This window comes from Halichoerus grypus, chromosome 1 (assembly GCF_964656455.1).
Source record: "Halichoerus grypus chromosome 1, mHalGry1.hap1.1, whole genome shotgun sequence".
NCBI lineage: Eukaryota > Metazoa > Chordata > Mammalia > Carnivora > Phocidae > Halichoerus > Halichoerus grypus.
In genome coordinates, this window is record NC_135712.1 from 2300068 (window position 1) to 2428051 (window position 127984).

At 52.2% G+C, this 127984-nt stretch overlaps 3 protein-coding genes across 9 annotated transcripts in view; all 3 read right to left on the reverse strand.

Annotated features, from left to right (window-relative positions):
* The window catches only part of GATD3 (glutamine amidotransferase class 1 domain containing 3), a 9858-nt gene extending 272 nt beyond the window's left edge, over window positions 1–9586 (reverse strand). Inside the window, exons 1-7 of one of the 4 annotated variants that reach the window (XM_036098976.2) lie at window positions 9405–9584; window positions 9015–9067; window positions 7630–7743; window positions 6847–6966; window positions 3447–3539; window positions 1422–1578; window positions 1–283 (exon numbers count right to left, since the gene is read on the reverse strand). The exon at window positions 1–283 is cut by the window's left edge and continues 272 nt beyond it. In XM_036098976.2, coding sequence (XP_035954869.1) covers window positions 155–283; window positions 1422–1578; window positions 3447–3539; window positions 6847–6966; window positions 7630–7743; window positions 9015–9067; window positions 9405–9533 — 795 coding nt within the window. In that variant the 5' untranslated portion in view covers window positions 9534–9584 and the 3' untranslated portion in view covers window positions 1–154. Of the gene's footprint in view, window positions 284–1421; window positions 1579–3446; window positions 3540–6846; window positions 6967–7629; window positions 7744–8748; window positions 8932–9014; window positions 9068–9404 lie in introns of those variants that run through there. The other 3 variants (XM_036098978.2, XM_036098977.2, XM_036098979.1) reach the window with 3 other exon arrangements.
* Window positions 9587–11530: 1944 nt separating this feature from the next.
* PWP2 (PWP2 small subunit processome component) lies at window positions 11531–26993 on the reverse strand. 2 transcript variants are annotated; one of them, XM_036098975.2, is made up of 21 exons: window positions 26936–26993; window positions 25523–25635; window positions 24170–24264; window positions 23801–23900; window positions 22777–22920; window positions 21806–21941; window positions 21307–21527; window positions 20836–20979; window positions 20574–20644; window positions 20100–20236; window positions 19487–19635; window positions 19185–19332; window positions 18810–18960; window positions 17882–18062; window positions 16687–16834; window positions 16142–16250; window positions 14694–14759; window positions 13622–13840; window positions 13319–13469; window positions 13097–13171; window positions 11531–12106 (listed from the first exon to the last, which is right to left on the reverse strand). In XM_036098975.2, exons 1-21 carry the CDS (start codon window positions 26951–26953, stop codon window positions 11935–11937), a joined length of 2748 nt encoding a protein of 915 aa, XP_035954868.2. In that variant the 5' UTR covers window positions 26954–26993; the 3' UTR covers window positions 11531–11934. The 2 variants fall into 2 exon arrangements, 1 of the variants encoding a protein (XP_035954868.2); XR_013446121.1 differs by lacking the exon at window positions 11531–12106 and having other exon boundaries at window positions 13650–13840.
* Window positions 26994–27766: 773 nt separating this feature from the next.
* TRAPPC10 (trafficking protein particle complex subunit 10) lies at window positions 27767–116211 on the reverse strand. 3 transcript variants are annotated; one of them, XM_036098980.2, is made up of 23 exons: window positions 115974–116211; window positions 95053–95134; window positions 90140–90275; window positions 79931–80127; window positions 75698–75893; window positions 73726–73837; window positions 71015–71262; window positions 58924–59070; window positions 58160–58274; window positions 57297–57373; window positions 56458–56549; window positions 54241–54381; window positions 53812–53924; window positions 50614–51128; window positions 49683–49824; window positions 48511–48669; window positions 47471–47700; window positions 40572–40672; window positions 39113–39239; window positions 38480–38650; window positions 33976–34153; window positions 31424–31618; window positions 27767–31105 (listed from the first exon to the last, which is right to left on the reverse strand). In XM_036098980.2, exons 1-23 carry the CDS (start codon window positions 116038–116040, stop codon window positions 30867–30869), a joined length of 3780 nt encoding a protein of 1259 aa, XP_035954873.1. In that variant the 5' UTR covers window positions 116041–116211; the 3' UTR covers window positions 27767–30866. The 3 variants fall into 3 exon arrangements, with proteins under 3 accessions (XP_035954873.1, XP_077924327.1, XP_077924315.1); XM_078068201.1 differs by lacking the exons at window positions 90140–90275; window positions 95053–95134 and having other exon boundaries at window positions 115974–116210; XM_078068189.1 differs by lacking the exons at window positions 90140–90275; window positions 115974–116211.
* Between the last annotated feature and the right edge of the window lie 11773 nt (window positions 116212–127984).

The following is a 127984-nucleotide window of genomic DNA, read 5'->3' on the forward strand; positions in this document are numbered from 1 at the left end:
GCCTCCGCGTGTGGACGGAATGCCGCACACCGATCCGTCCCTGGCCCCAAGGACGCCCCCTCGGGCAGAAGACACCTACAGAAGGAAAAGCAAAGCCACGGGGAAAGCAGGCCACCAGCTCCCCCTGGTGGAGGCCGCAGGGCTCGCGGCACGGTCACTTCCCACAGAGTTCCAGCACCTTCTTCACCATGGCCCCGATCCCGTCGTGGATGTGGTGAAGCTCCGTCTCGCACATGAAGGCCGGGGTCGTCACCACCTTGTTTTTCTGGTCCACGTGAGCTTCGTGCACGGAAGTTATGGGAAAACGTCACCCAGCAAGGACTAGAGGAGTGCAGGCGCGAAGCATCCACCGCGGCCCCCGCCCCAGCCCCCCTTCTCAAGGCAGCTCGCGGCGGGGCTTCCTCCTGCTGCTGTCTCTGCCCACGGGGCCCCGTTCCGTACCGCCTGCGCTCGGGACTGGGGGATGCAGTCCTCCCAACCTCAGCCAGCAGAGTGCTGGCTTCACAGGACGCCCCAGGGCGGCCCAGCCCACGGGACCCAGACGCACCCACAGACCTGGGCTGCACGCACACGAGCGCCAGCCTGGGCCCCACAGCAACCCTGGAGCGGGCGAAAGCAGCTCTGTTCTTCTGATCAAGAAACTAAACCAGAGAGCTCGTCCACGGCAAGGGGCCAACCCAACCTGGGACCCCCCTCTACACAAGCTGGGCTCCTGTCCTGGTCACCCAGACCCCAGGCAATGACAGGCCTGGCCCTGCCGGCCACTCCGCGCGGGAGGGAGAGGGAACCCTTCGCCCGAAACTGTGCGCAAGAAAAGAAAGGCACCTTCGAGACAGACACCCAGAGGGTCCTGGTGTTGTCTCCCGCACCCTCCGCTCCTCACCTCTGGCCCACGTGGAGAGTCTGGGTCCAGCTGTGGACCCGGAACGTGGTCAGCCGGTGGCCCGAGGCTCTGTGCGCACAGCACTTGGGCACCCGCAGGACGATCAGGGGCCAACAAGGCCACTGGGGTGGCTACCCATCCACACTGCCCAGGGGCTTCCAGCCAAGCCACCCCCCGCCCCGTACTTCTTCCCTCTGCAGCTTCCCCCCACCCTGGGGCGCGTGCTCCCTCCCCTCCCGGCCAGAAACTCGTCCCCATCGAGCCTGAAGCCGTCCACTCACCGGACCGGGCAGCCCAGCAGAGCTCCAGGCCTGGGGCATGCCGCAGACAGCGAGCGTCCCCAGGGCCAACGTGGAAACGGCCTGGGGACCGGTGCGTCATGGCACTGGGTGCCAGGCCCGTCACGCACCTGCTCGCAGAGGCCCCCAACAGCGCAGTCCTAGTTCAAGAGGCTGCCTGCCCGGGGCAGTCGCCAAGGGTCAGAGGAGGGGTCCCCAGCACCACACGCCACTGCCACGCTGGCTGCCGGAAAGGATATGGTCACTCCCTTCGCACAGTGCTTGGCGCCCAGGGCCTTAATGGCTTCCGCAGTCCCTGCGTAGGGCCACTTGCCGCCTTCTTCCTGCTCGTGGCCCACGGTGACCTCGACCCCACGGAGCACTCTGGCCGCCAGGACGGGAGCGATGCAGCACAGGCTGAAAAGTGAGGGACACAGTCGGCACGGGGGTCGGCTCAGGAGAGCACGGGTGGCCGCCGGGCCCGGGGCTCAGCAGGGAATACCGAAGGAACGGAATTGACCTTGAGGATGAGCACAAACGGTAGCCGCTGAGCCCACGGAGTGAGGAGTGGGCCTCAGCTCACTCCCCGCATGTGCTGCAGGCTCTGGGCGCCCGGGGGTCAGGCCTGGCCACGGAGCAGGGGGCCAGCTGGCACCGGGCCACCCGCCGTGCTGTGCGCAGAGAAGGGCTCGGATGGCAACAGTGGCCTTAGGCCCGAGTTTCGGGGTGGCTCTTCACACAGCACGGACTTCTCTGGAGAGGGTGCAAGAGCGGTCTCATGGGACCCATGGGTGTGCCGGGCACCACAGGAGCGAAGGGCCCCCTCCCAGGAGAGCAGCAAGCCCCACTACACCCACACGGGCCATTCCCAAGGCGCCTGAGCCTCGCGGTTCGCTCCTGGGCGCGCGTGTGGGGCCGTGTGGCCGGTGCTTGCCCTCGGGGCTCCTAGAGGCTCTGCTCCCGCAGGAGGCCTGCTGACCGGCAGCATGAGACCCTGCGCCGGGGCCCCGCCCACGGCAGGCGGTACGCGCTCGGCACAGGGCTGCAGCCGGGCCGCCCTGCCCTCCCCGCTGGCACGCACGCTGCCAGCAGCCCGCTGCCCCGGCTCATCTCCAGCACGCCTGCCTGCTTCTCCCGCGCCCGCCGGAACGGCTCTGCGGACACACTGCTCCACGAGCCGTGACAAAATAACGTCAGGACACACTTACGTTCTTTTTCAAACCTCACAACACCCACAACAACGTGCTTAGAAACCCGTGGGAGAAAACCTCCCTCCGCCGCCAAGTAGGTAAAAAGTGATCGGACCCGGTGTCTCTGAAGTGCCCCACATCACAAGCCCGCGGACACCTGGCAGCCAGCACGGGACGCACGCGAACGGCGCCGCGGCCATCGGCCCTCTCGGGCCGCAGACGGGGAGGCCCGAGCTCAGGGGACACACGAGCAGGGCGGCACAGCCACCAGACCCCTCGCTCCCACCTGTGCTTCCGACACAGGGTCCTCCTTGACGCCCGCCCACATAATGGGTGCTGCTCCAGGGACAGCGTCCGGCCAGGGGAGAGGCCGGTGGCGGCGCCGTGACCGCTCCCTGGGCAGCGCGGCGTCTTCCGAGCAGACGTGCTCCCAGCCCACGGGGCCGAGGCCGGCGCCTTCCGCGAGGAGGGGCTCCCGCAAGTGACTGCACACGAGTGCCGGTGAGTGACCTTCGCAGGGGCCGTCCTAACACGACCCTGCTCACACAGCTGTCAGGAGGCCGGCGTGCTCCCACGTCCGCACCCACCGTCTCTGGTGCGTCGAGCAGAGCAGAGCTCCTGAGGGGGCTTCTCGAACCAGCAGGCCCAAGCCGAGCCATCTGCACGCTGCAGTGCATTCACGTGGACAAGCAACCCACGCGTTAGCGCGGGAGCGGGGACAACCGCTGCGAGGTCGGTGCAGGCCGCAGGTGACGAGCTCGGGCCTGGTGAGCGGAGGCCGTGCCGCTGAGTCTGGGCGCGCAGTGGGCTCACTGCCTCGGAGGGCAGCGGCAACGGCCTGAGGGCCACCCGGCACCAGCCCAGCCCGAGCGAGGACGGGCGGGCAGACGCCAGGCAGGGGGAAGGGGTGCTGGAAAAGGCTGGGGTCAGGGGAGGACTGCCTGGGGAGCCTCCTGGAAGCTCTCCTTCCTGTTAAGTCACCAGGACAAACTGCCGTGACCACACAGAGTTTTCCAAGCTGGAAGGCACCTGTGACGGCGCGTGAAGCCCAAGTGAAAACAGCCTTAAGCCCACGCGCCCCGCCCCCCCACATACCCAATGGGCTTGCCGGCCTTGTGGAACTCCTTCAGGACCCGCTCCACGTCCTCATGGACTTTGCAGTCTTTCCCGTCGACGGCGAACGTGCTCCTACCACGAGAAGAGGCGTCCTCAGATCTCACAGCTGGGGGTCTACGTGCCCGGGGAGCCTCCGACCCCACCCTGGACGTGTACCCATCACTCCGCTAACTCCCCAGCGCCTGAGACAAGCAGTTACTGTGCCTGTGCGTGGTTTTTCACTTAATTATATATATAATTCTTTCTACTTTTTAAAACAGAAAGAAGCAAGCACAGCAGAGAAGGGGGCAGCGGAGAGGTGAGGTGGGGAAGCCGATCCCGAGCGAACCAAAGCCGGCAGGTGCGCGGGCAGTGGGCCACACCCAAGGGGTCATCAGAGGTCTGCTCCATAAGCTAAGGGGCAGCAAGACACGCCACGGGCCTAAAAGCCGTGACAGACAATCCACGGAGGAGGAAACGATGCGGTTAGACGCCGCTTCCCTGGCACAGCGAGGACAGCTCAGCGGTCTGGACGGCCTCCCCTCCCACCGGCTACGCGCCGGCACCTCCCTGGGAGGCAACCCCGAAGTACACGCGCTTTATCCAGAGCCCCGCTCTGGCCCTCTGCTCTGGGCACGGGTGGACGCCTCCGTCCTGGGCCGACTACCGCAGTGTCGCGGGCACAGGCCTGGGAGACGCGTGGGCGCCACGCAGCTCTGCCATCCTGCGGTGGTCTCGGTATGCCGCACGGCCAAACGTATCCCAGTTCACCCTCTCGATGCAAGTCAGCTATATCCCCCAAAAGCTGTCAGGCCAGAAGTGAGAACTGGAAACCACCACTGTCCACCAGAGCTGGGTCGTCTACCCGACGGGATCTGCGTGTGCAGCCGTGAGGTGGTTAATGCGCCACCAACAAGCCACACCATTTGTGAAAAACACAAAATACAGAACGATAAGCTTAACACGACTCCATCTGGTTAGACTTCTTTTTTTTTTAAAAAAAAGATTTATCTCACAAAGAGTGAGAACGCGCACAGAGGGGAGGGACAGAGGGAGAGGGAGAGAGAGAATCTCAAGCAGACTCCCAGTAAGCACGGAGCCCGACGTGGGGCTCGATCCCACGACCCTGAGATCACAACCTGAGCCGAAATCAAGAGGTGGACACTCAACCAACTGCACCAGCCAGACGCCCTGGTTAGATTTTTAATACAACCACACGGGAATCTCTTGGGAAGCACATGTGAAAGGGGGAAACAGTGCAGGGACAAGCCTGAGGCCCCAGACAGGAGAGAGCGAGTTCCCACTGGGAACTTGTCCCCAGCGAACTCGCCTGCCGTCCCTTGCTGTGTGCACACGGCACGACCAACGGCCACCGCAGCCACGGCTAAGGAGACCGATCACAGCGAGCCGGCCTGTCTTCTGGAAAGGTCGGGAGGAATGGGGCAAGCGACCATAAGCCACAGCTTCCCCCAAGGAAGACTGAGCTCACAGAAATGAGCGCTGATCACCAAGGCGACCGCTCCCTCGAATGCAGAGCAAAGACCCACCAACAACCCGGCGCCCCTCCTATCTGTGCTTCCACGCCAACCGCGCGTGGGTGGTCATCTGTGCCACGGACACAGCCCCAGCAGATCCCTGAAGTGCCCTCCCCCCAGGGGAGGTGCTAACGGTCAGAGACAAGGCTTATCTTCCCGAGGAAGAGAGCCCGGTCCTGGCAGCGCCAAGCCCAGCCAACAGAGGCCATTCTCTGCCATCTACTGCCAAGGGGCGCGTGAAGGAAGCAGTGACAAGGGAAGCTCGCCCGACAGGCTGGTTCTTGCAAAACAAAGTGGACATGAGGGGGAGGCAGGGCTCCCAGCAGGATGAAGGAGTATGGGAACCGCTTCCAGGGGCTGGGGACATGGGCTTGGGATCTGGACAAAGCCATTCAGATGTCTGCAGGCCGAGGGGAGCCACGAGGTGTCGGAACACGTTAGGGAGCCTGCCCTGCCCCTCATTTCTGGGTGCAGGGCACCCGGACACAGCCAGCCAGGACGCTGTTGCAGGGGAACAGCACCCATCAACTAACCCAAACGGGGGTGGGGGGCAATAAGCACAAGGGTCCAAGGCGTCTGGCCCCACCCTGCCCCGCCCCATGCCCGACGCACAAGGAGTCCACAGGGAGGCAGAGTAGACGGACGACGGTCCAGGTTAGGGGAAGCAGCTCTGACCATCGAGGGGACATTCTGCTGCGAGTCTTGGGCAGCAGCTGGCCACACGGGCCAGTAAGGGGAACGTCCACGGTCCAGATACAGACGAAACTCCTGGGGGAGCTGAGAGAGGGGTGCCGGGGCAGGAGGGGAGACTCCACGAAGGAGCAGCTGGGAAGAGGGCCTGGCCAGTTCCCACGATGCTCACAGAGAACTCGAGAGTGGGGAGGAGGAGGGGGAGAACAGGAGCCCATCCCAGCAGGCAGTGGTGAGCAGAGACCTTCGAGGACACCCAGACAGCACAGCAAGGAAACCCAAGGGGTACGCGCTGGCCGAGGCTGTGCGGTGAGGGTGCAGGCGGCACCCGGCACCCACTTGATCTGGGAGGGGAGGGGCGGGAGCAGGGAGGCGGAGGGCTGGGGCTGGCTGCCTGAGCTCACAGCCAGCCACTCCGTCAGGGGCCCCTGGGCGTGGGCCAGAGCAGCCGGCTCCTCCGAGAAAAAGGAAAACGCTCCACTTGGAGCCCGATCTGCTGATCTGCTGGGTTTCCATGGAAACCCACCCAGCCCAGGCTGTTACTCCACTAGGGTCCACGTCTGAACCCCAAAGCGTGGGGTACAGCTGCTTCCTGTCTTCCCAAGCGAGCTACGGTGAAGCCGCCTCGGAAGGGATGTGCCGGGCTGGTGAGGCCAGCGCAGAGGATTTCTATGAGGCGGGCAGAAAGAAGAGGTAGAGAAATGAGAACAGAAAGAGGACCTGAAACCCAAAGGACGTCACGCCGGCGGGGTGACAGCTTGAGGTCTAGCTACCATGGCAACGACCCAGAGAACAATACAAGGAAGGACTCCCTTCCTCCGGTCGGGGCCAGCCTCCACACGGCCCACCAGAAAAGCGGTTTCCCTGCTGCAAGGCCCACGAAGAGGCGGTGTCCACGAGTAACACGTGCGGACACGCGGGTCCTGATGTGACGAGACCGCCAGCACAGTGGTGAGATGAGTGGAAGCCCACGCCCCCCCCAAGTGTGGCCGGTACCGAGAGCACTCAGCAGGAAGTGAGACAAAAATCCAGGTCTTGCTTAAGTTCCACCTGAGCCCCATCCCACAGCGGTGTCCTGTCACAGCGCAGCTCCGTGCAGCCTCTGGGACCCCAGGCCCCCGTCCCCGTCTCCCGCTACAGGTGAAAAGCAGAGACCCCAGAGCTCCAGCACGCACAAGTTTTTAGCAGCTCCGAAGCCTCCGGGGAAAATGGCAGCGTCGTGATTGGCTGCGCTGAGCCTGGCCAGGTCGGTGATCTTCCCGCGCGCAATCCTCGCAGACTCCGTCAGGACGTTCCTGGGAGAGGACACAGAGAGGCCTGAGGACGGCGTCAGCGTGCAGAGAGCAGAGCGGGGCGCGCGGAGGCCACCGCACGAGCAGAACACACGTCCTCCGCCCCAGGGAAGACGGTCTAGCCCCTCGCAGCATCTGCAGCACTTAGTCCTGGGCACTGACGAAAGACAGGACAGGGGTGGGAAGGTCCAGATACCGTACGGGGGGAGGGAGGCAACCCGGGGTCAACCCCAGCTGGCGCTACCTCCTCCAGGCTGCGTGGCCCGGGGCCCGGGCAGGAAGACAAAGCCCGGGCCAGCGGAGGCCCTGCAGCTCCCAGGAGACAGAGCTCTCCCTGGCTGGACCCTGCGGCCGGAGCAAGACGGGAGGGGCGAGAGTGTGCCAAGACTGCATGTGCCTCAGGGAGAGAAACGCTCAGAGAGACCCAGAGAGATCGGGGCCCAAGCAGGGACAGGAGGCAGCAGTCCCAGCCGAGCCGCCCGGCAGGCGGTCACGAAACACAGGCAGGACGACTTGTGGCAGGCATTAGAGGGCAACAGGAGCATCAGAACAGCACGGAACGCAGCCAGATCCGCAGCCAGGACGACGCAACCAAGCACACAGGTTCTCAGGGAGCTTCTAGCAGGCACCTGTCCACACTCCAGGGCGAGAGGGGCAGCACCCAACCTGGTTTCGCTCTCAGAAGGCTGCCCCTTGGTGTGGTCAACCACGTGCATCTGAGGGATGTCAGGAGCAAAGATCTGGACCTCGGCCCCGCCACGACTCAGGTGAACCAGCACCCTGCACGGAAGAAAATCAGGACAGGCTGAGACCTACCCGACCCGGCGCTACCACCTCGCTTCTGTGAGCAGGACTTCTGCAGAGTGCCCCCCATCCACCCCTTAGGTATGTTACCATCACGTCAGCTTTACAGAAAGCTGCGGTTGGCTTGCCAGTGACCCAAACATCCACAATCCAGACTCGCTGTCACTGAACTAGCCTGCAGAGCCCAGCTGGTCCCCAAGCTCCCTTTACAAACTGGGGTGCAGGGCACAGGTGACTTGACTGGTCACAGCCTGACGTCTAAGTTCCCAGGCTGCTTCGTGGTGCTCTTCTTCCCATAGGCCAATCAGTGCAGGGCTGGAGGATCCGAGTCGGGCTTTGGTCAGGACAGTAGGTTCAAGTCCTGCTCTGTCGCACCTTTCCCGTCACAGCCAGAGGGCTGGGGGAGAGATGTGCAGGTCTCCCCAAGGGCTGCTCTGTGCCAGGCACACGTCCACATCTGTTCTAGAGCCGGGGCTCTCACCGTCCCCCTTCAGAGGAGGCGGCGTGAGGGGCATGAGCGGGTAGGACCAGCGCCACCCTGGCACTCAGGCTCTGCTCCTCGTAACCTGCAGGGCTCTCCACACGTGGTCCGTGCCCGCGCTGTCCGCCCGCCACCCCGTGCCTCTGCGTTCTCGTGCCCCCACCCCGAGCCCCCATCTGGAAGCTCTCCTGGCCCTCTCCCGCCCACGAGCTCGGCACACTCCAAAGTCCGCTGCGTGCCCAGTGCCCATGCTGGCACCCGAGGGAAGCTGCAGGCTGGGGAGGGGCCTCGGGCTCCTCTGGGCACCCTGCAGGCCTGCACTTGGGAGGGGCATGCTCCCCAACCGCGCGCTGACTCTCCCTCCAACCTACTCCAGACAGGACAACACTACCACTCCTGCTCACACAAACCTTTCTTAATAAAAAGACAGTACAAACGACTTAGCAACAGCTGACAGGCCACGTCGAAGAACCTGTCCACAGCCCGGGGTGGCTCAGCACCTTAAAATCACACTGGAGCCACGAATGAGAATGTGGACGCCTGCCCGGGAACTTCAGAGTGAGCCGGCGGGCGTTAACAGAGCACCAGACGGGTTCAGTGGTTATCTCTGGGGGACAAGGCCACGGAAGGTACTTAGCGGGCTTGTCCGGGGCTCCCTGCGCCGCACACAAGTGACCCCAATGTTTCCCCGCTCGCTCGCTTCTGCCCGTCTAATCAAAGGGTCTCCGAACGGCTGGGGAAAAGCAAACCGTCCCCCACGGCTTACGCGGAGGCCTCGTGGAGCTCGGTCCCATCGTAGACTCCGCAACCAGACAGCACCTGCAGGGGAGCGGGGGTCAAGGGGGGTCCACCTGGGGCAGCTGGCCGGGGCAGGGCGGAGAAGGGCGGGCCTGGAGGGGAGAAGGGAGCTGGCCTCGGAGGGTTGGCGGGGAGGAGGCTCTGACCTTGGGCAGGGGTGGGGCAGGGGGTGAACGGACCAGCCCGGCCGCAGGGCTGGGGGCACGGGGGCCCGACCTGGGGGCGGGGGTGACTTGAGCTCGCCCTCGGGCGGGGGTGGTTAGGGTGGTTAGGGTGGTTAGGGGTCGGCCTGGGGGAGGGCAGGGGCCCGACCTCGGCGGCAGCCCCGCCCCAGGCCCGCCCGCGGGCGTCCACTTACTAGCGCGACCCTGGCCCCCGGGCGCGGCGCGGAGCTGTGGAGGGGCGCGCGTGGGGTGCACGCATGAAGCGGCGCGAACGCGGAGGCGGCCAGTAGCCTGGACGCCACCAGGGCCCTGACCGCCGCCATGACTGCGCGGGGACAGCGGGTCGCAGGGTCACGCGGTCACAGAGCGCCTGCGCAGTCGGCCTGGCCGTAGTTCCCGCGAACCCGCCGGTGGGCGGGGCCGCGCCTGCGCAAGTCGCCCTCCCCCCCCCCCACCACCACGCGCTCTGTTCTCCGCTGGCGGCGCGCACCGCCCGATGCGCAGCCGGCCTCCCTGAACTAAGTCAGCCGGCCTCCCTGAACTAAGTCACTGCTAACGGGGGATGGGAGGGCTCCTTCAGGCACTAGCTGGGGTTCCTCCGCTGAAAACCTCTAGGTGTTACCCAGGAGTCAGTTCGCGGGAGACGACTGCATAAATTATTATACTCTCCTTTAATCTATCAATTTTCAAACTCACAACAGCTGGTCCAGATAATTTAAATGGTCCCCGTTGGAGGCCACTGGGGAACTGCAGACACACTGGGCAGCTCAACGCAAGGCTGTCCCTGTCACTGATATTGAAACTGTTCCATTTTAAGACTTCTAGGGTTAATCTCTGCACAGAGATCCTCCTGGGAAGCTAGAATAACACGGGATATTATAAAAGTTGGAACCGAAGATGAGCTTGGAACAGTGACAGTCTTTATTCCTGAACCTTCATCCCGGACCCCTCCATCTCTACAGACGGACCCAATTCTTCTGGACCCAGGAGAGCCATCCTCCCTCCTTTCCCCGCAGCTGGGAATTCTCCCGTGGGGATCCTGGCTTCTCACGACTCCTGGGGGCCAGCCCGTCCATCCCTCTCTCTCCTCAGGGTCACGTCCAGAACATGAGCTGGCAGGAGGGACGGGATCACGGGGATGATGCTAGCCTGCACTAAGTCCGCTCCACTTTCAGGAAGGTAATGCTAGATGCAGATTCTGAGTCAGCCGGTCTGGGAGCCAAGAGCCTGCCTCTCTAGCAAGCCCCATGGCAGGCGCTGCTCCTGCCAGGCCTTGAGCAGGTAGGAGGCTGGCCACAGCTCCGGGACCTGCAGAGCCCCCACCTCCCAGTTGTCTGCACCTCCGGGGGCTGCTCAGCTGCACTTTAACCTTACAAATAACACTGACAGTTTTACCAACAAGAATGTGTTCATTGGAAAACAGCAGAGAATTGCAGCCCATGAAAAGGAGCCTGCAGGAAAACTGAAACCATAGGCAAGTCAGGAGAACAGAGCAGAGGAGGCCCTTTTATAGAGGAAAGGGGGCGTGGGGTTGTTGTAAAAACAGTCCATTGGAGTAAACTGGGAGCTGGAAGTGGAGTGGCCTCTCACTGACCAGGCTGCCCCTGGGAGAGGAGGAAACCTTCCTTCCTCAGCTGGGTCTGCAGGTGCCCGGGAGGGACAGGCCTGAGGGCTCCCCCTGCTGGCCTCCAGACTCCACTGGGAAGGAGAGTCCTTTTGTGAACTTCCACAACATCAATGCGCACACGTGAACTTACCAAAAAGGCAGAGGCGCGGAGCTGGTTAGACCCGACAGTGTTGCAGCCTGAGCTGCAAGGAGGAGCTGTGAGCACAGACCCCCGGTGGCAGCAGGGGCCCGAGCACACGCACCGTGGGTGCACAGCCCCCGTCACAAGAGCCCCAGTGGATGCTGTGCCCTCCCGCTGTAGGGAAAGTGCTACACCCAGCTGGGCCGCATTTTCACTTTCCTGCTCCTGGATGGAGGCGGTCTCCACCGAGCCCTAGGGACCAGGGACGGGGTCTGGCAGGAAAGAGCAGCTCGTCTCCTCCATGTGGCCCTGCAGAGCTGGCACCAGAGGTCTGAGTGAGCTCCCCGAGAGCACCATCCAGTCCCAGCCCCAGGGATCCCCAGGCGTCCCCCTCCAAGGTCAGAGTGCACAGAGACTCCGGGGGCAGGCGGCCAGGGCTGGGGTCCGTGCGGGCTGGGGCGTGGTGAGCACTCCAGCAGCCCTGCTCACTCATCCCCCCAGCACAGAGAGGCCAACAGGCAGGTGGCCCCAATCCCTCTGCATGACCCAGGATACAGTATAAACACTTTCAATTCAGAGTTCAGATTTAATCCATACTTTTATCGTAGAAAACCTCATTTTTTCATCTCTAAATCTACCATCAAAACTGTATTAAAAATATAAATATCGGTCACACAAAGTTCCAGTCTATAAAAACGACCCCATTCACCTCTCCAGAGAGGCGTTTCCAACAGTAGAAGAGCAGCGTTCATTCGGCCCACACCACGCAGGCCCCGGGCCGAGTGCCGGGCCGAGTGCCAAGCCGGTGCTGGCCCGGGAGCGGGCGGCCAGCCCCAGTGCTGCAGCCGTGTTTGGCGCCTACAGGAAGTCGCTGTCTCTGCACCGCCCTCCCACTCGCTTCCCGGGCCCAGGCCACGGGGCTCCGTCTCTTTGGGGGTCTTAACCGAAACAAGCAGGGTTGGGAACGTGGCCGGCCCTACACCAGCTGCCCATCCCCGTCCCCCTGTCCCGTGCCGAGCAGGTGCAGAGAGTCGTCATCGGACGCGTCTGCTTCCTCGTCGCTTCCCAGCGGTTCTGAGGGGCGTTTCAGGCCCCGCTGCTTGGACACGGCCAGAGCGTACTGGATGTTATAGCGGTTCCAGTCACACCTGTTCAAAGTGCACAGGAGTCCCGTCAGGAAAAGCGACAGCTTTTCTCTCCTATCAAGACTCTGGCTCACCTGGCGCCCAAGCACCTTCTCTGTGACCCCGAGAGCGACTGGCCACGGCGACCCACGCGGCCTCCCCAGTCCCACCAGAGCCCGAGGAAGAGGCTGCTGCACAGCTTCACGGCCATGAGCAGAGAGGGACACCTGGGCTCAGTTCATTCCCCACGTGAACAAAGTAAAGAGAAAAATCACACCCTCGTTTCCCGTAGGAAACCAGCCGGTAAGAACGAGCTAAAGGTAAAGGACTAACGAGGAAACCATCGTCCCTGCAGGAAACCTCAACAAAATCCAGGTTTGGCAACATAACTAGAGCCCCCCCGCTCCCGGATTAATACATAACAGCTAGCTGCGCCCTATGCATCAGCAGCAAATCACTACGCGCAGGAGTCCCGGGAACGACGCATTGACAGGAATGCCAAGTTACAAGGAACCGGTCTCACGGGAGGCACTCGGTCTCTCAGACTGAGCTCTGCAGACTCACGGAGGCCTCAACAAAGAGCAGGCCCTCCCGGGCACATGGCAGAACTGACGCAGGCCCCCCACGCCCCCACGGCGTCCCAGCGGGTGGTCAGGACTCTCAGAAGAAAAGCCTCCAGGAGGAAGGCCTTGTTCTAGGCTCCTAAAGACTGAGAAAGTCGTCAAAGACAGAACAGGCCTCTGCCTACGGACACTGGGCAGACACCCGCAAGGGCAGGGAACACGCCTCTGGAGATGGAGTGGGGACACCTGGCCACGGGCGCCGAAGACAGCCCCGGACACCCCAGGCTCTCTGTGCCCACTGCTTTCACTGGGACAGCGCTCTCTTTTCAACTCCCGGCCACGCCTGAAGCTGGCCCACCTCGAGTCCCACCGTGGGGCAGCCCCCCATGTGGAACCAGCTGGGGATGGGGCCACCCCCGCCCTGCCCGCCAACCATGCCGGCAACACGTACAGCTTGGAGACGTCGTCCAAGTGCCGCTGGATGCTCTTCTGAAGGAACTGAACGGCCGGCAGCACCTTCCCCACTCTGCAAAGGAGACCTGCCTCAGTGCACGGCCTCAGCCAAACGCCGCGCGGCCCCTCTCGTGGGCGTGCACACAGCCCCCCCTCTGACCTACACAGCCCAGCCGAGGGGCAGGACTCACAGCCGACCGCGCGGGGAAGCGCATCTTACCTGGACTTCAGCTTCTGCCCGTGCACCAGGAGCAATTTCTGAGTCCATATGAGGTAGAATTCCAGGTGGCGAGACACTTCAAAGGATGAAGCTAAGAACTCCAGCGCTTTCTCCACGTACAACTCAGGAAGCGAGGAGCTGACAACTTCGACTGTGGGAAAAGGAGAAAACTGGGCTCACTTTGCAGAGAACTCTGCCGTCAGGAGAAAAGGGGAGGACGGCTCTGCAGGGACCCGAGAGCCTACCCGCCAGGCACAGACGCGGGTGCTCACGGCCCCTCCTGGGCCCCGTCCCGGCGCTCACCCTCGTCCCAGGGCACCGACTCTAGCACCTCTTGCAGCAGCTTCCTCTCGTTGAGCCGGAAGGCCAGGAGGATGGCCCTGGTGTAGTCCTGCTGGCGCACGGCCGCCCGAATCCGCACGGGGGTGACGCCGGTGTCCAATTCAAATGGGTCAAACAGCATCTGGGCGTCCAGGGAGTAGACGAGGAGCCCCTCGGTGGTGGTGGCCGCCCAGCAGCGCCCTGGGAAACCAAGCCGTCGAGGGCCTTCCTAAACACCGGTTTTCACTTTTCCCCACTTTTTTAAAGAACAGGTAGCGGGTATGTCCTCGTGACCCCAAGCGCGATAGCAGGAAAGGTGCACGGGGATGCCTTCCTCCCACTCCCGCCCCAGCCGCCGGCTCCTCTGGGAGGGGCGCCGGGTCGCTGGGGGGAGCAGACACGCCCGTGCACGCTCCACGCCGTCTGCCTGCACCAGCCCCGGCCAGCTCCTCCGTGAGGGCGCACACTCGTCTCTGCGGGCCACGCGGCCTCTGCCGAGACGCTGCAGCGGCACCGCGGGGCCCAGGGAAGACGCACAACGAGCACGGCGGTCCGGAAATCCCAGGCGCCCGAACGAGGGGCTGCCGGAGTCGTCCCCGGCCACGGTCTGCAGCCCGGCTCGCACAGCGGCACACGGCCAGACACTGCGGCCTGCTGCTCCCGTCACTCGCTCGATGCGGGGGAGGGCCAGCCATCACCCCGCAGACAAGCCCGCCACCAGCCTCTGTCCTGCTCGCCCCGCGGGACCGCATTTACCTAATGGTCCCAGGCCCCATGGGCACAGACCCTCCCCCGCGGCCCCTCCGACGACTACACACCTGAGTGGTGCTCAGGGCGGGTGCCCGCCTCCCCGCTTCAACGCCCAGCGGGTCTGAGGCCACCCCCTTCAGTGTCCTCTGAAGAACAGCAGGGCCCAGGGCCAGCCAGAAGCTGTGCCCAACCTTGTCCCTGAGAGCAGAGGTGACAGGCCCACGGTGTGCACCCTGGGCCCGGAAGCCCAGCAGGACTGACCCCCACCCTTCCCAACACCAACAACCTGCTGCTCGGGGCTCACCGGTGGGAGAGAAGCGAAGCGACGTCACCCTGATTTCAGGCTTGAAGTGCCGAGAGCTCATGTCACCTGGAAAACAGGGCGGCACCTCCCTTACCACTCACCGGACAAGGGGAGGGCCCCCCTGCTGCTCTGGTCCCGTCAAGAGCAGCGGCCCTGCCCCCAGCCTTCCCACTCTGTCTGCACATGCAGCAGATGAGTCCTGGCCCAGGGCCCCAGCAGCTGTTTCCTGGGCACCGCAGGCCTTCACAGACGAGCCCTTGGAGCCCCCGCTCCCAGGAGCGTCCACTCAGCTTGGCCAGCAGACATCTGGCAAAGGCCTCAGCCCAGCCCCAGGGCTGTGAGGCAGGGTGGCTCCAATCCCCACCAGCCCATTTTGCCCAGCACTTTGTGCAGTGCACAAATCACGCAACTGCACAAGGCAGCTCTGTGCAGTGGAAGCTCATCCTCACTGGGCATCATGTGAATCCTTTCTGCAAATTTATTTTCATATCTGCTGCTTAAAGGATGATATGTTCCTGTAGTATAAAATTCAATGACACGCAAATCATCTGAGAAAAGTCGGGCTCCTCTCTGAAGACCACCTATCTCCTCAGAAATACTCTGCTGGGAGCTCTCGACCTCAGGATGACCAACACTTTGGGGCTGCGTCCTCATGGGTCCAGCAGACCCCCTGGTCTCCCCACACTCAATGCCCACAGCACCTGCTCTGCTCAAACTGTGACCATCAAAATGTCTCCAGACAGGCTGAGAACCACCTCTGCACATCACTGAGGAGTTAGGGACCTGTTTTCATTAAGAGATGCCCGAGAACACGTGTGGCACAAGCAGGGGCTGCTCCAGGCCCGCATCGATGGTGCAGTCCTCCCCCCATCACCCAGCTGGTCGCTGAGGTGCCCCCGCTCCCCCACATGCAGGCTGGGCTCCTGGGCACTCGGAGTGGCATGAGCCAGGGCTGGAATGAGCTGGCCCAGGCCGGCACCAGCAGGGAGGCCAGCACCGTGGGGGGGTGGGGAGGCCGGCAGCAGGGGAAGTGGACGGGGCAAGGCAGCTGCGTGTCCAGGGCCCGCACACCGACTTTCTAGCTGGCGGATGTCCCCTCCTGATGGTCTACCAGGGCCTAAGGGCCCCCCGTTTCTTGCCCTGTCCCCGTGAGGGGTGTGCCCCACTTGGGTCTCCTCGACTGCCAGCCCCCTGACCCTGGAGCCCTCCTTGTGGCCCACGTGGGGGCGAGCGCGAGGCACAGGGTTGGGCGGCAGCCAGAGAGCAAAGCCACAGGCCCAGACAGGCAAGGGGGCCGCAGGCCACCCGTGTGGGACAAGAGCTCCCGGACACAATCACCGTGGCCCCAGTAGGAGAGCAAAGCCGCTGTCACCCAGGAAAAGTGGGTGGTGGGCAGGGCAGCCTGCTGCGGCTGGGGCTTTGGGGGACACGAGGGGCCCTCCGCTCACCTTTCTTTACACCTGGCAGTGGTATCACAACTCCGTCCTCCACCCCAGCATCTTGATCGATTAGCGCCAGGTTGCCAAACTCCGTCATTTTCCTTCGGTTCAAAAACTCCTAGAAGGACAAAATCCCAGGTGTCTCGCCCATCAGGTGGAGGGCATGAGCCCGGCCCCCAGCCCCTGCCTGGCTCACGTGCCACAAACACCAGAGGAGAAACACCCACGGGACACGCGGATCCCGAGACAGCGACAAGCCCGTCCTCACCCCGTGTGAGAAGGAACCTGCCCTCAGAGCCTGCTACAAGGGGGCTCGGGCCCCGCTGCCGCCTCCACGGGGCTCGGACTCTGACGCAGCCCTGACAAGGGCCCTCGTGAGCCTCTGCGGGGCCGGCATACCCGGGGGCGTCTGCTCGCTTAGCCTGCCCGTCCTCAGGAAGCGGCGAGCATGCGTGCCCCCGGAGTCACTCAGGAGGGGGCGGGCCTCGCCCTGCAGCGGGGCTGGGGTGCGTGGAGGGCAGGGCCAGGCCCGGCAGACCTGCGTGCTCCCTCACCTCCATGGCGTCCAGAGAGAGGTTACAGGAGATCTCAAACTTCTTCCTGAGGATCTGCTCCTTGACGTGATAGATGCACACGAACTTGGACATCCCTCCCGCCAGGACGCTCTGGCCGTCCGCAGAGTAGCACAGAGTGGTGAAGGCCCTGAAGCAGAGAGGACACGAGGGTAGTCACCACCCAGAGCCCCCCGACGTGCGGTGCTCCCCCCGAGCCCCAGAGGGCAAACAGCACCCCCAGCATCCTCGGCAGGGCTCCGGCCCGGGCCTCACAAGACGCCGTCACCTGCTCTGCTCCGCGGCCACACCACCCCCAGGAGGGACCTCCCCAGAGACACGACCCTTTCACGGGAGGCCCACGTGGCTCAAGGGGCAGGGTTTCCTTGTCGAAGCCAGAAGGACAAGGAGGCCACCTCGCCTGCCACGCGCACAGTGGCCCCTGGCAGGGGTGCCGGCTCGGCCCCCCGCGAGCAGAAGCTGGGCACACACCGGCCCGGCTGCTCAGGGCATGTGTGACAGCGTCACGTGCGACAACAGAGAGCACCAACAGCAGAAGGAAACCAAACAAGACTTCGTCAAATCTGAACACGTCCATGCTCCAAAGACCCCGTCAACAATGAAAGGAGCCCTCAGGGCAGAAAGAGGGATTTCCAGCCCCAGATCCGTCGAGCCTCGCCCATCTCAAATACATGAACTCTCACGACGCCGCAGTGAAGACAAGCCAATTCCGGGAGCAGATGCCCCGGACGGGCCTTCTCCAGACCCTGCGTGCGAACGAGAAGACGCTGGACGGCGCCAGCCTTCAGGAACCGAGGCAGAACCTCGCGCACACAGCACCCCACACGCGGCCCCGAAGGGCTGTCGTTTAAACGCCACGCAGGAACGGGTGTTGCTGGTGTGTGGGGAAGCGGCCCTGTGGGTGGCGCAGCCACTTTGAAAAACGCTCCAGTTCCTCACAGAAGCGAACCCTGGAACTTCCAAGACACACACACCCCGAAAGACGTGAGGACAGATGCGCTCACAGACGCTGGTCCCTACCCGCTCCCGAAGCCCAAGCGGCGTGAGGACACAGAGGCCGACTAATCACACCCCGACGCAGGCTCCGTGCCCCCCCCCCGGGGGAAGAGCCCGGTGACCGCACAGGCCCCCAGGCTTCGGGGCAGGACCCACCGCACCCGCTCGCCGACGCACTCACTTCCCCTTGGCTGAGTGCTTGGCGGTGACCTTATCCAGCTCCTTCCTGCCCGTCTTGAGGTCATGCCTGCCCTCGATGGAGCCCGTCTGCACGGCGTTCTCAGGGTCCCAGAAGGTGATCTGGGAGTTCAGGGTGGCCACAGCCAGCTCCGCACCGTCAGGGCGAAAGGTCACGGCCAGAGCTGAAAAGAGACGCGTCATCAGGGCCAGAGGAAGAGCCGAGGCCCCAGCAGGCGGCCGCGCCCCCCATGCCCTCACCCAACCTCAAGCCAGAAAAGCCAGGCAGGCCCCAGCACCCCGAGTCAGCGCCCGACGGGTGGGGGCCCCCAGCTCTCCCCAGAGAAGCTCCACCCCCAGGCCCCAGCCACCTCGGGGGGGCGGGGGCAAGAGGGTCCGGGTGGGGTCCCGGGACAGGCACAAGGCCAGCCTGCTGGGAGGGCATGGGCGAGAGACAAGGCCGGGCAGGGGAGAGGCACCCGGAGATCACGAGAGGTGCTTCTGACAGAGCTGCAGGACAGACCAGAGACAGACTAGCTGGAGGCCCCGCAGAGACCCAGGCTGTCCACCGGCTGTAAAAGCACGTCCCAGAGCCGGGGGGGGCGGACAAGCAGCGACACCGTGGAGGCCCGCGGACCCCAGGGGCCCACGATGCACCCGTGAGGCGTGTGGGGCAAGACGGCTTCACCCACACACACAGATGCTGGGACCCCAGGTGGCCTCCTGCGCCTACAGTCGCCTCGGGATCCTCCCCAAGGCTCTGCCTGACAGAGCACCGGCTGCTCCTCAGGGACGGCGGCTCAGGATGGAGCGCCCGGCTCGCTCTCCTAGAGAGGAGCCTGACGCCGGGTGACAGAACAGGGCCACCAAGGCGGGTGGATGAGGCTCCCTCCCCGGGTGACACTTTGTACCCGCGTCCCCCGTGCACCCACCGTCCGAGCTTAGGCCCAGCGTCTCCGTCGTCCTCCAGCTGTCCGCCATGTCCCACAGGCGCACGGTCCTGTCCCAGGACGCACTGGCCAGAACCGACCTCACGGGGTTAAAGCACAGGCTGCTGACGGGGCCCTCGTGACCAGACAGGACCTAGGGCGCCCAGAGAGGGGTGGGAAGAAACAGCCTCAGGGACCATGCGCGTACCAGGCCCGCACACCGAGGCTGCGGAATGGGCGGGCTGACAGGGGTCTCACTGTCAGCGCAGGAGGGGAGGAGCTGCAGCCACAACACGCTGCTGCTCGGCCCCTCAGGTCCGCAAAGGTGCCCTCCCACGTGGGGCTGTGCCCCCCCAGCCCCCAACACGCAGCCCTTACGTCCAGGAGCCTGCCTGTCTGCATGGACCAGATGAAGACCTCGAAGGAGTCCTGGGCGCCGGCAGAAACGACCTCCCCGCTGCAATCCACAGCCACGCAGGAGAACTGGGTGGGCCGCGGGGACGTGAAGGTGCGGAAGTTCCGGTACCTGCCCGAAGACAACAGTCTGGCTGGCACAGCTCACAAAGCCCCGAGGGCTCGGGCTTGCCCTGAGCCTGTCTATACCACGTGCTTCCTGGCAAGCCCACGACCCCTCAGCCCCACTATCACGGCCCACCCAGAGGACTGAGCAGGAAGGTCACCTGTGAAGGTCAAAGGCACGCACAGTCCCGTCCATGGAAGAGCTCACAATGACATAGCCAGTGGCCGTGAAGGTCACGCCGGTGACCCCACTCGAGTGCTCCGTGAACGTGACGAAGCAGAACCCGCTGAGGGTGTTCCACACCTTGACCTGCAGCGGGAAGGGCGTGAGGAGCGGGGCTGGCCACAGCTCAGGAAGGCGCGCACACACGCGCGTGCACACACGGGTCGCCCCAACCAGGGCCCCCCCCAGACGTGCACGCACCTGCCCCTCAGCCCCACGGCCCCGCCAGCCCCTCGCCAGCCGGGATACCGCAAGGCACAGCAAACACGCGCCCACAGCACACGGCTGCCCCCACGCACCAACCCACAGCCGAGCGGCTGCATGCGTGCAGGCCGAGCCGGGAACAGAGAAACCGACGGCCCGCCCTCCCCACCCAGCTCCAGGTAGTCTGTGAACATCTTCTCACGAGCCCGGACGCAGCAGGCGAGCCCGTGGGCCCCAGGCTGAACCCCGGAGTCGGGGCCTGGCTCTCCCTCCCTGGGGCGCAGCAGGACGACACGCCACGCCCCCCCCAGCCCAGGCCCCAGCCCTTGCCGCCCGCCGAGCCCCACCTTGCCGTCATCACTGCCGGTGACGATGTACTGCCCGTCGGGGGAGTAGGCCAGGGACGCCATGCTGTGGAAATGGCCCTGCTGCTTGAGCACGTAGGACTCACTCTGCCACTCCCACACCAGCAGCTGGCCCAGGCCTGCAGGGCACACGGGTCATGGGCACCAGCACCCTGGCCTCAGACCCCGCAAGGCCAGCGCCCCCACCACCCTGAGAGCGGGCACCCCGCAGACTCCGACCTCCCGAGTCACAGTCCCGCAGGCACCTGCCGGTGGCTCAGGCTACAAGGCGGTCGCCCCTCAGAGGAGCGCCGGTTCTGCGCGCCCACGGCTCCCTCCCACAGGACCCACTGTGCTTGCTCGCACCGGGCCGTGGGAGGGGCTTCTCCCGGGAGCTGGCGGGCGAGGGGGGGCCACGGTCAGCGGTCGGAGAGCAGCTCTATTCTCGTTCTCGTACGACCCCGCGCTGAGACGAACCTGAGCAGCCAAAAGCGATCCAGTCTCCAGAGCCGTTGACAGCGATGGAAGCGATCCTCTGGTCAGAGACGCTGAGCGGGAGAGCACGCCGTCTGAAAGGCGGGCAGGCGGCACCGCGAGCCCGTGTCCTCCGCCCGCCTGGCCGTTCCACGGCCCTCACCCCGCAGCGGGACACACACGGCGCAGCCCAACACCGCCCGCCATCGGCCTGTGGGGTCAGCGAGCACACGCGGGCCCCCCCGGCACCGGGTGGGGCGCTCACCTCAGGGAGTGGATGAGGTTGAACTCGGGGAGCTCGTGAAGGTGGAAGATCCCAGAGGCAAAGCCAGTGACCAAGAGGTGGGTCTTCTTGTGAAACGCCGCGGCTGTCAGGTTGTTAAAATCTCCCTCTTTATTGAAAAAGTACCTAAGCAGGTGGGAAATCAGAGGAGCTGTGGACAGAGCGCCAGACAGCCAGGCTGATCTCAGCCTGCACCCAGCCCCCCCGGGACCCCCAGGCCATAGGCCACGGGCCCCGGCTCTACACAGGACCCGCGGCCCTGCTGCCCTGGCCTCTCATTCCCTCTCGCCCGAGGACTCCCCCCTCGCCCCACCCCGGGCCTCCCTGACCCTGCACCTGGGACGCGAGGCAGTCTCCCAGCCTGCCCCCCAGGACGGGCCTGCTCTCTGCGCCTCCGCGTCACGCTAGCCTCGAGGGTGCGAGGCCCCCGCCACCCCCCAGGGGGACACCTACTTCGCCAGCCGAGAGTATTTCACTTTTCCCTGCTGCTCCTCGGCAGCCGGCGTGGCTTTCCCCCGGACGGTGGTCTCCTCCTCCTCCTCCTCTTCATCCTCCTCCTCTGCCCCCTGCAGCAGCTCCGCCTTCCAGCCCGTGGGGGCCTTCAGCCGCAGGCCCTCGGGGGGGGTGTCACACTGCCACACGCACAGGGCTCCGTCCTGGCTGAGCGTGTACAGCTGTAAAAGGAAGTGTCTGAGACTGGGGGCGGGTCACCCTGACACCAGCCCCCACCAGCCACGCGGCGGACCCACGGTCTTAGCTTCCCCCGTCCCACCACAGCCTGCCCCGAGCGCTGGCAGAGGCGATGCCCAAGGGACAGCCACAGGTGCCACTGCTTCCTAAACACCCCCAGGTAACTTGGGAGGGTGCCTGTGTCTACAAGGGGAGGCCTGGCGCGTGGCTGCGATCTGGGATGCCACCGGGCAAGCGAGACGCTCCAGACACAGGGACATACGTCTAGGCTGCTGGATTCGAAGAAGCAGGCCACGATCACGTCCTTGTGTCCCCCCAGCGCGTAGTAGATGAGGTTGTCCCAGCGCTCAGCTCCAAACACCCACGTGGACATGTCTTTGCTCCCGACCGCAAAGCACCTGGACAGAGAAGACAGGGAGCGTCCTCAGGGCTCACGGTGGAGTGCCAGCCAAGCACACGGGAGTCGCCCAGGGTTGGACCAGCCGGGTCTGCCGGGCCTGCATCTCCCGCCGAGCGTCGGCTGCATCCATCCGTGTTGCTCAGGGAATGAGTCACTACCCCTCCTCACAAAGCAGTCCCTCACGGGACGGCAGCCCAGGGGAGCACTGAGAGCCGACCGCCAAGCCCATCAGTGCCACATGGGGAGCCCTGCTCCTCACGCCTCCCCGATTCCCTGTGACCCCAACCTGAGGGAACCCTGCTTACGGCACAAACACGGCCAGACGCAGGAATAGGCGGCGCCTCGCTGAAGAGGCGGGAAGGCTTGGTGGCAGGGCACCCCACCCCCGCCCCCGGGGTGGTCCGCCGTACAAACCCGCACCGACCACCAGCCCCCACCTCTCCCTGCGCAGACTGCGGGCAGCTGAGCACGAGCCAGCAGCCTTTCAGGGCGGTGAGGGGTGCAGCCGTAAGAGGACGGGGCCGGCCCCCCTGCTGGGAGAAGCCCCCCCCCCCAACCCTCCCACGGACACAGCTGCTCCGGACATTTGGCGGAATGGATTCTAGCACCCTCGTCAAGCTCCCGACCCTGCGCTCTGGTTTCCCACGACAGATGCCAGGCTGGTGCAGGCCCAACTCACAACCAGGAGCCCAAATGGCCTCCAGCCCCACAGGACGCTCAAGAGAAACCACTACAAAAGGCAACTTTGGGATTCGACAAGAATTTCCAAGGCTCCCCATCCAACAAGAGGCTGGTTACAGGGGTTCCCCCCCGGCCCCGCCCCCGGGCCTTACCTGGAGTCGTCTGTCCAGTCGATGCACGTGGTCTCATCGTACGGCCCAAAGTAGGTTTTGTCCAGGACAAACGCGTTGAATTCCCGCTTCCTCCCAGGGGCATGGTACATCTGAGCGATGTTGCCTTTTGTGACGACGAACTTCCTGCCGCAGAAACGGGGGCCATCAGGATCTAACACCCGCGCAGTCCCAAGACCAGCTCAGAGCCTCTGAGGACAGCGCCCCTGCCGTAAGCAGCTTCCTATGAGAGGCGAACGTGGGGGCCAGCCTCTCCATAGCCCCCGACCCCCGTCTTCTCCTGCAGGGACCCTGAACCCAGCCGCCCCACTGCCATGGAGCTCAGACGCCCCCGACACTCCCGCCAGCTTGGGGGACAGACGTCAAGGCCAGGCCCCACTTGGGACAGCCCTGGGGGAGCTGGAAGGACAACACGGGTTCCACACAACGGGCGCAGAGGATGGCCACTGCTTTCTACGGGGTTTCTGAGGCTGGACGTGGGATGGGGGCTCACAGCTGAAACCCAGAGCCGCCCCCTCCACGGCACATCCAGGTCAGCCTGGGTATGAGCAACCCGGGAACGAGCCCCCCTCTCTCCTGGGGCCCTTGAACCCGGAGCAAGGCTGGGTCTGGTCAGGACCCCGTCTGCACACATTCTCCTCACTGTGGACCTCGAAGCTGGGGGTCAGTGCCACTCAGAGCCAGGGGCGCCTTTGTGGCTCTGCTGTCTGGAGGCCACAAGACCCTCTGAAGACCCTGACTGTTCTGGAAGCGGTTTTGGTCGAGAACCTTTAGAAGCTCCCACTCAAGACGGGAGCACCAGCCCCAGCGGAGGAGAGCAGAGGCTGCGGCCACGTGGGCCTGCAGGAGCCCAGAGTCCACACCGACAGACTGTCCCCAGCCCAGAGAGGGCATGAGCACAAACTCCGTCGCCGACACCTCCGCTCGGAAGAGCCCCCGAGCCCTGCTGCGCCCATCGTGGAGCCTGGGCTCGGACAGCACCCTGCCCCAAGCTCCAGGCCCCTACCTGCCATCAGGAGAGAAGGAGACACTGTGCACCGAGCCCTTGAAGTGGAAGTGGTGAAGCACGGACCTGCACACCAAGCTGACCAGCAGTGCGTCCCCCCCTGCAGTGAGGGAGAGAGGCCAATGTGTAGTCGCCCCAGACAGGACGGCCACGGCCCAGCCCGGCATCACAGCCGGGCACGTCCACATCCGCCACACATGCCCTCACCCCAAAGCCCACTAGGGTCCCAGGCAAGGAAGCAACTGGGGGAGAGGACTGGGGGGCCTAGATCCCCAGAGGGACTTGGTGTTGGCCTTGAGTCACCATGACCCCTGCCCTGCCGGTCCCCCCAACTGTCTGCACTGCAGCCTCCTGGTCGAGGGTGCCTACCTTCATCGACGATGATGGCCAGGCGGCCGTCTGGGGACAGCCCTACACACCTGATGTTGTACCGAGTAGCCAAGGGCAGAGTGTTGGATTTGTTGCTAAAAGACAAAAACCACAGCTGTGTAGCTGGTCGCAGTCATAAGACGAGGAAGGGGCGGCCTCGGGCCACCCACCCCTTACCCCCCTTCTGTCCCTGGCCAGCTCCAGGGCCAGAGCACACAGCTCGTCCCCAGCTCCCTGCTGGAGAAGAGGAAATAAGACCAGGTTCCTGGAGAAAATTTGGCAAAGCATATTCAAAACCTTAAAAATGGGCTTTGGTTTGCGGCGTCTGGTGGCTCAGTCGGTTGAGTGTCCGACTTTTGATTTTGGCTCAAGTTGTGAACTCCGGGTCATGGGATGGAGCCCTGGGTCAGGCTCCGTGCTCAGTGAGGAGTCTGCTTGAGGTTCTCTCTCCTTCTCCCTCTGCCCCCACCCACACGCATGTGCACACACGCTCTCTCACACAAAAAAGTAAATAAAAGGCGGGGGCTTTGGTTGTCCATTTTGTTGTAGAAGTGCGTCCCAAGAGGATTCCACAAATGTTACGAAGTCCCCGCTGAAAACGAGCTAAATGTTCAACAGAAGGAATTAACCATAAGAACTGCACAACCCCGTAAAACTGTCCTTACAAGATGGGAAAATGTGCAAAAATGGGAAAATAAGTAATATGAAAAACAAGCAACCGTTGGCTCGGGTTCTGACTTTGTTCCTTATTACTTTACTTCCTAGTTCTCCCTCACCGAGCGTGTGGTCCTTACTCCAGGCCCGTGACAATCTCGCCTGCTGGCCCAGGGTACCCCGCCCAGGCACTGCTCTCGGGAGCTTCAGGAAGTAAGCCCCGGACAGGATGGGGCCCATCGTCCCACTGTACAGACGCGGAGGCAGAACCTGCAGAGCAGGACGCAAATCCAGGCAGCCACGGCGACAGGAGGTTCTCACCCTGGCCACGTGACTCTGGGAAGGGGTGACAACCGTTCAGGAGTCCTGCCCCTTGAGGAGGAAGGAACAGAGCCACAGGCTCGTCCGGGAGGAGAGCGAGACCGGCAAGCAGAACTGGGCTGCACTGAGCACCGCGGTGGCCCAGCGGGGGTCCAGGGCAGCCTCCAGACCCAGTACCTAGGTGACCGAGACCCCAGGGCTTAGCCAAGGGACTAGAGCAAACCAGTGCCACTACTGACCCGGCTGCTCTAAGTAACGGGGAGGTGGAGGGGGGCACTAGGAAGGGGAAGAGGAGGGAGACAGGTCAGCGTTTGCCCGCACGCTGTAACAGTAACAGCGACTGTAACACACTGCTGTTAGTCGTCTCAACACACTTACTTTTTAAGGTCAAATACAGTGACTCTATTTCCCACAGGACTGATCACTGAATTTCCATCGCACGTAAAATTCAAATTTCCACACCGGTAGACTGTCCCCAGCAAATTTGAAAACTGAAAAGGAAATAATCCATCTTAATACAATGAAAGCCCAAAATGTCTCAACTCCAGGAAAGGCTAAGTGAGGCCTCTGGTCCAGGAGACGGCACGGAGGCCCCTCCTCTCAGGCCCCTGGCCATTCCTGGGGTCCCTCCTGGGACATTTCTGGCCACCTATGCAGCCCAGGCTGGAGTGAGAGAGAAGGGTAAGTGAGCCCAATCCCCAGGGGCTCCAAGCCCCCAAAGAGGGTGAGGGCCACTGTGAGCATCTGGGGGGCTTCCATACACAGAAGGGGACCCACGTTGCAGAGGAAGAAAACCTGGAGCAAAGAACAGCACTCCCCCAGCATGTTGGGCTCAACGCTTCCCCAACAAAGTAACCTGCCGGAGTCCAATCCATGAACTCATCGGTTCGTTCAGTCATCAGACTGAAGGGTGCACTGGAAATGTCACTGTGCCCAGGGTCTGTGCCCTCGATGCCCTCCTATTCTACACAGGGCAGGCAGGGCAGGGAAGAGCTAATTACAGAGTGTGCGCAGTGCTTGGAAGACTGCATGAGAAGGGAGCTGGTTCGGAGGTGGGTCAGGGACAGACCCCTGGAGGGCCGCCCAGACCGGACCCTAGACGAAGGAGGGGGCAGGCCAGCGTCTGGAGCTGCAGGAGGGCACGGGGAGAAGCCTGGCCAGCTGACAAGGCTGTAAGCAGAGGCCTGCTGTGATCGATTCCCGTGTTTTCAGACCATGTTAATGACCGTGGGGACAACAGGGGAAGCAGGGAGCGAGCTAGGTGACGGCGTCCCGAACAGGCAGGTGGCCCCCGGAATGGAGAGGAGCCGGATACGGGAGGGCGGAGGGCCGCCACCCCGCGGCTCCAGGTTTGGGTCTCGGGGGAAGTGCGGGTGGCGCTGAAGAAGGCCCGCACTGTGGCCAGCGCCAGACCGAGCCGGAGACAGCAGGGACAGGGACGCGGCGTCAACCTCCAGCGTCCCCGCGCAGCGGGCGGCCGAGGGACCTGCCCGCAGAGGAAGATGAAGGCAGGCTCCCCGGCATGGAGCCGGGAACCGGGCCTTGAAGCCCGCGCGGGCCCGCCGCTGGTCACCCCGCCGGGGCTCCGTTCTCTCCCGCCCACACCTGACGCCTGAGGCCCGGGACCCTCTCCTTCCCGTCCGGGGATCGCCGCGCTCGGCCCCGAGGCCAGCCGCGCGGGTTCCAGGCGGACAGTGCGGCCCGGCGCGCGCGCGGCCAAGCCCCGCTCTCCGACCCGCCTCCGCTCCCCAGACCCTGCGCCGCGGACCCACCGACCCCGCACGGGCTCACCCGGTACGCGAACTTCATCGCGGCCGCCGCACGTGTGCCACCGCGCAGCCGCCGCGCCCCGCCGTCAGCCCCAAGGACGCACTTCCGGGACTGGCGGCCACCGCGCACCACAGCGCCCCCAGGAGACCCGGAGGGGCAGTGCCGCCCGAGGCGGAGCCCAGCCTGCAGACCCCGCCCCCACTGCACCCCGAGGCGGAGCCCAGAACCCAGGCCACGCCTACGACCCCTCCCTGGGGCGGAGCCCAGACCATGGGCCTCGCCCCCACCGCGCCCTGAGGCGGAGCCCAGCCCTTAGACCCCGCCCCCTACCGCGCCCTGAGGCGGATCCTAGACCGCGGGCCTCGCCCCCACCGCGTCCGGAGGCGGAGCCATACCCGGGGCCGCCCACCTGCCTGACCCAGCAAGGCCGGGGCTCCCGCCGCCGCCGCCGCCGCTCAGAAGGTTCACGCCCTGAGTAGGTGAGACACTCGGGCTTCGCCTTCACTTAATAGCTCTGCATTATGAACGGGGCGGGGGGGAGCGGGTAAAACCAAAAACGCCGAAGAAGCTGAAGAAATTGTATTAGAGATGCTACCAAACGTCACAAACACAGTTAATTTGTCAAGCTATGTCTGCAAAAAAATACCCCAAGCCCTGAAGACAAATGTCTTTGTTCCTGTGGGCTACTGGGTGATGAATTATGAAAAAAATCCCTAATGCTCCCCACAAAGTAAATAATCTGTGCTATCGGTCAGGAGCAAGGATTAGGGAGAGAAGACAAGAAAATTCTTTAACTTTACACACTCAACTTTCAAGCTCCTCAGCAAAAGAATGAAATTCAAAACAGCAAAGTTTCTTCTTAAAATGTGTATTTTCAGAATTATAATGCTTACATTTTAAAGTCTTAATACAATGGTTTTAGTCTAACAATATATTACAGAATAATGTGAAAAATGACTCTCATAGTAAACCATGAAAATGGAATTAATACCTGCAGTGTCAAAGTCACCAACTTGCCACCTTTTCCAGTCACAGAATCCCAGCAAATTGTATTAATGATACTCTCGGGTCTTGTAGCCTGACATATATGATGAATAAATTTAGAGAAAGGGGCACTTTCATGAAAAATCAAATTCCAAAATCACGGATTTATTTTAAAGATCACAGTTGACAGCAAAACATTGAGATCAGCGTAGTTTGTTCTTTAAAAAGTAGTATAACTTTTCATTTTATGTACACATCTGGAGTGTTTCTTTGATTTGATTTTATAACTCAATCTTATTTTAAACACTAAAGAAAAACTGAATAGAAGCCTGTGTGTATTGTCTCTGCTAACTACGGGATATCAACCAAGACTTACTAGGACAGGAATCCAACCCACGACCGGCTGTGCTGACAACGGACTGTAGGTAAAAGTCATTTTCAGATTAATACAACAATTTCCACATTAGAATCAGAAGTTATAATTTTTCCAGTCACAGGAAACCCCATGAAATTCACCAAAATTATAACTTACTTCCTTTTCCATTTGCTAGTATTTACATGTTCCACAATATGTGTAAAACGGTTGCATATTCTGCTTTTTAGATGCACATTCTATATCCAGCTTCACAATTATTTAACAGGGGCTACATCTTTATTAACAAAACCAGCTTGTCTCAAACACATAAGCCTTACTTTATTTTAGACAACAAAAATCCAAGTACTGCTTTAAAAAAAAAAAAAAGATGAAGTTTTAGGTGACATTTTTCCTTTGTGTAGAACAAAACAAAATAAAAATAGAGGCACCCATGTAACTTAGATTGCAAAAGATCTTTTGGGTAATTGGAGGGGGGGACCAAACCTGCAATAAATTTGATTTCATACAAATTGAAAACAGTAAGAAACCACCATGAACATTTTGGATTTTCTCCATTTTTTCCCTCTAAGTATATTATGTAACTAGAGAATTTCATCCTGGGATTAGAACCCAGAAACAAAAAATCAAACAGAGGTAAGGTAACCATCGAATCACACCCCCACCCCCTTCCAGAGGGTGAGAGGGAAAAGCCACATTATACACAGTGTGAGGCTTTTCCGACAGAATCAAATCTCAAAGATCTCTTCATTCACAGGGCTTGGCAGATCTGTAGGGCAATCACCAATTTTTACAATAAGACAAAACTTATTTTAGAAACCCGAAACTATCTATCATTAGATTCTGAAGTTCTAATTTGCCTAACTAGTTGACTAATAAACTTATTAGTTTTAAAGTGCACCTAAGGAAGATCATTTTCTGAAAAGTTTAATTAAACACACCAGTATTGATCTTCTTTACACATTTCCAATTTCTGTAAATGATAAAGACATGGGGCAGGGTGGGGAGAATGACACCACCTTATTTTTTGGGTGAGTGAAAAGACAACACAGAGAAGCGTGGACACAACTGCTCTGCTCTCGTTTCTCCGAGCTGCCCCTTGGCCCCTGCTCCCCGCCACGCCGCCGCACCAGCCTCTCTCCCACAGGTGACCAGCAGGACCGGCGGCGCTGCAAAGGCTCCTTTCCTCTGGGGCTCACGTGCTTGAGGGTATTCCCATGAGGCCGCACCCTCTGCTGGACCTGACTACACTCGCTTGCATCAGTCCAGTCAGCTCGATTCCAACCACACTTTCCCAGGGAAGTAAGAGTTCTCTATTTCTTATGTACAAAAATACATTGCTCTGGAGAGCTGGAAAAGGCGGCATACACCCAACACTTATGTACAAGCTGTGACTCTCACACCAGTAAAAACAAACACACATTTATTTTGTCCTTGATTTTTGGTGCAACTTATACATAAACATTACATCAGTTAGTCTGTACTTTTAAAAATAATAAATCAACCATATGTACAATTAAATTTACAACCGAAAGCAAATTAATCCATTGGTATGGTATGACTGCAATTTTAGTGGACCAGCAGAGAATATTCCAAGACTTTCGTCCTTCCCACAACCAAACTAGAAGCACACGGAGAGGGGCCCCCACCAGTCTCCCCTGAAATGGAGCCTCTTAATCTCTAGGACTTAAGGTGCAGAAGAAACATATTGATTATACAGTGACAATGACATGTCAAGACTTTAAAGGTGAGAAGAAAACAACATATCAACCCCCACATATATAATGATAATTAAAATAAATACATATTTAATTTCAAGTGCATATTGACATTCAGTCAACATCATGGGGAACAGGGGTTCCAGAAAGATTTGTTCCTAAACTATTTCAAAGCCAAGTTGTCCCTTAGGCCCTGGTCTAATCTTCCCAAAGTACCTTTAAGATGGCTCCAGCTAATGGAGGCTCCAGGTCCACCCAGTGTGACACCCCAAGGCACAGAAAGGGTTCTGTTCCCTCCCCACCCAGCCCTCCGCCTCACTGAGCTGCCCTAACAGGGTGTTAGTCTAGAAAAGCACTACTACTCTCAGGTAAAAAATGGTGTTTTATCCCCCAAGAGGCTCACAAATCCACCTGGTCAAGAATCTAGAGGGCAGCTGTGTGAGCAGGAAGGCACACACGTGTGATGACTAAGACGGCAGGGTCTGCCGTGTGTCTCCCTGGAAGGCACACGGACTCCATACGGAACCAGCAGACGGGGAGGCGGCCAGGTGAGGGGGCACAGTGCGGATCTTCCGGGAGCAGGGAAGGGGCGATGGAAGGGAGTGGGGCTCTGGGCGGACACCGGAGGACACCAGCACAAACACAGGGATGGGGAGATGAGAGTAACAAGTCATCTTACACCATGGACAACACAAAAAAAAACGCTGTAACTCAGCCGACCGGCCACACGCTGAAATTCCCCAATGTTTCTGTGGGCAGGCAGAATCACCGAAAGTCTGGTTAGCGCTAGAATGTTGCAATGGAGAGAGCAATGACGCCAGGATCCCTTCAAGTGTGTTCCCACCCGGCCTAGGGCATGTGCTGACCCGAGGCACGGTCATGTGACGCTGACTTCAAGGACATGGTCATCTTTGCTGGGGATGACCAGGACCTGCATGCCCGTGCTGGAGTTGAAGACCTGGCCGGGCGGCAGCACCTGCAGCCGCGGCATGGGCAGGCCTTTGGGCTCGCTGCTGGAGGCCGAGTGCACGCTGCCCCTGCTCTTGCTGCTGCTGCCGTCCAGCTGCTCGTCCACGTGCTTGTCCACCGACAGGCCGTCGTTCTCTATCCAGCTATCTGCAAAGCGTACAGGGAGTGAGACACGCCCACCGACTCGGACCTGTTACCTATCCCAGGGGGCAGCGAGCCGCCGGAGCGACCTTCAGAGCACGAGAATGAGTGAGGTGGCCCCTTTAAGGAGAACCTAGCGCACGGGCCCTCAGAGGACCCGTGGAGGCTTCGGAGCGGGTGCCGACAACTCGCAACCCCACCAGCACCAAACGCACGCCGCCGATCAGCAAGCCCGGCCCCTACGAGGCGGCGTTACCACCTCCCCGCATGGAGCGCTCGCTCCCTGCAACCGTGAGTGCACCCTGCATCTCCCAGAGTCCTTACCAGCATCCAGTTGTGAGGAGTGTGCAGAGTGATGGGGGAGGTATTTAAACAGCCTGACGTCGGGAAGGGGGAGGTAGCCCGCGAAGAGGGGCATCACCTCCATGTGGACCCGGTGAGTGGCCTGGGCGACCACAGGCATGGAGAGGACACCAGAGCTCTTCCCACACACTGCCCAGTTGCTGCTGTTGTCGACCACTGGAACAGAGGAGAGCACTGCTTTACCCCGGGAAGGGCATTCGGTGTTCACAGCAAAGTAAGAGTCATCGAGAGTCCCGCACGCCAGCGGGCAAACCCGAAACCGGATACACTCTATACCGCACTCACGGTCTTGTAACTGAGCTCAACAGGAAGCAGAATGGTTTAATGACACGGTGCATCTGACAGGCATAGGGAAAATCACTTTTTTCTCCTCAAGTTAATAAATCAACAGGGATTCAATTGTACTCAAAACCTTTGTGTCAGGCTTCCAGAGTATGGGGGCTCTGGCTGTGAAATTTGGAATGGGGGCGGAACAGGGTGGCGGTCCCCCTAGTAAGTGGTGGCGTCAGACTGGGGGGTCCCAACCCCAACTCTGCCGCTCAGACGAGCCTCTCGATGGGACGGAAAGAGATGTACGGAAAGCCCTTCTACCAGCACAGCGGACATTCTTAACATATGGCAGTTACGAGCACCAATGATTACAACACAACTGTGATGTAATTCAGTGTAATCTAAAGGAGCCTTACCCTCCACAAGCCGATGGCCCTGCAAAGAGGTGACAGCAGCTCTGTCAAGGGGACACTGAGCAGGGCCCAGGAGCTCCACTGAGTGAAGAAGGGGTCACAGAGGGATGGCTTCCTACAGAGGGGACGGGGGAGCCTCTGGGGACAAGCGGTACCAAAGGACATGCAGAGGCTGAAGCGGCATCTGGGAGGGAGACGCCGGAGCAGTTCTCAGAGGGTGGTCCCTGGGGCACCAGGAGGTCACACGCCCGCCCTTCTCCCCGGGCTGCCATGCGCACCGGTGGCCAGGCCCGGAGGCCTGCGCATGAACCGAGGCCCCACATGCACGGAGAGTCAGTGGCTTCCTCACCACCACACACTGGAGGACAGAAATTGCCAGTTTTACTTAAGGATGTCCTTCGTGAAGTAGTCAAAATTAATTTTATTAAATCCAATCCTTAAGGAAAGATCTTTTTTAACTTTAACTCTGAAAGATTACAGACTCCCGAGAAGCTGCACACCGTTAGAGGGCCCCCGGGCCCCGAGCTCCCTGGGACTGCACCAATGGTGCTCTCTGGTCTGGGGCACTGGGCAGATGTCTCGAAAATGAAGGGCGTGAGCCTGTCACTTCAAGGACGTTGCCAATGATACAATCTGAAACTGATTAAGAGAGAGAATCTCGGAAAACCGGTCTTTGCCACTGTGACCCGGCAGTGTCCCAGGACTCGCGCTACCCCGGTGAGCTCCGTGTGGGCCGGAAACGGATGCCAGCCTGTGATACTGTCCAGTGAAAGGCGTCCCCATGTGTGCGATCTGCACACCTCAGGAGCCACGCTTCCCAAGTGACCGAGGCATGGCACCGCGAGATGATGCCTGGGTAAAGGGGCCTCTCAAACTACAAGACAGATCTGAGGATTTGAGGATACGGAGTATGAAAAGTTCATTCACATGATTCAGATTCCATTCTGTAACTGGCCTGGAAAAAAGTACCACTTGTCAAGTTCTGGTGAAAAGCCAAAGAAGAACAGCCACAGTTATCGGAAGGCTGTTAAAATCTACCTCCCTTCACCAACTACGGATCTATGCGACCCTGGCGCGTCCTCGCGCCCTTCAGCCAGAGTCCCACACGTCAGCACTGAGAGCGCAGCAGGGAGGACAAGTCAGCTCCCTTCCGGGAAGCCCGATGTTAGGGAGAGTTGAAAGAATGCAAATTCATGTCATTCTTCTATTTTTTGTCTTGTTTTGTTTTGGAAAACCGTTCTTTGTCAAGCATGAGGTCATGAAATGCGTTTACTGTGATTTTTAAGTAACTAAAGAAAGAAATCTTTGGCTCCTCAACCATTTCTTAGAGCATAAACGGTCCTGACACCCCAAACTGAGAGCTGCTCCCGAAGCAGCCCAGGCCCTGGAGGAGGTGGACGGTGATGGGTGTCTGGGAGTGGTGGGCGGCGGGGAAGCCCAGGTGGGGGGCCAGTGTCAGGTGGGGGGGATGAAAGGAGGCCAGAGGGAAAAGGGCCCGGACTCGAGGACACATGGACCGCGGGGTGACAGAGTTGGGACCTTGCTCCCGTGGTGTTGGAAGACCCCAAATCACAGGCAGAGAGGGAATGGGTAGCTCCAGGAGCCACCGTGTTCTCAGCACTGGCCCAATGACTGCTTGAGAATCTCCCTGGGAACCAAGTCCAACATCCTACCAGCCTAGGACCACGCCACGTAATAAAACATGCAAATGAGCTTTTTTGATTCTAGAACATTCTCTCTTCAGACAAGGAACACTACACTCTGTGGAAGAGAGGGTGCAATCCCTTCACACACTGGAGCAGCCCAGCAGTGAGGTGTCTCCAGACCTACCTTCATACATAAGCTTGGTCGAAAAATACCCGTCGGATTCCGTCAGTGCCTCGTCCTTGTCCACCTCCAAGAGGCCCGAGAGCCGCGTGATGGACACCTCCAGGGAGCAGAGCGAGCCTGTCCGACAGTGCTCCGCTCCCGAAGGGGGCAGGATCTCAGCTCTCACATTATATAACGTCTGCGCAGGAAAGGGAGAGACAAGCACAAGTGTGTACACAACGGGAAGAGGCGCTACTCTAGGCCCGGGGGTGCTGCCCACAGACATGAGAGGGGGACAGAGGGGCCGCACCAGCCTCAAGAGCTGCTGGGTGCCGACCCTTTCCAAGCATGCACAACAGCAAGGACAGGCCCTCGCCCTCCGCACGCCTGTCACCCAGACTCAGGATTATCAACGTTTTGCTTCATTTGCTCTCTTTCTCTATGCATCAACACGTATTTCTCTGCCCGGGGCATTGATGGCAAATTCCGGAGAACCTGTGGCTTCACCCCTCTGTACGTACCTCAGCAGGTGTCCCTAGAAACATGGACATCCTCCTACAAACATGAAGCCACAACCACAACGAGCAAAGGTCACACTCCTTCCCTGCTACTGTGCAGTATCATAACCATCTTTGGCCAAATGTTCCTTTCTCCACGGTGACCTCTTCACCCAACGGCCTCACCTACTCACACCTGCCCGACACCCTCACCACCTGGGACAAGCAAGACCCAAGCATGCCCAGGGGCGGGTGGCCTCACCCGCCCCACACGCTGGCAGGTCTACTTTGGAAGGAAAGCGTTCTTCCTTCAGGATCCTGTGAGAGTGTAGCTCAGCAGCTCCTGCTGTTGCTGCCCCGGCATCCACCTTGCTGGCCCAGCAGCCTGCGGGGTGTGTGAGGGGCCGCCCTGCATGGACGCCGGCCCTCACGCAAGCACATGCCCTAGATACCAGCCGCAGCGTCACAAGCAAATGTAAGCTCCTGACAGGGTTTCCCCAATGCACCCTTGTGATCGACAGCCCCTCGCCACCCCCCGCAGCACCTTCCCCTATGTGCCCCTTAGAGGAGAGCCCCGTGGGGCTACCAGAACCCACAGTCGTGGTTTGAACTGACCAGTCCAGCTGTAGCCCGGGAACCCCAGAGCCCTCCACCCACAGACCCTGATAAAGGCACGTGGCCCACGTCTGCACTCCGCCCTCACCTCCCCGTGCGGCCCCTCAAGGCATGCCATGTACTTCCTCCAGGACCTACGAGTATTGAACTTCTCTTTTTCAATTTCTCATGGTCTTTTGTTGAACCAGGGCTTACCACCCGGCACTCTGCGCCTCACATAACAAGTGCTGATTTACTAAAGTCATAACATAAGCTTGGACACATGGACACGGGAAATAATTATAGCACAGCTCGATTCAAAAGTATTCTGCTGGTATTATAAAATGTTCAAAGAAAAGAGACTTTAGAATTTTAAAAAGCCTATTGCCAAAATAAAACACTTTCCTGGGAGTTAACAAGGCTAAACAGTAGTCCTAGATGGGCCTTGCTCAGTGGTTTCTCCCGTCAAATACCCAATGGCACCTGTTTGGGAGTGGGACAGACTTCTACAGATCTGAAGGGAGCCCCCGCACCAGGGTCTTCTGTGGCCTTCCAAGGCCAAGGGCATAAAGGCAGCCGGGTATGCAACCCCAGGCCGGAGCAGAGGCCTCCGTGTGGCGGGGAATGAAGATGGCAAGCAGCAGGGGAAGGAGCAGCAGGGGCTGACGGAACAGCTTCCTGCTCCCACGAAGCCCCCCAGCCGGGAGAACGCAGTCTGGGAGGTTAGCAAGCTCAGCTGAGGAAGAGTGAGCTTTTCTTGGAGCTCAGAAGGGAGCCCAGAGACAGAATGATGTAGGGAAGTGTGCTCCTAAGTGCATGTCCTCGAACGCTGCCTTCTGACGGCTGTGGGATGGAGGAGCGTGGCTGGGGTGGGGGGAAGCACTGAACTGGAAGTTAGCAGTGAGGTGCCTCCCCACCTGGCAGCAGCTGTCGGCACCTAGAAACAAACTCTAACACGCAAGGCCAACTGATTTCAACAAGGATGCCGAGACCAGCGACCGGGGAAAGAACAGTCTAAAGCGGTACAGGGACACCGGAATAGCCACACGGGAAGAATGAATTTGGACCCCACATCTCACCACACACAAAAGTGAACCCAAAGAAGATCACAGACCTAAACGTAGAAAGTATAAAACTCTTAGAAGAAAACACAGGAGGCGATCTTTCTGATCTTAGGATAAGCAATGATCTCTTAGATCCTACACCCAAAATACAAGCAATAAAAGCAATTGATAAGGTGGACTTCATCAAAGTTAAAAACTTTTGTGCTTCAAAGGACACCATGGAGGAAGGGACAACACAAGCCACAGAATGGGAGGAGACACCTGCAAACTGCATCTAAGACAAGGGACGGCCGTCGGGACTATATAAAGAACCCTTACAACTCTCGAATAGAAAGACAACCCTACATATTTAAAAAACAGGCAAAGGATAGGTATAGACACCTTGCCAAAGAAGATATGCAAGCAGCCAACAAGTACGTGAGAGGTGCCCAGCATCACTGGCCATCAGGGAAACGCCCATCCAAACCACGATGAAGGCACCTCGCGCCTGCTGGGACACTGGAAGCGGAAGACGCTGAGGACAAAGAGAGACCTCACATGTCGCCGGGGGGCGCGTAAAGTGACGGCCCTTTGGAAAACAGAGCAGCGCCTTCTCAAAAAGTTAACCAGAGTTCCCATATGGCCCGGCAACTCCACCCAGATTCTCACCCAAGAGAACTGAACACAGAGAACTCGCCCAGGGATTCCCACAGCGTTAGTATTCACGACGGCCCCACGGGGGAGAGAGCCTAGATGGCAGCCACTGAGACATGGCAAGGAAAATGGGGTCCATCCCACACCATGGATGACTCTTCAGCCATAAAAAGGAGTGAATTCAGGTATGCGCTACGTTCACGCACGATCCCTGGAAACAGGGTGCCAGGGGGAAGAGGCCAGTCTCGAAAGGCGCCCACGTCCAATGCCCCCAGTTACACGCCATGTTCACACAGGCCAGTCTGCAGGCTGATCCGCCCCTGGGTTAGTGGTCGCCTAGGCCTGGGAAGAGGCAGGGGTGGGGGGTGACTGGGAGCAGGGCAGAAGGTTTCTTTCTGGAATAATGAAAGTGTGCTAAAATAAGACCATGGGGATGGGTGCACAACTCTGTCGACAGACTAATTGCTCTGAAGCGGACACTTCAAGTGGCTGAAGTGCGTGGCATGTAAGCGATGTAACTCAACAAAGCTTTCCCGGGAGAAGGTGGCGTCTATTTCTGGCCCTCAGAGATGACCAGTTTTCAAACAGCCAACTGCAACTCCGTTTGCAGTTAGAAAGAAAACCGTTATCTGTGCTCTTGAAGAGGAAGCAGACCAGACCGGGAAGGAGCCATGAAGCCGCCAGCGCTCTGATAACCGCCGGCCGGCCGCGAGCGAACCAGACGAACCGTACGCGGGCTCCGGCGCACGAACGGTTTCACGTGGCACGGCGGGGAGCACGTGGGAAAGCCGTGTGTGCGCTACAGAAAGGCCACACTGCCGCGCACGCTGGAGCCCACGGCTGGTCCAGACAGAGAGGCAGAGCAGGGGGTGGGAGGGGGTACGGACAAAACCACTAATGTCAAGAGCTATAAACACAAGCACATCTGCAAGGGCTGTTGGACGATTCCGGTAGTAAAGAGAAGGAATGGCAACACCAGACAATTGTGTGTTTACATATTGATTTACCTGGCACAAAATCCAAGTCTCACCGAAGAAACGAAAACACAAGTGCCTCTCCCCACCCAGCTCAAGGCCACCTCCAGCTCCACACGTGTACGTGGGTTATAGGACAGTCTTCACAATACGGATTCGGTAGGCTTCTATCAACAGTTTCCATTTTTCTTTTAAAAAGAAAGCCCCTTGGGGCGCCTGAGTGAGTGGCTCAGTCGGTGAAGCGTCTGCCTTCGGCTCAGGTCATGATCTCAGGGTCCTGGGATCGAGTCCTGCATCGGGCTCCCCGCTCAGCGAGGAGTCTTCTCCTTCCTCTGCCACTCCCCCCGGTCATGCTCTCGCTTACTCTCCCTCTCTCAAATAAATAAATAAAATCTTAAAAAAAAATAAAAATAAAGCCCCTTGATAAAGTAACCGCGAGTAGCAGCTAGGATCAGGGTGAGGACATTCTAAACGTAAGCAAGAGAAAAGGGAGCAGAGACCCTGAGTGTTCACTCTCTGCACTCATCTTATGGCCACCAGCAAGCCTGCAGGAGTGCCAGACCTGACACCTGAGAAGGGCCTGGGAGTCTACAGCACAAGCAGCCAACGACTGAGCTGCCCCATATGTTAATTATTTTCCTGGTCTGTTGCTTCATTATACTGAAGGTTTTTCTCTACCTGACTTTTTTAGATTAAAAGGAGTATGATGCACCTTTCATGTCCCCCCCCACACACCCCCACCAAAAAATAATACAATACATACAAAAAAATTTTCCACTTGAAATTCGTAAGTATACGGCTTTAAGGGGATGGAGAGCTGTCCTTCAGAAGCTGGGGAGAATCCAACGGAGAACTGGCAACGCAGAGAAGGGGGAGGCTCTCGCGTCCACTTGAGCTCCCACACAAAGAACACGGACTGCTTGCTGTGGATGTGCTGCAAAGAGAGTCGCTGTCATCGCGCACACACACACAGCCGGCCCCCCAACCCCGCCAACCCCAAGCTGCACTACCACCTGACCACCACGACCCTGCCTGCACGCTGCCCCGCGGTCCTGTGGTCCCAGCCCCGCCCGGGGCCCTCCTGCCCGCCTTGCCCTGAGAGTAGGACCAGTCTGATTCTTCTCCAGATACAAGTATCATTCTATTTCCTACTCCATCCACCATGCCGCTCAGCGCCCAACATGAAACGCAAACACACGCATCGCGGTTTCCAAGCACTCGGGGATGCGCTCGCGCTGTTCGCTTATCACCAGGGAGGCCAGTCTCTGTGTTGCAAGGCTCCCTCTACAAACACACGGTGTTTTCCTCAGAACCTTCTGGCCACTCCGGCGTCACACTCCCGCTCCCACTCTGCTTTCTGCTGAGGGCCTTCTGCTCGATTCTGGAGAAGGGTTACCTGTGGGGACTTGGCGTTCAGCGGTACCAGCTGCAGCTCAGCACTGCTTCCGGGATCCACAAGGTTACCGTCGGACAGCTCAAAGTCAAGTTCTGACAAATTCTGGACGCACACTTGAATGTACTTCCTAAAGCAGAGCAAGAGAAAACAGGATTTGGAAACTTAAGAACTTCATTAAATGTGTTTTGGTTAAGAAGACCCTCTCTGGGGAACTTTTTGAAAAGTGACACAGCAAAGTAAGAACCAGTCGCTACCTGCATTTCTACTTCCGGTCTCACACGGGAAAGCACCCTGAGACCAAATCTCCCCAAGCGAGCTATTTCTAAGGAAAAATGGATCAAAGAATGCTCTGTTCCTGACCCAGTGTTACGACGTGATCCTAACTGGCTCACAGTGGGTGAGGACGGAGAGAGTGACCGCTCCTCCCGTAGAGGCTGTAAGCACAGAGTTCCCATCCCTCCCTGTCACACAGGGAGAGGAGTCTGAAAGAAAGCACCCCAACTTCTGTTTGGAAGTGCTGGTGTCTTTAGCCATTAATATGTGCAGTCCCCTCCCTGTAACGGGAAGGGCAAGAAAGCAAACTGCTCGTGTAACGTCCACTCGAAATACAGTTCTGACATTTTGGCAATCAGTTTATGCAAATATCATCAACAGATGACAGCAAAAGGAACTTTACAGTGAGAGGCCACACTCCGCCCTGAGCGCAGGGGTCCAGGCGCACACCAGCACTGACAGTGGGCCAAGCATGAAGCACAGGGCCCCGCCTCCGAACTGTGTCCTCCAGAGACTGAGTCTGACTCTAACGCAGCTTCTAGAGCACTGAGCGCTTCTCAACTGGAGGCAGTTCTGCCCCTGCGGGCGACATCATGCAACATCTCAAGATAGACTTTTGGTTGTCACAAGGGGGCTGGGGAGGATGCGGAGTGCTACCGGCGTAAGATCGGGGAGCCAGGGGTGCTGCTAAACACCCTACGGTGTGAAGGACTGCCCCCCCGGCCCCACAAATAAGGAGTTCTCGGACCCAAAGCGTCAGCAGTGCCGAGGCTGAAGAACCCCACCCCAGACGTAACCAGCAGCCAGCAGAGGAACGAGTTGCACAAAGCCACAGGAATGCGACCAAATTCAGAACGGTAGGCCTTCTTTCTGGAGAAAACTGAACCAAGTTCAGCAATGGGTCACTGGCTTGAGAAACAGGAGGAGAGATGAAAAAGGGTCTAGTCATCACACAGGGACGTGGTTTGGATCCCACATCCTACAAACCAACTGCACACAGTCATCTTTGAGACTGCTGGGGACACCTGACTCTGGTCGGGCAATCACTGAGAATCCGTACAAGCAGACGACAGCGTCACGGCTGCGTAAGAAAGCACGCTCAACGTCACTGAGGACACGCTCTGAGCAGCAAGGTCTGCACGCAGGACAGCGTGGCCCAGGAGCAGGGCCCGGAGCCCGCCTTTACCGTGTCCCAGCTGACAAAAGCGAGTGTGTGGTCCGGAAGGGCACGCTGAAGGTCAGAGCGATGACGGTGGAGTAGATGGACCACGGGCAGTCAATGGACACCTGAGGAGAAACACAGGGATGCGCCTTCAGACCCTTTGCCCGACCACAGCCGCCACCACACCGTCCACCCAGGTCGGCAGTGGCTGCCGATTTCCTAGACGGGGGACGGCCTTACCACTTCTCATTCAGAAAGCAAATCCCCATTAATCATGTGCACAAACAAAGGGGAAACAAAGCTACGTACACAGACAAGAAAAATAAACATGGAAGTGGCCTGACGGCCGCGAGACTCCAGAACAGTCTCGGAGGCTCCGGAGCAGATGCGGTGGCCAGCAGGCCCAGCCCCCCCCTCGGGCTTCCCACACCGACGTGGCCATGACGCCAGACAGGTTTTCTAACACTGCAGGAGGTGGTCACAAAGTGCTTTTAGTCGCTCTGTCACAATGACATGAGCAATCATTAACTATTACAACATTAAAGGAATTATCCAAACACTCCACACGACAACGAATATGTAAGAGAAGAGCAAGCACCCTGGGGGCGGAGCATGGGCCAAGCTACTAACTCCCCTAAGGTCACAGGCCATGCCTCCAGCCTCCCTCCATGTCCCCCGCGGAAAACACGAGCACACCGAGCACAGACATATGCTCCTCCAGCACTGGTTTTGTGCTCATGCTGAAATAAGTACCATCTTTGCCTCCTGAATTGTTACCAGATAAAATGCTATCCCTTAGGTGCTGGCTGGTCTGATGTTCTATGCCGTAATCTCTTCGCAATGACTGTTTGTTAGCCTTTTATCCTACTGTTTTTGTGCATGCGTGTCTTTTTTTTTTAATGATTCAACTTAAACTAAAGAACAAAAACAAGCAAAAAACCAAAGCAAAACAAAACAGTTCACCCTTTTCTCCTAGCGCCCACCCCCACCCCTGCCTTGGGGCACCCACCAGTCTTCTCTCTGTATCTATGAACTTGATTTTAATTCTTTTAGATTCCACATGTAAGAGAGATCAAATTATATTTGTCTTTCTCTGACTTATTTCCCTTAGCATAATGCCTTCCAGGTCCATCCATATTGTTGCAAATGGTAAGATTTCCTTCTTTTTTATGGTGAATAATATTCCATTGTGTACACAGACAATGTTTTCAGATCCATTCATCCATCCATGAACACTTAGGTGGTTTCCATGACTTGGCTGTAGCAAATGATGCTGCGGTGAACAGGGGGTGCAGACAGTTTTTCAAGTAACTGTTTTCATTTTCTTTGGGTAAATACGTAGTGGTGAGATTGCTGGGTCATAGGGTAGTTCTACTTTTAACATTCTGAGGAACCCCCATACTGTTTTCCAGAGTGGCTGCACCAGTCTGCATTCCCACCAACAGGGAACAAGGGTTCCCCTTTCTCCACGTCTTTGCCAACCTGATTAGTGATGTCGAACATCTGTATGTATTCTCTGGAAAAATATTCAGATCTTCTGCACATGCTTTAATCAGACTGGGGCGGGGGGTTGCTGCTGAGTTGTAGGAGTCCTTTATATATTTTAGGTATTAACACCTTATCAAATATATGGTTTGCAAGTATTTTCTCCCATTCTGTAGGTTGTCTTTTCATTCTGTTTATGGTCTCCTTTGCTGTGCAGAAGCTTTTAGGTTGATGTAGTCCCAATTGTTTATTTTTGCTTTTGTTGTCAGATCCATAAAATCATTGCCAAGACCAGTATCAAGGAGCTTAGCACCTACGTTTTCTTCTAGGAACTTTATGGTTTCAGGTCTTACCTTCTAGCTTTTAATCCACTTTAACTTTTTTTGGACGGTTTAAGATAAGGATCCAGCCTTGTTCTTTTGCATGTGGCTGTCCAGTTTTCCCAATACCATTTATTTGAAGACACTGTCCTTTCTCCATTACACATTCCTGGCTCCTTTGTCATAAATTAATTGATCGAATATATGTGGGTTTATTTCTGGGCTCTGTATTCTGTCCCAGTGATCTGCGTATCTGCTTTTATGCCGCTACCATAGTGTTTTGATAACTACAGCTTTGTAACAGTTTGAAGTCAGGGAGCATGATACCTCCAGCTTTGTTCTTTCTCAAGATTGCTTTGGGTATTTGGGGTCTTTTTGGTTTCATACACATTTTAGGATTATTTGCTCTATTTCTATGAAAAATGCCATTGGAATTTTAATAGGGATTACACTAAATCTATATATTGCTGGGTAGTATGGACATTTTAACAATATTAAATCTTTCAATCCATGAGCACAGAATATCTTTCCATGTATTTGTGTCTTCTTCAATTTCTTTCATTAATATCCTATAGCTTTCAATATACACATCTTTCACCCCCTTGGTTAAGTTTATTCCTAGGTACTTTATTCTTTCTGATGCAGTTATAAATTGAATTGTTTGATTTCTCTTTCTAATAGTTCATTAGTATATAGAAACACAACAGATTTCTACATATTTATTTTGTATCCTGCAACTTTACTGAATTTATTTACTCTAAGTTTTTTGATGAAGTCTTTAGGACTTTACATATAACATTATGTTATCTGCAAATAGTGACATTTTACTCCTTTCCTTCCAATTAGGATGCCTTTTATTTCTTTTTCTTGCCTAACTATTCTGGCAAGGACTTCCAGTACTATGTTGAATAAAAGTGACAAGAGTTGGCATCCTTGTCTTATTCCTGATCTTAGAGGAAAAGCTTTCAGCTTTTCACCATTAAGCATGATATTAGCTGTGGGCTTGTCATATATGGCCTTTATTATGTTGAGGTATGTTCCCTCCATTTCCACTTTGTTGAGAGTTTTTATCATAAAGGGATATCGAATTTGGCCAAATGCTTTTCCTAAGTCTATTGAGATGATCATATGATGTTCATCCTTCACTTTGCTACTGTGGTGTATCACACTGATCTGTGACTGGTGAACCATCCTTGCACCCCTGACATAAAGCCCATTTGATCATGTGTATGATCCTTTTAGTGGATTGTTAAATCCGGTTTGCTAAGATGTTGTTGAGGATTTTTGCATATATGTTCATCAGAGATACTGGCCTATAATGTTCTGTTCTTGTAGCATCCTTTTCTGGTTTTGGTATCAGGTTAACACTGGCCTCACAGAATGAGTCTGGAAGAGTTCCCTCCTCTTCTGTTCTTTGGAAGAGTTTGAGAGGAACTAGTATTAATGAATTCTTCTTTGAACGTTGGATAGAATTCACCAGTGAAGCCATCTGGTCCTCGTTTGTCGGGAGGTTTCTGATTATTGATTCAATCTCCTTTAGTAAGGAGACTAGTAATCAGTCTGTTCAGATTTTCTATTTTATCATGATTCACTCTTGGCAGGTTGTATGTTCCTAGGAATTTATCCATTTCTTCTAGGTTGTTCACTGTGTTGGCATACAGTCGTCCAGAGTAGTCTCTTATGATCCTTTGCATTTCTGTGAGGTCAGCTGTAACATCTCTTTCATTTCTGATTTGAGTCCTCTCTCTTTTTATCTCGGTGAGTCTAGCAAAAGGTTTGTCAATTTTATCTTTTCAAAGAAGCAGCTCTTGGTTTCATTGATCATTTCTACTGTCTTTTTAGTCAAATTCATTTATTTCTGTTGTAATGTTATTTCCTTCCTTCTACTAACTCTGGGCTTCATTTGTTCTTCTCTTTCTAGTTCCTTAAAGTGTAAAATGAGGTTGAGACTTTTCCTCTTTCTTGAAGTAGGCCTATTGCTATGAACTTCCCTCTTAGAATGGCTTTTGCTGCATCTCATAAATTTTGGTATGTTACATTTCCATTTTCATTTGCCTCAAGGTATGCTTTGATTTCTCTTGATTTCTTCTTTTGGCCAATTGCTTGTTCAGTAGCATGTGGCTTAATCCCCACATATTTGTGAATTTTCCAGTTTTCTTCATGTAATTAATCTCTAGTTTCATATTGTTGGGGTCAGAAAAGATGCATGATGTGATTTCAACCCTCTTAAATTTGTTAAGACTTGTTTTGTGGCCTAATATACAATCTATCCTGGTGAAATGTTCCAAGCGCACTTGAAAAGAATGTGTATTCTGCTGCTTTTGGATCAATGTTCTGCAAATACCTGTTAAGTCCATCTGGTCTAATGTGTCATTTAAGGCATTTCCTTATTGATTTTCTGTCTGGATGATCTATCCATTGATATAAATGGGGTATTAAATTCCTCTCTTATTGTACCGCTATTTCTCCCTTTAGGTCTGCTAATACTTGCTTTACATATTTAGGTGTTCCTGTGTTGGGTGCATTAATATCTACATGTGTTATATCTTCTTGTGGGACTGATCTATCATTATGTTACACTCTTGTCTCTTGTTACGGTCTTTGTTTTAAAGTCTATTTTGTCTGATAAAGTATAGCTGCTCCGGATTTCTTTTGGTTCCTTTAGGTTTTGGTTTCACTTTAGTCTATGTGTGCCCTTATGTCGGAAGTGAGTCTCTTGTAAGCAGTATATAGATGAGTCTTGATTTTTTTACCCATTCAGCCATTCCCTGTCTTTGGAGAATTTAGTCTACCTACATTTGAAGTAATTATTGATAGGCATGTGCTTGTTGCCATTTTTGTTAATTGTTTCCTGATGGTTTTTGTAGTTCCTCTGTTCCCTTCTTCTTTTCTGCTTTCTTCCTTTGTGGTTTGATGACTTTCTTTGATGGTATGCTTCTATTTCTTTATCTTTTGTATGTTTGCTACAGGATTTTGCTTTGTGGCTACCATGAGGTTTACTTATAACAACTCATGTTTACAATAGTCTATTTTAAGTTGATAATAACTTAAGTTTCTAAAGCTCAACATTTTTACTCTCCCTCGCCCCCACATTTGACGTTTTGACGTCACACTTTACATCTTCTTATCTGTGTATTCCTTAATTATTGTAATCATAGTTATTTTTACCACCTATGTCTTTGAATCTTCACCCTAGCTTTATAAGTGCTTAACCTGCTACTTTTACCATATATTTACCTTTCCAGTGAGATTTATTCTTTCACATGTGTTCTTGTGACCACCCTTTCTTTTCAGCTTAAAGAACATTCCTTGTAAGGCCGGGTTAGTGGTGATGAACTCCTTTAGCTTTTGTTTCTCTGGAAAACACTTTATCTCTTCCTCACTTCTGAATGATCACTTTGCCAGGTACAGTATCTTGCTTAGAGATTTTCCTTTCAGCACTTTGAATATATCATGCCACTCCCTCTGGCCTGCAAAGTTTCTGCTAAAAATTCTGCTGACAGACTTAGGGGGGTTTCCTTGTACTTAATAAGCTGTTTTCCTCTTGCTGCTGTTTTGTTTTTTTTTTTTAACCTCCTTCCCCCCCTACCCCAACCCCATCTCCTGCTGCTTTTAAGATTCTCTTCTGGTCTTTAATTTTTGACATGTAATCATAATGTGTCTTGGTGTGGGTCTCTCTGGGTTCCTCTTATTTGAAACTCTCTGGGCTTCTTGGATCTGGATGTCTGTTTCCTTCCCCAGATTAGGGAAGTTTTCAGCCATTATTTCTTCAAGGAGATTTCTGACCTTTTCTCTCTCTCTTCTCCTTCTGGAAGCCCCATGATCCAAATATTATTCTGTTTGTTGTTGTCCTATAAGCCCCTAAGCTATCTTCACTTTTTTTTCATTCTTTTTTCTTTTTGCTGCTCTGACTGACTGAGTTCCACTGCCTTGACGTTGAGCTGTCTGGTCCTTTCTTCTGCTTCATCGAGGCTGCATTTCGGGTCAGCTATTGTAGTCTTCACTCTGTGACTTCTATCTGGTACATTCTATTTCCCATCTCTCTTGAAGTTCTGTGTTCATACGTCCTCCCGGTTGGTGAGCATCTTCATGAGCATTACACTGAACTCCTTATCAGGTAAATTTCTTATTTATCTCCATTTCATTAAGATTTTTTTTTCCCTGAGTTTCTACCTTGTTCCTCCATTTCTGGAACATCCTCCTCTGTCCCTCACTCTGCCAGACTCTGCGTCTACACAGGAGATGGTGCAGCCGCCTCTCCCCGTCGTAAGGGCGCAGCCTGATGTAGGAGACGAGCCTCATCATTCAATCCTGCCCCAGTTCTTGGTTGCTGCTCGAACCTTTGTGCCGTCCAAGGACTTACTGAATTTTTAATACCTTTAGCAGTTGAGGGATGTGCTAAGACTTGTCATTGTCCTAGAGGGGAGGATCTCAGCCTCTAGATTCAGGGAGACTGGAAGCTAGACCTGCAGGCAGCAGCTTTTTAAAGCATGCAGATATCTACAGTTCTGTGGGACCACACGTGTACAGTTCTACATTTGGGTTAAAAAGCTCCCAGAACTGATACTTGCGTTACAAGACATGGACACACCTGAATAAGCACAATGTAAGCACAATGGTAGCGACACATTCCTTGAGCTAAGGACTGTGGCTCTGGGACCAAAGTCATGGATCTCTCAAATAACTGTCAATAAACACCAACATCGAAGCATAAAATGACACAGCTTCCTCTTTGCCAAGTTCGAAGTGACGCTTCAGCGGACAGAAACCGAAGCACGCCGAGACACACAACTCCCTCTAGCCTAGTCACCAAGACAAATGGACTACAAACCCAAACTTACCTCTCCTAAGCAAACATTCTATTTCTTACAATAAACTGTCCTCCCCTCTTGAGTTGGTATAGAACTTAGAGCCTGTTTGTCTTTGTCCTTGCAAGATGTACCCTTTATCTAAGAAGGGGTGATTCAAAGATATAAATGCTAAACCCAGCGAGAGGATGAGTCAGGAATGGGAAATCTGCCACTTCAACACAAGTCATCTCTTGGGTCCTGTCTTTCGGAACAAGCACGACCGGCAGAGGCTGCGAGCACGGGCGGAGCACTTCCAGCCCCTCCTTACTTTATGGTCCGTAGTAGCCATGCAGTGGCCAGCTTTCTGTGTGTCCTTATGCTTCCTATGGGGCTCTGTCATCCCCAGCATGCTGCTCTCTCCTCCAGTCACTGGAGCTGAAGGTAAAGAGAGAACTTCCAGTTCAAACTCAATCATGTGGTATGCAGGAGCAGCAGGCAGACTGATGCTTGTGACCTTGTCAGACGACTGAACCCGGAGCGACACATCGGAAGCCTTTTCTAGGAAAGACAGAAAAAGTCACTTCTAACACATTCCCTGCGTTTCCTTGTTCCTTTCTCTTCTAGTAGGTGATAGGCCCAGCAGTTTAGTTCCAGCCCAACTCCCGCTGTTCCTATGCACCGGCAAGAGTGTACCTAGGAAGGATTAAGGTGGGAGGGCAGAGGCAGGAAAATGAGGACCAAAACCTCTAAGACAGTAATACTGTAGAAAGCAGCTGGCTGTAGACCAGAAACGGTCACTATGCTAAGTCTGAAGACAGAAAAGGGACACTTCCCACGTGGCCCACCATGTACCATGTGTTTCCCTGCACATCGTGCTCCCATTCCATTCCCCTAGCAGACCAGCTCCCACCCAGAAGGGGAGCAGCGTCCTTCCCTCTCCATACCTCATGCCTGGAGATCAGGGGAGATGGGACTTTTCTAGGGCTTCTGGCCAGTGCCTAAAAAGGCTGATTTGCTTTTACTTTTTGGTGAGGGGGGTTAGGGAGGTAGGAGGAAATTACAGCCTGGCAAGGCATCCTCTTGGAGCAGGGGCCCAGTCCGTGATGCTGCATTATAAGCCCTTAGCAAGGTCAGCACCACCTGGCCACCAAGCATATACACGGCTCTGTCTATTCATCTCAAATATGATGTCCTGCCCAAGGTCAGGCTCCCAGCCCACCTACGGGCAGGACATGGCCATGAAAAGAGCTGCAGGGAGAAGTGGTCCTCAGACACTGCCTGAGGATGGCGGGGGCCACAGGCACCTTACAGCCTCACAGTGCACAACGATGGCAGGAGTCCACCTTCACCAGGCGACTGCCGCCTCACCTCTTGTGTTGGAGTAGATCACTGCTCTGTTCTCTGCATGACACAGGATGAGCATGGCTTCCGCATTGCTGAGCTGGAGGCTGTCCCCGTTTTTTACTGTATAATGGCCAGTAGTCACAGTGAACTTTACCTTCTGAGGAATACCAGCCAAAAGGCTATCTGAAGGGAAGAAGACAGCAATCAGCATCACGATCAATCGATGGAGGGCCTGCTGTGAGGTTAAAAGGGTGCTAAAGCAGATTTATTCCTTGTAAAGACTCCATATTTCACTCCCAGCTCCAGCCCTCCACCCTCACGTTTCATCTCGATCACATGGATGCAGGGTTGATGGGGCCCCCTGCTGGGAACAAGAGAATCTGAGTCTTATTAGCACCGAAGACAGACTTAGGGCTCACAGTGGCAAGCATGTCTATGACGGTCCCAAAATTCACCTGCCAGTAAGTTAGTAAGAAAGAAGCAGCTAAGGACCCTAAAGAACAGACTAATGAAAGTGCATGTACTATTCATGCTCTTCAGAACTGTTTCTAGCCTTTTCAGGTGAGGCCTTCAGGACCTTTGGTTCAGAAACCGCTGGGAGAAGGGGGCGGCTACTGCTTTCCCCCAGACGGGAATGGAGGGTGGAGATGGGCCGAGCTCCCCAAGAGTCCCGCACCAGGACCGGCAGAAGGAAGAAGGCAAGAGATCAGGACCCAGGAGGAGGAGTGGACAGATGAGAGGGATGGGAAGGCACAAGTGAGAACAGGAGTGAGGGGCCACAGACGGGAGCAGAGGTGGGAGCACGGCCGGCTGGGCCCCAGTCTGGTTTGGGGTGTCCCAGGCCTTCAGAGCAGGGGCGCCCGGCTCTTCCCGTGAACAGTCCTCTGACGGCACCGTCTGAGAGGCTGTCCAGCATCTGAGGACCTTTCCTGGTGGCCCTGGGAGGCTTTTAAAATCAGAAAAGTAGGGAGTGTAGAGAGATTAAATAGAAAAAAAGGCTTTCCTTGAATTTTTTCCCAAATGGAAGAAACGAGCCAAATCAATACATCCTGTTCGGCCCCAGCAACGCATGAGTGTCTTAATCAAGTGCCATGTGGTCTTCAATAACTTGCTTATACCAACTCCTTCTAATGTCGGGACTTAACAGAAGAACAGCAGCTTTGGACGGGGCTCCCGGCAGCCGGCGGCCCACTCACCGGCCAGTGGCTCCACGCGCAGCTGGGGCTCCTGCGAGTACACGTCGTACTGCACCAGCGGGTAGAGGTGAGGGAGCACGAACCGCACTGGGCCCACCGAGGCGCACAGCTGCCGCAGCGTGTATGTCCCGGGCTCCTTGGCCTAGGGTCAGAGGCGAGCATTCGGAAAGTCACCCCCCACTCTTGGAACGGCCTTCCCGAGGGAGGCCACGCCACCATGTCTGGGGAATGCCCGTTTTCCTCACCCTGTCCTGTCCCAGCGCTCTGTGCTTCTGCCTCGGCCCGTGGGCTGCTCACGAGAGCCTCAGAGTCCCTCGGTCAGGGAGTTTCTAAGTGACCGAGGCTTAAATGTGCCTTTCTGCTTCTAAGAATGTATTTTCAAGTTAACACACGTCCTTTGTGGCCTTCTCTTCTGAAAGGGGTTCCGTGGAACCTTAGCCTGAGACCTCAGACCTGCTCTGAGCCTCGACTGAGAACACACGTGACAACAGTGCCTTGTTGGCCGGGCCCTCCTCGCTCAGCGGGACTCACAGGACACAGCGCCTTGGGGAAGCGGTGTGTGAGAGCAGTCGGGGCCGCTGCTTTGGTACCCACGCAGCCAACGACAGGAAAACAAAGTTTAACATGGACCCGGGCCATCTTCTCTGAAATGTCATTTCCACAAATGAGGGTGTATTTTAATGCAAACGGAAAAAACTCTAAACCGAGTGAGAGCGAAAATAATTACCCATGTTAACTTCTTTCAAAATTTATCAACTGTCGTAACATTGTGTGTCAAAGATTTTTTAGAATACCAGTCTATTTTTCTTTAAGGATATAAACAAAACCCAGGGTAGCACACAGAGGCCTCCACCGCATTCTCATCACACTGCCAACAGCTCCGGCGAGCTCGAAACCCTTCCTGTTTCGAGCTCTCCATCCCGACACATACCTGCGTCCTGAACGTTATCCTATTGGCCCCCGGTTCCAGAGTCACGTCGTTACATTTCAGCACGTGGGCCCCATCCTCCAGAGCCACGCCTGAGGGTGTTTCCAGAGATGTGCTGCTCTCCTGCCTTCTCAGCAGCATGTGGACATTTTTGCATATAATCCCTGTTGTGTTCAAGGAATTATCAGAGGGACTTCTCTCAAACATCTCATACAACTCCAGCGCTGGTAAGTTGTTCTGGGATGCGGGGAAAGGCGAGGTCTCCGTTGGAAAGTTAATAATCCCGTTGGACGTCTTGTGCTTAGTAAGCCACTCGGCGGTCTTCCGGTAGTTGTTCTTCTCGATGCTGAAGTGGACGTTGATTGCAATCTGCTCCACGTGGACGGGGACGGGCATCTGGCTGCACATGGTTATGTCCACGGACAAAACACCGCCCACATGGACCACAGCGTTGGAAGGGGTAAAATGGAGATCTCTCAGTTGTGCAAAACAATGCAGAGGGAGTACTATCTTGTGACCTGTAAACGCACATCACCACGAGTTACTCTCCAAATCTCGCTCTAGACCACCTACGGGCAGCAGGGCCTTGGTCACCCCGGGGCCTGCTGAGCACGTGCAACACCACAAGCAAGAGGCAGCGCTGGTCGGAAGAGACGGTTGAAAACTTCCCAACCCCACACCATCTTCACACACCAAAACACGCTACACTGTCAAAAGCAGAACATAAATGCAGGCCTACATCGCCCCCTGGAAATCATAAAATCTGAAAAAATTAAAGTCTGTAAGTTCTGTTCTGGCAAACCTAAGAGAAAAACAGGTTGATTAACACCTGAATTTTAAAACTGTATTTGTAAATAGTCCAATTCTTAGAGCTGTTTCAAAGAATTCCACCACTTTCCCAACTACATAAAGAAATTCTCAAGTAAAGATGTCTATGTTCCTCCCGTATATCTGGAAATAAACCCACGTGCTTGCCAGCCTATGAAGTCAGCCAATGAAGTGGGGAGCCCTGCCTCCTGGACCCCAAGAGGGCCGTGAAGCCCCAGCCCCACCGTTACTAAGGGGGAACAACCCGCTACACTCTCTGGCCTCCTTTCTATAAGCACCCGGCTTGTTGAGAAAATCCACGAGGCTGCCAGACTGACTGGTCAGTATTTACTAAACACTAATCCACTACAGGACGGACTTGCAGAAATTAGCGTACTAAAAGCACAAGAACAGCGGACATCCTAGAACATCTTGTTCGTACAGAGACAGCAGGGCCGCCGGCAGGAGAAGCACGCCAGCAGCCCAGGCTCACACACACTAAAGCACACACAGCACACGATTGCTGATGACCACTGGGGGCACATTAGAGAATCTACAAATACAAGCCAGCGCCACGCTGCCCCTGAGAAACCCATGCAGACGGCCCACTGTGAGTGAACTACAGCCCAGCAATCAGGGACCCTAGCTACCTAAAGCCACGATCTTCGGAAACACTGGCCTTCAGGTGGCTAGTAACTGCTACGGACTGCACTGTGCAAGTGGACGTCCCAGCCCCCAGCGTGACAGTGTGCGGAGACGGGTCGTCCGGCGGTAACTGGGCTTATCCGAAGAGACACTAGAACACTCCCCCTCTCTCCCCTCTCCGCCCCAAGCCCATCTCGGTCTCTCTCTCTCCCGCTGCCACGTAAGGACAAGCCAGGAGGAGACGCACCATCAGAAAGCAACTATGATGGCACCTTGACCTTGGACATCCAGCCTCCAGAACTGAGCAGTAACGTCTGTTGTTTAAGCACCTGGTCTGTGGCACTCTGTTATAGCAGCCCAAGTTGACTAAGGCAGGAATTATTTTAAATAAGTACTCTTCTTGATAAACTAAACACGAGGAGCTAAATGTGACAAGTTGAACCTCACCACACGGCACCACCTATGAAGTGTATCTGCCAAATCATTAGCCTAAACCTAAGCCTCTCAGACCTGCTTTCCTGCTGGATGCTCCTAGGAGGAAACACGCAACAAATTCCAAAGGTGGGAAAGTCTATGAGATAACTGGCTCGATGTCTTTAAAAGTCAGTGTCTTACAACCCAGATGTCACACAACTGAATGGATAAACAGAACGTGGTCCATCCATACAATGGACCGTTATTCAGCCATAAAAAGGAATGACGCGCTGACACAGGCTTCAACATGGGTGAATCTTGACATCATGATGCTCGGTGACATAAGCTGGTCACAGAGGACCACATATGGTATGGCTCCACCTACGTGAAATACAAAATAGGCATCTATAGGATCAGTGGTTGCCAGGGGTTGGGGGGGGTGGCGGTAGGAGGAAAGTTGGGAAGAAATAAGTATGCGGCTTCTAGAATTGATGGCTGCACATATTTGTGAATACACTAAAAGCCACTCAATTGTACACTGCAAATGGGTGAATTCTACCTCAATAAAGCTAGTAATATTAAAAAAGGAAACAGAGATGGGAAGAACTGTTCTAAATTAAAAGAAAATTGAGGTATAACAATCAAAGACAGCACGTGGTCCCTGACTGGACACCAATAAACATAATTTACAGAAACATGTTCCAAGCCGCTGAGGGAGACTGGAATATAGACCACTAGTGGGTGGGTGGGGGCACCCCTGATTTCAGAAGGCCACACGAAGCGGCCTGGGGTGACGTGTGACGTGCAGTGTGCAGTCACGGGGAAGCTCAGCAGCAAGACGGCAGACACAGGTTGGCCACAAATCTGCTCAGTTGAGGTGGGGAGCCAATAACACTGGATTATTCCTTCTACTTTCCTATAGCATTTGAAGATTTTCACAATGAGAAGTTTTAAAAGTTACTCTGACCTGAGCTGTCAGCCGGTAAAGCAAAGTATCTCTCAGAAAGAAATGGGACAAATACCATATGCTCTCACTCATACAAGGAATTTAAGAAACAAAACAAAGAAAGAAACAAAAAAGAGACAAAACAACAGACTCTTAACTATAGAACAAAGTGGTGGCTGCCAGAGGGGCGGTGGGCGGGGACGAGTCAGAGAGGAGGCGGGGACGAAGAACACACTTGTCACGTTGAGGGGATGAGCACTGAGTCATGTGGAGAAGTGCTGACTCACTATATCGTACACCGGAAACTAACAGAACGCTGTACGGTAACTAGATTTCAATATAAACAAACAAAAAAGGTTCTTAACAGCCCCCCAAAGAGCAAGTCTGACCTGGGCTGTCTGTCTGGCGGCTGGCAAAGCTGAGTATCTCTTGGCAGAAGTGTTTCCGCTCCTCTTCAGTTACGTGGTGATCGCTGGCCAAAAGGCTACTGGTCTGAAGGTAGCTGGAGGGAAGAGTCAAGGGGTCTGGGAAAGGACCCCACCCTGAGTGGCACTGGGCGCAAGCAGCTCCACGGTCCCCAGAGCCTCCAGGTGCAGCCCAATGGGGATCCTCCCTCATGTCTAAGTTATTAGGAACTCAAAAGGAGATCAGACGTGTTGACGAGGCACCTAACTTCCATGTGACACGGGACATCAGTACAAGGCAGGCTTTTTCTCTCTTAACTATGGGAGGTGCTTATTAAACACTCCCTGTGGGCACCTCTGCTTGTACAGAGAGCAAGTCTCCCATTGCACGGGAACATCAAACTTAAAGGATACTTTTCGGTTTGTCCAAGATGCTTCTGACATTCGGCGAGTTGCTTCCTTGTGTGCGTGATAGGGAGCGCCCAACCCTCAGCCAGGTAATTTTTCAATGCTCCTTGAAGATAGATTTCTGCCTTCTGTGGAGACTTTTTCCTCCTTGCAAATCGACAAACAAGCTTCCGTCATGGTTCATGATAATCATGACCTGCCCGCTACCCACTGCGAGCCTAAGCCATGACACTGCGCCATCCCAGTCCTTCCCTGACACTCCCCAGAGGAGGGGGTGTGCAAGTGGACCCAACAAACGTGCTCATGCTAAGCCCACAGAGTGTGCCCAGCATCATACACTCGCCAAAGAACTTCCACAGGGAATCTCAGGATAAGAAAGTAAAGGCACTGCTCACTATTTCAAGCTGACACAAGAACACCAAGGTTAAGCAAAGTGAAGGATTTGTCCACAGGTACACAGCTAGTTAGCCAGGGAGCTGTGAAATCTGCACCCAGTGCTACACCTCCTACTAGAAACAGGCACACACAGAAGCAGTCTATATGGCCCAACTGAGAGTCTGGAGCTTGGATCTACTCTGAAACTTAGGCAAACAGCCCTGAGCAGACTTCAGAGATTTACAGAGAACCATGAAGAATTTAAATAGCAACACACATCGCCCAAGAGAGGATCTTCCAGTCCCAATTTAAACCTTCAAGATGTTCAGAATAAAACCAAGTTTAAAGCACAACTGAGGAGAGCTGGCCAAAGCCTCCGTGACAATACGGACCCCTGCCCTTCCCCGCGGGGCTGTAGCTACTGAACTCAGGGGACAAAGACCAACACTGAGCAAGCACTCGCCCTTTCCAGGCACCCTGGGGAGACATCCCACAGTGTACTACCCTCCTCTTACAGAAATGAGAGTTCTCAAATCCTCAAATTACATAAATGTTCAAGCTATCAAATTACATGCATTATGTGTGTTGGTATTCCTATATTCCCGTGTTTCAAAAGGGTCAGAACCTTCGATGCTTCTTCAGTTACTATCTCTAGCCAAAGACTCTTACATTCTAATTTAGCACCGGATCCACAGACCACTCCTCAGCCCCCAGAGATGGAGGCCAGCAGCCACCCGGCTAGTCTGTGGCGAGCTGGAACCAGGACCCCAAGTCTCTGATTAGCATTCCAGTGCCATCCCACCGGGGCTCCCGGCCTCAGGATGCACTGGCATCCAGGCGGGCTCAACTCACAGCATCTGAGGATGCGGCCTCTTTGCCCCATTGACTAAACACTTACTCCTCAGATTCCCTAGATGGGAGACTCAGGAGCGCCAAACTCTAGCCCTGACCGCCCGCCGTCAGGTGCGTAACTGGCTGCCCCAACCACATCTGGAAAACCAGGAAGTTCATCCAGATGATACACGAATCCCTCTGCAGCTACTTTAACCAGTTAAATTATTCTTTCTGGTTTCATCTAATAAAATTACTTTATTAATTCTAGATTTCAAGATAGCATTTCAAGCACACACTTGAGAAGACTTAAACATCTTTTCCCTTAGAATTTCTATTCCTTTCCAGAGCTCTGAAATAGCAATTACACTGCCGGCCAGGGTTTCTTCTCTTCAGTAGGCTGATTTTATCAAACACATGAGAAAAATGCCAAGTTCTGAGTCTTATCTCTAGCACCCGACCCTAAAGCTGGGGCGAGACTGGCAACGTTTGCAGCCTGTGCACACCGTCTCCCCCAGAGCAGCCCTCTCTCGCACACAGAACACACGCAGGGACTGCACATCACTGACCTCCAGGTTTTCAGTCTGCCCAGGAAGCAACTGACATGAACCAGAGAAAATGCTATATGATAGAGTATTTCAGAATCTGCATCCCAATTTATGCCACTGGATAAAAATTCCTATTTCCTCTCTAATTCTTTCATTAAATAAAAGTATAATATTAGATATCAGATATGTTCTAAACACCACCTGCATACAGAAGTATGTTACATTAATTTAATTAAATAAAAGAAACACAAAGATCAGTAACAGATATGAAGGGTAAGAAGCTAAAAATCTCTCCATCTGGTTTTCAGGAGAAATTGAAAAACAAAGCTGATGCTGATGGGTTGACAGGTTCTACATTTTTCATTCTACACATTTATGTGCACTTCACATTAACCCCACACGCGACAGACCCTTTCCTACTACACATGTGACATGTTTGAAACTCCGAGAAATGTTCACGATCAATTACATGTAGAACTCTGCCAGGTCCTTCCCGACGAGCCTAGCAGAGCGGGTCCTCCCGATGCTCGTGTGCATCTCGATGGCAGCGTGGGACAGGTCCTGCGGGAAAGGAGACACCCGTGTCAGCCTGTGCAAGTCCTACACTTACTCACCCAATGGTGAAGCAAAAGACCTTGTTACTAACATCCCATTACTGTTTACTTCGCATCTGTGTTTGTGTTTTTATGTAATGTGTGATTTATACAAAGTCATTAACTTGTACATAAATTACGAAGCATAATAACAACCGAAATACGAACTCGGCAGGCAGAGAATATTTAACTCCTCAAAGTACTTTCTATACGTGGGCAACATTTTTACTGTTTTTCTCACTTTTTGGATAACAGGGACTGCTCCCAGGTTCCCTGGGACTCGGGAGTGCAGTCGGCCCACCCGGCTCCTGCCTGCACTGTGCTTCCCGCAGGCTCTCCAAATCAAAATCTTTTAAAAATCAAGCACAATACCTCTGTTCAAGTCTAAAGCATTTTTTTTGTATATAGAAACCCGTTCATTATCGTCCCTTATAATTTCTATTCTACTGAATGAGCAATACCACTTTGAACAAAATTACAAAATCCACAGATGCTTTTACGCCTAATTATGGCACAGAGGTCCTAACGAACATTTCACGAACAACTATCCCAGGTGTCCTCTGCAGCTCCCTAGGGACCGCAAGGAAACATAAAAGGCCAATAAGAAGGAGGTCCCGAACACCATCCCATTCCCTATCCCAAGGCCACGTAGCGGCAAAGTCTTCCAGAGACCGTTTTCTGCCATGGGTAGACAGGTACCGTTTGTAATACTTACTAAGTAGTGCTTTTCAAAAGCTTCTACTGATGACAATGCTTCTTTGAGTTTCTTGTAAGGACTCTGAGCTGTGTTGGCTTAAACAAAAAGAAACAAGAGCCCTTATTTGTCCTCAGTGTGTCCAGTCATGAGTTCACATCCACCCTCAAACGCGACAGGTTCAGGGGTTCACCTGCTGCCCGGGGAAATCACATACAGCCATGCACCTGGAACCACATCACTACCTCTGTGCTTGTCCAGTGAGAATAGCCATGAGAGACTCTAAACCCTGCATGTGATATTTCATTCTCGATGGAGACTGGGGTTCTTACATCCATCACTTCCACAGCGATCGCACGTGTGTCAGGCTGGAGCCCAGCAACATGAACATCACACGTCCCACAGGTGGTCCGGAGAGCAGCAAGGCTTTGGCTAAATCTCACTCCTACCGTTCTGTTTACACCTGCGAGAAGCAGTAAGGCTCCTTCCAAAGGGCTCTATGACCTATGAGTAACTTATGGGGTAAAAGGATTTGTCTGTCCATATTGCTCGGAAACTAGATCCCCTGTGATTCAGAGGGAGATCTTAACCCCACACAGGCTGTAGAAAGTCATGATCAGCTTGTGTAAGCCTGTGAGAAACTCAGAAACATTTTTAAAAACCCTTCCAACTTCTTAAACTATGTCTAACATTTCTTTACATCAGTAAAAGGCAAATAAAGTATCTTACATATTAATCTGGTCAGCTAACAAGGAGTATAATCTCTAATTTCCCAAATGGGGAGCGATTACATGGTTAGAACTTGAATGAAATGTGCCAAGATACAACCAACATTCTCCTTACTTTCCACTGTACCACCCGCTCAGACACACATCAAAAAGTACCTGTTTCAGGTCGCTCAGCTCCCAAACCTGCCAAAAGATCAACTATCCTGTTGAGGTCCTCTGAGTTAGGTCCTTTTTCTGACACAAGTCCACACAGATAGCCCAAGGACTTTAGCTGTCGAGATAAACCCACAATTTCAAGTAACTAGCAACAGCAGTCAGCAGAGAATTTATGAATTTGAATATAAAAATTAACACCCAACTAAATTCTAGAAGAAACTTAGCTTTCTATCCAAATACTTCTAACCTGCATGTAGAAACACATCTCACTGGGATCATTCTGCCCTCACACCTTCCACGCGGTAACTCGAGTGACCAAAGACTAGCAGGTCTCAGCTCAGGCCACTCGCCTACCTGCACAGTCCCAAGCTTTCAAGGCCTCCCGCCCAGTCTGCACCCGGTGACCTGACACCAGCAGGCCATCCTGCCACACACAGGGGGTGACCCTCCATCACTTACAGGCAGAAGCCACTCTCACTTTTACACCTTTCCCACTTCGCCCTTCTTTGTACCTCCCCCCCCTCCGGCCCCAACTCCTGGTGGAGAGCATCTTCAGCACGAACAGGGCAAGCACTTGGTCTCTGCTGAAGAGGGACACTGGCAGGGAACCATTCTGTGCCTCACTCCTACTAGACATGCCCTGAAGAGACAAGAACCGCCCGTGCGATGACTAAGGGAACCACGCTTCTCCAAACAGCTCCCTCCGTCCACCGGCCCCGGGGCCCAGCCCAGAACGACACCCGCGCCTGCATTCGGGAGGTTACCTTTTCGGTGGCATAGCTCCATAGCCCCACAGTGTGGGCGGTGTTCGAGTCGATCTGCGCCCGGTCACAGCAGCCCTCTGTCCTCTGCAGCACCTCCAGGCAGCTCAGGAACACCCAGCAGTCCAGAGCACCGGGCGGGACAGACACCTGGAGGGGACAAGCGTGGGCGTGAAGACAGCTCAGGGAAGGCACCCGTCCCACGCTCTAGTGTGAGCGTGCCCCTTCAAGCACCAACCCAACCTAGGGCTGCCGTCTGCACAGCTATGGGAATGAAACAGGGGACATGACCACAATCACATCAGTTCGCCTCCGGACAGGAAAGGGGTGATCCACGTCCAAACACAGTTTTTGGTTTTATGTTTCCAATGATAATGAGAGGCTTGGGAGGGACATGACTTTCAGTAATATATTCTGAAAAGCTTATTAAGAAAAGGCAGCTACGAAAAGGGCTGACTATCACCTCTTACTCTAGGTTTGAAGAGGACACATTATGAAGGGCAGAAGCTAGCACCTCAGTGAGCACTGGGCCCCATTTCGGAAAGACCATGCTCAATACAGGAAATCTGAGCATTAAGTAGGTTATCAGGTGATACTTAGGAATTATTTAATTTGTTCATTTTTTCAGGTGTGATTAAGTCTGTAAAAAAAGAGCTCCTGCAGTTTAGAGATACCCTCTGAACTATCACCCACAAATAAAACATGATGTCTAAGATTTGCCTCAAAATAGCCCAGGGGAGCACGGATAGGGACACCGATAAAGAAGAGAATGGTCACGTGCAGGTTGGTAGCTGCTGCAGCTGGGGACGGCGGACCCAGAAGTTCATCACGTTACCCTCTCTACTGCCGTACGTATCTGAGCCTTCCCATTACAAAACTAGTAACGGAAACGCTGTATTATTGCAAATACAGAAAGCATCTACTGTGTATGGCTGATTCTAACATGCACTTTTCCCCACGTTTGAGCATCTCTGAAATAGGAACGTGTCTCACCATCAATGGCATCTTAACACTTCAAGTTGGCGGGGCTGACCGTTTTCCTGGTGGCAATAATCCCGGGAGGGATCTACAACTGGTACTCCAGTTATTACTCAAAAACTGGAACTTAAGAGGTAATTGTACATCACTTGACAAGGGAAGCTGCCTAATGCTGACAAAAGACTCCTGTGACACATGCTGAGCGCAAATACAAGGACCTGGAACCAACTGGAAGGAACCAGAGTGCCAATGTTCCCAAAAAGCTAAATTGCCCAGTCTCTGCAAAATGAGATAAACGACTTAGATCCTCTCGGACGAAAAATGGGCCTAGAAACCATTTACACTGTCAGAAGCTCTCTGGCCCAGACGGTGGACCATATGCCAGGGCTGCAGAGAAGAGCTGGCTGGCAGGATGCAGCCCGGGGACAAGGTCAGGGCACATCCCTCCCTCCCCGGTCACACCAGGGCGGGCTCTGGGTCGGCTGAGCCGGCCTCACGGGCCCTCCTGGCTCCCAGGTACCGCACAGTCAGAGTGCCGTCACCTCACAAGACACTACCATCCCAGGCAGTCGTTCCGTGGAAGCTTCTGCTGAACGCGCCACCTCTCCTCAGGCACACGCTCGTTATCTGCCAGCGAGAATAAAGGGAACGCACCAAGGCTATACACAGGGCTTCTGCCTCAGATGAACCCAGAAGAGAAAGGGAACACCCAGCAGTCAGAGCAGGGAGCTGCTGCAGGGCAGAGCTCCAGGAGGGGCTGCGGGGGGGGGGGGGGGGAGCACTGGGAAGGACCACAGGGGGAGCACTAGGAAGGACCGCAGGGGGGGAGCACTGAGAAGGGCCGCAGGGGGAGCACTGAGAAGGGCCGCAGGGGAGGAGCACTGAGAAGGGCCGCAGGGGGAGCACTGAGAAGGGCCGCAGGGGGAGCACTGACAAGGGCTGCAGAGGGGGAGCACTGACAAGGGCTGCAGAGGGGGAGCACTGACAAGGGCTGCAGAAGGGGAGCACTGAGAAGGACCGCAGGGGAAGCACTGAGAAGGGCCACAGAGGGAGCACTAGGAAGGGCCACAGAGGGAGCACTGAGAAGGGCCGCGGGGGGGGCAGCACTGAGAAGGACCGCAGGGGGGGAGCACTGAGAAGGACTGCGGGGGGGCCAGGTGCAGGCTGGGAGATGTCTGGGATCCAAGGACGTGTGGGCCGCTCTTCCAGAGCAGAGAGGAGCGGCAGCGGCCGAGCACCTGAGGGCGAGGCACCAGAGGGCGCATCTGTACACGGGCAGGCTCTAGAAGAAGCGCGCGCCATGACAGAAAGTCTTCCTCTGTGCAAAGACTATGGACTAGATACTTCCTTGGCACTGTTTTCTGCAAAGAGCAAGTACCACCTCAGTGAGTCTGGAAGAACAGTGCATGGGAAGCAGGAGCGTCTGGCGGCAGCAGGAGCTTGGCTAAGGGGAGGAAAAGCACAACCACCATGGACCGACTTCCAAGCTGGAGGCGGCCGCGGCGGGTAGCAAAGGGCACGGCAGGCAGGGGCCGCGCAACAAGGGCAGGGGGCGCCTCTCGACTGGAGGTCCCCCAGTGACTGCTGGTTCCGGTCCTGCCCAGGAGGCCCCCTGCCATCCCCACGCGGACCGCTCCCCGGCCGCGGCTCTGGCTTCTCCCGGTCCTGCTCAGGAGCGTGCGCATCCTGACTGGCTCCACGCAGAAGGAACGGCTGCGGCTTCTGCACTTGCCATCCCACGCCAGTTAAGCTTTTGCTGGAAGACATCGGCCTAGGACCTGGAACCACACTCACTGGTGCAGGCGCGGTTCCCCAGCAAAGCCCAGCTGCACACCCCGCAGACCTCTTACACACATCAGGGCCTGACAGAGCTGGGCTCCGCAGCAGCGCTTCAGGGGTGGTGATCTAGGGCTTTCAGAAATGCTTAAAATATCATCGGAGTCCTAGATCTCTCATCGCTTTAAAAAAAAAAAAAGGTTACGAGTACATACGGTGAGATATGCACGGGGCCCAATCGCTAACCTCAGAGCCCCATGAAGTTTTACAGCTGGACCACCACTCAAATCAAGAACAGGTCACCATCATTAGGTTGGAAGGTTCCCTCGAGCCCCTTTTCCCAGTCAAAACCCACCCCAAAAAGGTAACCCCTTTCTGCCCTCGGTCACCAGTGGGTGGCTGAACCTCCCACAAACCGAACCACACAGCACGAGCTCTTCTGTATGTGGCTTCCCTGTCGACCCTAACAGTGCGATCCAACCTGGCGGGGCCTGTCAGCAGCTTGTACTTCACTGCTGGATCCTATGCCCTTCTATGAACATGCCACAGTTTATTTACCCATGCCCATCCACAGGCGTTTGGGTTGTTTCCAGGGTTTGGCTACCATGGATACAACTATTTGCAATACCGCCCCCCTCTCTGGGGGAGGAAGCCTTCTCTGACTCAGAAGACCCCCAGCCCCCTGTGCACCAATCTACACAGAAGGATAAAGGAGGGCAGCATCAGTGGCCCCTCTCCTGCGGGAACCCCTACAGCATCAGGGAAAGGAGAAGAGACCAACACTGGGTCTCTTGGGAGGCCTCAGGGCCCACGGGGCAGCCCCAGCCTCCTGTAAGATCCACGGAGGTGCAGCGAGGGGGGCCGGGAGCGCGGGCTGTCCACCAGGTGTTGGCGGCCTCCCAGTCCAGGCACAATCTGCTCACCAAAGGTGACCCGATCATAAGCCATGCTGCCTAGTAACACAGCTGCACCAACTTGATCTAGTCCCAGGGAAAAAGAGCCAGGAAGTTAGTCAAAGTCAGGCCCTCCTGCTAGTTTACAAGCCCCTCTGAACACCCCCTACTTATCTTTTGGTTGGACTCCTTCTTCTTGGGTACGTACCTAGGAACAGATCGCTGAGTCAAAGGACATTTCAGCTTCAGGAGACAATACCAAAGAGTTTTCCAAAGTGGTTATATCACCACGTGCGAGCTCCAATTTTTCTGTTCGATACTGTCAGTTTCTCTACAGGTTACCGTCATCCATTACGGTAGAGTTTGAGAATGGTTTAAAAGTCCCATGAAGTTTGGAAAAGAGGGCTCGTTCCGCAGCCAGGGCTAGAACCAGTTCTAGACCTGTTCAAGCAATCGTGCTCACCTCAGCCAGCCGGTCTGGGAGCAGCAGGCCCGGGGAGGGGGGACACATATACCTCAGCAAACATGCGAGGAGTGCCCCAGGTCTCACCCAGGAGGCAGCAGCCCCCCAAAGTCCACACCCTACAACCCCACGCTGCCCAAACCCAGGAAGGATGAGCCTCAGCTCTGCTCTGAGGGGGAGCTTGCCCAGCAGTGCACACAGCTCTGCCGTGAGCCCGGGGGATGGGCTCAGCACCTTTTGACAATTCACATTCCCTAACAAGAAGGATGATGAGCACCTTTCCACAGACTTCCGGGCCATCTGGATAACCTCTTTTGTAAACAACAGACTTTTTAAATTTTTTCTTAATACAGGTCTCTATCCGAAAGCACCACACTCCTATGAAACCCTCCATAAGCCGAGACGACATAAGGCGAAGAATCAAGTGCCATTAGTTTACGTGGAAAACTTCTGAGCATTCCCAGACCCCAAAAATCACTTCTCTCAGGCTCTTCTGATCCCCAGGACATGTTTAGCTAATGGACACACAAAATCAGTCGAGATCAAGCCCAGATGCCCAGGGATGCAGCTGAGAGCCCCGGGGCCGGAGGCTGAGATGCTGCGGGTGGTTCGCGGGGCAGGAGGTGGGGGGCCGCGCTCGCTGCTCGGGTGCAGTCCGCCGCCTGCACGGGGGCTCACTGCACACCTGCCGCTGGACGCGGTTTTCACTTTTCGCCTTTTTTTCCACTAAGAGCGGAAATCCTCTTCGGATTTCTTCTGGTTAGTGAGGACAGGTATGAATGTAGGTCTTCTGTAGCGGTGAAGTGGTATAAAACAAACTTTTGAAAAATGGGGATACCTGCGTATCTTCTTTAGTTTCTTCAAGCCCCCCTCCTTTCCTAAGACCACTATTATCAGTAACCCCAAGAGCTGTTTTACCATTTTCTAAGCCTACAGTTAAAGGCCTTCTTTTTATTCTTTCTTTTGTTAAACCGACATCTTTTGCGAGACCGAACACTGAGAACACAGCATCATAAGGAACCCCCACGCGCCCACCCCTGCTGGAGACTCACAGGTGCAGCGGAGCCCGTCCGCCCGCCACGTCCAGCTCCGCCAGTCGCCATCCCCTTCACAAACCCATCCCTGGCCAGACGCCCCACAACAGACAGCTTGTGAACGCTGTACACAAGGAAGCAAAACGCGTACATCCTTGTGTGTCTGACTTCCCTCGCTCTTGTGTTGGGGAGACCGGCCCACTACACGTCCGTCTGCTTCCACTGCTGTCTGCCAGTCTGCTGTGCAAACAGCCCACAAGGATCGTCCCCGCATACGCGATGGACGTTCGGGTTATTTCGTTTCCAGCTATTATGAATGACGCAGCCACGAGCACGCTGGCTTGTCTCTTGGGACGCGCACGGCATGTCTGTGTAGATGCCCGGGGCGGGACGGCCGGGTCACGGGGCGCGCAGTGCAAGCGCCAGTTCCCACCCCCCGAGCCATGAACGGGCTCACTTCCCGCCCGCTCGCTGCCGCCCACCGAGCCCGCCGAGCCCGCCGTTGCAGCCATCCTGGGGCTGTGCCCTGGCCCCCGCACACCTAGTTTGCACTTCACTAGGATGAAGCACCTTTCCATATGCTTTCTGGCCATTGGCATAGCTTCTTCTGCCTATTTTTCTATTGATCTGTCAGTCTCTTTTCATTGATTTGCAGGAGTTCTTCACATATCCTGGGAAGAGCCCTTCCCACCTACGTATCCTGCTGGTGCTCTTCCACGCTGTGGCTCGCATCTTCACTCACGTAATGCTACCTGCCGACGGAGAGAAGTTCCCATTTCAGCGTAGTCCAGTCCGTCCCTCTCTTCCTTCACGGTCCGTGCCTTTAGTCCTGTGTCAGAAATATCTGCTAACCTCCAGGTCATGGAAATAGTCTCCCGTATTCTCTTCTAGAAGCTTCTTTGTCTTATCTTTAATGTTTGGCTCTAAACTCCACCTGGAATTGTGTCTGGTACGAGATCGAGATTTATTTTTACATACAGACATTCAGTAGACCCACTGAATAAATTTTTCTTGAATCCATTTAGTTAAAATGTACTCCAACTGCCCTAGTCCTCCCCAGTGGATTATGACCTCAGCCGCTGGCTCTTCTCCCACCTCCATCTAATTGTTGGCCTCCATCTGCCCCCCACCCCACCAGGTCCCACACCTTTCATGGCACCCTGGCCTCAAACCCGACTACGACTCCTTACCAGACGATGAACAAAACCCAGGCCTCAGGATGCCATACAAACACTTCCATAATCTCTTCAAAATCCAGCTTCTGATAGCTCTGTAGCCTTACCGGCAAGCCCTGCCTCACCCCTTAAGTTCCAGCAAGACTGAGCTCCTTCATAGTTTCTCCACTAAAACCTTCTTTGCTTTAAACACGCTCTCACATTTGCCACCACAAGCCACATCTACCTGGCAGATCTCACTCAACCTACTCATTCCATTAAAACGTAAACTCCCCCGGATGGGGTTTGGTCTATCTCTGCTAAAAATGCAGTGCCTAGAACAAATGCTTGCTTGGCACAACACAGGTGCCCCGGGAATATCTGTTGAACGGAAGAATCTTTTAAAACCCAGCTCATACAAGACCACCTCTAGAAACATTCCCTAGCACAAAGTAGGCGCCATGAAAACGCTCACTGAACTGAACTGAAGCATCCATGCAGGGATGGGACCTCTGCATCCTTGATAACTCCTCCTGTACCCAAATGTTCTTCTCTGATCACCTGGCGACACTGCTCTGACCCTGTTCCCACGGCTGGCTCAGTGTACTCGACCGTGAGTTTCCCGCGTCAGGAGGAACCTGCTTCTTCCTCATCTGCGTGCCGTGCCCCCACCCCATGTTTACCACAGTGCCCTGCAGGCAACCAACTGCCTCCCAAATGACACTTGCCAGCCCTTCTCTCCTGAGAGCCACCAACCCTCACCGGTTCTTCCTCAGCAACACCTCCGGCATTTACCTGTCCTCCTGTCCATTCCTACTCCTCTTCCACGTCAGGTCCTCACGGCTCCAGGTCACGCAATGACCCCTGCCCCTGTCTACCAAGAAGCCCCACAGAGCTTCTGGAACACAGCAAGCACTCAGGGACTCTGAGCTACACTCCTCAGCGACGCCTCGGCTTCTGTCTTCTGCTGAGCCCGAACCTCGGAACATAGATCCAAGTGGCCAGCCTGGAAGGCACCCCTTTTCTGTTTCATCCAGTTTAACCTGGAAGCTTCTCCCACATGCAGCCCCTGCTCACAGACTGGTGGACTGGCCAGTCTCTAGACCAGGTGGCTCTTCCGGGATCCTGGTCCTACCTGGCCTACCCCGTGTGGAAGCATAATCAGAACCAAAGCTGACAAAAGACAAATCAGTACTGAGGGAGACCCACGTTTTAAAAAATCATTTGGGAAGTCATCGTAACAAATATATAATGGTCTTGTAGAAAATACCTTTCTTATATTCTCACTTACAATTTGGTAAAGATTAAAATATATGCACATGACTACTTTTTTTTTCTTACCAGAGACGCAGGCAAACAGGCCCTGCTAGTGTGAATGAAAAGGGGAGATCTTTCCGGAAGGCAACTCGACAACGTGTACTAGAAGCTTTAAGAACAAGTGTGTCCTTGAGCTAGCAACTCTACGTGTATGGATACATCACATGTAGACAGACGGACGAGAATACACGCTGATTCCGTTGCAAACAATTCTGAGCAACCCAAATGTTCAAAACAGGACTGACTGAATGAACGCACTTCCTCTGCAGACAGAAAGGCCACAGACCAAAAGAACACCTCCTGCTGTTAGAGTAAGCATTCTATCTTCCACATTCACAGAGACAATATATTCAATGTTTGGTAAATGGAGGGCACTTTTTTTAATGTTGTAGGAAAAAAGAAATACCCTATGAACGAGTCATCTGAGCTCATGAAGAACTGCTACACTCTGGACATCACTCAGGATCCCTATCGGCTGTACGGGGCAGCTACAACGTGCATTTTTACACGTTTTCAATCAGGGCAGCTGGCCCAAGGCTCTTCCCTGGCACCCCTGGCCCGGCACTCCACGTCCCACTACAGAGGTGGGGCTTGTTCCCATGGCATCCGGCTTGTTCCCGTGGCCGCCTACTCTCAAAGAAGATACTTCAAATCAATGGACAAATCAACCAGAAGGTTAGCAGGATGTGTTTTACAAACCATAGAAGCAAATATACATAGCCTTTTCTGCTAAAGAAATGTCACAATTAGAAATGCAGGAAAGGGCTGTAATACTTAGGCTTTGGGCTTAAAAGGATTAACAAAAGAAGCTGAGCCCTACAAGAACTACACCCGGACCCAGCCTGCAAGCTGGCTGAGCCCGTGGCCTCTCCGCGCACACAGCATTGCCCCCAGCCCGGGACCGCACCATGCTGAGCCCCCTCGGGCCCGTGTCAGAAGCCACAGCTCCACACTGGCCTCCGGCCACTGATACAAAGGTGAAAAACACCCCACCAAAAAGCTAGCCCCAACACCAGGAAATGAGTCTATTTTTTAGAGTAAAATTAAATGTATAGAAAATGTAAATAATTTGGGGTCTTTTGAATTTTGAATATTTCCACAAAAACTTAAAAGAAACTCTAAGAATAATACTTTCCCAGGTAACTGCCAACTGAAAAATGTACTCAAGAAAAACAACGCTCCCCCCGGAAACCAACCTCCAGAAAGAACCTGAGATGAGAAAGCTGAGAGAATAATTCTGTGCCTCAAGTACCATGGGGCCTCCACAGTCTTACGACAGTGCTGACACGCACGTTCACACGGACTCTGTCCTTGGAAAGAAATATTCGAGAAGATGCTACCAAGGAAGGTCACGCTCAGACCTGACGGGCACGAGGGGCTGACACATGGCAGGCAGCGTGAAAAGCTCAGCTCCCTGGACACGCTCAGCACCCACACAGCAGCTTCTGTTTGCCTCCAGGGATGGAAAAGGGGGGCTTAAAGGGGCAAGTAAACGAGTCACGGTCCCTGGCGGGGAGGCGTGGGGTGGGGTGGGGTCTGAGCGCAACCTTCTGGCTCCAGAGCCCACCCTCCGTGCTGGACTGTCTTCCTAACAGCTGACCCTCACAAAGTACACAAAGACAACCAGATTAGAGTCAAACTGCTGGACAGCAGAGGGGACGGGAAGAAGCTCCCAGCAGAGGACCACAGTGGCCGGCATTCACGTCGGTGCCGACCACACGTGAGCGCAGGTGTTCCACGAGGAACACTGTGCAGGCTCACCCGTGGGATGAGCAGAGTTGAGTCGACAAAGGAGGTTGGCAGCTCGTGCCCCGGGCAGTTCAACAGGCACAGCACGCTGCTGGGGCCCAGCTACTGTCCACGGCACTCATGTGGCAGGGATGCCGAGGGATGGCAAGGCAACAGAGCACCCCCACCCCCATCGTGTGCAGCAGGACGAGACCAGGGAACAAGAAGTTGGGTCGTTAGGACAGAGAAAGAGAGAGAAAGCAAACAGTGGGCAGCGTGTCCTCACCCTGAATTCAGCTCTGGTCAACTCATCTCAGGCAGGACACAGCAGAACCAGAAAGGTGCAAAGTACAATCAACATGATTCATAGTGGGGGACAGCCCCCTCTCGAGGAACGGTCGAGAGGACGATGACCGTTCCACTCAGAAAAGAACAGAACCAGGGGAAAGAATACTGCAACGGATGTGAAGTGCATCCCACAACACAAAGCACGGGAAAAGCCCTCAGTGAACGTCCGCACCAGAGGCCAAGAGCCTAGAGGATGGACCTACATCATGCCGCCGTTCACACGGACTCTCTGGAGCCAGGAGCATTTCCGAGTACGAGCCCCACCACCTGCTCCTTGCATGCTTCTCTTTCCAGCCGAGAGGACAGTTTCCATGCACTCCTACGATGGCCAGAGGTAGCAGGGAGCTCAGGAGACAAGCCAAGGCGGGCAGGAGGACCCGCTATGCGTGCTGCTGTGCCGCGAATGAGTGGAACACCACGCATGTCCCCACGCAGCCTGCCTGCACCGTCTGGGCGTGCCGGAGTGACCAGAGATCCATGCTAGGACGAGGATGCCTGTGAGCAGCAGGAAAAGGCTTCCCTACTCCTCCCCTAGGCTCCACTATGTCCCCAGCAGGCCCCGCAGATCCGGGGAGCTGTATATAACGCATCCCCAGGCTCCCTCACCCTCCAGCTTCCAGAATGCTTGGCGGAGCTGGCAGGAGGTGGTAGCAGGTGCCCAGCTGGGTCCCTGCAGGGTCAGCGGCCCCTCACCAGGAGGGCCCAGCCCCTCAGCGCGGCGGCGGCCACTCCGGCAATGTTTCCTCGCCTCTCTGCCAGTTGGCTGCCGTGCTGTGACAAGGCAACCTCCTGGGGCAAGAGCAAGAACTTCCGACAGATTCAAATCCTTCAGGTTGTGACGGGCGGGGCCCAGCACCAAGGGGCTGGCTCTGCGCCACCCTCCAGGGTTTCCCACCCGCGCCCTGGGCTGCATGACAGTGCCTCCTGAGGGACCCGCCCGGGGTTCCCCCAGTCTGACGGTGCTGAGTGTGAACCACGTGGACTCTAGCACAGAGCCTATTTCTCCCCCCATCCGCTAAGATGACGAAATCTCTCAATCAGGTAAAATATCTAGGCACACACGAGCACAGACAGCCCTGTGCCCCCCTGCTCTGTACGGCCAGGTCGGAGCAGCCGAAGCAGGTCACCCAAGTCCGCGCAGTTCGACGGAGCCACAGGCGTGCCCTTCCACGGCGGAAGATGGTGTTTCCCTCGTTTGCTTGATGAGGTATCTAGGCAAGAAAAATAATCTGATACAAATTCTTACATTCACGAGTGTGTGGCTCAGCTAGGCTAGGCGTTTCTCCTTTAGAAAATTAACTAACATAATTTCTCTTCATTTGGGTAAAAAAAAAGTTTCTATCACTTGATTATTTCAAACGAAGTGTTGAGCCTGTTCTTTAGTACTCTAGGATACAGAGGATGAAAGGTACTCATTACGAAAGCCCGGCTTCACCAGGCTTTGGCTAGCGCAATACGATTACACTCAAGGACCCTGTCCAACTGTGCCCCTGGGACGTGCCGGCAGCAGCAGGACAGCGCACGAGCCCGGCGTGCGGCCTGACCCTGGACAACCCTTGCGGTATGTTGCTGGGTCAGCCACCTCCCCACTTCCAGGCCTGCCTTCCTCCTCTGTGAAATGGAGTTAGAGCGTTCACCTCATTCCTAACCGGGGAGTGGGGCGGGGTGGGGTGGGGGTGTCTGTGAGCCCCCCGAGATGATGTGTAACCCTGTGTATGTGCGCAGGTGCCCCTTTCTGGGCAGAGAGGTCACTGAAACAAAAAAGGGGAGACCCCCCACCCCCGCCCAGACTAGGCAGTCATGAACGCTCCCTTACTTCACTAAAACGTGTCTGCTTCTGTGAGCGGCAGGAGTGCAGGAGCCTGGGGACTCGATCCTTAAAGGCCAACACTCCGCTACCGACGCACCGTGCACGCCTCTCTCACGGGTTTCACTCGCACACACGTGCACACGCACAGCCGTCACGCACCCTCCCGACACTTCATGCTACTAATTCCTGTTCGTCACACTGTTACCATGTGTTCACGTGCCAAACAGAAAGGCGGCTCGGAAATCAAGGGAAGGTCCGCCCACAAGGCCTCACGCCGTGTGTGCGCGGCAGGGAGCCGTCCTCCTCGGGGGATAAAGCCGAAGTGCTCTCAAAACCTCACGGGAAGAAACCGATCCAAGAGTCTTGCTCTGGGCCGACATGAACTCCCCCACGCTGAGAGCAGAAATGACACTTCTGAACAATTACCCAATCGGTGTAAAGAGTAACTACACAAATAACATGCTACAAATGTAGGATATTCAGGAAAAGAGAACTCTTTCCTACAGCACAGACAGTTCAATGCCTGCAATTCGCGATTCAGGGTTTTGGGTTTGAACAATGAAGAAACGAGTAAATTGGGAAAACAGACTCACTTCTAAGAGCTTCAGCTCCTGCACACAGCTGTGCAGCAGCTCTAGGGCGCGCTGAGCCACCTCCCACGGCCTCTGCAGGAAGAGGAGCAAGGTGCACTGGCGAGAGAACAGGTAACTGCGCAGATCTAACAGGGTGGCTTCTTGCCTCTGTATCAGTTCACGCTTCTCCATATCTATGGGCTTTCGGAGGATCAATCCATTCCAGCTCTTCACCGGCTGGCAGAAAAAAGTCAGCCAGTTGGCACCATCTAAACAAACACACATCATGAAAGGCGCTGACTACAGATTACTTCACCTTACTGAGATTCTTGCTCAAGGCCGTGAGACCTCACGTACCAACGGGCGGCTCAACAACCAGTTACTCCCTGACCACGGGCCCGCCCCCTTTCCGTGGGCATGGAACCAGGCTAGTGATATGGGGACAGGGTAGCTCCCACGAGTATTCCCACTCGGTACATGGCAACCGATGATGAGCACAAGGCAACATGACCTAGGCCACAAGGCACACAGATGCACCATGTCCAGAGGGTGGTGAACAGGTCGGGAGGCAACTGGAGACTGCCGGGCTAAGGGGTCAGGGAGGCCTCAGGCTCTGTGCTCAGTCAGCTCTGAGAGAAGGCACCAGGCCTGGGTTGGAACGTACTGTGCCAGAGAGCAGCCCATTCACGAGACCGTGCTGGTCTTTCTGTCTCCTTACCGAAGCCTCACACCTATCTCTAACTCAACCACGTCAGCTACCTGAATCATCTCCTGGAGAAAAGGACAGCAGGCACAAGGAAGAAGCAGCAGCGGGAAGCAGAAGGGAAACATTCTTGCTTGTCAAAAATTTCCAGCGAGGCTCCCCAATTCTAACTTATAGCCCCAAACTCAAATATGGCCTTAAAGTAAGCATAACAGCCCACGATAACTAGTCATTCAACCCATATGGCAAAATTTAATCTATTTTCCTCACTCCAAAAGAGAGCTGTCGTACCATGTCATGCTGCATTCCCACCAGGAAGCGACTCAATATTGGCACACTGATGTTACTAAATATCTCAAGTGCCAACCACAACTAACAGCAGCCTTTCCTGATTGGAACTTATACTCAGAGCTGCTCAAGTGCACACCTATGGGGGGACCCCCCCCAGCCCTCAGAGTGCCTACACCAGCAGACCCCTCTGTCGGCCCTCTGCCCAGCGTCCTCCTGGCTCCCTCTCACATGTCATTCCGGCCTCTGTGTCAATGGCACCTCCTCAGAGAGCCTCCCAGACCACACTGTCTTACGATCACCCAGCACCTACCGTCACACTCTGCCCCTTCACCCGCAACCCCTTCTGCGGCCTGCACTCATTACAACTACCTGACTTGAAGTTTTTTTTACTTCTACACCTGTTTCCCCTTCATGTAAACTCCATGAAGGAAGGGGTTTTGTTGGTTACCTACTATATTCAGAACAGCGCCTGGTCATATGGGACTCTCAATAAGCATCCATTAAACGAATAAACAAAAATGAACAATCTTATCATTGAGCTGCAAAACGTGGTTCAAGCTTACTTTTGGACTCTAATTTGTCCCAGATTTTAAAACTGAGAGAACAAAGAAATTATGCGAAATATGACATAAGAAACACGTAAGATACCTAAATACATACAATATGGAGATGTGAAATATAATTTTATCTCTTCTCAAATTTTTAAAGTTTAATTAGTAAATACTTTGCTCTGGTTATGTTTACATTTGTGTCTTAGCAAAGTAAGAGATCCAAATCTGAACTTCCTAAAACTTGGGTTTGGAGAAAAAACCAATTGGTGCCATTCACCATCATTTCTAGAACAAAGACAGTGCCCAAGCTGACTGTCCCAGCACCTCATCTTCCTACAGGTTTTCTAACAGACACTAGGGTTCCTTGAAATCACTCCTTTCTTCAGACACCGTATCAGGGTTCTCTCAAAAAGAACACCCAACAAAGATGTCTGTTACCGCACTGTGTGTGGTGGTCAGAACGGAGACAACCCAAATGTCCAAGACCGGGGGCAGCTGGATTAACCCTCATGGGTCCACACTGTGGAGCACGATGCAGCTATTAACGAACATACCTTAAAACCTGACCTGTTAGCTTGGAACGATGCCCACGATGGGCTGTTAACAAGAACAAGCTACAGACAAATGTCTACATAGGATGATGCCATTTCTATCAATATAGGTATCACCCAAAACACAGTGAGAACAATTATGAACTTTTTTCTCTGTATATGGTTTCACTGTGCTAATTTTGTACTTCTAAAATAATTCAAGACTTTAAAATTTTAAAAGAAAGATGAACACCCATTACAGTGGTGCCATTTAAAACTCTGCAATGAGCACTCAAATATTACAAAGACAGATTGTCAACAGAAGTACAAGATCCCACTCTTATGCTAGCAAGGAGGCACAGAATCAGAAGCATAACCAGCCAGCTCTAAGTAGGAGAAAAGACTCTTTCTACCTGAAAAACACCCTCTTCATAAATGCTTTTCTTGCTTAGATGCTTCTAACAGTGAAAGCGACTAGTTCTTAATTCTCATATCATTTCCTATTAGAACTATAAGAATATATCCTATATAATTTGCACAAAACAATAAAAGGTGATTTAATCATTAAGCAAATAAATAATGGCAGCTTCTAGACTATTTAAGAGTGGGGAAAACTATACTAAGAAAAGAATTTGCTTCTAAAAGTGCACTACTCACCCCCAGCACCAAAGTTGACGACATACTGAGAAAACAGGGCATCCAGTTCATCATATTGTACCAGGGCATCTTCAAATTGTTGCAGCATCTCAAATACAAAGGCAAGTTCTTCCTAGTTACCCCAACAAAAGTTTTTTAAAAAGCAAAAATGTCAATCAACTTTTTGAAACAATGCGTTGCTATTAAAGACGACAACAGAGAAAAAGCGTGCAGCATTAAAAGTAACACTTCTACTATACTAAGTAAACATCAATTTCATGACCATAAGGTGTTAACATTCACAAATGCACAAAGAGGCAGCCAGGAGGAAGTAGGAAAAGGCCACCACGAGCCCTGGAACCGTCCACGGCCCCTCAGCAGCAGGGACAGGCCCGGGCGCCCTCTATCTCTGGTACTGTCCTTGCCTTCCTAGACACATGCTTTTTAACGGGCATTCTTCTACATGGAAGAGCTGAACCTGCTCCATTTACTAATCTAACCAGCTATTTATATCTATGAGGGCTCATGGATATGAACTGTATTCCATGGGTTAAAATCCAGTTCTATCATTATTTTGTTGTACAAACTGTTCCAGCTTTGGCCATTAGGAGGCTCCTTTAGGTGGTGCTAACATCTTTTGATGGACCTCCATCTTTTTGGGGGGTACTTCCTTACTTTCTGGTAAGTTTTATTCCTGGTCCATCTTGTATTTTCCCTACCCCAGCCCTGGAATCAACCACTTCTAGAAGGAGCTCTGGCACTTATTGTTAAGAATGGAGTTTACGGGCACCTGGGTGGCTCAGTTGGATGAAGCATCTGCCTTTGGCTCAGGTCATGATCCCAGGGTCCTGGGATCGAGTCCCACATCGGGCTCCCTGCTCAGCAGGGAGTCTGCTTCTCCCTCTCCCTCCATTTCCCCCACCCCCGCTTGTGCTGTCTCTCTCTCTCAAATAAACAGGATAATAATAAAAAAAAGGATGGCGTTTAGAAACCAAGATTTTGGCACTAAGTGTGCTTATGTTACTGAGAAGTCATTTTTCTCTAGGCCCTGTCAGAGGACAGGTGTATAATCCTCACACACATGCATGTCTATTTCTGATCCTCCTGTCTCAGAGTCCAATCCCACACCACTGGGTTCATTTGGACTCCCCCTCTCCTTGTCTGTAGCTCTTAGAAACCCAGTTCAATAAGCCTGAAAGGTGCAGTGACAGGGTCATCCGTAAGGTCTGCAGCAGGTCAGTCCCACAGTGAGCTGTGGACGGGAGCAACTCCCTTACGTGCACCCCGTCGCCCAAACACCACTAAGGTGTAAGCAACAGAGTCAGAGACGAACATTGAAATTTCTAATCAGAGTTGGTCTTTTATTTGCTTGAAGTATTATTTCTTCATTAATTTACACACAAGTGCAATTTAAATACAAAAATTAGGGTTTTTTTCAGTCAAAATACGGTAAACAAGAATAAGGAAACCTAAGGGCAACATTCCTGTCACTCTTTGCAGTGTTAGAAAGTTCCCCTAGAAACTAGCTTAAGACTGTCCGTTATTGGAACCCAAGACTACAAAACAAAACCACAGAGGAAATAAATGTCCCGGGGAAGTGATAATCTACTCGCGGTGTCGAGCAGGTGGTAGGCGTCTCTGTCCTCCAGGTCGTCACCTCTGCTAGCGCTCCTCAGCCTCAGGCACTTCCATGGTGGATACCCCGGAAGGCCCGACATATTAGCAAAACCCAGGTTACTCTGAGGCCAAGGCCCTTTCATAAAAGGCCAGATGCCGAGCTCAGAAGCAGCAGGAGAGCTGATGACAGGACTACCCAGGAGACCACCTCTGATCCGCTTGAGAGGCCCCGAGACGGAAACATCTGTTAGCTACTATGTACTGTCTCTTGGGTTTTAAAAACTATGCCAATAAGAATTACCACCAAAAACCTGCCTTATTTATAAAGACAGGAAGAGAAAAAGGAAGCTGTCTAGTTCTACCCTTCGTCATGTACCTGGACCATGAAATAGTCACAGAAGCTCCAGCCTGGCTCAGTCCTCTTCTCCCTCAAGGTCCTCATGTCATCCTCAAATTTGCCTAGGTTTTTGGTAAAAGACATAAGAAGCGATGTCCTGAGTTTGGTCAGGAAGGCATTCCAGGATTCCTGAGTTCGAGAAGAGTCCTTCAGGGGGTCGGAGAGCACGACACACCTGCAGAGACACGAATGAACTGTCTGGAAAATACTCCCCAAGCACAGCACATGGCCCAACTGCTACTATGTCCCTGCAGTGCCAACTGCCGTCCTCCCACTTCCTTCCCTCGTTCACTGGTGACAAACAGCAGGCGGGCGGTGAGAAACCAGATTAGGAAAAGGTTTCATCAGAAACTGGGTTAACGCCCCACGAGCCGTCAGTGCCGCAGAAGGATGTCTCAGACCCGGCCTCTGGGGCTCCCAGTAAAGTAGGGTGACCATGGCACCATCAGTCCCCAAACCGCATTCGTGCCGCCCTGTTCAAACACGGCTCTGGTTCCCGGGAACTGACAGGACAGAACTCAGAGTTACTGTTTCGGCAGGGACCCAGCCTCGCTGTCTGGCTCTGCTCGTACTATTCCCAGCCGAGCCCACCCAACTTCTCGGGCTCTCCTCTCTTCGTCTAGCACATTCCTAATCACCCCTCCAAACCCGGCTGGGCTGACACACGACCTCATGGAACCCGGCCCCCGCTGCTCTGCCCTCTGGGTCCCACTGTGATCACACTCCCACCACGGCAAGTGCCATGCTGCAAACACTTCTTCTCGGCAGATCTCTCCCTCTCCCCAGACCCGAGACCGTGCGCTCCACAAGAGCAGGGTTCGTAAATAATTCATAAATGAAACTTAAAGAATACGGCTGAACATGTAGATATGATACAATTTCACTACAAAAAGAGGGCAGCTGGCTGGCTCAGTCAGCAGAGCACGCGACTCTTGATCTCAGGGTTGTGAGTTCAGCCCCATGTTGGGCATGGAGGCTACTTAAAAAAGAAAAAAAAGACCATCCGTGGTGTGGAAATATCAAAGGCATAAAATTACAAGTTTCCAATGGATTTGGAAAAGGTAACGTGTCCAACTAACAGACTGGAAAAGCTAGATTTCTTTACCCTTGTTAATAATAATTTACAAAAAAAATGATTAAACATGGACTCAGAAATAATTTTAAAATACTGATGCTATGGGCTTCAGTATTTCTCCTCAGGAATATGTTGCCTTAATTACTAGCAAGTAGCAAAATGGACAGATTCTAAGTCTCTGTGCCCCATCACACCCTTTGGAGGAAGGGCTAAATCTCTGGAATTACAAATCAGCAGACAAAACATATGAAGTCGCCCACAATGTAGACGATCCAGCAGGTGAATAATCAGTCCCAAGAAGAAGGTTTGAAAATTGGTAACTGGCTTTAATTCCAGACATTCCAGCCCACGGTGCTGTTTCTTCCCCTGAAAACAAAGGGGTCCCACCAGCTCACTCCTAAAGCCCCAAAGGACTAACACACATTTATTCACTACAGGAGATGCTAGAATCTGTCAGTTCAGCGATTTATCCTTAAGCCGTTCTCAAGGGTTGTGAACTATCGGCATCTATTCCTGACCAGACACAGGATTCTCCCCTGAAGCTAGGCGGGTGCAAGGGAGAGGAAACGGCCACGAGCACCAACCAGAGGCAGTCTCTGTGTCCCAGGACCTGGTGCTTACTGAGCAGACCACATAATTCACTAAGTTCTCTATCCCTTATCAGCCCCTTCAACTTTCATGGTTTCTAGACCTTCTTTCTATAACAAAAAAAGAACTACGCTTCAGAAATTCACATTAAGCTTGGACGGTTCACTCAGAAGGGAGAGCCCAAAACAGCTGCTCAGACTGGGGGTGGGGGGGCGCCCAATGTGGAGAAGGGCCCCCCCAGCGTGCACCGGCAGCCTGGCGCCCAGGGCAGCCACTCACAGGGGCCTGGCCCCCGCCAGTCACGGGGCTGCCACTCACACCGGCAGCTCACGGGTCAGCCCTCTGATAGCAATACTCACCAAAAGCCTGAAAATTGCACAAAACCTTTGGCCAAGCAATTTTCCTTTTAGGGATGTATCCTAAGGAAATCATTAAGGACGTACACAACAACCAAGCTCGAAAGATGTTTACGATGCTGTTCATCCTAAGCGGTAACGTGTCTGTCCAGCAGAGGACCGGATAAACCACTAGTACATCACCACTGGGGCGTGTCACACACTCACTGACAATAACGGGGGAGAAATACATTCATTGTTCATGGGAACCTTTTTACAACATATTAAGTGCAAAAAGCAAGTACAAAACATTATGCATGGTATATTGAGAAAAAGTTTGAAAAATACATACCAAATACTAAGAGTTAAGATCTATTTTCACTTTGCTTATCATCTTCTTCTAATAACCCTACCATGAACATGCAGTGTTTACAATCACAAATTACATACAAGATTAAGCTGCCCCAGGGCCAAGTGCGCCAACGTTTCCAAAGGCCAGAAATCACACCAGCTAATAAAACAATTGCCAATATAGATGTTATCAAATTTGTATGTATGAAAATCTGACCCAGCTCTTTACTTTAAAAATTAAAGTACAGATTTGTTAAAGGTAGCTTGCAAATTAATGAAAATCAAAATGCTGGAAAGCATGTTTATATACTGAGATGAAATGTTAAAAATTTTAGTAAGATTTCATGTATAAAGAATGAGTCATTAAAAACAAGCTAGATTTCAGTGGACTCGGCAGGAACACACTTTAAGCAATCAGATAAAATGATAACATAGACTGAAAAGGAATCAACAGGCACTTTGAAAAAAATCCTATAATTTGAACATGTCACAGGTTTAGACTAATATGCCCTATTAGTACCAATTTATGTACTTAATAAAATCCCAAAGAAATGAGACCAAGAAGCTGTTTGGTCTGGCCGTCAGTCAGGCCCCCCGGCCCCTGTGGCCTCCCCCTGTGGACACCAGAGCTGTCTTCCCCTCAAGCCTCCTGGCGGCCTGCTGCTCCTCCTTCCAGAACAAGTGTGCTGGTATACCCGAGCCACACGGGGGAAGGACACTCAGTAATGGGGCATCTTGTCAAAATGCTAAGTTGATTCCTTTGGGATAACTAGTTTATGAATAACAGGCCTTAGGAAAAAGTCCCACAAGTCCAAATGTCATGAAATTTCTCTAAGATAAACCATAAGCTCAACAACCTAATATTTATTTCAAACTATAAATAAAGCAAGTCTGAACATTACTCTGTGTCCAGAACTGTGTGGAACATGAAAAGAAGCCCACGAAGGCTCCTCCCCCTGAAGAACTGTCAATTTCCTGGGCGGCCTGACACAGGGCGCGGTCACAGTGTCAGTGTGACACAGTGTGGGCTCTCCTGGCCACACGCCCAGGGCTCGGCCCACGCTCTTCCCCGAGCTCCCAGGAGCCCTTCGCCTCGTAGCCCCGCCCCGCTCCCGTCTCCGGTCGCACTCGGAGCACCGGCCAGCAGGGTGCCACAGGCGTGGTGACAGGGTGTGAAGCCACGCCCCGTCCCTCCGGGAGGCCACACGAACCAGAGCAGGGACCAGGCTCAGGGCTGCACCCCAGGACCTGGGGGAGTCAAAGCACTGACCTACCACCTATAGACTAAACCCCCAGGCCTCAGGAAAAATGCCACTAGGCCTGGCACCGCTGAAACGGGAAGTGAGCTCCCCCCACCCCCCCCAAAGACAGAACAGGGCCCGACAGAGAGAAGCAAGGGCAAAGTAAGTCCATGAAATAACGGAGCCACCAAAGTTTCGGGGTTCCCTTTCACAGATTCTACAGATCAAGTCAGCATTTCAGAATTTTGGTTCTGAGGAACTCGTAATAGGTATTAAGGTCAACAAACAAAACACGGGGCCCCCTCACTGAAGGCGTGTTGGGAACCCCGCTGTAGACGAGGCCCACGGGACTTCCCAAAACCCCAGCTACATCGACACGCACGACGGGTCCTCGAAGGGAACCCACCGTGTGGTCTCTCCTCCGCGGTGGCCAGGCAGCGTTTCACCGGCCAGAGCAGGAACGCCGCGAGGAGGGGCCCTGGGCTTCCCTGCAGCAGCCCCCCAGCCGTGCTGAAGCGTCAGGCCCGCCACCGCCGCTCACGGGGTCAGAGCCCCTACGCGGAAAGCGGTAATGTCCACCGGCCAGGTGTCAGCCAATGAGGTAAATTAAAGATACACTTACCTGTCACTCTGTTTATTACAAAAATCATTCCTTATTTTGTCCACAATGGAAGTTCGGGGAAGGATGTTGGTTTTGTTTTTTTTCTTGGCATCATTTTCAACTACCACTATTAGCCAGTCCACAGAGCTATGAGCTTTCAGAACATTCTGCCACTTGGTAAGGTCGTCTTTTACTGTAGCTTTATACACTTCAGTATCCTAAAAATAAAAAAGTCACTGTGAAGGAAAGTTCATCAATGCCCTTCAGTTTAACAGCAAAATGTGTCCACTAACAAAGAATACATCAGCCACAGTGCTTCATCGCTGGGAGCTGGGGGCACTCTAGGCAGGCCCGGTGACACCGAGGCAGGACAGCTCCAACATCACAGAGGAAGAGACCGAGAGAGAGCTCAGTAAACTGCCCACAGCAACACAGACCATTGGGCAAGCTGGGACTTGAAAACCCAGGTCTGCTCTGCCAAAGACCTCGTGCCCAAGAACTGAGTTAATCACACCCTGGCACATGGCCGCTGCGATGGGACGAAGCGGCTCCTCGTACCCAGGCCAGAGGCCGCGCATCTGCAGGAAGCCCAGGCTGCCTCCGGGCAGTGTCCTCCGTGGCCCCCCAGCTCTCTGCCAGCCCCCCAGAACCACTCCAATGCGAATGCCACTTGCAGGCCACAGCAGGGGCAAGGCAGCTTCCGATGCAAGCCCAAGGAAAGAGGACAATCTAGGGCTTCTTGAGAGCTGTTCTAACTCACAAGGACTGAAAGGGGAACCATCCTGGTCCTAAAAAGTCAATGCTGCTTCGCACTCAGAGTCCCAAAGCCCATGAGCCTACCTCCGCTCATCCAGAGAGAAGTGGGAAGACACAAAATTTCCTTGCTATCGGTAACTGTCGATAATTGCACTTATGCTCCATAAATCTACTTAGCAGATCTATAATGAAAATCTAAAACCAAGATACTTAATTCATATCCAAATCAGGCATTTAAAAACCTTTGCAAGCTATAATTTATACCTACTGTTTAAATATGTATTTCCCCCCCCTTTTTTTTTAATAGAAAGATTCCTTGTTATCCTGCCCATATTTTCTCCGGATTTTTTAGTCTTTCTTGAATATGCTAATGGGATCAATCCATGAATGAAAAATCTCACATTCTGTACCCCGTGCCTCCTGTGATTTAATTGGTAAGTAAAAAGTTCCAGAAGTGAGTACTTTTATTTAATTTTTAGTCTGATTTTTAAAACTGTGTCCTCAGTTTAAATTAAAAAAAAAAAAAAAAAAACAATCTGGAAAGATCTTCTGCTGAAAAAACAAGAGGAAAACCATCTTGTGAAGATCGATCTTCTGGGAGCCACCACGTCAGTAACGCGCTCCTAGACCGCGGCCTCCACAGAAGGGCAGCTCGTAGGGCGGGCTGGCTCCACCTCACCGGCCCGCGCTCTGCAGGGCTCTGGGGCCCACGAGCATCAGGCCTGCAGAGTGCAACCAAAGGCCACAGAACCCAGCGTCTTTAAAATCACACCGCAGGGCCCTGGGTCAGGGAGCCCGAAAGAGCTGAGAAGCACCCTCTACCAGGCCCAGCCCCAGCTCCCAGCTCTCCAAACCAGGGAGGGGCTGCCACACCCCCTGAGCAGACACCAGTCCCCCACCCCTGGGATGCTCTGCTTGCGGCAGAGATCTGGATGAGCAACAGCAAGGCAGAGTCCCCAAAGTTCTGGTGAGGTGAGCAGTATGTCATCTAGGCCCTCACTTGTGACAGTGAGCAGCCATGGACGCTCCTAACAAGACCCAGTGACTGTTGAGAAGCGCCCAAGCTGAGCCAGTGAGGTTGAAGGTGTCTCCAGGAAACAAAGTCATTGGCAGGGAAGGTAGGGAAGGTGCCCACAGTCGGGGATGAGGAGGGCACCAAGGGGGGGGGGAGTGGCCCTGCCTGGACACCAGAGCCACACAGGGCAAGAAGGATCACAGCGCAAGATGTGGAACCCCAAGTGAGAGGATGAAGGACTGGGGGGCTGGAATGAGGTGTCAGAGGCCAAGAAGGGCAAAGAGGGCCTCCCTGTTGGGGTGACCTGATCTGGGGTGTTGTGGATCAGCCGAGGAGGGAAGGGATTCAATGTGGAGCATCAGCCCCAGGGCAGGGAGGGGGCACTGAGTTGGGGGGGGGGGCGGAGGACAGCAGTGACAGAATGCTCCCTGACGGCGATCATTCAAATAAGCAAATCTTATTTGAGGTTTGTGAAGACAGTGAGCGCCTGGCTTCTCCACATCAGAGAAGGAAGTTACAAACATGGAAAGGGAGGACACTAGAATCACCCTGCGGTGCAGGACTGGAATCGGACCGTGTATACACGTGTGTGCATGTGCGCACATAGACACTTACAAACGGAAATAAACGTAAATGTGCGTGTGGGTGGACACGCATGTGCACACGTCCATGGACTTCCCAGCAGCGTCCACTGTGAGGGCTCTGGAACAAAGAGCACGTCTAGCTCCAGGGCTTGGTTTCTACATACAATTCCCCACTAAAACAACCAGCGCTCCCTGGAGAAGTGGATGACCCAGGGCTCAGGCAGGGAAAGGACAGGATGACCTGGCACATCTTGTGTTAGGGAGAGCTCAGAAAAGAAGGGCATGTTGAAAGGTCATCAAAGCCAAATCTGGGACAATGTGAGCATTAAAATCAATACTGATAGGAAAGGATTATGCTCCCCAAACTAGAAATCAATGGGTGCATACTGACATGAACCAATAAACAAGACAATTGCCTCTTGTCTGGTGACGGAAGAGGCAGGAGGAAGACTGACACAATCACCTGAAGCAACCGAAACACAGAAACAGGTGAGGTGAGCCCTACAGGCGGTCGGACCACTGCTCGGAGCTCCCAGCCCACAGCATCGCAAGGGGCACTGAGGTCACGCCTGGCAGGTGCCCTGCTTCTCCCTCTCCCACTCCCCCTGCTTGTGTTCCCTCCCTCGCTATATTTCTCTCTGTCAAATAAATAAAGTCTTTAGAATAGACTCAGTAAGGATACAGATAATAGAATTAGTAAACACAACCATTAAAATGCTTATTGTGACCATATTCTGTGTGTTCAAGAAGATTCCATCAGAGAAAAAACTGATGTTAAGCAGAGACATGGAAGATATTTTAAAAAGAAGGTAAAGACCCTTATGGATCTTCTAGAGATAAAAACCACAATGTCTAAACTGCAAAACATACTGGGTAGGAGGGATTAAGAGCAGATTAGACACCACAGAAGAAACGATTAGGTAACCTGAAGACACAGAAGCAGAAATCATCCAAATGGAACAGAGAAAGACCGAGAAGCCATCAGCACCGTGTCACTGAGCCGGGGGACTTCCAGAGCCTGATATGTGAGTAACTGGAGCCCCAGAGGAGAGGGGGAAAGGGAGGAACACAACAAGTATCTGAAGAAATAATGACCAAAGGTGTTCCAAATCTAAATCAAAACTACAACCCCATAAAGCCTAAAACACTGCAAGCACAAGAAACACGAAGAAAAGTACACCAGGGCGTATCATAGACGGTTTAAAACCAGTGACAAGGGAAAAAAAATCTTAAATCACCGAAGTGGGGGAAAAAAAGATACTTTAAATACAAAATAACAAAGACAAGAATGAAAGACTCCTCATGGGTCACAATGTAAACCAAGACAGTGGAGAAACATCTTTTACCTGCTGGAAAGAAATAAACAACTGTCAGTCTAGAATTCTATATCCAGTAAAATATTTTGCAAAATTCAAGGCTTCCTCAGATGCACAGAAGCTGGAAGAATTCTCACCATGGACCTGCCCTCTAAAGAAGGAAAGGGGAGCAAGTGGGAACTAAGAGACGTATGTTCTTACCTCTAATCTCTACAAAATAACTGTTTAAAGCGAAGCCAGTAACAACACACGGTCCGGTCGGAAACGAGACCACCGACACAAAGGCAAACCGGCTGCGCGGCCCGGCTGCGTTTGAAGGAAGGAGGTCATGTCGCACACGCGCACCAGAAACCCAAGAGCAACTACTAACCTAGCGCAGGAATTTTACTTTTAATTCTAAAATCCCAAATATTATCTACTTGCTCCAGAAAACTTTCCTTAACAGATAATGATCAAAACTAAAGCAAAACAACAACAACAACAAAAAAACACAGGCTCCCTATTAGAAAATGCAATTTTAAGGGGAAAAAACCCTCATTCATAGTGTCTACAGAAAGTGTCTAGCAATAAAAACGCAAGACTTCTATGAAAAACATTAGCACACATTACTATTTTTTTTTAAAGAATTTTTTTTTTAATTCATTTGAGACAGAGATACAGAGAAAGAGAGAGAGAGCACAAGCAGGGGCAGAGGGAAAGGGAGAAGCAGATTACCTGCTGAGCAGGGAGCCCAACGTGGGGCTCAATCCCAGGACCTAAAGATCATGACCTGAGCCAAAGGCAGACACTTAACCACCTGAGCCACCCAGGTGCCCCCATTAGCACACATTACTAAGGGCATCAAAAAGGCATAAAGAATGGAGAGACCATGGGACTCCTGGGTGGCTCAGTCAGCTAAGCGGCTACCTTCGGCTCAGGTCATGGTCCCGGAGTCCTGGGATCGAGTCCCACATCAGGCTCCTTGCTCAGCGGGGAGCCTGCTTCTCCCTCTGCCTCTGTCTCTCCCCCTGCTTGTGCTCTGTCTCTCTCTCTCTCTCTCTGACAAATAAATAAAATCTTGAAAAAAAAAAAAAAAAGAATGGAGAGACCATGTTTCTAGATACGAAGACCTGTCATTTTTAAGATTCTCCCCAAATGAATCCACAACTTATTCAAGGCAATCCCAACCAAAACACCTCCCATCCTTCCCTTGCTCTTTTCAACAGCTACTCCTGTTCTATATGGCTTTATAACAAACCACTACAATGTGCAGTGGTCCGGAACGTTCACTCTGCTCACCAATCTACAACCTAGACAAGACCAGGCACACAGCTCGCCTGCCCCAGCGGGTGTGGCACATGAAGGCTGGGAGCAAGAAGGCCATCATGTGTCTGCTGCTGGATCGCTAGCTTGTTGGCAAGGATCTGCTGGGACTGGGGCTGCACACCTCCAGGTGGCCTTCCCATGCGGCACTTGACTTCCTCACAGAATGGTGGCTGAGCTCTAAGAGCACGCATCTCCAGAGGGCCCCACAGAAGATGTATTACCTTTTATGACTTAGTCTCAAAAGTCACAGAGCCCCTCCTCCCAGAGGCCCACTCTTATTCAACTAGAGGAAACACTGACCAGGCCTCTCAATGGAGGAAGGTCACTGCCATGGAGAGAAGAGCATGGGGGATGGAATATGTAGGTACAATCATTTTTGGAAAATAAAATTTGTATACCTAACAATCTGATTCTAAAATTTACACAGAAGAAAAAAATGTATACTAGCCAAGGGATTTATTTTAAAAGAACAGACATCAATACATATTATAAAAATGCAATAATTAAAAGTCTGGTCCTGACACAGAATAGACGATGATCAACAGAACATAATGCATACATGACATTGGTTTAAAATAAAGGTGAAATTTTCAGTAAGTAGAAAAGAGACAGACAATTATGAAATTGTTAGGCCAATGTGCTACCCAATTAAGACTATAAAATTAGGGGCGCCTGGGTGGCTCAGTCATTAAGCGTCTACCTTCGGCTCAGGTCATGATCCTAGGGTCCTGGGATCGAGCCCCGCATCAGGCTCCCTGCTCTGCGGGAAGCCTGCTTCTCTCTCTCCCACTCCCCCTGCTTGTGTTCCCTCTCTTGCTGTGTCTCTCTGTCAAATAAATAAATAAAATCTTAAAAAAAAAAAAAAAGACTATAAAATTAGACCTTTAATCCTCCACACCTCCTGCCGCACACAAAAATAACTTGAAGCTATACAGATCCAAATATAAAACACAAATTATAAAATTATTAAGAGAAAATATAAGAGGGGCGCCTGGGTGGCTCAGTTGTTAAGCATCTGCCTTCAGCTCAGGTCATGATCCCAGGGTCCTGGGATCGAGCCCCGCATCGGGTTCCCTGCTCTGCAGGAAGCCTGCTTCTCCCTCTCCCACTCCCCCTGCTTGTGTTACCTCTCTCGCTATTTCTCTCTGTCAAATAAATAAATAAATAAAATCTTTAAAAAAAAAGAGAAAATATAAGAGAAAACCAATTACTACCTTCAGACAGACAAGGCCTTCCTCAACATGATACACTCTATTAAGAAACCATTTTTTAAAATGACATATTTCATTCCATAAAAACTATAATAGTCATGAATATCTATGCACTAAATGATACATGAACTATCTACACAAAACACAAACTACCAATGATGCAAGAGAAACACAAACACACCAGTAACAGAAGACTCTTAACACACCGTCATCAGCCACAGGTCAAGTGAACAGAACATTAAAATATAAATGACCTAAACAACAAATCGGTAAGACCGCTTGTAGGGATCTACATTTAGCATTACAATCTAAAAAGCAGAAAAAATGCTTTCTCAAACATGGAACATCCCAAGAAACTGATCATTTATTAGGTCACGGAGAAAAGGTAAGTTTCAGAAAGCAGAAATATTATATACAACATCCTCATCACAATACAATAAAATTAGGAATTTTAAAATAAAAATTTTAAAGAATTTTTTTCTGGAAATTAAAAAATGTCATGTTAAACTGTTGGGTGAAAGGGGCAATACAAACTGAAAGCAGAGACTTTCTGAAAAATGATTGAATCCTGGGATTTAAATTCCTATCTTTAATGACTTGTATCATTTAAATTGAAAATGAAAAGAAATGCATTCCCAACTCAAAAAAAACAAAACAAAACTAGAAAAAAACAAAGTAAATCTTAAGAAAGCAAAAGGAAGGAAATAAAAATGAAAGCAGAAATTAATAAAGTAAAAAACACACTAATGGTATATCAGAAATAAAAATCCTGGTTCTCTGGGGAGAAAGAATCCACAACTACAAATAGCTAATTTAATCAAGGAAGAAAGGGGGAAAAGTACAAAATATACAACGAAGTAACAATGGGGAAATAACTATTGCCACAGAGAGTATTTTAAAAGTCAAAAAAAGACCACTTTGCACACCTTTAAGAAATTAAATTTTATAACTTAACTGAAATGCATAATTTCTAAGAAAGATACAGTTTATCAAAATTGACGAATGGCTGTAAGAGACCCATTTCCAAGGAACTGTCCTGTAAGAGTACCAAGTCCAGATGGTTTCACAGGAGAACCCCACCAATCCTTAGAGACCAGACTGTTCTAGTGCTACATTTATAAATTGTCTCAAAAATAGGAAATAAATGAAAACTCCCAATTATATTTTTGAAGCAAGTATAATATTGATACCTAAACCTGACAAACAATACAAAAAAACTTACAGACCAATCACTTGTGACCATAGATGCAAAAAAAAATCCTAAATTAGGTCAACAGACACCAATACCACATTAAAAAACTGATACTTTGACCAAGCAGTATTTTTACCACGAATGCAAGTATGGCTCAATAATAAGAAACCCATTAATATAACCCAACGTATCAGTAAATTTAAGTGGAAAAAACCCCTATGATTATCTCCACTGAGTATGAAAAAGCCTTTATTAACAAAATTCAAGAATGTGTTCCTAATAAAGATCCTTGAGGAAACAGGAAGGGATGGATACCCGCCCAAGCTGGTGCCCGTTTCGCTCCGTCCCACAGCAAGCACCCTCCTCGTTGGACACACATCGCAGGAGCCCCCATGGAGGTCAGAACAAGGCAACGATGCCCACCGTCTCCACCACTATTTAACAATGGGGTCAAACAGAGGAAACAGCTGGAGGCCTAAGACCTGAAAGAGAAGAGATGACATGATGGGGACCCTGGGGCCTAGAGAACTAGCAATAAAACAAACTCAAACAGTAAGAGAATTTGCAAGGCTAACATGAAAAACATCAGCAGCCTTCACATACACAACAATAACCAACTAGAAGATGTAATGAGAGAGAAAACCCCATGGACGTCAGCAACAAAAGAAGGAAAATGCTTAGACATAAATTTAAGCAGAAACATGTAAACTCTATCATGAAGAAAAGCATCCCTAAAATACTTCTAAAGGACACAGACGTGCACAGATAGAAAGACCTCCCTGGTTCAGGGTCAGAAGGTCTCCACACCATCAAGATGTTGTCTCTGCACACGGCGAATTACACGCTCACCGTGGTCCCTATAAAAACCCCAGGAAGTTCCGTCTGGAACTCAGTAACTTACTACTGACATTCACAAGGAGAAGTACCCGTGCAAGAGCAAGGGAAAACCGTGACAAGGACGGGCCCGAGCGCGGCCTGGCCTACCAGACAGGAACACGGACCGTCCCCGGCTGCAGGGCGGAAGCCACAATGCTGAGAGCACGGCTGCGCGGGTCGGAGGACTGAGCGAGGAGGCAGCTGCGGGGCTGCTGTCCGGAGCCAGGGCGGACGCCAGCACGTACCTGGACAGCGCAGCAGAGAGCCCCGGGGGCTGAGGCTCCGATCGGAGGCACAGCACCAAGCCCTGGTCTCCGAGACACACACCTTTCTAGCTCGTCTCCCGAAGGGCCAGCGGCCCGGACAGGCCCGCAGCACCAGGAGCAGCGGGGCTCTGGGAAGAAGCGGCCAACTCCAGGACAAGGGCAGCACCGGTACGAGAGCCCAGGATATCTTGCTGTGCCTGAAAGTTAGGGAAGTCCCTGAAAAGGACCCAGGGGCCGGTCTGAAGTGACTCTCACTGGCCAAATCTGAGACGACCTGAGCATCACAGTGAGGACAATGGATGGCAAAGCATCACATGGGAGAGAAACCCACGGGGGCTCTTTCCCAGAGTAGAGCACCACTGATCAGCTTGGAGGAGGGCTGGTTGCAGCCCTCCATAAAGACTGGTTCAGGAAGAATCATCGCTGGGTGCTCAATCTAAGGGGAAAGCTGGACAAGGAGCAGGATAATCCTGTGGTCTTTTACAGTGGGCCCCCCAGAGATGGCTTATTAGTTGCAAGGGGAAAACAGTACCTACAGCATGGAGAAACCTTGACCACAACATCAAATCTAACATCACTGCCGAGGGGCCAGAGAGAGAAGAGGCACTTCAGGCCTAGGACAGCTGTGCTTAGGCCTGCTTACGGAGGGGGGTGGGGGGTGGGGGCCTTGGCTGAGGCCTGGGAACATGGATCATGGGATGGTTCCCACCACCACGTGACAAGAGGGCCTCACTGGGCACAAGCTCTTTGTACAAATACTATGGCTCGTACTGAACACCTGCCTTCCCTCTGGGAGTCTAGAGTTTTGGTACGAGCCAGGCAAAAGGTGCCCACGTGCCTGAACCCCAACAAAAGCCCTGGGTGCTGACCTTTGATGAGCTCCCTGGCAGACAACGTGTCTGCCATGTGTCGTCACACTCACTGCTGGGGGTATAAGCCCACCCTGCATGGCAGACTCCACTGAGAAAGGCTACAAAGCAAAATCCACAAAGGCAAAAGGGTTCAGGAGTAAGCTTCCAGTCCCTTCTTTAATCACACCACACTACTTCTGCATCCTCAGATTCAGGTGAAAATGCACAACACGGAATGATTTGTGTATGCTGGGTATCGCTAAAACAAACAAGAAGAAATGACCCACGGTGTTGTCTCTTAGTTCATGACAGGAGAATTCTGTCAAGAGTGACAAGCTTCTTTCTGGGTTCATAAATACACAGTTGCAAAGTACAAGTAAGGTGCCCGGACGGGCGGCCGCGGAGCGCCTGCCCTGGAGGTACCGTGACGGTGAGGAAGCAGGGCGGTCCCCCGCCCTCAGAAAGCCCACAGACCAGCAGGAGAGACCCACAAGAATGAAGTCGAGTAGCTATCATGACAGTGAATATCGGGGGTTCAGAAACAAAGCTGGGAGTAAATATTAACAAGACCTAGAGGCCCCGAGGGCGCAGGGAGCTCACAAGAACTCAAAACGTGGCAAGTAAGATTGTTCCTGGTGGTTACCCAGAGGGCAACACGACAGGACCAGAGCAGAAGCGTGGAGCGACAAAGCCACGAGGCATCTGACGGTGGAAAGGAGAAAAGAGGACACCAAGTAGAGTCCATTAAAAAGTCAATTTGAAAAATTAGAGTTGTCTGAACAAAAGCTAGACCGGTGAATTCTTAATCCTATTCCAAGGCATTTTCTGGTCATTTCTTCTCCCTCCATGAATACTTACACAGCATTCCGTCCAATAAATATGAAGGAAGGGGAAGGTAAGCAGGGCTTTGTTTCCTTCTTTGGGCAGCAGCTCCTCTTTGAATTGAACAAAGTTAGATTCTAGGTGAATCATCTTTGGAGCCCGGCCATAGGACCTACAAACAATTTTTAAAACGTCACTAAGAAAAATGACTACAGAAGGTTCAGCAGAAAGAAAAGGGGAAAAAAAAAAAATCCAACAATAATTTAATCATATCCATGAATTCAAAAGTACATATATGGTATTAATCCTGAATTATAATGATAATACTCTGTCCAAAAGGATTCTATACACTATCTCAGCATGGTTCATGTGTACGTGTCAAAGCTCCCTCTCCATCAAGACTTTCACCTTACTCTGACACATGCACACCAATATCTTACTTAACCAGGGCTCTTTGCAACAACACAGACTTCTGAGAAAAATGGATATTACTTGGAGTTTCACTGAATCTCTAAGTCACTATAAAAAAAAAAAAAGATTTCCAAATGTCAAAAGCGCAGTTTGAAGATATGAAAGCTTTAAACTAAACAAATACTTTTATGATCACCTGTATGACCCAAAACAGAGTGGCCCACCCACCCACCCCCAGCGCCCCCACCCCCCCCTCCCCTCAGGGAGGAACACAGAGACAGCCCGCAGGCTGCAGACCCCCTATCTACGGCTATCAGGGCATGGCTGCCACTTCACTATACTTCTAAAAAACACATTAGGCTGCATACATCTTTCCTCCACACTTGTATTTTTCACTTCTAGTAGCTGTCTCTCTGACACATCTCTAAGCTGGATTCTTGTATTTTTTGTCCGATCTAAGGGGTCTAACACACTGAAACTAACCATATTTAACATGATTATGCTGATGCTTGAACTTGTGTACTTTCTATTTTCAGGCTCTCTATTTTTCCCTATCCTTTGTGAGACTAATCAAGTTTTCTTTTTCCATCCTTTTTCTCTGCTGGTTTGAAACTTTAACCATCTATTTCTATTCTGCTGTTGGTTACATTTTTATTTTTAATATGCATAAACTTAAATGTTTCTTTTAAAGACTAGAGTAAATGTCTCCCCTCTCCTTGAACAAGACAAGTACACTTTCTTCTGCTTTCTTCCCCACATCTAAAATTTTAGATTTCTTAATTTTTAAAAGGACTAATATCTTAAGTTTAGCAAAATACTTTTATGACTTGTTTGCTGGTGACTGCTTCTTTCATCTGAATTCTGGGTTCATTTTCCTTCCTGTTGAGATGTGTCCTTTCATTATTTCAGGGTGGTAAGGTCTGTGACCATACTTTATTTCTCAACTCTGTGCATGGCGTGGCAGGCAATGAACACAACATGAGAGCGGCCGTCCGGAGCACACGCATGAAGCTCTGGGCAGCCAAAAGTGACCCATCCTGGCCCCAGATGGCTCCCGGGCCTTCGAGGGACAAACCCTGTCAGTCCTGCCTCAGCAAGGCCCACCGGCCCACGGGCAGGGAGAGGGGGGCTGACTCAGTCCTCCCTTCCGCCTGTGAGGTTGAGTAGCACAGACTTCTAGGTTGAAAGGCGTTTTCCATCAGTACTTTGAGAAGCACTGGCTCTTACGCTGCATTTTCAATGTTGTAGAGACTGCAGATCTGGTTTCCTTTTCTGTCTGTTTTCCTGGCATGGCTTTTGGTTTGCTGTGTTTTGCTTTCATTGCACGGGACTTTTCGTGGGCTCCAGCAAGCCCCTGATTCACCTCTGGGAAAATCCTGACCTTCATTCTTCAGATACTGCCTGTCCCCCGTTCTCTGTCCTCTGCTCTGAAACTTCCGGTTGTCCCCCCATCTCAGCATGTCCCTGTGTCCCCCTCTGCAGCTCTGGGCCCCCATCCCCCATGCTGTGCGGCAGGGCTTCGCAGCTCCATCTTCCCACTCCCCGACGTGCTCTCCTCCACACGGCGGTTCAGCACATCTAGGAAAATCTCGGCTCCAAGCTTAGTCCCAAGATCTACTCAATTAATTGTACATTTTGATCACAGTCACATGTACCTGCTTTAACATGTCAAATAGTATCAAAAGGCCTTTCTCTCACTCTCTCTCTCTCTCACACACACACACACACACACCCCCGCAGCTGCCTACCCTGGCCTCCATCCCTCCCCTCCTGTACTAGTTTTCCTAGAGCTACTCTGACAAGTTACCACAAACCCAGAGGCTTAAAACAACCTTAATTCTCTCCCAGCTCAGGAGGCCAGAAACTTGAAATGAAGGAGTCGGCAGCGCTGGCTTCCTCTGGACACTCTGTGGGAGAACTCCTTCCTCGTCCCTCCCGCCTCCCGGCAAACCGCGGTGGTCCCGGCCTGTGGCCCCTCACTGCGATCTCTGCGGCCATGTCCACATGGACTGCTTGCTCCTCTGCGAGCGTGTGTCTTGCCGGGATGCCCGTCACTGGATTTAGGGCCCACACCACTCCAGGATGATCTCATGTGATCCTTCACTCAAATACACTGCAAGATCCTCGTTGCAAATAAACTCACACTCGCAGTTCGAAGATGGACGTATCTTCTAAGGGCCACCATTCAGCCCACTGTATCTCCCCGAACGCTTTCATCTTAGACACGACGTCCAAATGTCCGTGACGGAGGAGGCAGGCTCAGCTCTGCCCCCCGCCCTCCCAGCTGCCCTCTCCCCACCAACTGTCGTCCCGACGCCGTGGCCCCTCTTACTGAATGCAGCAGCACACTCTGGTTACGCAGCTTTATGATGTGCTTTCGTCTTCCTGCGTTCTTCATTCTCTCAGCCCACAGAGTCCATTTCTGGTTCTTCCCCAGCTCCCTCCCCAGCTCCCGGACAGAACTGCAAACCCCGAGCGCCAGCCGCGCAGTCAAGCCTCAGCGGCCCCGCCAGGCCCTTCGTCCAGGGGGGCGTCCCTCAGAAGGCCTCCTGCTCCAATCGGGAAGGCACCGTGGGGACGCGGCAGGTCTCTTCCTGGGGCCCTCCGGTTTGTCCCGCCATGAATTCCCTACCCTCCTGCCCGGGGAGCTCTGCCACCTGGCCGCACCCGGTCAGATGCACCCTGGCCCTCCTCCCCGCTTCCTGCGCTGCCTCGAATCCACGGGGCTGGAGCTCGTCAGTCCGCAGCGAGGGCCGAAGCCGCAGGCTCCCGCGGAGGTGGCCCCACGCTGCCTGCCCCCTGCCGGCGCGCTCCGGCCTCGCCTGCCACGGTCCTGGGCCCCGTCACCTGCGTCTCCAGGAGCCGCCTCTGCGGGTACAGGATACACAGGCTCAGCCTCCTCTCCCGAGGCCGCTCGTCCTTCTCCAGGGAAGGTGGCCAGTCTCCACTGCGTCACCCACACCCCTCTCTGTCCCTGCGCCCCCATGCCCCTTCGGCCCTTCCTCCGGCCCAGGCAGGTTCAGGAAGGCGAAGAGATGAACGCACACGAAATCTACAGTCTCTCCTTGTTTCCTCATAACCCCTTGTCTTGTTTCATGGACACGCATCTTTGCTTTTGTCTTTCTGTATGTTTAAATAATGTGTATTAGAAATCCTCTGCAGACTCCCCCATCTCTCCAGACATTAAGTCCTCCACTGAGTTATTTTCTCTTGCGACAGCACGGGGCCTCCTCAGATGTTGAACAATTCTCCCACTTTCTATCTGCTCTTTATATTGCATTTAATTACTAAATTGAAAAAATTACTAAATTGAAAAAATGCGCTCCTTCTAACATGGTATTAGACACAAAAATGAGACTGGACCCCATCTCTGGTGAGTCACCCCCAGAAAGCCACATCAATTCTTCATGTGGCAGGGTACACACTGGTGGTCGGAGGGAAATAATACAGCAGGAACTGGAACTACAAGAGCATGAATGACAACCGGAAATTTGTATACACCTTGATTAAAATCGGAATCCCTGTACTAACAAGTCAAACTCCAAACATTTTCTAGTAATAATAGCTAATCTTAGCAGAAATAAGTTTTCCAATAAGATAATTCAAATGTGGACTACTTCTCCGAACAAGTCAAGAGATGAACAATCACATACAAAAGGACAAATGGGATGGCTGGTCTGGTTTCCCCCCTAATTTTTAAATACCATCTTTCCACATACTTCCTCATCCTTAAGAAAGGAGCACAGGAGCTCAGGGTGGAGAGAGGCCTTGCTGAGACTGTAGGTAAAGGCCATGTGTTCTGCTCTAACGTGGAGTCTGAGTCATGTCTCCTTTCCAAAACTCCTGTGCCTTTAAGACACTCTGATGCAGACTCTTAAGTCTAAGGAACAAAGTGAGGGTTGCTGGAGGGGTAAGCGGTGGGAGATGGGGTAACCGGGTGATGGGCACTAAGGAGGGCACGTGACGTGATGAGCCCTGGTGTTATATGCAACTGACATATCACTGAACTCTACCTCTGAAACTAATAATACACTATATGTTAAACTGAATTTAAATAAAAAAATTTTTTAAGAAAAGATACTCTGGGGCGCCTGGGTGGCTCAGATGGTTAAACGTCTGCCTTCGGCTCAGGTCATGATCTCAGGGTCCTGGGATCGAGTCCCACATCGGGCTCCCTGCTCCTTGGGAGCCTGCTTCTCCCTCTGCCTTTCTCTCTCGCTCTGTCTCTCACGAATAAATAAATAAAATCTTTAAAAAAAAAAAAAAAAAGAAAAGATACTCTGAGGTACCATGAGGAATCAGAAGTCATTCCTATAAAAGAGGGCCTTTAACTCAAAACAACTCTTGTTTCTACCACCCTCTGTCTCAGTAAGAAAATCAACATATTCCTTAAAAAGTGAGGCCCACAGATTATGTGATACGTTCAGTTTCTTTACAAGACACTTTACAACTTAGGCTTTAACTTTTACTCCCTCACTTGCTCACAGAAATGTCTACAAAACAAAGAGAGAGATGAAGTCAGAACAGACATGCCGCACCTTCTCCATTCCATCGGTTCTCTTGGAAGCTGCTGGGAAAGCGTTGGATAAATAGAGGTAAATAAATTCTGATCTCCAGCACCTACAACAGGAACAAAGAGAAATGCAGTTACGACATTTTTAGGTGAATACAGGCAAAATGGGCTCTGAAATTTATTGAACTGGTAATTTTAGACAATTTTATATTTAGTAAAATGACATCACAAAACAAGATTGTTTTATACCTTTAAATAACTGATCTCAAGAAAACCCAGCACTTGACGTCCACAGTCTAACTTCACCCTTACACCTGCACGTGGTCCAAACGATTTTCCCCAAGGAGACTGAGGATCAGGGAATGAGGCTAGGAAACGCTGAGCACCCTGCCTAAGGCCACAAAGCTAAGGAGAGAGGGAGCTGGCTCAGGTCCACCAGCTGCCTCCCGAGTGTGCGACCTACAGCCATGGCTTTCTCCTGCCTCATGCGAATAGCCACAAACGTCATGCAGACAAGGAAACCCCAAGAAGTGAACGTGAGCTTCTTCACCAAAATAAACTCAATATGCATCCAGATGCTGGCAGGAGCTAAGATACACACCAGACACTCTGTGCGCACGACACACGACACCTGCTGGGCCTTCTCCGAGTTAGCCCTCCGGTAACTGCCAAGGCAGGCGAGCACCAGCCCATTTCACAGATCAGGAAGGCGAAGTCTGAGAGGCCAACGCGTTGGGAGCACAAAACTAGCTCATGGCGGGTCCTAGTAATGAATCCAGGCGTGTCTGACTTCATGCTGCAGGCTCAGTTTTTAACTCAGCTCTTTTATCTTAGCTTTAACAGAACTGGAAAGTCCATTAGCTCTCATAAAATGATAGGATAACCACATTATACCTAAGCTAAAAAAGGACCTTTTAATATAGATGACTCAAACTCTTACACTGGAGGATCCTCAAACTTTAAGCAAAACCATTATCCAAATTGCTTTTGTACTGATCTTAAAGAAATCATTGGGAATTGATGTGGGCCATTAACACATTTGCTTACTTTGCTAACATGAACATAAAAAAAAAAAAAGACCTCCCCAAAACCATATAACGTTATCAAGTCACTGCGGAGAGTGGTGATGTTTCTGAGCAGTGGAAGGAACGTCAGAGGTGGGGGCGGGGTGACATAACGGGCAAGACCCTCGGCCGGGCCTTCTCCGCACCACACCATCTCCTAGCTCAGTGTGCCTGGGGACACCACCACCCCGCCTGGGCCTCAGAGGGCCGCCTGTGAAGTGGGAAATAAGAACACCTTGGGCTGTGGCGAAGGTCAAATGAGTCAACACAAATAAATAACCTTGAACCCCAGGCCTGACACAAAGTAGTTTGGGTTACTCTTACTACATATTTTGTTAAAATAAAAACAATTCTTATGTTTTAACTTTTCATTTTTCATTGTATTCATTTATTTGGTAGTCCTCTTAGAAATCATTAAAGTAAGAAAATAATCAGCCTCAGATTTCTTATCTTGGATTGCCAATCCTATTGCCTCCTTAAAAGGGTCCAAGGTTAATGTACAAAAATGACAACTCTTCTGCTGAGTAGCAATCAGGGAGAGCGTGCGGAAGCTCTCTTCTGCTTCACTTGTGTTCACTCGTCCTCCTAACAAAGTCTCACATGAGTACACATGGGTACAGACAGCCTCGCAATAAAACTCATCTAAATGGAGACCATAAAGTAATTTTTCTTATACTCTCTCATGCAATAAATCTTTAATTTGTGTCCTAAATTTAATTTTAAAAGATTACAGGTCGGGGCGCCTGGGTGGCTCAGTCGTTAAGCGTCTGCCTTCGGCTCAGGTCATGATCCCAGGGTCCTGGGATCGAGCCCCGCATCGGGCTCCCTGCTCCGCGAGAAGCCTGCTTCTCCCTCTCCCATTCCCCCTGCTTGTGTTCCCTCTCTCGCTGTCTCTCTCTGTCAAATAAATAAATAAAATCTTTAAAAAAAAAAAAAAAAAAAGATTACAGGTCAACTAGCACAGTAACTGTGGACTTAATGTGACTGTTTGACCTCAGTGTCTTACAAACAGAACTGTGTCCCCCACAAAATTCATGTTGAAATCCTAACCCCCAGTACCTCTGAATGCGACTGTACTTGGAAATCGGGTCTTTAAAGAGGTGATTCAGTTAAATGAGGTCCTTAGGGTCTTCAGGCCCTGATCCAATCTGACTGATGCCCTTTAAAGAAGAGAAAATGTGGACACACAGACACTAGGGGTATGAAAAGCTCACGTGAGGACAGAGAGAGAAGACAGCCGTCTACACGGCAAGGAGGGAAAGCCTCAGCAGCCAACCCTACGGACACCTTGATCTTGGACTTCCAGCCTTCAGAACTCAAGCTGCTCGTTCGCTTGCTTCAGCCTCACAGGCTGTGCCCTTCAGCTGCTCGGTCACAGCATCCCAGCAGACTAACACTCTGCCCCCCGATCTAGATTTGAAGGTCAAATTTTTCTACCCCACTGAAGCTCTACACTGACTGAGAACGAAGAAAAGCTACCCTGATTTTCCAGAATGCACACCCATTATTATCCTAATAGCCATCAATCTTTATATCGAGTATCATGCAACCCTGAGATGCCCCTGAACGCGGGCTCCAGGGAGCCGGAGCACGAAGGAGAAAGGAGAGTGTAGGCACAAACCTCCGAAGGAATTACATCTCAGCTTCTGTGATAGGTGACTGAATTAACAAGGAGAATACTTAGGAGAATCCCCAACAGCCTAATCACGACGTTGACAAGTCCTTAGAGCTTTGAGGTCTGAACTAGAAGACAGAGCAACTTCCTGGCTGACATCTGTTAGGAAGTAGCTACTAAAAGCAAAAATGAGGTTTTTAAGACTGATGCGCCCAGCCTCAGAGAACGCTGTTTAGAAAATTGCTGTTTATTTTTCCACCTCAAGAGGCCTATTAAAAGACTGAAGTCAAGGTATTTATCCTAACAACTAAGATCCCTTTTTGTGTTTGTGAGATAGGAGAGACTCCTCAAAATAACTAATAAGGGTAATTCAAAGCATAACCCCATTAACATAAACCTCTCTCTCCTTGCGTGTGTCTAATACGCCCCTGTTCTCATCATTATAGGGGACATATGGAGATAGGAGGGCTGGGGGCGGCTCCAGGGGTGTGCAGACCCCCACAGGTACCCTCCGCCCTGGCCAGTATCCGAGTACGGCAGCACCCTGGCAGGAGGGGCGGGGGGCACAGGGACAGGCAGAGAAGCCACTCAAATGTGAAGGGAAACATGGGGACGGTCGCCCTGCTGGGAAGAGAGGGACGCAGGCACTCAGGGTGCTGCCCGGACCTGCCAGGCACCTGCTCCAGGCTGCGAAAAGCCCAGCTCAGACACCCCCCACAACGAAGGCAGGCAGAGTCCCAGGTTTCTGATTATATGAACCTGCTTTCTTATTTCTGCCAGTAGTAACTGGATGCAGTCAGATGACTGGCCAGACCTCTGCTACTTCCTGAATTCTGAGATTTTTAGCAGCATATATTTATATGTATTAATCATGTAATTTAAAACTTTTTATGCTAAAAGCAGATAAGACTGCTAATTAAACACGGAAGGAAAAAGAATTCAAAAAATACTTTTCAGTGATTTAAGCATAAATGGGTCCTATTTCAACAAATTCAACATTTTTCTTACACCTTTAAAACAGAAGGAAATGGGAACTCCCTTATAGAGAAAATAATTAGTAACTTGTATCAACATAAAAAGACACATGTGTCCAGTTGACAAAATATAAATAACTACAGATATAGATGTATCACTTGGATTTGAGATCACCAACAATAAGACTGTAAGAAAACAGCTGTTTTTTGAAATAACTCTAATCTTCAAAGAAGTCAATCATAGCAAAAATAGAAACCTGCAGGCTAGACAATCTTTTCTGACCCAAGAAGCTGTCACTGATATGAGTCTAACCAACGCTTTAACAGCAGGCCCAGCGGAACCCCCCCCCACACACTCCCACCCCGGTCCCAGGCTGCCCGCACAGTCCTACCCCATTTGCATTAATCCCCGGCAACCTGAAGAACAGTGCAAACTTTCACTTTCGATCACTTTAGTTTAGGGTCCGCTAGAACTACAAAGTCACAAAGTTATTTAATGTCAAAACATCTTTGAAATTCACATTTTTAATTCTTAACACTAGATGGCAACGGAACAGAATCAACACTAAGTTGACTGAGTACAAGCCTTGAGGATGTCCTGCTTTGCAGGAAGATACCTCCAACAAGACAACCAATCAGCGCTTTACCTTGTTGGAAGTCTATGTCCAAACCAAACAGTCCGGCGGGGTTCTATTTGAGGGACGAGATGACAAGGGTGTTCACTTTCTGCATTTCAGGAATACAGGATATCCCTAAACTAAAAGGTACATATTCTAACATAAAAGAAAAATGTATTACCTACATTCAAAAAGCTATAAATTGGTTGTTACTAATGTTCCTATAATGTTTATGCAACAATTTTTTGAAGATTTTAGGACTCAATTATGACATTTAGATTGAATTTGGCACTAAACGGTCTACAGAAAAAGTAGCTTGAATTACCAAATGTGGTTTGAGTGCTCGACAGCTATAAATTATGTCTCGGGAGAAACACAAGGCTAAATTTGAAAAGTTACTCTCAGTTGGGAAGGACACAGGATTTTCATGCTTGTAGAATCATTACTCCCCATGACTTTTTTTTTTCCCCAGACATGTGTTAAGGGCATTTGGAAAACTCTGTCTTGGTCCTGCTTTCCAGAATGTTTGAATATGCTACTTTACAAGACAAGGGAGGAATAAGGTCCACGAAAGATAAGGTTGCTAATCAGGTGATTTTAAATAACGAGATTATCCCGGATTATCCAGGTGGGCCAATGTACCCAGAGGGGGCGATATTCAGTGGGGAGGAGGGAGGCAGAAGAGCCAGAACCTAAGAGTTGGTATCATGAGAAGGACTGAACTGGTCACTGTTGGCTTTGAAGATGGAGGAAGGGCCATGAGCCAAGGAACGTAGGCAGCCTCTAGAAGCCGGAAAAGGACAAGGAATGCATTCTCTCCTAGAAGTTATCAGCCCTGCCAACCTCTTGATTTTAGCCCAATGAGACCCATTTCAGACTTCTGACCTCCAGAACTCTAAGATAATACATTAGTGTTATTTTAAGGCACTGAGTCTATGTAATTTGTTACAGCACCCACAAGAAAAATTAAAGTGCTTAATTAAAAAAAAAAAAAATCTACAGAATACCTTCCTTCTGATGCTGCAGGAGGGCTTGCTCAGCTGCAGAGGGCGTGGCGCCAGGTGAGAGCTAGCTAAGAGAAGTCCGAGGGGCCATCCGTTTGCTGCCAACACAGACTGCACGGCGGGCCTGGACACCCTCAACACTTGGCACACACTCACTCTGAACTCACAAGCCGGCCTGAGGAGAGAGGGCCACTCCATGGACTGGAAACCAAGGCTGGAGGTCAAGCACGGAAACCTGCTCGACGACAAAGCTGGGACTGATTCACCTCCAGCCAGCCTGGCTCTGGACTCAATATCCTTCTCTACCTCCCTGGGTTGCTTCTCTGTTTCTTAATTTTGCTGTTTGCTAATTAATCTGCACAGAGGCTCTGTCGATGCTGCTTGGCTGAAGGTACAGGTTCCAGAAGACCCTCCATCAATAGTGAACATTTCTGTCATCTGCTTACCAGTTAACTAGCCCGTAAACATGCAAAGCTGTGAAATCTTAACACGAAAATATAAAAGGATCAGGACACTGTAACCATGAGAAAGTGGCAGAGAAAAACAAAAGGTTTAGCTGATTTACAACTGATGGGTAGCTTTCCTCATAATACATACATTTCCAAGATCAGTATTTTTATTTGGAGATTTACGTTGGGTAAAAGATCTTAAATCACATTTATAAACATTTGTTGATACGCTCATACAATATAATTTTTCTTCCAATTCTTTAGTATAATCTTAGTAAAGGGAAACAATAACTTTTCCAGTAAAACACATCTCCCACTGTATCCTAAGCTGTTGAAGACATCCAGATTCTTGGGCGCCTGGGTGGCTCAGTTGGTTAAGCGACTGCCTTCGGCTCAGGTCATGATCCTGGAGTCCCGGGATCGAGTCCCGCATCGGGCTCCTTGCTTGGCAGGGAGTCTGTTTCTCCCTCTGACCCTCCCCCATCTCATGCTCTCTCCATCTCATTCTCTCTCTCAAATAAATAAATAGAATCTTTAAAAAAAAAAAAAAAAGACATCCAGATTCTTTTAGGTTGGGCAACATCTTCATTTAAAGGCATCAGGTTTACCCTGCAGGACTCCACAGCCCCTCCCCATCCCCCTACCCTACCCCACCCCCTGCACTAAGGGGGTGGCAAAGACGGGATGGACTGTAGCTCAACATAAACAAGTGCTGAGGTAAGAGACCTGCATTTGGAGCGCTGAGTGTCTCCCCTCTGAGGACCTCCTCGCGGGGACTCTAGAAGCTACATGGCCATGGAGTGGCTGGACTAGGACGGGATGACCAATTTCAAGGCCTTCCAAGCAAGGGATCCTATGATTCTACCTTTGAACAAATAAGTCAAAAGAAATATACCTTACCCAGCCTTTGTTTTATAGAAAAGTTTTCAGAAAGAGCCATTCTCTAAGTATGCTGTTAACAAAAGAAAGCTACAGTTCACCAGGGGGCAGTGCATTCCTATTTGAAAACAAGGGTTAAAGAGAGCACTGTCATTAACCCTAACGATGCCTGTACCTGCCCACAGACCACCACGAATGAATTGTTCCTCAACAGCTTTTGGTAAAACAGACTTTCAAATGAATGATAAAAACATCCAAGGTCACAAACTGGGAAGTCAGGTCAGCCTGCTCAAACACGTGTAAAGCCCATACGCTATACTCTTGTATAACATCAGCACAGTGATGAAAAGTAATTAATGCTTCAAACTGGTAGCTCTTTCATGGGGAAAACCAAATGCATCATCATGGAAAATGGAAAACCTCGCCAGTGGTCCTCCCAGAGTAACTGCACAGAAAAGGCTTTCACGGGGCGCCTGGGTGGCTCAGTCGGTTAAGCATCTGCCTTCGGCTCAGGTCATGATCCCAGGGTCCTGGGATCGAGCCCCACATCTGGCTTCCTGCTCCGCGGGAAGCCTGCTTCTTCTTCTCCCTCTGTCTGCCGCTCTGCCTACTTGTGCTCTCTACCTCTGTTAAATAAATAAATAAATAATCTTTAAAAAGAAAGAAAAGGCTTTCACATTTGGGGGTTGGAGGTGGGGAGTGAGGTTCATGACAAAAAACAAAAAGATCCAGACGTTATCCAGATTCTAGAAGTAGAAGCCAAGACTTAGTCTGTGCCCTAAAATTACTGGGCAACGGACTCCCGTTTCTGTGTATACACACTGCCCTCCCTTCATCGCGAGGCACACATCTGAGAAGAAACAAGGGAGCCCTCCCTCAGCTCTGTACTGCAGAGGCCAAGTTGAAAGAAAAGTAATTCCTACAGTCAACACGATGAGGATGATGGGGATCGCCTTTATCTGATTGTCAGCTGTCCCGCCAAAACACCCATTTTCGATCACGTTCCAGTAAGTCCTGCCATTTCACTGCTGGCAGTCAAGTGATGCCTACTCCTTCCGGCTTCCGGCTTCGCCCCTGACCCTCACTGTGGCACCACGTGCACATGGTCGCCCTCCCACACTGCTTCTCTCTCTCTCTCTCTCTCTCTCTCTCTCTCTCTCTCTCTCGCAGTAGCCAGTCTCTGTAACAATTACTCCCCCCGGGGTGTGATCAAAGGGGAAAAAGTATAGTATATGTTAGCAATAATCGAATTATATACTGTGGGAGTTTGCAGAAAAGGAACCAAAGCCTATACAGAGAGACCAATCGCAAGATATGAAGTCCCAAAGTCTTTTTCTTTTTCAACATGAAAGACAATTCAGCACACACCGAGAGCACCAAAAGATCTAAGTAAACACTTCTAACCAGGAGGCCAACAGTCCTGTTCTCCGTTCTCTGGAGCTCAGAGACCAAATACAACCTAAAACTGAGGAGTTGAAACAGAAAACAAAGGATGGATGGGTGCATCTAAATATAAGAGCACTGAAGAATTAACCCTTTAACGGTTTACAGATTTTTAAATAAAGGAAATACAGGATGATTGTAGCAGTCTGAATCACAGCATTTAGAAGTTCAAGGGATCTTGCCTGCTCCAGGCCCACCCCTGCCCTGGGGCTCTGGAGAGACAGGCTCCTAAAACCTCTCTTTCCCCAGAGCTCCCAAAGACCACTTTCTCAGTGAGGTCTAGCTGCAGCTTCCAAAAGGCTCACCATTACGGCGGGGAATTTAGCAATACCTGGCAAAATTACGAGTTTACCACAGCCCCAGCAATCCCTGAAGGAATCCATCCCAACAGACGCACCACAAGGCTATTTGATTCAGGACTATTTGAAAGAACAAAAGACAAAACCATTCAATTCCACGGACAGGACTGCAATAGAATAAAGCACAGAACATCCACAAACCACGTAACAGGAGTTCTACAGGACTATAAAAAGCAACAGGAAAGACCTCCAGGAAATGTTGAGAGAAAAAGCGAAGGGGGGGAAATGTGTCTTGGTCTGTAATCTCCTATCTAAGAAAGGGAAGTACAAATGCATATGAATTTTTTTTTTGTATGGCAGGAGAATATTTAGATGAGGGAAGGGTCAGGGTGGGGAGGACAGAAATCTACGCTACATACCTTGCATGGAAGATCTGGTTTTGAAAGCATGTACATGTTTTATATAATTATAAAACAAAGTTACATTTTAAAAAAGCTTTCCCTAAAAATATCAGAAAAAAAGAAAACAAATGGAGTTAAATGCATGCACGGCTAGCAGCACAGCCACAGAGAAAGAGCTCGGACAAGGCTGGCCGTCAGACCGTGCGCTCCTGGTGGGAGACGTCCAAATGCCACAGAGAACCACTGAAAGCATTTTAAATCTGTGCTCACGAGTCACTGTTGATGGCGGAGTGACAGAGACCGTATAAAGTGGGACCTACAGCATCCGCTAGGTGTTTGGGAGAAATGCTTTGCTGCCAGGCCCAACCTGGCCTGCGGAATCAGAAACTGGGGTGGAACCCGGCGTCAGGTTCTAACAAGCCCACTAGGGGATTCTGATGCAGCTCCAGTTTGAGAAGACTCTACCTCTGTCGTCCCCAAGTATCCACAGAATGGGAGGAAAGAAAACACGGATGATCCAGCAGTTCATTAAAACCCCCAAGTCCTGAAATTGAATCACAAAGACCAGTGTGAACTTACGGTGTACTTCACCTTTGAATTCCCGCTCTGTGCCATAAAAAGAAGACCCAGCAGCAGCCAGCAGCCCAAGCATGTAGCCTGGAGTCTTGAAAACCTTTTCCCACTAAAAAGAAGCGGGGCTTCCTAGAGAAATGGCTGACTCCAGGGCCAAGGCTGGAAACGAGTCTGGAACACGTTAACACAACAGAGAGCAAAGAAAAGAACAAAAGATTCCTACAACTTGGAGGCCAGCTAAGTTGGCAAAGATGGAACCACCTGCCCGTCAGTAAGGACAGCACCGGCCACGGACTGAAACAAAGCAGGTAGGTTTAAATCCTTAAATTCATAATAATACTTAAAAAAAAACATGGTAACTGATCACCACTGGAGGATACTCACTTTGAGTGAACCAACTCACTATACAGAGGAAGTGAGTGAGGCATTAGTCTGCCTTTCCTACACAAACCACACCACTGGATAAGCAAGGAACACACATATACACTTTTTTTTTAAAGATTTTATTTATTTATTTAAGAGAGAGAGCGCGCACGTGCCCACAAGCAGGGGAGCGAGCGGCAGAGGGAGAGGGAGCAGCAGACTCCCCACGGAGCAGGGAGCCCGGTGTGGGGCTCGATTCCTGGGCCCTGGGCAGGCGTTAAACCGACTGAGCCACCCAGGTGCCCCCACATACACACTTCCTACAGACACATTTCCACTAACAAATGAAGACAAAACGGGGACATTAGAATCTCACCATTCTGCACCCCACGGGGCACAAGCGACAGCAGAAGGGCGGCTCCCATCGGAGAGATACCAGCAGAGCCTCCATGCCACGGGTGGAGACACGCCACCAGCTGGGAGACAGGCTTGCCAAAAACATCCAACCCGAACCTGACCCAGCCTCTGGCTCCAAGGACCACATTCCAGGAGACACAGAACCCTGAGGACAGAGGACACAATGGGACGCAGCTGGCCAAGTGGGGGGAGTGAGCATGACACGGTCACCGGACAGAACCCGGGCTTCTCGGGAAACTGCCAGGAACAAAAGGGAGACGGAGGGAAACCCGCGATTTGAAGAGAGACTGAGAGCACGATCTCAAAACCTTATTTGGATACCAATTAATTCAAAGAGCTTATAAAAGAAAAAGACATTGAAGACACACTGAAAATGCTGAATATTTGATTTTAGGGAAAATTTTTTAGATGTGATAAAGGCTTTATAGTTGTTTTTTTTTTTTTTTTTTCAAGATTCCACCCATTTATTTGACAGAGAGAGACACAGCGAGAGAGGGAACACAAGCAGGGGGAGCGGGAGAGGGAGAAGCAGGCTTCCTGATGAGCAGGGAGCCCGATGCGGGGCTCGATCCCAGGACCCTGGGATCATGACCCGAGCTGAAGGCAGACGCTTAACGACTGAACCACCCAGGCGCCCCTATAGTTGTTTTTAAAAAGTCCTGATCTTTTAGAGATACGCTGTCTTGAGGGACACACACTGTCTCAGCTCAGGCTGCCAGGACAAAATAAATACCATGACGGAGTTTTCTCCAACACCAACATCAACTTGTTTTCTCCCAGGTCTGGAGCCCAGAAGTCCAAGATCAAGGTGCTGGCCATTCAGTTCCAGGTGCCTAATGTCTTCCTGGTTTGGGGCTTTCCTCAATGTGCGTGAGGAGGGAGGGAGCGCACTCTTCCTCCTCTCATAAGGCCACTGGCTCCCTCCCCGGGGCCCAGCCTTTGTCCTCTTCCAGCCCACTCACCGCCCAAAGACCTCGGCTCCAAATACCGGCACACTGGCCATCAGGGCTCCAGCCCACGAACCACGGGGAGGGGAGACAAACCTTCAGTCCATTACACACGCATGTGCGGGTACATGATGTCATACTAGGGCTCTGCTTCAGAAGCACGCAGGACTGGAGGGAACGGGGTAGAGAGAAGCAAGACTGGCCAATTCTCCCAACTGCTGAAGTTGGGGAATAGGTTTGTGGGGTTTCATTACACTACTCTACTTTTGTACACATTTGCAAGTTTCCATCATAAAAAGTGTGAAACACTACAATTCTCCCACTTCCCTTATCCTTTTCTTTCTTCCACAGCACTGATCGCTGATTACGTAATTCGCTATTTTTGCCTATTGTGTTCCTCCTCTCAGTGGATTGGAAGCTCTACCAGGGCTGGGGTCTTTGCGGGAGGAGGTAACCCAAACCCTACAACAGTGCCCGGCCGGCCCAGGTGCGCAGTGCGCGCCTGCTGACCGCGGAGCCTCCCCTGAGCCCGTCGTATTCTACACCAGACTACCCAGGGCCCCGGAGCATGGGACACCCTGCAGTGGAGAACGGCAGTGCTGGCTGTCAGATTATGTTCTCGGGATATGAATGCGATTTTAGAACGGGTAAGATTATACTGGAGATTTCTAGTGTGGCTGACTGATTCAGTTCTTAAGACTGCTGAACCCAAGGAAGCGAGATTTTTATTTTACTTAACTCTGTGGCAAAGGCTTTCTCCGAGGGGTGACTTTAGGGACAAGTCCCCCTTCCTTCCACGTGGGCAGATGGTGTCTGCCTCCCCAACTGCTTGGTAAAGTTGTGGCAGAGGAGGAGTCGGGCACCTCGATGCTGATCCTCACTGTGCTACCACATACTGAGGGGCCAGGCACAGCGGAGCCGGCTCTCAGGCCTTCACCTTCAAAATGACCTCTGACGGCCCATCCTGTTGTTCACCTCCGTGCTTAGAAACTTACTGATCCAGCTGGTCTAAAAGTGCCCATAAATGGTGAGCTATGAGGTAGTAAAAATTACTACCCAAACAGGTTATTGTTAGTGCCAAGGCTCCACCTAAAATTTTAGCTCTAAAATACATGCAATTGCTTCCAAATGCTAAACAGGATCTGTTAAAAACAAGAAAACTTTCCAAACATACAACAGTTCCCAGTGAAACCAAGGTCTAAATCTGTTGTCAGTTTCTTCGTAATTTCTCTACTCACTTTTTTTAGTTTTGCAAACAAGGGCCTAAAATAATATGAAGGAAAAAAACATTACGGAATGTAAGTGCAAGAAGCCAAATAAAGGCCTTTGTTTCCCTAGGGGAAAATAAGGAAAGAGAGATTACAAAAAGTGTTCACTATTTCTAAGAGATCATCCCACCTTGTGTCAACATCTAGAGCCCCAAATCCCAGATGCCAAGGAATCGTTCCCCTGGTCAAGAGCTCAGCGAGGACAAACCTCTAAAGATAGAAGCAGCAATATAAAACCAGAGACACGCAATGGGCGCTGGCTGCCACGCGCCAGGAGGCCAGCGCTGACACTGCTGTGTAGGGAAGGAACGTGGCCCCCAAACGACTTGTCCACGCCCGACCCCCAGAACCTGTGGATGGGACCTTATTCGGAAAAAGGATCTTTGTAGATGTAAAGAAGTTCAGGATCTCCAATGAGATCACCCCAGATCATCTGGGTGGGCCCTAAAACCAATGACAAGTGTCGTGATAAGGGACAGGAGAGCAAATGCAGAGAGAGCAGCCATGTGAAGACAAGGCAGAGACTGAAGCCAAAGGAGCGCCAAAGACTGCTGGGCGCTGGAAGAGGCAGGAGGATCCTCCCCCGGAGACGCAGGAGAAGCAAGCACACAGCCTATCAACACCTTGACTTTCAACTTCTGGTCTCCAGAACTGTGAGAGAATAGATTTCCCTTGTTTTAAGCCAGCAAGTTTCCGATAATTTGTGACAATAGCCCTGGGAAACTAATGCATATGGTATAAAGTACAAAAGTAGAATGTACATCTTTTCCTAATGCTATTCCAATTCACGTCTTAGACATGTTTTTGGTTATGCCTCTTAAATGTCAAACACAGCTGAACACATGATTCAGAAGAGGCCCAATCACCAATAAACATATAAAAAGAACTTCACTAATCATCAGGTAAGTGCACCCCCAAACAACTACAATGACTTGTGCTGGACAAAGACTCTAGATCTAATCACAAGCACAATCCACAAGAAAAAAAAATTGGTAACTAGATTTCATCAAAATTAAAAATGTACTTCAAGGGGCACCCGGGTGGCTCAGTCGTTAAGCGTCTGCCTTCAGCTCAGGTCATGATCCCAGGGTCCTGGGATCGAGCCCCGCATCGGGCTCCCTGCTCCGCGGGAAGCCTGCTTCTCCCTCTCCCACTCCCCCTGCTTGTGTTCCTGCTCTCGCTATCTCTCTCTGTGAAATAAATAAAAAATCTTAAAAAAAAAAAATGTACTTCAAAAGATAGCACTAAGAAAATTAAAAGACAGCCAAAGATTAGGAAAAAGTATTTGCACATCATGGCTCTGATAAAGGACCTGTATCAGCAAACATCATAAACTCTTGTAGCTCAATGATAATGTAATTTAAAAATGGCCAAATATCTGAATAAACATGTCACTAAAGAAGATATACAAATGGCTGATAAGAATAGGCTAAAATGCTCAACTTCAAGCCATGAGGGAAATGCAAATTAAAACCAAAATCAGATACCACTTCACGTCCACTGGTATAGCTATGATAAAAAGACAGACAAGTGTGTGTCCACAAGAATATGGAGCCTCTGGAACCCTCATCCACTGCTGGTGGGGACGTTAAGCAGTACAGACACTTGGGAAGACAATCTAGCAATTTCTTAAAAAGTCAGACATAAGCTTATCATCCAACACAGCAATTCTGCTCCTAAAAATCTTCGCATGAAGAATGGGAAAGGTGCCCACACGCAGGCGTGCAAATGTTCCCAGCAGCATTACTCACAACAGCCATAAGGTGGAAACAACCCAAACGCCCATCAACTGGTGAAGAGATAAACAAGACGGGGTCCATCCGCGCGGCGCACTCTCCAGACATGAAAGAAGGAACACAAGACAGAGGACGGCACGACCTCCGAGAGGAGGATGCTGAGCCTCCACACACCGCTGAGTGAAAAAAGCCAGCCACGAGACTGCATGCCACACGATCTCATTTCTAGAAATGTCTAAGAACACCAATGTACAGCGACAGCAAGCAGATGAGAGGCAGCCCACGCCTGGGGGTGGGAGCGGGGATTACCTGCTACCGAGCACGAGGGAACCTGACAGACGATGGTGCTGGCAGCACAGCAATGGGGACGGACGGTGGAGGGACCTCACAGCACGCGGATGAAAGCTCCCTGAAGCGATGAAAGAACAACTCTGCGCGTCACTCGGGGCAGCGCACTCCTGTGGGGGAGCGTGCCTCCGAGCGCACTCTTCACAGGGCCATCTGGAAGCAGCCTTCAATATTCCAACTGCTCTTACCTTCTGCCCCAGCAAGTCCACTTCCAGATTCCATTCTTCATTTTAAAAATCTACTCCTCCTTTATTTATGCATTTTTAAAGTTTAAGGTTGGTTTTGAAGGTTACAGATAGATCTTTCAAGGCTTCATCGGAAGGCCAGGTTGGCAGGCCTTCAATCCTACCTGCTCCATCTCAGAAGCCAAATCCGAGACCCAAGAATGCTTTGGTTTGGTCATAAACTTCTACTGACTTGTAGTAAAGAAAGCATACCTGAACTCAGTTCAGAAGGACCAGTTCATGCTATGATCCCTAGCATACCAGTTAGCTTTCTTTCTTTTACTGATGAACATGTATTCCCTGGATTCAAAAACTCCAGAGAAATGTTGCAATATCACAAAGACTAAGCACATAGCAGTTTACCTAAAAACAGGTCTGAGTGATCAGGGTTCAAACTCCCCAAGCATTTCCCACAAAGCTGTCTTAGCTCAAGGAGACAGGTGGGGTTTTTTTGTTTGTTTTTTTGTTTAAGATTTTATTTATTTAACAGAGAGAGCACAAGCAGAGGAAGAGAGAGGGAGAAGCAGGCTCCCCGCCGAGCAAGGAGCCCGATGCGGCACTCGAGCCCAGGACTCCAGGATCATGACCCGAGCCGAAGGCAGCCGCTTAACCGACTGAGCCACCCAGCTGTCCCAAGGAGACACGTGTTTAAAGAAAATAACTCCATGCTGTCAAAAGCCTCTAAGTTACGGAAGCACCCAAGACAGCACAGTGTTTCCCTTAGAGACGCTTGCTCATTCATCTATCTCATTTACCCCACAAATACGTACTGAGCGCCTACTGTGTGCCCAGCACTGCGGCAGGTGCTAGAAGCCCAGCAGTGAGCAGCAGAATCCGGACCCTCGCCCTGTGGCTTGCAGGCAGCCCGGGTCAGGGGTGGAGAGAGACAATAAGCAAAGAAAAAACAAATGTTTATGTTGGGGTGCTGAGCCAAGAAGACTGAATCAAGTCAACGGTATGCCAAACAGTAGGTGGGGTGTGAGAGGTGGTATGTGAGCAGCTCCGGGAGGGAAGGGGAGGCAGTGAGGGGTCAGAAGAGCAGTGTGGGGTGCGCAGGCAGGGGCGGGCTGCAGGGGCTGCGGGGGGTTAAGGCACAGCCAGGAAGCCAGGGCAGTGGGGGGGTGAGGACCAGGGCTTGTATGTCACGGGGGCTCGTAGCCCACGGAAAGGTCTTTGAGGGTTCTGAGAAAGTGGCTAGCCCTGGAAGGGTCCGAGCGGAGGCACGCGTGCCTCTCAGGACCCCTTGGGGGATCGCCCCTCACCCCATGGAGAACTCGCTTCAAGGGGCCGGCATGGAACCAGGGAGGCCACCTGGAGGTCGCAGGAGCAGACCCAGGGCGAGGAAAAGGTGGCTTGCGTTCGGGGGAGCAACAGTAAAGGTGGGGAGAAGTGGCTGACCTCTGGATAAATGTCAAAGATAAACAATATTCGTGGACAGACTGACTGCCAATTTTGAGAGAAAAAGAGGAGTCAAAGGTGACCCCAAGGTCATCAATTTCTATTTAAAAAACAAATATCCCGTAAGACCAAACCACTGTGAATACACATAAAGTCAGGTGGATAGCAGTTACGGAGCAGACTTGACTGGAATGGAGGCAGGAGAGCCGCCGCGAGCCGCCGCCGGGGAGCTCCGAGGCCAGCAGAGCGAGCAGGCTGCCTGAGGAAGGAAGAGCCGCGCCGGGGAGCCCGGGGCCCGGGTCCTCCGCCGCCGCTCTAGCCTCCAGATCCGGGTCCGCAGCGCCCAGGTCCGGGCAGCAGTGGGGGATCAGAGCGTACCGAGACCACACACAGGACACCAGGCGACCCCCATGAAAAGACGCTCTGACAACTGGCAAAAAGCTTTTTTAGACGACAAGTTCTTCGGTCAGTCACTTGCACTGAAGATGAAGCCCTCGGCTCTTCCCATCTCTCCGTGGGGGGGCCCCACCACCTTGCTGTCCGCTCCTTTCCAGGCAAAGACGCTCCTGTAAGGCCTGCCATGCTTGATTATCTCCGACATTCATCAGAACTTAAAAACAAAAATCAGACCCTTGAGTTTCATTTGCATAAACCAAATTTTACTAGAAATGCTTCTGAAACACATCTTGTAAATCAGGCCTGTAAGCAAAAGTTCAAATGGAAAAGGAACGTTTTACTTCTACCTCATCTGGTCAAATCCACCCTAGAGTTGGGTTAATATACTAGTAACGTGGGTGGGTACCCCAGCAAACCCACAGAGGTCCCACAGGGTATTTTGAATTTATGAGGAAAACGGCAATGCTGGAGATGCACCGACTCCACTTGAGGTATTCAGTTTCAGTATTAGATCCTGCTACATTCCTTTCAAGGACATCATTATATCACAAAACAGCGTGGTTGCTACAATAAAAGGAAAGTACCACCAAAACAAACAAATACACACAAATTAGACACAAAGTCTGACTGGCAATGTCGAATCAGACTCCCAAGCTAGAGAAGTTGTGCAATGTCCAACAGGTGCAACCATCCCATTAGTATGTCACTGTGCTTATCTAAGAATGAAAAAGAAAATGTTCCTTCTAATTTATGCATATGATTTTCCTCAAATAACTACTGTTAGGACATAATACTTAATAAAATTATTTGGACCCAACTATTTAATAAATAGAGTTATTAAGTATTCTTCTTCACCTAGAGATGCCATGAAAAAGTTGCTGAGATACTAAGAGCAATGTGAACAAAGGAAGTCTAGGAATCACTCCTTAGCAGCTAACGGTTTGGCACACTGATTCCTCTTCTGGGTGCTTTACCCATAGTCGTTCTTTCAACTCCATGCCGACCCTCTGAGTTCGGTACTAAAGCCATCCCTAGTTCACAGATGAGGACGAGATGGTGCAGTGCCCTGGGTCCCAGATAAAAGACCCACCCGTTTTTAAGCATGCACAGCACAGGTACGAACGACATTATCAAGCCAGGCAAGCACATCTCTGGTAGCACCTTCAGTCATGGAACAACTGAGGTTTCTGAGGACAAATGTTTCTCCTGCGTCTCAACTGTTGATTTGCTACTGGCTTAAGACTTCAGTATGGGCCAAGCTCTGCATTTGTGTGCATCAATTAGAAAAAAAGACATTTTAAGTGACTTTTCTGGGACTCAACTGAGACGGTTAAATCACAAGCACCACACTTTCAGGGTAGGTGGGATATTAACAATGGGCACATTTAAAAACTTCAACCTACAGGGGAGAAATCACACTCCAACCAGGTACAAAGCATCCCGAATCTGCTCATTTTTGTTGCCTTTTCCCCCTTTCAAAATCTGTAGTGTCAGATGTGGAACCCCAAATAGAGAGATCCAGAAAAATAAACAGTGCCGTCTAAGAAATGACTGGTGAGATCAGATCATTTGCATGGAGCACTGTGATTTTTCAAATACTATACAAAATCTATGTTGATAGCATGTGCTATTTTCGGCATGATGCCAACAGTCAACAAAGAAATGCCACAAATTCGTGGAATTACAGTAACTTTGTCCACTAAAGGAGAGAGCTGGAAAAGGAACATGTCTTCCCTAACATACCCTTGGAACAGAAACCCGTCTTTACTCTAAAGCAGAGAACTGACCCAGTGCTTGGGGAAAAAGAAAAAATCTAAGCTAACACTTAAATTTAGATCAAATAAATCTGCTGGATTTGTATTTGGTTTCACTGTGCATTTTTCATGATTAATAAACTATACTACAGGTACTCCAACTGCTGTGAGTAGGTAATTCCTCACACTATTAGCACCACTAACCGCTCAGCAGACACCCCGAGCACTTCACGGATGGTCCCTAGTACTTACTAGCTTCACTAGTCCTGGGTCTAAGGAGATCTCCTGCTGAGGTAGTAGGGAAGAGGCAGCTGGACGGCAGGTTCAGAAACTCTTAATGATGGAGTGAAGACCATTAAAATGTTTAGGCAGCTTCAGAGTATTATTAAAATCACTTAGCAAGCTTTTCAAGTAATCGTGTATTCTAGTTACCCCCAGTCTCTGGGGACCTTCCATTCTTCTCATGGTGACACACATGTAAATGGTTCCTAAACCTCCTTGAACCGGTCACACTCTACATTCTCCTCAGAAAGGTCCACTTAAAGTGTCCTACGTTCCAGGAGAAAACTCAAACCCAGCACACACGGGGCTCTCATCTGAAAAGAACAAACCCCGACTTGATAGGGCTGCAGGGCTTGCCAGGCATCCCAGGAGAAGAGGCAAACAGACTGTGAAAACAAAAATCTTGCAAACTAAGAGACCGTGTACATAGTATCAAAAACTCCAGGAAGAGGAGCCTCCAGGTGATTCTTCAAAAGCAACTTCCCTACTGCCTTTGTCTCCATGGCTCCTCCCTTCAAAACACTGGCGGCGGGACAGAACGGAACAGATAAAGAAAGCAGGAGGCAAACCAGGACAAGTGCCTCCCAGAGCTGCAGCCGCGAACACAGACACCCCCAAACGCAATTTCAAGTTTGAACCGGGAAGCCAGCTTTTCTCAACGCTAACAAATCTGTCCCGTGCAGAGGCTCTTTTTTATTTTCCCAGCTAACTTTGAAAGTTTACCGAAGCCACTTCCTTTCCTGAGACTCCAATGAGTCCGAGGTTGTGGGCCTTTAGGACAGAGACGCCGTCGGGACACACAACACTGACTCCGCGCTTTACACACGGGGACACACCTCCACAGACAGGAGCTACCACAGTAAATCTGGAGGAAAGGACACCCGTCCTGTCGCTGTCTGTCACGCACGTGGGCATGAACGTCAACACTACACGCGTGAGTCCAGCACTGTCTACTAGGACAACAATTTACCTGCCCAGTCACGAGATTTAGGAACTTCTTCAGAAATGTATTTACAGAAAGCCTAGGGAAACCCGTCTGAGCTAAGGGGCGTGAGATACAATCAGATGATGCGGATTCTCCCGCACGCACAAGGTGCAGGGCGCTGGGCGAGGCACTTCCAGGATCTGGGTTACACGGACACCTAACAGGACGACCACGCAGGGCACGGCTCCTCCTCCCTGAGGCCTTGGAAAGCACGGGGCACCTGCAGGGCCTCCAGATCAGCCCTAGTGCCCCCGTCCTCTGGGCTGAGGGTGGAGCAAGGTGCAGCGTCTGAAGGCAGACACCCAGTGGGCAGATAAGGGCGGGGGCGGGGGTGCAGGAGGGGGAGCTCCGGCTCAACGACGCCGGTGCCCGACTTTACAGGAGACCCGGCCCAATGCCCGAAGGAAGGTTATCATCTCCAGATGAAGCCACAAACTTAAACCTCAAACACACAGTTTCTCAGGGATCTGACAAGAGGGAGCCCAGAAGTGTGCCCATTACTCAGAAAAAGAAAAAAAGACACAGAAACAGGAGCGCGCTCAAGACCCACCGAACAGTCCGCTACGGCTCTGGGCGCCCAGATTTTCCGTAGAAAGAGCGCTTCCTTTCAAAGCATGGAAGACCGCAGGAAAAAAACACTCACTCCAAAGGCCTAAAACCCTAACAGTCTGAAACGCCTGTCTGCACGACATCAAAATGTCAGCCAACATTTCGACATCGCCTATAACCTCCGTACTTTGCTAGGTATTTGATCCTAAAGTTACGAGGGTAAAAAGTAGGGCAATTTTTCCCCTAACAGCGGAACGATGCCCTGTGTGCGTGCCCGAGTGCGGCGCACACACACGAGCCGACAGCCCAGACGCGGGGGCATCGCTCGGGCGGCCGGAGCGGGGCGTTCCGGGGGCGCAGCTCCCCTCAGCCTCGCAGCCGCGTCTCTAAGTGGGTTTCCCGCCCGGGCGCCCGCGGCGAGGTCGCAGGAGGGGGCGCGCCCCGAGCGAGCGGCGGCTCCCAGCCCAGCTCCGCCTGCCGCTGTCACGCCCGGGGCCGCGCAGCTTGCACGGCGCCGACCCACCACCCGCGGGGGCACTGCAGCTCTCGCGCTCGTCCTGACACTTTCCTGGGGGAAGTACAGACGCGCGCCCGCCAGGACGGCCGCGCGAGCAAACTTGGTCCGAGCGCCCCGAGCCCCCTCCCGCGGGATCCGAGGGGACGGCGTGCGGGAGCGACAGGTCGGCCCGCCGGCCAGGCCTGGGGCCCCCCGCTCCCCGCCCTCCGCTCCGGGGCGCGCCCGCCTGCCGGGCACGGTCGGAGTGCAGCCGCCCCGGCCCGCGAGCGCGTCCCGGCGGGGTCGGAGGTCGCCCTCGGGCGCGAAGGGCCCCGCCGCTGCCGCCGCCCCGGCCACAGCTGGGTTCCGGGAAGCGGCCGGGCCGCGAGGGCCGGGGGGGGGGGGAGGGCCCGGGCCGGACCGCCCGCAACGGCCGCCGCCCCCTCCCGCGCCCACGGCACTCACAGGTGACGATGGGCTTGTTCTCCATGGTGTAGATCACCGGCGGCAGCGGCTCCTCAGGGGCGTCCATGGGCGTCCGCCGTCACCGGCCCGGCCCCCCGCGCCCCATGGGCAGCCCCGAGGCCGCGCCGGGCCAGCCCGAGCCTGAGCGGCGCCGCGACAGGGAGGCCCGCCCGGCCGCGCGAGGCAGCTCCGGAGCCGGCCGCCCGCCGCCGCCCGCCGGCCGCACCACTTCCGGCCCCGGCACCGCCGCGCTACCGCTTCCGGGGCGCGCGGCTTAAAGGGGAGGCCTCCCGGCCGCGCGCCGGCGCTGTCCTCCGACCGAAAGACGGCGGGCGACGGGGGCGGGAAGGCGGGCCCGGCGAGTCCCGGCCGGGCTCCCACACGCACCTCGGCGGCGGAAAGCCTGCGGCCCGGAAGCCGCACCACCACCCCGCGGGCAGCAGCGTCCCCTCGGCGTGGGGCGCAGCGACGCGCGGCTCCTCCCCAGGGAGGTCTCCGCCGCCCCCAGCGCCTGGCGACCCGGTGCGCGGCCGCTGCCCACATGCAGATCCCCGGGACGCGGGGTCCGGGCTGCAGTCACTGGCGGCACATGGACGCGGGCGCGACTCCGGGGTCACCGACAGCACGTGGACGGGGATGCCCGCGGGGTCACCGACAGCACGTGGACGGGGATGCCCGCGGGGGCCACCGACAGCACGTGGACACGGGGATGCCCGCGGGGGCCACCGACAGCACGTGGACGGGGATGCCCGCGGGGCCACCGGCAGCACGTGGACACGGGGATGCCCGCGGGGGCCACCGGCAGCACCCCGGAGGGTCACTGGACACTGGCGTGACCCCGAGAGGCACTGAGAGCATGTGGGCCCGGGGACCACCCTGCGGTCACCAAGGAGGGGCACGTGGACAGTGGCGTGGCAGTTGCTCCCCTCTGTGGGTCTGTTCGCCCGGAACGTAGCTCTTGTTATGTTTCCCCGGCGCCCAGCGCCGCGGGGGAAGCAGTCAAGGCTCCAGTTAATTCCCACCGCTGGGCTGAACGGCAGTTACTCCTTGGGAAACCCTGGGTCTGGTGTTTTCTTGTTACACTGGTTTTAGGAAGGAGTATCGCTGCCGTAAAGTAGGGAAGATTACTTACCTTCCGGCTGCAACCAAAGACCCTACAGCACTGCAATTACTCAAGGCTGGCCTTGGAGACCGGCTCCCCAGTCCTCCCCCACCCTCCACCCCCAACTCTGCGGGGGTTGGAAAGAACTGCCCCTTTCTGAATCTCCCCACCGCGTTGCCTGCGCTCCTGCCAGCACTACTGGCCTGGTCCGTGACAACTGCAGAACGCTGGGACTGTGCGACTGGGCCTTTCACTCGTGTCCGGAACCCTCCCCCATGCCCAGCCGCTCACGGCCTCCCAGGGAGTAAGCCTCTCGTGGAAATGCCACAAAATTAAGCCCTACTTTAATGCATGTAAGTTTCTTGTGCAAGGAAAGTCGTTTTGGGGTCACGTCTGCAGATGAAATAAAGTGAACGTATGTGTGAAATAGTGTGAACAAAGCTGCTGAATGTGTTCTGCACAGTGTAGCATATGCACTGTCGCTGGTGAGGACGCAAAGAGCAGAGTCTCAGACAGCTGGAGGCTGTGAGGCAGAGCGCAGAAGGAACTAGGGAGGGCTGCGGAGCCAGAGTCTGCCTGGGGATTCCCTGTAAGTCCTTGGCCTCAGCTGGGCTCAGCAGGTGTAGGATGACACTCCACAGGGCTTACCAGAAAGTGGCTGTGACAGAGTCGAGCATGGCACAAAGAGTAGGGGTCGAGCAGTGCTGCGGGCACGACCTCACTGACACCTCACTAACTCCCGGGACGTCGCGCTGAGACACCAGATGGAGGACCGTGTGCCCAGGGGCCAGCCCACTCCCTGTGAAGGCCCAGACGGGTATTTTCAGCTTTGCAGGTCATATACAGTTTCTGTCTTACATTCTTCTTTGGGACTTTTAAAAAAGCAATTATTTAAAAATATAAAATCCATTCTTAGCTCAAGGGCCGTATGAAAACAGAGCATGGCCCAGATGTGGCCTGTGAGCCATAGGTTGCCAATCCCCGCCCGAAAATAAGGTCGACGCTAGACTGACCGTAAAACAGTACAAGGCCAAGCCTTGACAAAATCTGCAAGACAGACAGCCCTCAGATTGGGATCTTGCCAAGTTGGTGGGGCTTGCGGACACCTGAACATTCCTCAGACCCAACCTAACAAAAAGCATAAAACTAAGCCTATACAAAGTCAAGGTGATAAAGATAGTAGTTGAATTGCCAGCAAGAACTGAAGTCAAGACTCTTCTGTGGAAGATGATCCATGGTCTCTACGACTCATGATTTACCGATGCCCAACATATACTAAAAAACCACCACACCTAAAAACCAGAAAGTGTAAACCATAGTCAAGAAACAAAGTAGTCAATAGAAACCAGCCTCTAGATGGCCCAGATATTGTCTTCACAGATTAAGACTATAACGCTGCTATAATAATCAGCATGCTCAAAGAATTAAGGGGATATAAGCTCTTAATGAGTAAAGACAGGGACGCACAGCAGAGTAAGAGGAAGTATAAAAACAATCAAATGCAAAGTCTAGAACTGAAAAGCACAGTTACTGAAATGAGAATTTCACTGCATTGGCTTAACAGTAGGTTGGAAATAGCAGAAAGAGTCAGTGACCTTGAGGAGAAATCAATACAAATGATTCAATCTGAAAAACAGAAAAAAGGTGAAGAAAAATGAACAGAGCCTTAGAGACCTATGGGACAACATAAAGTGGCCTAACACATGTGTAATAGGAGTCCCGGAAGGAGAAGGCCGTCAGAATGTGGCAGATTTATTTGAAAAGATAATGGCCCAAAATCCACAAATTTGGTGAAAAAACCTCAACTTATTGGTCAAGAAACTCAGGAGAGGGTGCCTGGGTGGCTCAGGTGGTTAAGCTTCAGCTCAGGTCATGATCCCAGGGTCCTGGGATTGAGGGCCCCCTGCTCAGTGGGGAGTCTGCTTCTCCCTCTCCCTCTGCCCTTCACCTGCTCATGCACTCTCTCTCTCTCAAATAAATAAAATCTTAAAAAAAAAAAAAAAAAGCAGAACCTCAGTAGAACACATGCAAAGAAGCTTATATACAGGAATATCACAAACTGCTAACAACCAAAACAGAACATCCTGAGAGCAGGCAGTGAAGAAAGACATGTTACCCGCTGGGGAACAATGACAAAAATTTCCACTGAATTCTCATCAGACAGTATCAGCCAGAGGACCAATGGTATAAACCTTTAAAGTGCTGAATTTTTAAAACCTAACCCAAAACTCTGTGTCCCACCAAAATTTCTCTAAAAATGAGGGCAGAGAAAGATGTTTGCAGATAGAACGCTAGAATCCGTGGCCAGCAGGCAGGGTACCACAAGACCTGGTGAAGGATGTTCTTCGGAGTGAGAGGAAATGATACCAGGTAGACAGTAGGAAGAGGGGCTCTGGAAACAATCAACAACTACGTAAACATAAATTGTTACGCTTTTTTTGTTCTTTCTGTAATTCCCTTAAAAGACAACTGTTTAAAACATACATAGTGATGTTGTGGGTTGGGTTTAGAATGGATGTGGTCGTGAGAGCCACGACAACGCTCACACAGAGGATGGGGTGGATCAGGGATGGCGCATGTGTGTGAGTTTATTACACCTGCAAAGTAGAAGATTGCAGGTGTGAGTGAGAAGTGGGAGAGGAGAAGGCTCGGGAACGAAGAGAGAAGACCGCAGTAAAACAACACTGACTCAGTGGAATTCGACGGAGGAGTACTTATATTCAGCCCCAGAGCAAAACCCCTAGAAAAAAAAGTAATTGGAAAGGATTTGCTAAGAAGACAATAGAAAAAATAAAGTAGAATAGTATAAAATACTTGATTAATCCAAAACAAGGCAGGAAAGGAACAACAGAAGAGTAAAGAACAGGGAAGACCAACCCAAGCGGTTATCACACGAAAAGATGATCAGCATCCAATAGATATTAGGGAAAGGTAAATTAAGGTGACAATGACCTATCACTTCACATCTACTCAAATAGCCAAAATAAACATTTTTAAAATGTTCAGTCTTTTTTTTTTTTTTTTTTTTGGAAAGAGCACACGTGAGTGTCAGGGGGAGGGGCAGAGAGAGGGAGAGAGAGAATCTCAAGCAGACTCCCCACTGAGCACGGAGCCCAACTCAGGGCTCAATCTCATGACCCTCAGATCATGACCTGAGCCGAAATCAGGAGCCAAACACTTAACCCACTGAGCCACCCAGACGCCCCCAAAATAAAAATGTTTCAAAACCTGCCAATAGCAAGTGTAGACTCCCGGGGCAGGCCTCCGTGCACCAGCCGGTCGTCCCGGAGACATAGCTCAGAGACTCCGGGAAAACAGACACTAAGGATTCTCCCTGAAGACCTCACAGATACCATGTCCTGGCCCCATGCCTGGCTCTTGTTTGCAAGAGTTTTTTTTTCTTTCTTCTTTTTTTACAGTTCTAGAAAGTACTTTTTTGTAGTACAGTTGACACACAATGTTACATTAGTTTCCAGTGTACAACAGAGTAATGTAACAATTCTGTCGGTCAGGCTGGGCTCACCACAGTGCAGCCCCCATCAGTCACCACGTGGCGCGGTCACACTGTCATCGACATATCCCCCATGCTGTGCTCCGTAACTGGAGCCCGTGCTCCCACTCCCCTTCCCCCATTTTGCCCATCCCCCCACCCTCCTCCCTGTGGAGAACAGTATGGAGGTTCCTCGAAAATGAAAAACAGTATGGAGGTTCCTCGAAAATGAAAAATAGAATTACCATATGATCCAATAATTCCACTACTTGGGATTTACCCAGAGAAAATGAAGACACGAATTTGAAAAGGTAGGTGCACCCCAATGTTTATTGCGGCAATACTTATAATAGCCAAGATATGGAAGTTTCCTTTCTGGAGGGAGGGCAGGGAAGGGCAAAACTCCCCGGCTCCATTGCAGCCAACCTCCGGCTGGTGAGCCGTAAGGGGACTCCTGGGCTCTTTTCCCTCTGAGCAGACCTATCAGAACTTTTTTTCACGTGGGAATTTAGAAAATGCTTGAATTCAGCACAAATACTGGTTTAGCAATTCCTTTTAATAATGGTGAACATGATGCTATTCCTATTAATCAATGTCTGTTCTTTCTCCAGATCCTTTTCTCCTGAGACAGCATTTGTTTTTTTTAAAGGTTGCTGGAACTTGTGCCCAAATGGTCTTTCCTGGTAGCCCATTACATTGTCTCTAGGCTCCAAAGAGCCCGTTACATTATGTATTGGGATATTTCATGTGCTGTGGCTACGGGGAAGGTCCACAGTGTTTGCTCTGTCCCACCGCTCAGGTCCCGTCCACAGAGACCTGGGCGGAAGGAATGGCCGGCCAGCAAATGTTCACAGCAGGCTGATACATAGTAGCCGCAGGCCGGAAACGACCCAGATGTCCCCCGATGGGTGACAGACACACCATCTGCACATGGAGCACTACACAGCAATCAAAAGGAACATGCTGCTGGCAGGGGCAGGGACCTGCGTGGGCTCGAGAGAATGGTGCTGAGTAAAGAAATCCCACCCCAAAAGGTCACACGCTCTGTGATTCCGTTATAGAACACTCTTGAAATGACAAAATCACAGAACTGGAGAACAACGGGTTCAGGAGAGGGTATGGGGTAAGCAGGGAGTGGGGCTGAAGAATCCTGGTGGGGACAGATGGGGCTGCATCTGGGCAGTATCGATGTCACAGTCCTGGTCGAGGTTGGCACCAGAACTCTGCCACGTGTCACCTCTGGGGAGAAAAGAGGGGAAGGGCAACTTACAATTGCACTCAAGATAAAAGTTTAATTAAAAACCCAACTGATTGGGGCCCCTGATTGGCTCAGTGGGTTAAGTTTCAGCCTTTGGCTTAGGTCATGATCTCAGGGTCCTGGGACCGAGTCTCGAGTCCGGCTTCCTGCTCAGTGGGGAGTCTGCTTCTCCCTCTCCCACTCCTCTGTGTTCTCTCTCTTTCTCTCTCTCTCTCTTTCAAAATAAAATAAACATCTTAAAAAAAAAAACCAACTGACTTTAAGTAGTAACACGTGAGTCTCCAAAGAATTCACAAGGCGAACTCTGTGAACCTTTGACCATTTTGCCCCACACCCGCTCCTCTGTGATGGCGCTTTGTGCGCTGGTCGCGGGATGAGGAGCATCTCCACGGGCAGCCCTGCACTGGGCCAGGCAGCCTGGTCCCGGCCCTCTGGGCCACAGGTTTCTCTGCATGCAACCGAGCTGTCTACGAATTTTATCCTTGGTGGGCAAACAGTCCACCAAAGTAGACGTAGGAACAATTCCATGGAGAAATAATCCACCTCGTGAGTAATCAGGAAATGCCATACAAACACCTTTTTCCTACTAAACTAACAAAACCCTGACGGGGTGGGGAGAGCCAAGGAGGGCGAGGGTAAAACAAACAGTCCAGCATGCTGGAGGGGGGGCATCGGTAGACTCCCCGAAGCCACCCTTTTATGAAGCAGTGATCACGTTCCATCCTTTGAGCCCGCAATTGCACTTCTGGCTCCCTTTAAGGAAACAGTCTCTCCCCAACCTGGGTGGATAAAACACCTGCTGTTACCATCCAGTTAACACGGGGCAGTGGGGGGGCGGGGACGGCAGGTGGAAAGGCAGAGCTGGGGTGCACCCCGGGCCCGCGCCCTGCCTGGTAACTGCCGCTGTCCTTGTGCATTGTTTGCATGAAGAACGCACTCTCTGCGTCCACTTGTGCAGAGACAGCACCCCCTTCCCAGGTTTGACTCTGCATAATGTGACTCAAATAATCAGGGATAATGAAGTCAGGCCTGGCGCTGTGGATGACATTTCCGGACATTCTGCTCAGTGCTCCTATGTTTAGCTCAGTTGCCTTTTTCTTGGCTTCCTGACAGCCTGGATTCTCGCTTTCTCCTTTCAAGCTGAGGCTATCCCCCGAGAGGCCTGCCCGGCACCTGTGTCCTGCTCGGTGGAGGCGGGAGGCAGGGGCCGGAGCGGCCACCTTGCTGGAGACTCTCATTGTCCTGGCTGTTCTCACACCCAGGGAGCTGCCCCCTGCCGTGGGGGCAGACGCCCGCCGTGGCCTGGCTTAGCCATGCCAGTGGGGCCAACACCACATGCCAGCCCCTGGCACGTCTAATGGGCTGGGGGCAGAAGAGGGCGGCGGGAGGCACGTGCTGGTTCAGGGCTCACCTCCAGAGGCACCAGAACTCTGCTGAAATCATTGGGATGGGTGGTGTCAGCTAACCCAGATTTCTGTTGTCTCTTCCCACCGAGCCAGCACAACGTAACACTGTCCAATCACAGGGGCTGACGGGGGCACCCAGGCTCTAGTAGACAGGCTGGGGGCCCCAGGCCACATGCCCACAGTTCAGTCTCATCCGTGGCAGCTGGATGGCCCGGGCGCTCATAGGGTCCCACCTCCGGGACTTGCTGGGGGCTCCACTTTCCTGCTCCAGGCCCGGGACCTTCTCCGAGGGCCAGAACGGGAAGGACCAGGAAGTCACCACCAGCAGGCCCTCCCTTGAGTGGGTGGACAACTGTACAAGCCTTCCTTTCTCGGAGCGCATCGTGTGCAGTTCCTGAGCCCGAGGACACGGCCAGCACGGAGACAGCCACCGCGGCTCTTCACCCTGCCCTTCATCACCCTCCCCGCACCCCCCTCCTCTCTCTGGGGCCCCAGCAAGTAAACCACCGGCACCCGGCACCCGAGTCCCCCCAGGATGCAGCCAGTCAGTAATGGATGCGGTCCTGCTGCACGTGCCCGCTGCCCCACCACCAACCCCAAGGTCTAAAACAGGTGCATCCATTTGCTTTTTAAAAAATTGTTTAAGATTCAATTTAATTGGGGCGCCTGGGTGGCTCAGTCGTTAAGCGTCTGCCTTCAGCTCAGGTCATGATCCCAGGGTCCTGGGATCGAGCCCCGCATCAGGCTCCCTGCTCCGCGGGAAGCCTGCTTCTCCCTCTGCCACTCCCCCTGCTTGTGTTCCCTCTCTCGCTCTCTCTCTCTGTGTCAAATAAATAAATAAAATCTTAAAAAAAAAAAAAAAAAAAAAAGATTCAATTTAATTAACATATAGTGTATTATTAGTTTCAGAGGTAGAGTTTAGCAATTCATCAGTTGCATGTAACACCCAGAGCGCATTCCATCCTGTGCCCTTACCTAAATGCTAAAGGTTTAATACTCTGCCCCAGAATTTGACCGGCTCAGAGGATCACACCTAATAAACGCTTCATTGTGGACGTTGAGTACTTAATTGTTAGTCACAGAAAACCCAGGTTCTTCCTGCAGCTTTTAAATGAATAAGGAGAACCACAGCCCTGAAGGGACGGTGGCTACCCTGGCCAGGCTGCTGCATGCCCCAGCCCGGTTCTGGCCGGCCCTGAAGGCCTCCCCACAAGGGGTCAACCAGCTGTCCCTGGCAGACCCGGCCGGAGCTCCAGATGGCTTTAGAACTGGCTGACACGGTGTCATGCTGGTGGATGGCTCGCCAGGGCACGTCCCTCCTGCCCTGGCCACGGCCGGCACAGCAGCACCAGGTGGGAGGTCTGGGTCGAGGGGCCTGCTGCTCTCCCTGTGCCTCTCACTCTCGGCCCCGAGGCCCAGCAGCAACCCCCACCACCACCCTGGAGCCCTCCCTGCGCCCTCCTGCTTCTTCCTTTGCCACGATCTCTGCAGACCCACCCAACCAGCGAAGAGGGTGAGGGCAAGGAAGCTGGACGACATCCTGGCGTTCCCAGCCCGAGCGCCTGTGCCTTTCCGGCTTCCGCGTCGGGGAAGGAGTTCCATCGTTATTTAGGCGCATTCCCACGTCCCATGGCCGGGGACACAGAGAGAAGGGCTGGCCCTGCTGGTAGGAGGAACATTTACTCGACCTCTCCTAGTCCAAGGAGGAACCAGGACAAAAAGGAACCGTATTCGAGGCCGAACGCTGATGAGTAAGGTACGCGTGGGGGAGACTTTCCAACCCAGCCGCAGGGAGCGCCACATCTTCCCGGCACAGTGACGCGGAGCACTGATGGCCGGCCACTGAGCCCCGGCGAGAGCCCCGCAACTTTCCAAACTGTAGGAATACTCCAGCCACCGCTTCCCATCGTAACGCCACGATACTGAAACTGGTAACAAAATAAGGACACCAAACAGCCTTTCTACTTGGAATCTACAAATTTTCTCAACAGCTCTTGGGTCACAGGGCAACTACCAACCAGACTGCACAACTCGTGAGCACCGACGAGAGAGCCCTGCACTGCGGGGCCGGCCGGCTGCGCCTCGTGGAAAACACGCGGCCTTAGATGCGAACATACGAATATATTAGAAAGGGAGAGAGAAAATAAACGAATTCAGCACCGGCCTGGAAGGCTGGAAAACGAAACACAAACTCGATGGCAGGAGAGCAGACGTCAGTGGTGAGAAGCTGGGGAAGGCACAGCTGGGCACCGCGGGAGATGGGGCTCGGAGCTGGGGGGCAAGGACACCTGGAGAAGGGGCTGATCCGCGCAGCGTAACCACAGAAATGAGGACAAGTGGCTTTAAGTGACTCATCTGTACTGATTTAATTTAAGCAACTATTTGTTTAAAATAAATCTTAAAATGGGATGATATTTAATTTTCTACGGAAAAAAATGAACTCTGGAAAATAAAGACTAAACAGATAATTTCCAAATAATAGAGAAAGTTGTCAAAGCTGCTCCTCCCCAAAAACAGCCCCCAACTCAGATGGCTTCCCAGGGAAAATCCACCATCTCTAAACTACCCCACAGCAGAGAAAAAGAGGGAGGGGCGCCTGGGTGGCTCAGTCAGTTAAGCGTAGGCTCAGGTCAGGATCCCAGGGTCCTGGAATCGAGCCCCGCATGGGGCTCCCTGCTCAGCGGGGAGCCTGCTTCTCCCTCTCCCTCTGCCCCTTCCCCTGCTTGCGTGCGCTCTCTCTGTCTCAAATAAATAAAATCTTTTTAAAAAAAGAAAGAAAAAGAGGGAAAACTTACAACTCTTTTACATTAGGGAAGTATAATATTAAAGCAAAACCTAATAAAGACTGCACGAAAAAGAAATCTAGCAGCCAATGTAATTTACAAATATCAATACAGAAGTCTTAAAATATTAGCAAGTAGAATCCATCAACACGCTAAAGAATAATCTATTACCATATGGAGTCTGTTGCAAAAGCAAAGAGGTGAGTTAATATTAGAAAATCTGTTCATGTAACGCATCAAAGGAATAGATCTAAGGAGAAAACCCTTAGGATTATCTCTATTAACTCAGAAAAGGCATTTGCCAAATTCAACAGTCATTCTTGATTTTTAAAAAATGCTTAATGAAATAAGAATAATGACGGATTTTTCTGTAATACAGCAACAAGTGTAACATTATAGTCGTATAAATACCAGCCCATGAGTCAGCTCCATGCTTAACGCAGAGGCTCTGGAGTTATTCCCTTGAAGTCAGAAACCAGACAGGGACCCTGCACTGCCACTGCTGTTTAACGTCGCATGAGAGACTGGCCGATGGTGCAACTAGACAAGAGAAAGAAATTAGAGGCATAAAAACTATCACCAGTTTGGAAATTAGATGACTGATAAAGCATCCATCTTATTTATTTTTTTTAAGATTTTATTTCTTTCTTTTTGCGAGAGAGAGAACGAGAGCATGAGCGGGGCGGGGGGGCAGGTGGGCAGAGGGAGAAGCAGACTCCCCGCGGAGCAGGGAGCCCGATGCGGAACTCGATCTCAGGACCCCGAGATCATGACCTGAGCCGAAGGCAGACGCTTAACCAACTGAGGCAGCCAGGCGCCCAAAGCATCCATTTTAAATAAGCACAAGTAGTAAGAGAATTTAGCGGGTTACCTATAATATTAAAATTAATCTGCATTAATTAATTAGTACCCTTCATATATGTCTACAGTGATTGATAAATAATGCACGTGTCTATGTATGTGTGCATGTACACACCATACAAAAGATGTGGGGGAGAGGACCCCATAATAGCAACAACAAAAAAGGAAATATTGGGGTGTATATCTAACAAGCAATGTGTAAAACACATATGGGGAAAACCTTCAAAGACCCCAAAGTTGGCTTGGCCAGATGAAAACATGAACCACGCTCTGAGCTGGGAGGGCTTACGGTTCTAGATGCGCAACTTTCCCTAAGCTGATTTCTAAATTTAATGCAATCCTTATAATCATAAATATCAACAGGCTAATTTTTTCTATACCTAGAAAGGCTAATTTCAAAAATGATATTAGAAATAAACAAGAAAGGGTAGCCAGGAAGATTCTGTGAAGGAGGAGTAACGAGCATGCTCTACGAGGTAGCAGAACCTTCCCGAATGCTTAACAACCGACACGAGGTGGTACGGACGGCGTGCTGCCCACAGACCAGCAGAACGACATCACGCAATGAGAAACAGACCCCAGTACCTGTGGGGGTTTAGTGTGTGGTCAAGTTGGAACTTCAAATCAAAGGTGAACATGGACTTAAATGAAAATCTTTGGGAAGTATTAGGAGAGCCCAGGACCGAGACATTGAATAAAGAAGTATAAATTGTATTTCTGTTCTTTTTACGACTGTTTTCAGGAGTAGGGCCACATTAGTTCAACGGGACAAACATTTCTGCCCATTTATCACCACCACCACCCAGGCTCACCGTGTAGCAGAGTGATTCTGATTCAGCACAGCGATTTACCAACCGCTATCGAGTAGTCCTACGTGTGCTGGGCGTTTACATATGTGTATCTGATTGAATCCCAGCATATGCCCCACTTCATTGCTGTGGATCTCCTTATCAAATGGAATTAATCCTAATCTCATAGGGCTTTGGTGAGATATTTCACCACAATATTGATGATGACTATTATCAGATATTTGAAAACGAGTCAACACAAAGACAGGCACTTAATACATTTTGTTTGGACTACCAAGTACCCAATTGGAAGAAGATCCGAT

Excerpts from the sequence above, each read along its gene's own strand:
- TRAPPC10 (XM_036098980.2), bottom strand. The coding sequence starts at position 116,040 with ATGGACGCCCCTGAGGAGCCGCTGCCGCCGGTGATCTACACCATGGAG. Across the intron at positions 75,894-79,930 it reads TGTAATAAACAGAGTGACAG|GTGTGTCGTGCTCTCCGACC; the intron begins GTAAGTGTATCT and ends GTGTCTCTGCAG. Across the intron at positions 56,550-57,296 it reads CTTTTGAAAAGCACTACTTA|GACCTGTCCCACGCTGCCAT; the intron begins GTAAGTATTACA and ends CCTTTCCCGCAG.
- PWP2 (XM_036098975.2), bottom strand. Across the intron at positions 23,901-24,169 it reads GGCCATCATCGTCGATGAAG|GGGGGGACGCACTGCTGGTC; the intron begins GTAGGCACCCTC and ends CCCTCACTGCAG. Across the intron at positions 12,107-13,096 it reads TTGGACGACGTCTCCAAGCT|GTGTGACTGGAACCGCTATA; the intron begins GTACGTGTTGCC and ends CACTTTGAACAG.